The sequence below is a fragment of the Primulina tabacum genome, chromosome 2 (genome assembly GCF_025594145.1).
Source record: "Primulina tabacum isolate GXHZ01 chromosome 2, ASM2559414v2, whole genome shotgun sequence".
Classification (NCBI taxonomy): Eukaryota; Viridiplantae; Streptophyta; class Magnoliopsida; order Lamiales; family Gesneriaceae; genus Primulina; species Primulina tabacum.
The window spans coordinates 3,353,322-3,464,251 of NC_134551.1; the positions used below are offsets into that span (position 1 = coordinate 3,353,322).

At 33.5% G+C, this 110,930-nt stretch overlaps 12 protein-coding genes, 4 long non-coding RNA genes and 1 pseudogene across 22 annotated transcripts; 10 read left to right on the plus strand and 7 right to left on the minus strand.

The window, feature by feature from the left end:
- Nucleotides 1-4,068: 4,068 nt before the first annotated feature.
- On the plus strand, nt 4,069-5,702 carry LOC142525763 (transcription factor DIVARICATA-like). Its single transcript, XM_075630058.1, has 2 exons — nt 4,069-4,840; nt 4,938-5,702. Exons 1-2 carry the CDS (start codon nt 4,443-4,445, stop codon nt 5,374-5,376), a joined length of 837 nt encoding a protein of 278 aa, XP_075486173.1. The 5' UTR covers nt 4,069-4,442; the 3' UTR covers nt 5,377-5,702.
- A 488-nt stretch (nt 5,703-6,190) lies between these two features.
- On the minus strand, nt 6,191-10,513 carry LOC142525773 (sulfoquinovosyl transferase SQD2-like). Its single transcript, XM_075630068.1, has 11 exons — nt 9,851-10,513; nt 9,052-9,118; nt 8,527-8,597; nt 8,287-8,404; nt 8,109-8,182; nt 7,886-7,941; nt 7,717-7,800; nt 7,533-7,620; nt 7,380-7,457; nt 7,248-7,304; nt 6,191-6,983 (listed from the first exon to the last, which is right to left on the minus strand). Exons 1-11 carry the CDS (start codon nt 10,225-10,227, stop codon nt 6,491-6,493), a joined length of 1,563 nt encoding a protein of 520 aa, XP_075486183.1. The 5' UTR covers nt 10,228-10,513; the 3' UTR covers nt 6,191-6,490.
- Nucleotides 10,514-13,414: 2,901 nt separating this feature from the next.
- LOC142525781 (protein NRT1/ PTR FAMILY 5.5-like) lies at nt 13,415-16,275 on the minus strand (annotated as a pseudogene).
- Nucleotides 16,276-20,290: 4,015 nt separating this feature from the next.
- Nucleotides 20,291-22,772, minus strand: LOC142525790 (protein NRT1/ PTR FAMILY 5.5-like). Of its 2 annotated transcripts, none has more exons than XM_075630081.1 (5): nt 22,614-22,772; nt 22,393-22,463; nt 22,074-22,288; nt 21,464-21,996; nt 20,291-21,378 (listed from the first exon to the last, which is right to left on the minus strand). In XM_075630081.1, the coding sequence occupies exons 2-5, from the start codon at nt 22,415-22,417 to the stop codon at nt 20,484-20,486; spliced, it is 1,668 nt and encodes a 555-aa protein (XP_075486196.1). In that variant the 5' UTR covers nt 22,418-22,463; nt 22,614-22,772; the 3' UTR covers nt 20,291-20,483. The 2 variants fall into 2 exon arrangements, with proteins under 2 accessions (XP_075486196.1, XP_075486200.1); XM_075630085.1 differs by having other exon boundaries at nt 22,393-22,531; nt 22,614-22,686.
- A 6,563-nt stretch (nt 22,773-29,335) lies between these two features.
- Nucleotides 29,336-32,059, plus strand: LOC142525805 (PHD finger protein ALFIN-LIKE 2-like). Of its 2 annotated transcripts, XM_075630101.1 has the most exons (6): nt 29,336-29,459; nt 29,565-29,680; nt 29,780-29,812; nt 30,476-30,698; nt 30,851-30,971; nt 31,605-32,059. In XM_075630101.1, the coding sequence occupies exons 2-6, from the start codon at nt 29,587-29,589 to the stop codon at nt 31,857-31,859; spliced, it is 726 nt and encodes a 241-aa protein (XP_075486216.1). In that variant the 5' UTR covers nt 29,336-29,459; nt 29,565-29,586; the 3' UTR covers nt 31,860-32,059. The 2 variants fall into 2 exon arrangements, with proteins under 2 accessions (XP_075486216.1, XP_075486212.1); XM_075630097.1 differs by having other exon boundaries at nt 29,420-29,680.
- A 140-nt stretch (nt 32,060-32,199) lies between these two features.
- LOC142525798 (myb family transcription factor PHL5-like) lies at nt 32,200-34,383 on the plus strand. The gene is made up of 7 exons (XM_075630090.1): nt 32,200-32,411; nt 32,540-32,674; nt 32,796-32,872; nt 33,184-33,226; nt 33,317-33,374; nt 33,460-33,529; nt 33,792-34,383. Exons 2-7 carry the CDS (start codon nt 32,569-32,571, stop codon nt 34,227-34,229), a joined length of 792 nt encoding a protein of 263 aa, XP_075486205.1. The 5' UTR covers nt 32,200-32,411; nt 32,540-32,568; the 3' UTR covers nt 34,230-34,383.
- Nucleotides 34,384-38,815: 4,432 nt separating this feature from the next.
- On the minus strand, nt 38,816-41,365 carry LOC142525815 (jasmonate-induced oxygenase 2-like). The gene is made up of 3 exons (XM_075630107.1): nt 40,583-41,365; nt 39,734-40,067; nt 38,816-39,252 (listed from the first exon to the last, which is right to left on the minus strand). The coding sequence occupies exons 1-3, from the start codon at nt 41,077-41,079 to the stop codon at nt 38,986-38,988; spliced, it is 1,098 nt and encodes a 365-aa protein (XP_075486222.1). The 5' UTR covers nt 41,080-41,365; the 3' UTR covers nt 38,816-38,985.
- Nucleotides 41,366-58,481: 17,116 nt separating this feature from the next.
- On the plus strand, nt 58,482-61,071 carry LOC142537280 (protein trichome birefringence-like 3). Its single transcript, XM_075642827.1, has 7 exons — nt 58,482-58,610; nt 58,836-59,030; nt 59,129-59,366; nt 59,548-59,719; nt 59,796-59,995; nt 60,086-60,244; nt 60,611-61,071. The coding sequence occupies exons 1-7, from the start codon at nt 58,532-58,534 to the stop codon at nt 60,945-60,947; spliced, it is 1,380 nt and encodes a 459-aa protein (XP_075498942.1). The 5' UTR covers nt 58,482-58,531; the 3' UTR covers nt 60,948-61,071.
- A 1,091-nt stretch (nt 61,072-62,162) lies between these two features.
- Nucleotides 62,163-63,689, plus strand: LOC142537282 (uncharacterized). The gene is made up of 4 exons (XR_012818511.1): nt 62,163-62,301; nt 63,035-63,090; nt 63,171-63,228; nt 63,323-63,689. It is a non-coding gene; the product is annotated as an uncharacterized LOC142537282 (long non-coding RNA).
- Nucleotides 63,690-64,259: 570 nt separating this feature from the next.
- On the plus strand, nt 64,260-66,942 carry LOC142525820 (protein SCO1 homolog 1, mitochondrial). Its single transcript, XM_075630110.1, has 6 exons — nt 64,260-64,714; nt 64,890-64,980; nt 65,699-65,911; nt 66,092-66,181; nt 66,287-66,419; nt 66,640-66,942. Exons 1-6 carry the CDS (start codon nt 64,346-64,348, stop codon nt 66,758-66,760), a joined length of 1,017 nt encoding a protein of 338 aa, XP_075486225.1. The 5' UTR covers nt 64,260-64,345; the 3' UTR covers nt 66,761-66,942.
- Nucleotides 66,943-67,714: 772 nt separating this feature from the next.
- On the plus strand, nt 67,715-68,519 carry LOC142537283 (uncharacterized). Its single transcript, XR_012818512.1, has 4 exons — nt 67,715-67,850; nt 67,925-68,082; nt 68,215-68,252; nt 68,439-68,519. It is a non-coding gene; the product is annotated as an uncharacterized LOC142537283 (long non-coding RNA).
- Nucleotides 68,520-70,169: 1,650 nt separating this feature from the next.
- Nucleotides 70,170-73,587, minus strand: LOC142525846 (wall-associated receptor kinase 2-like). 3 transcript variants are annotated; one of them, XM_075630134.1, is made up of 4 exons: nt 73,306-73,587; nt 72,371-73,179; nt 72,112-72,279; nt 70,170-71,599 (listed from the first exon to the last, which is right to left on the minus strand). In XM_075630134.1, the coding sequence occupies exons 1-4, from the start codon at nt 73,449-73,451 to the stop codon at nt 70,386-70,388; spliced, it is 2,337 nt and encodes a 778-aa protein (XP_075486249.1). In that variant the 5' UTR covers nt 73,452-73,587; the 3' UTR covers nt 70,170-70,385. The 3 variants fall into 3 exon arrangements, with proteins under 3 accessions (XP_075486249.1, XP_075486247.1, XP_075486252.1); XM_075630132.1 differs by having other exon boundaries at nt 72,371-73,200; XM_075630137.1 differs by having other exon boundaries at nt 73,302-73,441.
- LOC142525857 (uncharacterized) lies at nt 70,233-102,393 on the plus strand. Of its 2 annotated transcripts, XM_075630148.1 has the most exons (3): nt 70,233-70,237; nt 101,574-102,003; nt 102,186-102,393. In XM_075630148.1, exons 2-3 carry the CDS (start codon nt 101,575-101,577, stop codon nt 102,258-102,260), a joined length of 504 nt encoding a protein of 167 aa, XP_075486263.1. In that variant the 5' UTR covers nt 70,233-70,237; nt 101,574; the 3' UTR covers nt 102,261-102,393. The 2 variants fall into 2 exon arrangements, with proteins under 2 accessions (XP_075486263.1, XP_075486257.1); XM_075630142.1 differs by lacking the exon at nt 70,233-70,237 and having other exon boundaries at nt 101,490-102,003.
- Nucleotides 77,012-77,595, plus strand: LOC142525841 (uncharacterized). Its single transcript, XR_012815201.1, has 2 exons — nt 77,012-77,112; nt 77,217-77,595. It is a non-coding gene; the product is annotated as an uncharacterized LOC142525841 (long non-coding RNA).
- Nucleotides 77,447-89,996, minus strand: LOC142525826 (uncharacterized). 2 transcript variants are annotated; one of them, XM_075630118.1, is made up of 24 exons: nt 89,518-89,996; nt 89,295-89,404; nt 88,887-88,959; nt 88,575-88,636; nt 87,808-87,949; nt 87,053-87,259; nt 86,882-86,948; nt 86,359-86,758; nt 85,278-85,425; nt 85,023-85,183; nt 84,104-84,203; nt 82,715-82,789; nt 82,481-82,615; nt 82,164-82,253; nt 81,485-81,661; nt 81,279-81,383; nt 81,040-81,198; nt 80,648-80,692; nt 80,327-80,548; nt 78,966-79,072; nt 78,825-78,881; nt 78,650-78,710; nt 78,337-78,575; nt 77,447-78,115 (listed from the first exon to the last, which is right to left on the minus strand). In XM_075630118.1, the coding sequence occupies exons 1-23, from the start codon at nt 89,656-89,658 to the stop codon at nt 78,414-78,416; spliced, it is 3,006 nt and encodes a 1,001-aa protein (XP_075486233.1). In that variant the 5' UTR covers nt 89,659-89,996; the 3' UTR covers nt 77,447-78,115; nt 78,337-78,413. The 2 variants fall into 2 exon arrangements, with proteins under 2 accessions (XP_075486233.1, XP_075486239.1); XM_075630124.1 differs by lacking the exons at nt 87,808-87,949; nt 88,575-88,636; nt 88,887-88,959; nt 89,295-89,404; nt 89,518-89,996 and adding an exon at nt 87,534-87,553 and having other exon boundaries at nt 87,053-87,284.
- Nucleotides 93,883-94,310, plus strand: LOC142537284 (uncharacterized). Its single transcript, XR_012818513.1, has 2 exons — nt 93,883-93,999; nt 94,086-94,310. It is a non-coding gene; the product is annotated as an uncharacterized LOC142537284 (long non-coding RNA).
- Nucleotides 102,394-106,830: 4,437 nt separating the features above from the next.
- Nucleotides 106,831-110,564, minus strand: LOC142525867 (ammonium transporter 2-like). The gene is made up of 5 exons (XM_075630155.1): nt 110,001-110,564; nt 109,561-109,906; nt 108,426-108,711; nt 108,089-108,192; nt 106,831-107,450 (listed from the first exon to the last, which is right to left on the minus strand). The coding sequence occupies exons 1-5, from the start codon at nt 110,300-110,302 to the stop codon at nt 107,013-107,015; spliced, it is 1,476 nt and encodes a 491-aa protein (XP_075486270.1). The 5' UTR covers nt 110,303-110,564; the 3' UTR covers nt 106,831-107,012.
- Between the last annotated feature and the right edge of the window lie 366 nt (nt 110,565-110,930).

A 110,930-nucleotide genomic window follows, 5' to 3' on the forward strand; every position in this document is an offset into this window, starting at 1 on the left:
ATTAAATTAATAATTTTTTTATATTTTTTTACATTATATATTTTGATATGATATTTAGTGAATGAAAAACTATTTTGAATAATTTTTAGTTGATTATTGTTTGTTTAATTAATTTAGACCTTATATTAAATTTTGTGGCGGTCTCATGAGTCATTTTTGTCTGACAGATCTCTTATTTATGTCACTTATGAAAAAATATTACTTTTATGTCAAAAATATTATTTATTATTGTAAATATAAGTATGATTGACTTGTCTCGTCGTCTCACCAAAAACCTACTAAAGTTATTATTAGATGGGTTGGAAATTATCAATCCAGACAGCTTAATTTAGGTGACGGGGTAAGTCTACCAAACAAGCTTTTACAAATTTAGTTGCAAGATTTATTTCAATCTAATATAAGTAAATGTAAAAATTTGTGTGAGACGATCTCACAGGTCGTATTTTGTGAGACGGATATCTTATTTGAGTTATCCATGAAAAAGTATTACTTTTATGCTAAGAGTATTATTTTTTATTGTGAATATCGATAAGGTTGACTCGTCTCACAGATTAAGATTAGTAAGACCGTCTCATAAAAGTGAAGAGAGCTACTCATTTAGGTGACGAGGTAAGTCTACCAAACAAGCTTTTGCAAATTTAGTTCCAAGAATTATTTCAATCTAATATAAGTAAAAACAATCATATAACTCCACAATACATAAATTACCATAAAAATCTTAAGTTATAATTTAGCTAAAATTATTATATCAAAATATTTAAATATATGTGCAAAGTACCAAGTGGTAATATTTATGAATCAAGGCCCATGCATGTGTATTAAGGATATATCATGCAGTAAATTAAAATTGAACAGGTTATTATACTTCAAAAAAAAATTGAAGAATCTAGATGAACAACTATCACGTGCTAATTTAAATTCAAATTTATTGACGACCACATAAATATCTAGCACGAGATATTTTTAAGAAAACTATTTTTTTTAAAATATCTAAATAAATAAAATTGACGTTACGAAATTGCCTCGTCCATAGGGATCCGTGAAATTGAAATGTATTTATTAAGATTAAAAATATCATCGCCATTGAAGAATCAGACAACTGTCTCAAATGTAACAGCCCAAAAATAATAAAATATTCAATTATTGTATGTGTTTATATATATATATATATATATATATATATATATATATATCTATATCTATACTATTATATTAAATATGAGGCCCTGATAATAACCGCTCTACGAGGACACCAACTTTCTTTCATGTTTTACCCTTTTTAATTTTTTTATATTTACTATTTACTATTTTATTATAGTTGAGCCCCTAATAATAACCGTTCTATGAGGACACCAGCTTTCTTTCCTATTTTATCCTTTCTCATTTTTTATATTATATTTTTTTTAACAAATAATATTATATTCACCGTCACAAGGAAACTGCTCACGTGAAAAATAATATTATTTCTTCTCCAAACTAGCCATCGTGAAAAATAAACTCTCTTCTTTATGTTATGACGTCATTATGTTGTAATATCATGCATATTTAATATATTAGCCACATGTATTCAGGACACACGCAACGCGTGTGCCACGATTACTAGTACATATAACGCTACGGAGATTGATTTTTTCGGGTTTAAGTTTTGAAACATGTTCAGGGATTCTTTTAAATCTTTAAAATAGTCAGAGACGGGTACGAATATATTATCATTATCTTTGAACATGTTCTGAAAATAATATTAATAATGATATTAATTATTATTATTATTATTATTATTATTATTATTTGAAAATTGATATTTACAATCTATTTTTTCTATCTACATTGCATAAAATATATGTCAACTTTATTCACAAATAAAATACAAATAACAAAAATTGGATTATAAATATCAATTTCATTATTAATGTTATAAAAATATCAATATAATAATATTATTAAATACTATTGATATGAATATTATTATTAATAATCATATTGATACTGATATCATCATTAATAATAAATATAATAATAATAATTTCGATTTGCGTCTTACTACTATTTGTGAAACGTAAATGTGGGTTAGGGTGAGGATTTGATTTTTGCGAGTTCAAAGATTTCCTAAACCCGAAAAAACAAAGATCAAGACAGATACAAAGACAAAAGATAAAATTCGAGAATGACAAACACATCTTTCACCCCGCCTGTTGCCATATAAACAATCAATAATTGAAGCGAAATCTTGTCTCGGCTGAAAAATGCATTTGAGCTCATCGGAAAATAAAAATTTTATAATGTAACCAAGTACAATGTGTCCTACCATAATGTTCTCATAAGTTATTATTTAATCATATTTCCTATTCCTCGATTTTAGTTAATAATTTAAATATTTACACGTTTTTCACTTGGATGAGCTTCTAAACTCCGACAAAAAGTTTGCTAGAAAATTTTAAGAATAGCTAATAATTTATCAAGATAAACTATTTGAAAGTTTATAATTAACATATTTTATTGTATTTTAGATACTCCCCCAAAAGTAAAACCTAACATATTAATACTTTTCCATTATATGGTTTTTAAAATAAGACTTTAAGTCATATGCAAAAACTTACGTGAGACGATCTCACGGGTCGTATTTTGTGAAACAGATTTTTTATTTGGGTCATCCATGAAAAAATATTAGTTTTTATGCTAAGAGTATTACTTTTTATTGTGAATATCGGTAGGGTTGACCCGTCTCACAGATAAAGATTAGTGAGACCGTCTTACAAGAGACCTTCTATAAGTCATATGTGACATATATATACTAATTATATTAAAATTCTCATAATTAGTATATATATATATATATATATATATATATATGATTATAAATTTTCCGATATTTGTAATATAAACTATACATAACCGTGCATGGAATCACAATCAAGAGTTTAATGCCACGCTGATTTTAATACAACTTGTATTTCGGACCATGCTCGAATAATTTTTGAAAGCGAAATCTCATACAATAATTGAACCCATATGATATAATTACGTGGAACAAATATATTGGACTAAAAATATTATATATTCTTACACTTAATATTATCAATTACTACAAAAGAAGACATTAAATGAAATAATTGATCTCGTTTTATATTAGACAACCTCTTTTGTCCTACTAAACTAAAGTTTTCTTTATTTTCCATATTAATTTGCATTCATTAAAAAACATATATGGATACGATTTTGTAGTCATGTATATAAATGATAGAAATCGAATGAAGTTGTTCTTAATTACGAAATCACGCTTTAATGATGCAAGATGATAATTTTTGTTGTTTCTGCTTTTTATTTATTTATTTATTTTTTTTGTTATTGTTTAACTCGATCCATATTTGCTGGGCAAAGTAATATTTTTGACATAAAAAATAATATTTTTCTATGAATCGATTGAGTCGGAGATCTGTCGCACAAATTTGAACTCATGAAGCTGCTTCATAAAAGTTTTTTTTTCTTATTTTATAGAATAATGTCACATGCACATCACTATTTGTACATAAAATTCTACATCACAAAAAAAAAAAAAAACAATAAAAACATTCAATCTGTCAAAGAGTAAGTCTGTTATGAGATGATCTCACCAATCTTTATCTGTGAGACGAGTCAACCCTACCGATATTCACAATAAAAAGTAATACTCTTATCATAAAAAGTAATACTTTTTCATTTATAATCCAAATAAGATATCTGTCTCACAAAATATGACTCGTGAGACCGTCTCACACAAGTTTTTGCCTTTGTCAAAATCTCATTATATAAACATAAAATATCACGATATAATTGATATAAATATCGATATACACGATATATTGAATGCATTTTTAGCATTATCTTATTTTATATGTACCAATTATGTCTTTTTTAAAAAAAAAAATTGAGTGTTCTAACTTTCCATCAGTCAAATAGATCAACAAATTACATTGAGATGAAAAGCATAACATTATTGAAGAACCATAACTGTGTATATCTAAATATTTTAATAAAATGAAATTTGTAGGTGCATCGGAAAAAAGCATAACACGCACAATAATTGAAACTTCGACCCATATATGCAAACCACATCAATCACATATTTTGTCTTCTTCTCCAGTTGATCGCCATCCTCTCTTTTCTCCATCACCCCCACCCAATCATTCAAATACACCTCTAATCTGTGTATCAGATCTCCATTTCTTCATCTTCCTTGGTTTTGATTCAATCCATGCATATTCAACTCTGTCACTTTTCTTGATTTCCCATCGTTTACGCATTATTCACTGTGAATTCCCCGTATCTTTCGTTTCCCAGGACAGATCTAACCTCTGCGGCTGTTTCGTGAAACTAAAGAATCCCTTTTGGTTAGTGAAGTTAGGGAGTCTTTCCTGGACTCCTGACCGCTTGCTTGTGTTAAGAGGGTATTCGGATTGAAGCCCATGGACGGAGTGATGGAACCTCTGAATTCTGCGGCATCATATTTCGGGAACTCAAATTGGTTGGAGGATAATATGGGGGCTAAGTGGACTCCAGCAGAGAACAAAATGTTCGAAAATGCGCTCGCATTGTTCGATAAGGATACCCCAGATCGGTGGCGCAATGTGGCGGCCATGATTCCGGGGAAAACAGTAGAAGATGTGATGAAACAGTACAGGGACTTGGTTGAAGATGTTTCTGATATAGAAGCAGGGCTGGTACCAGTTCCAGGTTACAGAAATGATTCATTTACGTCGGATTGGGAGAGTAAATATGGTCAGATTGGTAAACGGAGCTCTTCGATCCGGACCTCTGAGCAAGAGAGGAAGAGAGGGGTGCCCTGGACCGAGGAAGAACACAGGTAAATCTTTTTCCACGCACCCTTTGTTTTTGTGTATTCCTGAAAGAATCGACTTTTTGATTTTATCAATGTTGTGTTGTTGATTCTGGAATCCCAGGCTGTTTCTGTTGGGGCTCAAGAAATATGGCAAAGGAGATTGGAGAAGTATTTCACGAAATTTTGTGACTTCAAGAACTCCAACTCAGGTTGCGAGTCACGCGCAGAAGTATTTTATCAGGCAGCTTTCCGGTGGGAAAGATAAGAGAAGGTCAAGTATACACGATATTACCACTGCAAATGTTGCAGAAACTAAACCGGAGAAGAGTTCTTTTTCACCAGATGAATCCATCTTGATCAAGCAGGCGCAGCGGAATTCAGATGTGAAAAGTGTTTTCCGAGGAACATGTGATTCTGGCCTGACATATCCAGGAGAAATTATTGGATTTAGCACACCAAATCTTGCTCTAAACCTGCAGCAATATTATCTGCAGAGCATTAATCCACTCGGATTCGGATGCGGTTTCGGACATCTGATGCAACCCACGAGGAATTGTTAGATGGGATTCGTGGAAATGATAATAATGGGTGATCTTGATTTGGTGTATTTGGATGGGAATGTTTTGTGCTAAAATCTTGGATCATTGGAATTCATTTGCTATACAAGTGATTCATTCAAGATTGATTGGGAAGAAGGTTCTTGGAAAATTTACTTAAAATCCATTTAACTCGGAAGATTCAGGCTAAGGCTTGTAGATTCTACTTTTCATGATAAATTTGTGCTCCCATTTTGTCATCAAGTATGTTGCAATCAAACAAGCTAAATTGCAAAATTTGGCCATTTACATTTTTTGTTTCTGAAGGAAAAAAAATAAAAAAATTCTTTCTACATCTCCCAACAAGATCGATAAAGACTCAAAGAAAAAATCACTCTTTTAAAATAAAAAAATTGCCACTAGCCAAAGAAAATAAATTCAACAAGATCAGCAACACCATTTCCACAGGCTTTTTGTGGTAAACAACAAAGAATCCCAACTCTCATTATTTGCCCAAAAAATCTAACTTTGTTTGCAAGTTGCACCACTAAAAGAATGCTTCCTGCTTTACTCTTATTTCCCTACATTTATTTAGTCCTTTGATTTCCATGTCTTTTAACTTATTACTCTATTTCTGTGTGTGGCTAACTTTAAATTAATACAATTTCTGCACCACATACAGAATTATCTTCCACCATTTACTTTAAACTAAAGTCTAAAATAATATACTTGAATATTCAAGACTATTCTATCTACAACAATTAACTTATTTAACAAATTAATTAAATTTATTAAAATACACATATATTAAATAATCTATATAATTAGTCTAAATAAAAAAAGTAAATAATTTTGTATAAAAAATAATATTGTTAACAAAATATAGCGATACCCAATAGTTTTAATTTAGGTGATATACTATATTATATATTAATAAGAGAACATAGGGAATTAATGGGATCCTATTCAAATTACAAGATAACAGCAACTAAAATCTCACAGGTGGGGAGGGCAATTATTTTACGCAAATACAGGGAAATTTCCTCCATCTTCTGTTGCATTGAAACCACATACGAGCACACCACATTCCTGAAACATCGCATAGATTCGAGAATGGAGACCAACCGGCAGCATGGCTCTACATTCCAATGGCGGGGGTCTTAGACCAGTGCCCAAACAACCATTGGAACCGTCTCCAGAACTGTGCTCTCTTCTTCCTCCAGAACCAAATGGCGGCATTATACTGTTCGTTTCGTATCTTACGAGTGGCTGCCCTCCAATCATACTTCTCCATCTCCACACGTGCTGCTTTACCGATGGTTTTCCTTAGCTCTTGATCATCGAGAAGAGGCTTCAACTTGCTCAAGCAGTCCTCAAGATCTCCAGGATTGAAAAGATAACCGGTTTTACCCTCCTGTTCTTGAGGAACAATATCTGGGATTCCTCCAGCACGAGCAGCGATCACAGGAAGTCCAGATGACATAGCCTCCAGAACGACGAGCCCTAACGTCTCAGATTCTGAAGGCATGATGAAAACATCCCCACTGGCATATGCTTGTGAGAGCTCTTCGCCTTGTAGCATACCTGTAAATACTGCATGCGAGTCTGAGAATATCTGCTCCAGCTCCTCCCTGCAGAAGGATACCACGGTAACGAAACAAGCTTGAAAAACTATTGTGTTGGCAACAATAATCGGCACCACTATCCTTTGTGGATATTCCGTGGCACTAATGTGTAACTATTGTGTGACATAATGATCGAATTGTAGTACTTGAAGTGCAGATGGTTGAAACTCTTTGAATTGCACCCTTGCTATCGGTGATATAATTTAATACAGGAACAAGCCAACACAATTATTTAAAAACTGTGGACATGTAAATGTCATTCCATCTCACCTATATGGTCCGTCCCCGACGAAAGCTATACAAGCTTCTGGAAGCCTGTCCATAACCCTGTTTCAAATACAACATCGAGTACTAATGCTTCCAAAAGATGTATAGAAGATAACAGATGAACAAGGAAAAGACCTTTTGATGAAATCCAAACTCTTTTCAACTCCAATCCGTCCCACATGAACTATTAGCGGTTTATCGGGCTCTCCATTGCTGAATTGGGAATAAATGTTTGTTAAAATCGTGTCAAGGTAAACACAAAACACAGTGGGATTTGGAGTTACCTACCTTAAACGTACTCTCATAGCATGGGAGCGAAACCGGGGATGGAAACTTTCAGAATCGACACCCTTATTCCAGAGGCGTATCTTGTTGGCTGAAGGTTGGAAAAAAATTGACCATCAGTTTTAGCATTGTTCCACGCAACACAACTTTCAAGAAAAATTGCCTAAGCTGAAATGATAAATTTCACCTGCTGTCACCCTAGCAGCTTCTAGATCCTTTGCAATGGCAACAGAAGGCACCAGCGTAAGATCTGCAGCTCTATGCAGAAATTCTGGCAAAAGATGGGTGAATATATCATACGTTCCACAAAATGAAAACTAAAATCCGAATTACAATTGCAAATATATCTCACACACTCAGTATTAACCACATTGGTTTGACTAGCCAACTGAAGGTATATCTTGGAATATATCTGCAAAATAACAATTCATAATTAGCACTCTCGATTTGGTTCAGTTATAGGAAATATGGATTGGATCAATAACTACTGGAAGCTCACTAGGACACTCACTAACCCAAAGATGAATTTTAGTTTTTTTAATTGTTTTCTGAACAAAATAGGAAAAGACAGGAACGTACACAGGAACATGAGTGTGATATGACATTACTATTGGTACCGATAGTAATTTGGCAATGATAAGAGCACCAAACACCTGCAAAGCATTGTCAAAACAACCAGTTTATAAGTAAAAATAATTCTATGCTCCCTAAACTTTTGTATACCAAATAGAACTATTAGCATAAGGCCAAAACATACCATAATCCCGGGAGATGAAGCATGAATAATATCAGGCTTGAATTGAGCAACTGCTGAAATTATTCTTGGGCTAAGTGCAAGTGAAAGAGGTACCTTTTGGTACCAGGGACAAGGGAAGCTGCAACGAAAGTTTAAAACTATAATTGCACCCAACAAAAAATTGAGTAACAAAATAATTAAACATAATAGAGAATGCATGAACTTAAGTCGGCATTTATCAGGCAAGAAGTTGGTAACAACCTCCGTGAGCCAATCAATTTAGCTCCGTAAAATTCCTGTGGAACTCCTTCATGTGTGGTCACAACCATGACCTGCAGCAAATACCAGTATAAATCGATCAATTGAATCATCTAGGGAAACTACACAAACTTAAGCCACTTGCAATTTATCCTAGCAGTCACTCCAGCAGAGTTAAACTTGTTTCATTCCACATAGGCATTGGCTGAACAATTCTGCATGGACGACTCATGCAATGGATACTGTTTTCAGAGTCTCACAAAAAAGGACGACGACGGGCCATGACCCCGTGGTTTTTCCCACAATGCTATTCAAAATATGTATGCATTACCTCTTGCATAATTGTATCAGAATTTTCAAAAGAATAAAATAGATTCCTCTATGCATATGTTTTTCTCTCTTCAGTTTGTTGGAAATCGCAGTTCTTCATTTATTTTTGTTTTATTTTCAATTTTCTCCTTTTTCACAAAGACATCTTGAATTTTCCAGTAGCAAGAACAGAAAGGAATGCAAACAATAATGGCATACCTCATCCCCCATCTCGCGTAGATATTTTATGAAATTCTGGAATCTATTTTTATATCCAGAGATATAGCTGGACATGATTCAAAAGAATGGACTGTCACGAAAAACTCAAACCAGACTAACAAAAAGAAACACAGTATGATAACAAAAATAAAGTACTGATGACATCTATAAACACTATATTGCCAAGACACGAATTCAGAATAGCTAGGTATAATTCTCCTCCGTTACAGACCAACATATTGAATGATAGTGAACACTGATTTCCAAAAAGCATGGAATTGGGAGAAAGAAGTTCTTAGTCATCAAAGCACAATATCTATCAAAGTCCACTAATATATAGTATATACACAGTTAAACAGCTAACACTGACAAATTCATACCATCAAGCAGAATGATCAAAAGAAACTAAAAATTGGATCAGGTAATGTTGCTCACAATCATGGCATTAAATTTTCCCCCGGCTTGCGGGCGTCACAAAATTTCTGCTGTCCAAGCATCCCACTTAATTTTTTTTCCCAGTTTCCAGCAAAAAGTCCGAAATTTAGCAAAAAATAATAATTTGCATAATCTTACAATTGTTAAACAGATAACTTAAGTGATTGCATCAATCTTTAAGAAAATTAACATGTCAAATAATTATATTGTACGCTCAACTACGTCTTTGAATCCGGATTAATTCCCTTGATAATTAATGTCAAAACAGACATCTGCTAAATTCCCCTCAAGAACAAAATAAAATTGCATCAAACAAGAAATGGTATGCATAAAATTCATCACAAGGTAAAAATCAAAGACTCACGAAAAGGGAGATGGCTCAACGAAGAGAGCAATACGCCTAGGCTTAGAAATCATTTCAGACTCAACGGAGAGCGGAGGATCCTCCTTTCCATCGTCCCATTCACCGTACTCAGCATTATCCATACTGCTGCAACTGCTCGCTGCAAGAAAGAGCCTCTCCCTACGGGACCTAACTTTGAAGATTTGAAACTCTTCACTCCATTTTAACCTCCTACAGCTCAAAGATTTATTCCTTACACAAACCAGGCAAATGGGTTTTATAATTCTTGATTTACAACAGCAGGAAATCTTAGAACTGTCACCGCAAGAAGAAGAAGTCGAGGCAGGGAACGAAGGAGGGGAGAGCGCAGCAGTTGTAGAAACAGAATAAGTGGCCATATCTGTTTGACGGTGTTAAATACTATGAACACTGTATTACAAAATATTCTTGAAGGAACGAAATAAAATTTTTTTTGGTGGGTTTGGATTCATTTCTTGAATCATTGCATGATTTTCTGTCTTTTTTAATCACAAGCGATTCGGGGAAATGAAGATGAGAGGGGCCAAGGTACTCTCCATGGATATTCCATTTTCCGGAATCGACGATTGGGGGATAATCGGCAGTGATACAGTATATGCTTCTCATCCAATCAGAGAAAAAGATTGATTTCTTCCCCCTGTGGGGTCAAATCGTAATACAGGTAATTGGATTTTCTTGGACAAGCTGGCACTATCTTGCTCATTGATCCATAAAAAAACATGTGCCAGAGAGCTCGATAGAATGACTCGACCTTGATTAATAGGTGAAAAAAAATTAAATTGTAAAAATAATTAAGATAATATGTCATGAATTAAATTTAATAAGATAGATGATCAAAAGTATTGAAATATAATTATACGAGACCGATATTGAAATTTTTCTGAATTTATAAAGATATTTAAATTAAAATTTAAACTAACCATTTATGTTATATACAAAAATAAATCGTAATTTTTTAACTAATGATTAAAAAATTGAAAAAGATAAATTCCTCAAACTCATCATCAATGAGTAATAAGACAGGGTTATACGAAAACTGAGGTTAAGTCTAGTTTCGACCGATCCAAAACATGGTGCTAAGGTCTCACGTGGTATACCTTGTTAGAAGGAGTAGATCTCTTGTAAGATGGTCTCACGGATCTTTATCTGTGAGATGGTCAACCTAACCGATATTCACAATAAAAAGTTGTTGGTCCCACGTGCAGAATTTGAGATAATAAAACCCGAAAATAAAGAATAAAATGGACACCGAGATTTACGTGGAAAACTCCTAAAAAATTATTAGGGTAAAAACCACGGGCAAGATGAAAAGAATTCCACTATAATATTTTGTGGTGTACAACTCACTCACTGTGTTTTCAAAGAGAACACACACTCTCTTAATACAGGAGAACAAACACCTCACAAATATTATAGAACTAAGCACTCAAATGCTTATAAGATCAGAGAAAACTCGAAGAAAGGGATGATTTCAAAATGAAGGGGGAGCTCTATTTATAGAGCACTTTGTCCGTGTGAAGACGCGTTTTATAAACGCGTCTTCCATCTCCTCACGTAATTCCCGTGAAATTTCCTGCAGCCAACCACGTTTTTTTTTCCGCTGCAATTATTTGACTATTCCTTCATTTAATGCATTTGCACTTATTGCATGTCTGCCACATGCATCTGCCAACAAAAGTAATACTCTTAGAATAAAAAATAATATTTTTTCATGAATAACTCAAATAAGAGATCTATATCACAAAATACGACCTATGATACCATCTCACACAAACTTTTGCCTATTAAAACCTATGTTGTCCAATCCAAAGGCTCATTGAATTACAAGTTTACAACCACTATTCCAACTAAAAAGGAAAAATTTACATCGAGGAAGAGTTATCGACACAAATAGCAATAATTGGTGTTGCTTTGGTTTCATCCAAGCATCGACACATATTTGAAAAATAAAACAAAAACAAAGAGTACAGTTCTGCCACTAGTTTGTGGGTTAATTAAAGTTTTGAAACTTGAAATTTCAAAGAAGAAATTGACTAAATTCTACTGATCAGGGAGTAGCGAACTCGAGTAAATGGAACAGTCATTTCTTTAATATTGAACACTTTATTTCTTGAAATTTTGTTCATTGAATGCACACTGAGATTTACGGCCCATTAATGAAAATTCAGACTAGAACATGGTCCAACTTCTGTTCTGCGTCTGAGTAAATAAATTCTCCATTTCACACCAAACATTAATCTTAAATGCTCTACTTTCGTTTATTTTAAAGGTATAAAAGAGTAATTAATATGCTAAGCATGTCCCAGTCAAAGATTCAAAAATACAAAGATTGACAGAAGCCTAAGCAGCAGCAAAAATGATGCCAAATTATGTGCATGGCAAGCATAAATTTTAATTCGAGGGAAAATATATCAGTAATAGGTAATAAGAAACCTTTTCCGTAGTTGGAAATACATTTGAAGCTTTTACTTCTAAGTTTTCGATTTTTTTAATTTACTGTATATAGTTTTAAATTATAAATTTTTTGTTGGGTTTTCAGGACTATATTATTTCTTTTTTTTTTTTTTTTCTTAGCTTACGCTATATCGAAAGATACAAGTTATGATATATATTTATAGAATAGATTTGCATATAACGTTAACATAGACTATATCCCATTTTACTTTATGTTTTCTCTTTAATTTTTTCCCCACACTAACATCTATACATACCCTATACAATATCACCTTTGCTTCTTACTTTTATTCATCTCCTTTTTCTCCCACTCGAAAACACATACACAGTTCGAAACATTATAAGAAAAAAATGAGTAAAAGACTGAAGTCGAGTCTTGAACTTACAACCCTTTACGCCAAACACTCTGCTAAAACAGTTGGAGGAAACAAGAAGAGATCGATCCTGAAAACATGGGAATTTAGACTCCCAAAAGTCTCAAGATTTCGACTATCCAGGTTCTTAAGGGACATTAAAGCAAATGTGGCAAAAGCTAAGCGTTTCGCATCGTGTCGAAACCGGTGTTCTCGTAAAGTTTCCTCATCTTGTTTGACAAGGTTACGTTCATATGTTGAAACAGTGGATTTACATCGAGCTGAAGCGGTAGAGGATTGCATCGAGTTCATGAATTCTTCTTGTTCTTCTTTGAAAAGATGAAATTTGTTTATGCGTAATTGCTGGAACACAAAACATGTTTTGAGATTCAGAATATGTAAAATCAAAGTATTGAGAGATATATTGATCATACTGTTTAGGCTAAGTGGAACGGGAGTTTTAATATCAATTGTTAGTCCAAGGGATTTCACTGATTGAAAATGTTTAGACTTGAAGGGATAAAATGTAGGGGAATTTTTATCTTCGTCTTCTTGTTTTCTTGCAGATGTGTCATTTTGTGACTTCCAAGTTAATTAGCGATTAAGGTTTGTCTCAATGATTGAGATTGTCTTGTTGGTGATTGTCATTTTTCGTGGCTTAGAGTAGTCTTTAAATCATAAACTAATGTTGCATGGGAACATCATAGAAATTCTTGAGCGGAGGGAGGCACGCAGAATAAAACTTGTAAGTCTTATTGGTTCAATACAACAAAGGTCAACGAAATGAATGCGTTCAGAATACACCAAAATGGGATTCCGAAAAAAATGGTTTCACACATTCAAGACTCGGACAAAGAAGTTTAACAAGTTTAACCACAGCAGTAGCAATATTCATAACCAGCATTAGGACCAGAAGATTTAGCTAGATCCTATGTTTCTGCATCAGTCCTTGCACCATTATTTGGTTCCAGATTCTTGTATCTATAAATAAAAGCTACCAAAATATACACGACAAGGTTCACACCACTTAGGCCTGCCAGAACCCAATAGTACCGATCCAATTGGCTCCTGTTCAACGTATGTTGGAAACCAGTTTGGTTTGCCACCCTTTTCACTGATTTTACCCACAACATGAACCGAAAGCACATTACAAATGAATCCCAAACCAGATACCCCCTTGCTGAAAAATTCCAGGTAGTTTTTCATGGATCCGGGAGCCTGATCTTTGAAGAACTCAGAAACGCTCTTCTCAAAGAACGAATCCAGACCCGCAAGTAAAAAGAACTGGAAAAGTAGCCAATATACACTCATAGGAATGTTCTCATCAGGCTTGTCGAGTAAATTGTGTCTTTTAATTACATCAAGTCTTCGCATCTCTATTCTTGCTGCGGTTATGCAACACAGAATCGAAAATATCATAGCCATTGCAATGCCTGTGGGGGGTGCATATTTCTTGCATCCTGGAAAAAACCTATCAGCCATTTTATTGTAGCAAGAGGTGAAGAATCTTTTAGCCCAATCAAATAAGATTAGAATTATCTGAAGAGGGACTTTCCATTTTCCAATTTTTCGATTCATCTTCTTCGCTTGCTCGACAAAGTAGGTGTTTCCAAAGGAGGATACAATCCCACATACTATGAAGGTCATTCACATTGGGACGACTCAAACGGTGATTTTGGCCTCTTCTACTTCTGCAACTGAGCAAAGCCTCCATCGGTTCTTCTCTTGTTGTTCTTTGCTTTTGCCAGGAATTACGATGGCAGCCTTCTCCAGGAACCTGCGGAGAAGGATGACTAGTTCATTTTAAAGCTGTGATACAAGCAATTCCATGAATATCACAAGGATGGTTATCCACTGGTTTTAGAATCACCATGATATCGATTCAAATCTTCTGCCACACTTGTTGATGCTATATCATCAGTGGCAGCGTTGATTCGATGTTTATCGTGTATCTTATTTCAAAATACATGGTGAATATTAAATTTTTTTACATGTAGCACATGTGTGTTATGCAGTAAGCACAGACCAAAAATATAAATCTATAACTTGGGAGAGCTTGTCAAATTAGTCCATCACTCGACATTCTACAATTTGTTATGGAGTCGATGGACGACATATAATAGTGTTGGACCACTGCCCCTTGAGAAGTTGATTTAAGTGTCTTTTACGATCATTTTTCTCGTACGTACTTAGCACATGCACCTTAATCCAGTTTACAGTGTGAAGACGTGTCATCTATCGACACCAGCATAATGGTGGCTGTTCTTGTATTAGCATAATTCCATTTGCGACCTCGATATGTTTTCAGACACAAACATTCACCCTCTCGCAAACTACAAGGAACTAAAACTAGGCTACAATTTACAAACCTGAGAACACGAGTGCTAGAAAATCTCTGAAGTTCTTGGCCATCTTTCTTATACAACTCGTTGGCGTCAAGTGGAAATGGTTCACATATCTTGAAAGCAGCGGCCACAAAAACTCTGCACACGTTGGTCAATGGACTCCCCTGAGGTTCAGCCTTCCTGTATTTACATGAACCGCTGAGAAACAGAAGCGTGGCCACGATAGTACAAATTGCAGGGATCCCAAACCTGATTGACCAAGGTTTTATATATGGAAGTGCAAAAGCTCCAATTAAAGGAACAAGAACCACAAACTGAAAGCCTGCAATTTGACATATAGATCCACTTCCCTGTTCTTCATCGGATTTATCCTCCTGTTCCTCGAGGAAAGGTCTAACTGAGACAAGGTGACCAGCAACGCCACGGCAAGCAATGACAAACCTGTATAGAACAAAACCTTTTTTGTGTGACCGATGCATTGTGGCTCATATAATTTGCACGAATTAGCAAGAACCGTGGGTGTCGACATAGAAATGAAGCTAATTCCCTGCAAAAGGCCATAATTTGAGTACTTATAAGAACACAGGATTAACCAAGCTACTAAGAATACTGGCATATTTTCTTACAAAGCTATTCACACTCCTCTTACAATTCGATAGGTATAAAGTAATAACTCACTAAACACTTCAACTATTCTCAGACAGAGCTGGACTCACCAGGCTGTAGGCTACGCTAGAAAACACAAGCATCTGAAAATGGCCCACGAATGCATCGACGAGGAAGAGAAAGAAAACAGGCAATATGAAAGAAATTCCACCCCAAATGTTTAGAATTCCAGCAGCGTGAGTAAAGTTCAGTTTCCAAACATCCGTTAAATAATTTTGCAACACAAACACAGCATACGCGACCAATATGTCTGCCCATAACAGAGCTGAAATGGGTACAGAGAACTTAAACTATAATCCCTATATATATATATATATATATATATTGAAAACATATTAAAAACGGCCAAATCTCTACCAGAAATTCGGACGAAGCTTTTCATTACAGCACCCACCAGCCAATCTCCTGTACTTGTAGAGCCGTAGAGGTAGAAACGTTTGCAAGGGCGAGAGTTATACTTTACGATGTTTCGTGTCTTCTGATTCTTGGTAACTGTACGGTACCAATGATTGATGAAACATGGTTGACGTAAAGTTTGCGTACGGTCAACGATTTATATACAATAATTTATGACGACTAGAATCCTAGATTGAGTTCCTTAATATACTGTACAGTGTTTTGCAACGCCATTGCGTATATATATTAAAATTAAATTAAATATATTATATTTTTATATAAAATATAATTATCTTAGTGGATTTTTTAAAATAATGTTTTTCAGCCTTGATCTTATAATATTACATTTTTTAGTGGATAAAAAACAATCAATTTATTTAATCAGTATCAGCGAATCTGATATATAAATAACAGGTCATGAGACACGATCACATGTGGTTTGTCGAAAAAATGGAGAAAAAAATTGTTTTTTTTATACCAAATCAAAAAGTTTATCAAATTTCGAAATTGAATTGGCAAAGAACTACTACACGGTTCAAGGTTATTTTTTAATTATAAAAAGTTTTACCAACACATTAAAATTTAATTATTTTAGGAGGTTTGATTTTAATTAATAATATAGATATAGATATTTTGCGCGCACATATATATATATATATATATATATATATATATAGCTATTATACCCTGCTCATCATTTAGTGAGCGACCATGGCACTTGCCCATGTGGCATGTGATGTGGCGGCTAGCTGGATTTTAAAAAAAATTCTGTTTAACATCTATATAACACAACACTAATGCTTGTCCATGTTCCTCCACCACGCCACCACCACCAGCACTCCCACACACAACACCACCAGGCCACCGCCACACCACCGCGCACAGCACCACAGACCACACTGCACTCCCCTCCTATCACCACCCAATCGCCTCTTTCTCTTGGCCCCGACGTGGATCGGAGTTGCAAACGATGATGATGGATTGATGGTTGTAGATTTAGGGAGTCTTGGCGATTCCGGTGAGGGATATATGGTTGTGGTAGATTTCGATGGGTGCTGATGGCGCCTGAGTTGAGATCTCGAGAGGCGGAGATTCCGGGGAGGGAGATTCTCTTGGCTGCGAGAGGCAGAGGTGGTGTTGCTCGGTGGAGGTGTCGTTTGCGTGTGGATTATGGCAGAGAAGGGAAGTGTGGAGTTCAATGTCAGTCGTTCACATTAAAATTTTTTTTAAATTTTTTTTAAAACTATTAAAGAACTAAAAAAAATGAGGTGGACGTCAACTCAGCGGCGCCCACCGAGGTACACACCAAATGATGTGTAGGGTATCACTTTCGACACATATATATACATACATACATACATACATAGATATATATATATGTATATATATATTATTTGATGAACTCCTCGATTAGTTTTACGTATAATAAGTAAGATGAATCTCCAACTCTACTCTATACATAAAAAATATCATTTTTATGTCAAAAATATTATTTTTAATGTTAAATATGATTCGGGTCGATCTATCTCACGAATATAGACACACACACACACACACACACACATATTATTTGATGAACTCCTCGATTAGTTTTACGGATAATAAGTAAGATGCATCTCCAACTCTACTCTATACATAAAAATATCATTTTTATGTTAAAAATATTACTTTTAATGTTAAATATGAGTCGGATCGATCTATCTCACGAATATAGACATGTGAGACTGTCTCAAAATTAAACCTACTTCGTACGTGTATCACTTGCTAGTTTTATTCTTTTGTTTTTATCATCGGCAATAGAGTTGTCAGAATAAATTAGGTCCGTTGGATTGGTATGTGCGTTTGGCGCATCCGTAGTTTTTTTTATTACAAACTAGAGAAGGAGGACTCAAACTCTAATCTAGTGCCAAAGGCATATGGTGAAGAGTAGATATCTTGTGAGACATTCTCACGAATCTTTATCAGTGAGACCGGTCAATCCTATCGATTTTCACAATAAAAAGTAATACTATTAGCATAAAAAGTAATATTTTTTCGTGCATGACCCAAGTAAAAGATCTGTCTCATCAAAAATTTTGTCATCAAAAATTTTGGTGTGAATATCTTCCAACCTTGAGGGTTATTTATAGAAGCTGAGAAGGATTATCATGTTATCTCGATAATATGTCATCTCCAAAATTCAAATTTTAAAATTCGATTACTGATGGTGATAAGCTATATATGCTGATCTCGAAAGTCATGTAGATGTAAGGGTGGGACGGTACGGTATACCGTACCGTAAATATCGGTATGAAATTTTTTCATACCGATACCGGAAATTCGGTATACCGCATATTCGGTATACCGAACTTTCAATATGAAAAAGTTCATACCAGATACCGTATCGACACCGAAAATTTGTCGGTATAACGACATTTTTCCAGTATGCCGAAAACATTTTCGGTATACCGAAATTTTTTCGGTATTTCGGTGTATACCGAAAATAATTTTTTCTCATACCGTACCGAAATTTTTGGTATCTCGATTTTTTCGATAATTTCGATATTTTTTCGGTACGATATTTCGATATTTTTTCGATACGATATTTCGGTATTTTTTCCCACCACTATGTAGACGTATTATCCTGAAAATAATGGAAATATGTTTTTCTCGAAAATCGTGGAGATATGCTATCTTCAAATTTCTTTATTTTAATATATTTATATCAAGATTGTGTCATCTTATCAAAAGTTCGAAAGAAAACTCGATCTCCCAAATCAGGAATTTCAAAATTGCAGTGAGCCATTTTTTGAAATTTTAGTCTAAATTTAAGGGTCTTCACTTTCCTCTCTCTTTTATTAGAATTTTCATCTTTGAAATTTGAATTTGAGCGGTCTCAAAAGGTAAGGATATCGTTTTGCGTTTTCTCTTTTTCGTGTAGTTTCTCTTTCAGTTTGATTGGACCATTGAATCTTGACATATGAGATGACCTTTGTCTAAGTATATAGTCTTTACTAGGCACAATTCAGCTATGGATTACTCATATTACAAATCTTTGTCCAGGATCCCTTCGAACATGAGTCGTCCAGCTTCAAGAATGTGGCTCGAATCTTTTTTATCAGCTAAGATGCTTGTTAGGATTCCATGCAATCAATCAATATTGGCCATGTATAGAGTATGCAATTTGTCCATATTTAAGTTCATGTGATAGAGGCATGAACTTTGTGAGCCTATCCACAATCACTCATATTTCATCGAGACTTAATTTTTACTTGGGAAAACTTACTGCAAGGTTTATAGAAATATGTTCTCATTTTCATTCCGAGAGTTACAGTGGCAGATGTACTCCGAGTTGTTGATATTTATAAGTTTCTATTATTTTCGTGTTAATTAAGATATATTTTTAAATTAGTCGATAATAGTGTCATTTTGAAATTATAATTATTTTATATAACTAATGTGTAAATAAGTAATATATGAATTCAATATTTGTTATATTATTTCATTGTCAACAATAAAACTATAATCAAAATTCATAAATTTCAAATTCATTTCCACTAATACAATCTAAGTTATTTATATAATCATGATAGTAGATATCAAATTAATCTCACATGATCATTTGAAATCTTTCTAAAAAAACATTTCATCAAATCTAAATATTTCCAAAGTAGGTTTCTTGTGAGACGGTATTACGAATCTTTATCTGTGAGACGGATGATATTCACAATAAAAAATAATACTCTTAGCATAAATAATAATATTTTTTTCATAGATAACCCTAATAAGAGACTCATCTTACAAAATACGACCAATAAAACTACCTCAGATAAATTTTTATCATCTTTCAAATCAAATACACCTGTAAGGATTCATTTGGTGCAACATGAGTAAAGTACATGTACCGAGCCAATGCCCATTTGTAATTTTTTATAGGTAAAAGCATCATTACATAATAATTTAATATAAACTTTGTACGATTTCACCGATTGCATAATTAATGCAATATAACAAGTTTGACCAGTTAAATGAATGAAATCGCCTGCTAAAAATCATAACGAGGATGTAATATCAGGAACTTTGAAAGCTATTTTCTTTTCTTATTTTTTTTTAAACAATATTTTTTTCATCTTGGAGTCATGAAGCTTTCATAATATTACTTTTTTAAAAAATCATTATCACTTGCAAAAGTAAAATTTAATCTTATTCAAATAATGAATACTCGAGTGCTTCAGTTCATATTAATTGACAAGAATAAATTACATTAATTGACCTCAAATAATGAAATGAAATGCAGTTTCCCATCTAAATTTGGATGGACTTAAAAAAAAACACAAAATCTTGGATGTGAGTCATGTGACACAGCAAAATAAATGGCAAAAAGAAAATAACCCAAGAAAACACGATAAAGAACATGGAAATCTAGCAACAACATGATAAGTAAGCAGATTCTCCTCCTCCATCGCCCCCTCCTCCATTAGCCGCCGCTGCAGCTTCATCGTTCAACTGTTGCGGTGGTTGTGGTGGTTTATATCTGTAACAGCAAGCCACTACAATGTATACAACAAAGTTCACTGAACTTAATGCAGCCAGCACCCAATAATACCTATCCAAACGGCTCCTATTCAGAGTAGGCTGAAACCAGTTTTGTCTCCCTCCTTTTTCACTGATTTTACCGACAGCATAAACTGAAAGAACACTGAACATGAATCCGAGACCAGATACTCCCTGGCTGAAGTGGTTCAGGTAGCCTTTCATTGATTTGGGAGCTTGTTCATCGTAGAACGAAGATATACCTTTTTCAGATAACGAATCTACACCAGCGAGTAGAAAATACTGGAAAAGTAGCCAATATATACTCATGGGAATATCATCATTGGGCTTGTCGAGTAAATCATGTTTTCTAATCACTTTTAATCTCCGTAGCTCTATTTTGGCAGATGTTATACAACAGAGCACAGATAGTATCATGGCCAAAGCAATGCCTGTGGGGGGTGCATATTTCTGTAATGCGGTTAAACTTTTGGTGTATAGATAGGAGAAAATACACTTCGCCTGCTGAAAGAACAATAGAAATATCGGGAGAGGCACGTTCCATTTTCCTATTTTGCGATTCAGGTGATTCGCTTGCTCCACGAAGTAAGTGTTTGCGATGGAGGATATGATCCCTATAACTATGAAGGTCAGCCACATCGGGATCATTCGAATCGCAATTTTCGCCTCTTCTACTGCTGCTACGGTGCAAACTCTCCATCTATAATTTGCTTGTTCTGCCGTACTCTTGTCTGACAATCTGATCGCAGCCTTCTCCAGGCACCTAAATTACAGCAAAAGAAGACAATTATAACCGAAGCACATTTCAAATATTGCCGTTATAACAAGAAAGCAAACAGATAATGAACCTGAGGCACCGAGTATGGGTAAATCTCATAGGCTCTTGGTCATTTTCATTGTATAACTCCCTCTCATCAAGGGGAAGTGGTACCGATATATTGGAAGCTGAGGCCACAAAGACGCTGCACACATTAGTTAACGGACTGCCCTTCGGACCGGGTTTCGTGTAAGTGCACCAACCGCTAAAAAACATAAACATCGCCACAGCAGTGCAAATTGCGGGAATCCCAAATCGGAGCGACCATGGTTTTATGTAAGGAAGTGCAATAGCTCCAACTACAGGAAAAAGTGCTACTAAAATGTAACCAAGTATTCTGAAACAATCTATTCTTTCATTCCCTTGACCTGGTTTTTCAGCCTGTTCCTCGAGGAAACTTTTAACAGAGACAAGGTTACCAGATATTCCCACAGCTACCAATGCCATACCAATGTAAAAGAGAACTTTCTGTGTGTGGCCAACACATTGGGGCTCATACTCTTTGCACATGCCCGTCGAATTGGCGAGGACTGGTGGCGTTGACATAGAGATGAAGCCAATACCCTGCAAAAGGTAGCGATCCAAGAACTTAAGAAGATCTTCATACTTAGGCTCCATCATAGGCCAAACAATGGACTCACCACGCTGTAGGCTACGCTGGAAATCACAAGCATCTTGAAATTGCCAAGGAAAGCGTCGACGAGGAAGAGAAAAAAAAGGGGTAAAATCCTGTGAATTCCACCCCAAATGTTCAAAATCCCAGCAGCATGAGTGACGTCCAGTTTCCAAACATCAGTTAAATAATTTTGCATTGCAAACAAAGCGTAACCCACTAGTATGTCAGCCCATAGCAGCGCTGCAACAAAGAAACATAGATAGGAAAAAATTAAGAGTCAGACTACATTGCACACATGAAATCAACAAAAAGATGGAATGAACGCAAAAAGGTCCAATCTTTACAAGAAATGCGGACAAAGCTTTTCATTGCCGTCCACTCAACCCCCCCGCGTCAGCTTCTGCAATAACGATTGCTGAAAAACATCGACAAACAATGAAATAGAGAGCTAAGTCACAAACCAGATCTTCTTGAACCAGGAAACTGGACAAGATTAAAATCAAGCAGAGATAAATAATACTAAATCAAGAAACCTCTTTATATTTGACAAGAGAACATAACATACCCGCTACGGCTACGATTGCAGATTTTTTCTTTAACCTGGCGGCCAAAATCTTCTCCTTTTTATTGGTGAAAAGTTCCCCAAATATAGCATCCACTCCCAATTCAGACACACTAACCCCATACTCGTCCTCTTTCTATTCAATGTTATTATATCATCTGTTCCCACTATGTCATTAAATAAATAAACACAGCTACCATTGACCTGACGTTGTCCTACCACTAAAACGAACGTGAAAAAGAATATGATAAAATATGAAGGATCTAACATTTATTTATTTTCAATCCAGCTCGAGCTTTAAGTCCACTGTATATAGATATATATTGTTTTGAATGGACAATCATTTCTGTCCCCGTTCTTACATCCATCATCGTAAACTATTTATAGATTAAAATTTATTTTGGTATAAGAATTATTATTAATTGAAAAATTAATATATGAATTACGATAAATTACTTGATTGATAAATGGAATACTTATAAATTGAAATATTAAAATATGTTCAAGTTAAAAAATAAATTTTACTTGTTTTTCAGTCCAACTACATTAATAAATTCGATTATGTAATCACTTTCATTTCAAGATTATTTTTATTTTATTGATTTTTTTTTTAAAAAAACAATTATATTTATATAAAAATTATATTATGATAAATGATCATCAACTCAAATATAAAACAATTATTTTATCATATGATAATATATAAAAAAATAAATATACGTCAACAAAGGTGAAATGTACTGTTTTCGAACTATCAAACAAATCAACTCATCATCTTAGTTTTTTAAAATCTGATATTGATTTGTTAGAATTCGAAAAAGTATTAAACATAAAACTTATTGATCAAGAATGAATGAAAATTTTCATACGTGGTATGTGACCGTACCGGTGCTTCGGCCTGATTTGGCTACCACGCGACATAGTAAATTTTTTTTTTGTAAAAAAAACATGGTCTTTTTTCAAAAAAAAAATAATTAAAAATAAAGATAGTTGCCGTTTTTGACTTGGCGTTTTCCCACGATGAAATGAACGTGAAAAAGAAAATATAATAAAATATGAAATATATAATTCCAATTGTAATGCTTCGAATGGACAACCTTTTTTGTCCCCTTTCTTTCTTATCTGTCACGGGCATTCATCATCGTACAGTTTTTTTATATGGTTTCTCATATTCTGATGCTGCTCCCAAGCTAGTTTCAACTCAGCATCGTACAGTATTTAAATTTCTTCATAAATTAGTTGGTGAAGGTGTCAATTAAGGATGGGTTCGTTGAGTCGAGTCGAGTTAAACAATAATACAATTCAAAAATTGCCCAACTCGAATCCAACCCAAACCCAAAAATTCTCAACCCGAACCTGAACCCGAATCAACCCGATCAACCCTTATATCTTGATTTTGAATTTTTTATAAATTTTTTTAAAATAAAATTCAAAAATAATAAGACTAATATTTTAATTTAAACACATAATAATAAAATATCTCTCATATATATGATTTAAATTTAAAGTGTAATTGTAGAAAAATAAGTATATTTACTAAATCAAACAAACAATTGTTTAAAAAATAAATAATGTTCAAAATAAATATTAAATTATGAAAATTTATGATATAAATATACAATAAATATTTTTGTAGACGTATAATATATAAAAATGTAGGTAATATTTATTAATTATATATTTTTTTAAAAAAATAAAATTTTCGGGTCAACCCCAACCCAACCCAATCTGACCCGAACCCGAAAACCCCAAACTCAAATCTGATTTTTTCGGGTTGAACCGTATCGAGTTAGTGGGTCGTGTCTGATTTTGACACCTCTAAACTATATATATTGGCCCGAAGTAGTATTTTTAAAAAAAATTATAAAAGATTATCAAAAGTTCACAAAAATTATCAATTTTATCCCCTCTCTAATGATGTGCTAATTAATGGTAAAACACAATTTTATTCCCCAAATCGCCCTTCATTATTTCCAAAAATAAATATCCCATTTCAGAGATTTCAGTCCAATAAACAAATTGAGGGCATTAATGGTATTTTAAAATGCAAAAACTTTCCCCTCCTCCATTCATCTATTTATAGTGGAAATAGATGTATTGTTATTAATTCCAATCTCGAGATCATCTCTACATGCAAGTTGATAATAATTGGTGTGGGGAGAATATTAAGATACATCATTTTTATAATACATTTTAAATTATTTATCATTTTTTTGTTTATTTTTGTGTTACAATACAGGAAAATCCCGAGCATAGAAATTTATGATTAGAGGCCCTATAATTTAGATTTATTGGGATATGTATTTAAAGGTTTTATAACAACGGAAAATGTTGCAATAGCAACATCAGAGGATCAATTGGCTCATAATAATTTGAACAATAATACAAAAGCTTGATATGTGAGTTAGATGGAGAGTTTCGAAATGATATTTATAATAATGTTAAAAAATCAAGAAGTTATGAAAAACTCAATAATGGAAGAGGTCGAGTTTAAGCAAGAAAAAAAGGTAAAGAGAGACGCGAATCGAGAAAAAAAAAGTTCATATTTCCACTAAGTTAGCTGATCAACTTGATTTTGTGCTCCAAAAATTTGATCATAACCACGAGATTTTTGGATAAAAAAGCAAAATAGACAAACATTCATCAGATTGAACTGAGTTTGGTTGGACAACAACTTTCACTAAAGATGATTCGCAGTGTTATTGACATGGATACTGTTTTTAGGAAAATTATTTGAATTTTTCATTTTTTTTTCATTTATCTTATATTCCTGGTATGTTCAAACTTTTTTTCATGCAGGACTCAAAATTTCATATTGTTTTACGTCCTATCTTTGTCTTTAATTATACATTTTCACATGATGTGCGGATTTAAATATATCAGATGACTTTAATGCGTCAAGTGATTCAAATTTTTATCGATTTCATTAGAAATACACATGTCTCTAATAAAAGAATGGTTTTATTGTCGTTGTGACAATTATGAACGACGCTCTAGGGAACTTGAAATGTAAGGAGTCATGTAACTGATAATCTTTTTGACCCACTCGACATACATATGTATTATTTGCTTCTTATGCTACATGTCTAAAATATAACATATTCAATTTTAGCTATGAAAAAAATCGATTTTAAGATAAATCAGTGTTACATCGAGAATGTTACTCTCTATATATTTTAATGCAAACCATAAATTCAAATTAATAATATGTGACGTCCATCATCCGGTGTAGTATATATAGGTTGAACGTTGGATTCTAAGATATCATTCATTTCTCCTCAACGACCACCAGGAAACCCCATTTATCGTCTTCTCTCTGCAATTCTACAATACAAGAGCCTAGAGTTGCTCCGGATCGAACCCATGCAGTTTTCTGCTCAGCATCAATTGAAATTTGAACGAGCTAAATCATATCAAGAATCAAATGCATGGCCGCCACTTCTAACTCTAATCTGCAAGCCATTTTCTTCGGCACAACGAATAACCAGTGGGATATGATTTTTTTTTATCCTGGGGTTATGATAACTAGCTGTGTTGGAGTAGACTCCGACTTGAATCTTAGGTTCTGGACAGAAGATTCCAGGATAGATTAGTAGGAGGACTTTCTCGGGGTGTGAACAGTGTTTTTGAACTAGGTAAAGTTTTTGAATTCATAATCGGGACATTCTAGAAAATGTTCATGTCCATAAGCAGAAGCTGCCCAGGAGCAAAAAAAGAGTAAGAACGAGTGAAGAGATCATGTGAGATCCGGGACCGAAGAGAGCGGGGGTGATCACCGATGCCATGAGGTTGCACGGACAATGAGCGACTCCTGGCAAGCTTCTAGATGAAGGGAAATAAATGAATCGATATCACACCGGAAGAAGAGGGAGTCCAAAACTGTTCAGGTATAAGACTGTCAGTTGAGGAAGGCTTAGAAAATTTGATATGTACTACTCATATCAAGAAATTACATCTTCTTTTCGGTAGCTCATCACATAGGAATTCCAAATTGAGCGTGTTTGACTTGGGACAATTTTGGGATAAGTGACCTTCTGGGAAGTTTCTTAGGGTGTGTGTGAGTGATGACATAAGCACGCTGGAAAAATTCGTCTTGATACAGTAGGGACAGTATTCATCGAATCTAAGTCGTGTCAGACCATATTGCTTGTAGTAGTCTTCATGATCAGTTCATTTGGAGAGTCACTCGGATCTTGCTTCATTTATAACGCCACACATGCATGAGTGCTGAAAACCATTGTTCTAAAAAGCCCGCTTAAGCTTGAAGCTCGAAAAAAACGCCCCGCTTCGGAGAAAACCGGAAAAAAACGATTAAACTGTAGTTTGACCGAATTAAGTGTAATTAAGGAGTTTAATTAAGTGTGCTTAAGCACAATTAATTGCATCTATTTATTTTTAAATTTTTTGATTTTGAAGGTATGTCTTTTTATTTTAAAATAATAAATTAGGTTTATAATTTAGATGTTTATTTTTAAATTATAATTGATTAAGCATGTCTGATAATGATTTAACAAATATGTAGCATTTTTTAATGTGATCTAATTGCAAAAAAAATAAATATTGCAATTTTGAGATTTTTATACTTTTATGAATATGAGAATTAATGCATCAGATTTAAATTTAGCATATTTATGTATTATTTTATTTATTTATTAGTTTGAGATAATTACAATTACACTAAAAATAAAAAATGCTTTTTCACGCTTAAGCATGTGCTAATCTCGCTTAAGTTTGAAAATCTTGGAGCTCGACATCCGCAATTTTTATTTTGTATATCTCCAAACGAAGAAATCAAATTGGTTATTGAGTATTAATGGTTGTAATTCGCAAAGCAGCTTCTCAAATCAAAGGCTACTATTTAGAGGTGAGAAAAATCTCGGGCTAACCTTAATTATCGTCCGAGCCTAATAAAATTTGAAATTCGTTTTGGTTAAATCGGAAGTTTGTATTTTTAAGAAATACAGGTTAATTCTGTTTATCGGTTCAGTTTCGGTTTTAAATTTTAAAAATCGGTTAATATTTTTATATATATACTAGTTACTCTGCACACGCGATGCGTGTGTGTATAATCTTTTTTATCATTATCGATGAAATAAAGTGAAATTTGACAAATTATGAAGAGACTAAATTGATATTTGAATGATTGAAATAAAAAATATAAAAGTGGGTTGAAATTTGAAAAAAAAAAAACAAAACAAAAAACAAAAATATAATATTAGTGTCATGTAAAGGTAAAATTGGAAAACAAAAGTTGGTGTCCTCTCTAGATAGTTATTATTACGTCCTTACACTTAATAATATAGTATATATATATAAAAAATAAAATTATTATAGGACCTGACTTTCAAAGTGATTTTTTGTGTTGAGCTTTTTCAAAAAAAATCTGATATTGGGCCTAAACCAACGCCCAATTTTATTATAATTGTGATAAAAATGATGGCTAGAAGGACTAATTTGAAAAAGCCTCGAATATTTTTTAGTTTTTCAAAAAAAACTTGTTAGTTCGGGTTTGACAAAAAATTGAAAAACCTAATTTTTTTGAGTACAGTCTCTTGTGAGGCTGTCTCACGAATCTTTATCTATGAGACGAGTCAATCCTACCGATATTCACAATAAAAATTAATACTCTTATCATAAAAAAGTAATATTTTTTCATGAATAACCCAAATAAGAGATCTGTCTCACAGAATACAATCCGTGAGAGCGTCTCACACAAGTTTTTGTCAATTTTATTTTCCCCTTAAAAAATCAGGTAATTTTGGTCTATTTGTTAGGTCTTAATAAAAAAAATCGACCGGTTCGGTTGGTAAAAAAAATATTTGTTTGGTTTTAGCAGGAGGTTCAGTCCTACTCTTATTGGACGTAATTTTGCAAGGACGGTTCTGGGCAATTACTCGCCGGAGATTTCCTAACCCTTCAAATATTTTTTTTACCAACGGACGGTTCTGGGCAATTACTCGCCAGAGATTTCCTAACCCTTCAAGTAGAGATATAATATGTTTTTGGTATTTTCCAGTCTCTCTGAAGTTAAAATGATGATTTATACATGTTACATCTTTATGATTTTGAACCACATGTTGATTTCATAAGCCGACTTTAACGATCAAGGGATGTAGATTGTAGCCCAATTAATAACAACACAACGAGAATCTAAGTACTAAAGTCTGGAGGTTTAGAGTTCGAGTTTGAGAGAAGCAAAAGAAACCACTTTCTAGAGACAAAATATTTTATAAGTGACGGTGCATGAGTATGAACTGCGGCTCAGCTGGAACAATGAAAGTAAAGACATCCATAGACATTAACTTTGATCCTAAAGAATATCTCTTTCATATTGGGGGGAATTCCCTCGGGGGAATTCCCTCCATAAAGGAAAACGGAAGACATCCAAATAGTAAAAATGATCTAACATCTCCTTAACTCCCGCAGAGAATACAACTCATATCCTCTCGAAATAGAAGTAAATCCCTGAATAACTTCTTTGACTAACATCAAGTTGACTGTTAAAAGTGATAAATTAATATTATTTTTTAATCCCTTTTATTAAAGTCCTCAATTTTGTAAAATTATATGTATTATTCTTTCCAAATCACATTTCAGAACAACTTTATTCAAATATGTTCAGCAAAAAATAAAAGAAAATTCACATTTCGAAAATCTGGCTAAAAAATTGTAATTGTAAATGCTTTAAAAAGGCCAAAAAGAAAAATAAAGAAGCCCAAAGGAGTGGAAGAAGTAAAACAGGCACAGAGACAAACGACGCCGTTATAAAAGGGTCAACGGAGTGGAAGGGCAAATATAAAACGACATCGTTCTCCTCCGTTTTTATTCTGTAGTTACGGGCACACCAACGTCTCTCCTCTCGGCCCCTCCCCCTTTTTTCTGCAATTCCTTACTTATACAGTTCTTTCAATTCCTATAAGCAAAATTCTAAGCATTTGGTCAATAAAATTTCAGATCTTGAGCATCACTACAGCAGATGGCATCAGTTTCTTCAAGTGCCCGAACTGTAGAGGAGATCTTCAAAGATTACAGCGCTCGTCGTGCTGGAATTCTTCGTGCGTTAATTTATGGTATTTTAAGCTAAACGATATGTCTAAATTCAGGCCAAAATCTGACGCGTTTCAATTTGTTGATATTGAAATTATTTTTGTTTGTTTTTGGTTTCTCAGATGTGGATGAATTTTACGGGATTTGCGATCCAGGTAAATTACTTTCAGTTCAGATTTAGTTTATTTAGCTCATGAATTTAAATTAGGTCTCTGTGTCATTTGTGTGTAAGTTTTGCTTTTTTTGGACTTGGCTTCGGATTGTTTCATCGATAAATATATTTACATTGTTGCTGTTTTTTGTTGGGTGGGGGTTGTTGAAGGCTGCGTATTTTTAGTAATTTCTCTATCATTATTAATCTGATTTTTTTGGTTTTAGATAATAGTAATTTGGAATTCGAAAAGAAAGAAGTGTGTATATTTGGCCTCTGGTTGTTCTCTAACTGTTAGCGGGAAATATCCCTGCTTTTATTTTTGTTAATTATGTAGATTTTGATGTTTGTTAAGTTCTTTGCTGTTCTAGATTCTTTCGGGAAACCTAATTCGATAACTATTGATTATATACTCTACTGAGTTGTGTACTGTTGTAAGAATCTTTGGAGTTGCGGGGTTTTTTGATGTAATATTTTGTGACTCCCACTGTTAGGTAAGATAACGACTGTAATGAACAGAATTAAGTGGGCATCGCATCTGTAATAGGCATATGCTATCTCTTACAGCAATCCATTTTATCTAAGTACTTTTTTATATGTAATGTTTAACTTCTAATTTAATTTCTGTAGTTTTACATGCTGTATTTCGTATTTTACTTTGATGTAGAGAAAGAAAATTTGTGTCTATATGGGCACCCTAATGAAGCATGGGAAGTAAATCTTCCAGCTGAGGAAGTTCCACCGGAGCTTCCAGAACCAGCCCTTGGAATCAATTTCGCTAGGGATGGAATGAATCGAAGAGATTGGCTTTCATTAATTGCTGTGCACAGTGATTGTTGGTTGCTCTCCGTGGCTTTCTATCTTGGAGCCAGGCTGAACCGCAATGAAAGGTACATATCATCTTTCTATTGATAAATATTATTGTTTAGTTTGTTTTTCTAGAAGATACGTGTCTTTTTGCAGAGGGAGCCTCAGTTGGGTATGTATAGCATAGACCAAGAAGTGTGTTTAGTTGTACCTAATATGTTCACGGTGCTTGCAGGAAACGACTGTTCAGCTTGATCAATGATCTACCAACAGTCTTCGAAGTTGTAACTGAGAGGAAGCCTGTGAAAGACAAGCCCAATGCAGATACTGGAAGCAGATCTCGTGGCAGCACAAAGGTTGAAATAGGACCGACCACTCGTTTAATTTTATTACTGTTGAATCTTTTGTTCTTCACCTTTCCTCCTTTATAATCCTAGCTTATTAAAAGCCACAAGGCATGAACCTAGGCTCAAGGCTCCATGAGGCTCAGCCTACATCTCAACCCAAGCCAATAGTGCAGCCGTTCGATGAATTACACATTGGCATTGAATGCCCAACCTCAGCTGTGTTTTAAAGGCTCAAGGCATCTTTGAAATATTCCTTTAATGTAGAGATAATAATTCCAAGATAAAATATAAGATAATAATCTACATTTTTGCTCGTAGACTGATTATTTTTTATTGCCTATCAGTTTATAAAGTGCATATTTTTTATACATGATGAAATTTTCTTTAGGTATTTTAATTATAGTAGATTATTCCTTGAGGCATTTCATTAAAATAAAGTGCGTTTCTCACTTTGTACATTCGCCTTTTGCGTCTAGTGACTGTTACCCTAATATATAGTGTGGCTTGAAGTCATTTCGATGTAAAACCCATGTTAAAGGATATCTGAAAATTGAAGTAAAATTTAAAACGGAAATTTCCGAGCCTTATTTCTCAGGTTAAGTTATTCTTTGTTTGAGCTAGGCAATTTTCTTTCGATTTCAGAGATCCATTGACGGACAAGCTAAAAGCAATCCTAAACTGGCTGAAGAAAGCTACGAGGAAGAGGAGGAAAACGATGACCACAGTGAAACTCTCTGTGGAAGCTGTGGTGGAAATTACAATGCTGATGAGTTCTGGATTGGCTGTGACATCTGTGAGCGGTGGTTCCATGGGAAGTGCGTGAAAATAACACCTGCTAAAGCTGAGAGCATAAAGCAATATAAATGCCCATCCTGCTTGAAACGGGGCAGGCAGTAGCAATCGCTGCATCTACTGAAAATCAACAGTGTGTGTTTGTGATGTTAAGAACAGTTGATTGTGAAGTGGCTAAAGTCTTTCATATTCCTTTACCTCAATGTTATACCTATAGTTTAGGAATCTTTGATTTATTGAGATACGATGGTATTATTGGTTTAAATGACATATTTTCTTATGTTAGTGGGTTGATTTTTATATCTTATGTTCTCTTGAATTCGAGGTATTTCATTTCTATTATAAATCAATTAATATTTCAGCTAAATGGAAATTATATTTTGGATGATATGGTACGACCAGGATGAAAAGTTTTCCTTTATCTTTCAGTTACAGGATCCTTTCTTTGTCTTGTTATTGTTGATGTTTAGGAAAATTTCAAGTGGGAAAAGCAGCAAGTAGCCACACTGAGCTGTTGCTGATTGGAACTTGTTCCTGTTGTATTTTTAGGTTTCTTCACCAGGTGATATAAACAAGAGAAAAATGATGCTGAATTTGAGAATCTTCAGACTTCTCTGCCTTGCTTGGTTTGCTCCGACAGCTACTAAACATTTTTTGGTATCTTAACATCCAACCATTCTTCTTTGTTCCTATCGACTGACTTTTCCTGTCAACTGGTTTTATATTTATTTTTCTCTTTCAGCAACCTTTATAATCAAATATCTAAATTCAACGCCATTTGCCAGGTAGGGTCACCAGGCCGTCCCACTGCGACATGGGATCCAGTCGGTCTAATAATTCATCAAAGGAGAGGTTGAAATGGACCAACGAATTGCATGATATGTTTGAAAAGGCGGTCAATCAGATTGGAGGTCCAGATAGTAAGTAAAATTTATGTGTATGATCAAAAGTTATATTAAACTTCGAAGTATATGCGCCTTTATCTTTCATTCTCTCTATTTTAACACGGCTCAAACTATGGTTGTATTTTTTGGGTCCCAGGGGCTACACCGAAAGGTATTTTGAGGGCTATGGCAGTTCCTGGATTGACCATCTTTCATGTCAAGAGTCACTTGCAGGTTCTCTCTCTCTCTCTCTATATATATATATATATATATATATATTAGAACATATAGACTGTTAACTTTTTTACATTTTTTAAATACTCTCTACTGTGGCTTACTTCCTTTTTCAAACTGGTAATTTTGTGGGTATTTGCGAATTTAACGTAGGGGGTTCCGTGTTCGATTCTTAAATTTTTGTTTGCGTGGACAGAAGTGCAACTTTATAAAAAGGATATCGATCAAAATCATGAAACCATGAAAATATCTGCTAGTTCTATGTTCTTTTTTAATATTTTCTCCCTCAATGGTTCTTTTAATTTGAACAGAAGTACAGGATGTCGGTTTTCACTCGAGAAGAAGATCACACCAGTAAAATTCTAATTGACCATCTAAAATCTTTTAATTTTTTGCTGCTCTCTTTTTAAAATCATTGTTTTTCCTCTATTACACAACCACCAGGAGGTAAATCTGAAAGGAGAAGTATATCCGAGATGCTGCCGAACTTCGGTGTAACATCGTGAGTTTTTCCCGATTTAGGAGATTGATTTTGAATCTATTATCTGTTACAGTCAATGACAAGTTGTATATGCATATTCTATTAGGGGCGTCCAGCTAGCTGAGGCATTACAAATGCAAAAGGAAGCACAGAGGCGATTGAGCGATCAGAACGAGGTAAGCCTTGTGTCGAACTCATGAAAATATTAAGGAATATATAATTATTTAATGTTTTTATTTATGATTAATGATATTATATGTGTAAAGGATATGCATATTATATATGTCTTTGTACTTTATAATAACCACATATACATATAAATATATATTTCCAATAAAATAACATAGTAGTAGGCTTAAGCTAAAAAATGGATCGATCGAAAATAACAATTTTAGTGAGAAGCAGTAAAAAGAAAACAGAAAACGATTCACTCTACAGGTCCAGAAAAGTTTGAAGCTGAAAATTGAAGCACAAGGAAGATTTTTGGACAGGATAAAGGAGGAATTGAAGAACAGGAGTCCTACCACTAAACCAATAATGCCCTTTTCTCCCATGTTATCTCTCCCTTCCCTCAGTGAGGAGTCTGATCAGTCAAGTCCCAAGGAATTCGAGTCCAATTCCGATGAAGTTGACACCGCGGAAATAAGTTCCACAGATGAATTCCGGGGTCGTAAAAGGATAAAAATCCAGGACCAGGTCATGCCAAAAATACAAAACACCTCAACTTTCAGTCCAGAATTGCAAAATTTGAATATATTTTCACTCAATGGATTCGATGACAATGTGTTCACGGATCAAGAAATCGGGTATCCATGGAGCGTTGGAGCAGTACAATCACCCCTCCCACATGCATTCTATTATCCCATGAATTTGTGAAAACTATCTGCTGTAAAGAAATAAAACTATGTTGAATAATACGCTAAAATGAAACAATACGTATTGTGCTACTCTAAATAACGAATTCTTATGTGATATACCACAACATTTATGTAATTTTGAATAAATATATTTTCATCATCTTGATGAGTAAGCCTGTTGTGTTGAATGGCATTCATTCTTCGTTTTTAATTTTTGTGTATTTGAGTATTAATGAGAAGATGAAATCGCAGTACCGATGGAATAATTTAAATTGAAAATAAGTTTAAAATATTCAAAATACAAAATCTTTAGCCAGGAATCTAAGCCCAACCATGACGGTCAGCAATCTCCTTGCTTGTTATAAAGAGGTCCAGGTGATCAGTTCAAACCTCCTGGGAATTTGTTTCGTTTAGCCAGAAGAAACCTTAAAACTTCAGCCTTATTTCGAAATAACCAAAATAATATTGGTATTTTATCTTATCATCCCAAAACAATGTTTTAAATATTTGGCAAAAACTTGTGTGAGACGCTTTCACGGGTCGTATTTTGTGAGATAGATCTCTTATTTGTGTCATCCATGAAAAATTATTACTTTTTGTACTAACAATATTACTTTTTATTGTGAATATCGGTAGGATTGAATCGTCTCACAGATAAAGATTCGTGAGATCGTCTCACAAAAGATCTATTTTAGATATTTTTGCCTCCAGTGCATCTATCTAAATTATTTGTCACATTGCGTTAATGTAATTGAAATAATACGACAGCTGTTTTTTTGTTTTGTAAATAGTTAATTTGAGTCCCTTATAAAATTAAACTAAATATGGGCCAGTTTGAATATATAAATTGTAATTATATAAAAAAAATTCTTTATTAATCTCGATTCAGTTATATGCTATCTGTTTTCTAAAGTCATATATAAGTTTGCATTTAGAGTACGATTTTAGTTTCAATTCTCACGCGCGTCTTAAATTTTTTTAAAAACAAGTTCAAATGAAATCATATAACAAATCGAGTTAACTATTTTCATAAAAAAAAATTATGGATATGAAGTACCTGCTACAAGAATTCATTGTGTTATTACGTTTCCGTCGGCTTGGACTCGTGTGACAAATTGGAATCAGACTGCGACAATGACGTCACATTTGGAAGAAGTTGTGATTGTATCACCCTTTTTCCCACATGAGTTAGAAAAAGAACTTTAAATGAGTATATAAAGAGCTATAATTGTCTCATATTTGATGTAAAACAAGAACGGATACGAAGTAGTTCCTCTAATATTACATTGTTTAGTCGCTCTTGTCCGCGCTTGGGCCTGAGACATGAGTACCATGGTAGAAAAAATATAGATTATCACCAAGAAAAGTAGAAAAAAGAACCTGAAAAGGATACAGTTTTTCATATTTGAAAGAGTTTTTTTTAAAAAAAATATCATTTAAAGCCGCTTCTTCATCCAAAATTATTAGTCTAACAATTATTATTTAAAAAAATATTATTTAAAGCCGCTTCTTCATCCAAAATTATTAGTCTAACAATTATTATTTAAATAAAATTTATGTCTTCGTATACAGAGTCATGTATCGATTATTCAAATACGGAATTTGTTAACAAGTTTGGCATGGTTGCAACAATAACCATCCATTAGTTATTATAATATTAAATATAAAAATAATAATTAATTTCAGCCCATCAATGTAGGAAAAAAGGACAACCTTTCTAGTCATGCGACGTCGACGTTTAATGGGCATCCATTATAAAAACGTGCCATTCCAATCGGCCAAACGTATTTCAAACTGAAAACCTAAGGTTCACATGCTTCTAAGAAGCATATTCCAATAAAATCGCTATCAAAAAATTATTGTATAAAAAAACTTATACCGACTGGATATACCAATTTTTTTGTACATATGACTAACATACCGGTGTCGAAAATTCGGTACAATATCGATTATATCAAAATAACTTTAATTTTTTAATTCTACTTTATTATTTAAAAATATAATATATATTTTTAAATTTCTATATATTGTTTCGATATTTCGATATATATTTCAAATTTCATACTGTAAATCGTACAGAAAATTTCGAAATAGTTATCATACTTTACCAAAATCTTCGTTATACCAAAATTTCTGTAAATTCGATATTTTTCGATACGTGTAATGAAATTATAATATTTTTTTCCACCCCTAATCACAGTACAATTGATATTTTTATTTTGAGAAATTTTTATTTTGAAAATTTTTTTCTGGTGATAAAAGAAAAAAAGAAATGTGCCATAAAAAATATTTTCGGATTAGCAAAGAAAATCTCACTAATCTATGGAAAATGATATATATATATATATATATAAACATGTATATATATAAACATGTATATAATGAAGGTTATAAATTGAGTTAAAAAACGTATTTGAAATGTCAAAATTATCCTTACATTTTATTCGAAAAACTCTTTCAAAAATGCTTTTAAGGCAGATTTATCAAATGACAATGATTTTAATTAATCTTTTTTTCTTTTTCTTTTTTCCATTTTGATGTACCTATAATATAGTGTAAATAAAGATAGTCGCGGTCGGGTGTGACCAGCACTGTTCCGCTCTGCTAGTTTGCCAAGCAAATAGACAGAGAAACTTGGATATATAATTAATCATGTATTCATTAAGTATTTTACTCGTACGTAGTATGGTGTGTAAGAAACACATATCGGGAGTAGTGGGAGTGGTGGTGTATTAGGGATGGTGTCTAAGTGTGGAAGAAGAAACAAATATATAGAAGAAGATAAGAGATGCATAGATAGATACGGAAACATGCATGCATGCATACGAGGAATGGCCGGAGCAAAATTTATCCGGCCACATATACTAGTATGTACAATTTGATATCAACGAACATGACATCATATCAGCACTGTGACGAAAAATAACTAAAACGAAAAGAAAAAGAAATCAAAGTTATTGTATCAAGACTAAATATAACTTAAGGCATAGTTTGGTACACATGATATGATAAGTATGAGATATATAATATAATGATAAATCAAAGATAAGTATGATGATAAGATAATATATTGAATGTTTGGTATGATTTTAACAAGAGTGATTAAATTTATATATTGGATTGTAATGACAAAATTAACCTTATCATAAAAACTTTATTTTTCATTGTTATCGAGATCATGCACTTGCATATCTCAGTTCTTAAATTACGATATATATGCGTGTGTGTATATATGTGTTTCATTGTCATAAAACAATTATAAATAAAGTATTTATCAAATAATCTTATATTTTAAAATTTAAATTTGTCGTGTGCAATACGCTAGTTCGTTTTTTCACTTTTTTATATATTTATTTTATTTATGTTTTACGTTTTAATATTTTTTTATTGTTTCATGAGTTTATAATTTGATTATGGATATTTTAAAATAAAATATTGGCGAAATTTCGAAATATCTCAAGTTTAATAAGTAGTATAGATTAATTTTAATACGAGCATTGTTTGGTACACGGGATAAGGGTGGGATTGATAAATAATCCCCCTTATCTCACGTTTGGTACCTTTTTAAAAAGCACATGATATTGATAAATAAATTTTGAGAAGGATAAAACATCATTTGTTAGAGGTGTGATAATTTTAATGTAATGATAAAATACATTACAAATGACTTAATTACCCTCAATTTATAAAAATCCAAAACCCTATCTTCTCTCATTTCATTTGTTTGCATCGATCATTTGTTTAAATAATTTAAATGCATTTAAGTTAATGTTAAATGTTTATTAAATACATACATATATACAAATATATACACACACAAATATATATATATATATATATATATATATATATATATATATATATATATTATAGCGTAATTTAAGAATTGATATTTGCTCGAAAAAAAAAATTTGAGATATGCAATTACAAGATCTTGATAACAATGAAATGGGGGCAATAAATTATGTATGCCCTAACACAATATCAATAGCAATTTTTTTTCCAAAGAATATCTAAAACTAATTTAAATCCCAATGATTGAGAAATGAGGGCAATAATGTCATTTCACAGAATTTATTATTTATCATGGAGATATCCCTACACATTAGAGGGATGTCTACTCCATAGTGGACCATCATTATCACGGGCCCATCCAATTTTTATGGGTTGTTAAAAAATGAACCAAACATAAGATAATGATGATAACTTATTAATCATTTAGTTAGGACCAAAATTGATATCATGCAAGCTCACGGGACTAATTTGATTATTTTCTTTATTAATTATTAATTATAGGATTGAAAGTTAGTGTTTTTTTAAAAGCTAAAGTTGACAATAACCGTGGAAATAGACAAATTACATGACTGGATTGGACCGATTTCGGATTATAAGGTATTGAAACCACACCGATCCTGTAAAATATTGGATTATTAGATTTATTTGACTGAGAGCTAATTGAATTGGTGAGCCATATTGGAATCAAAAACTTTTTTTTGTCAATCTTTAAATGTGTAAGAGAGAGATTGTTTCAGAAAGCGACTTTATTAGAAACAAATAACAAGTCGATAGACAGCGATGATAATTTAACAAAGAAAGATCAGCAAGGAATCATGTGACTGGATCATTTCCTTCGGAGGATGTATTAATTAATGAAAATACACCATTAATAATACAACTTAAAGTGCATTTAATCCATGCATTGACACAACTAATTAACAACAAAAACGAAAGCATAAAAGGAAGTGCAATATTAATCACTACGCACGTGAAAATTACTAGTTAAGGCGGCACAAGGAGTCAGAATTGACAAGTGATTCCACTTGGGACTTTCCATGGAGACCCTTTGTCCTAATATAGAGTCTATATTCGTTAAATGTCATGGCTGGATATAAGGCCGGATGCTCCTCCGAAACAAGAGGTTCCGCCGGCTTCATCACTATGTCTCCCCTTGGGTTGTAGAAGTAGGCAAGGGAGACCCTCTCTTTCTTCGCGTTTACGATCACCCGATGTTCCACGCTTTTGTAGTTTCCGTTGCTCATTATCTGTAATATTGGTTTTTTATCAAGAAACTATAAATATTTATGATTCTGGGATTAGAGGTGCATAGGGGTCGGACTTGAGAAGTAAAGTGTGCGAAATATAACCAAATTCATACTTTTGAGGGTTACGAAAGAGCTCAAAAGGTTTATAGAATTTTGTTGGGATCAAAGTTGACATATCTTCATGCAATCATGCTGAACTCAAATCGAGACAGCCACGTTTCCTAAATTTTAAATATCTTGTAATAAATCATATGTTTATATCCATATTATATTGGAAAAATCATTTATATTTTTATTTTATACACTATATCTCATGTTGTTTTACGGATGCATGCACCCCGGAGATGGACAAGCTCCGTCATGGTCTGAAGATGTTAGAAAACATCGATTGATATTTCACCCCACCTACGTAACATATTATCGCTATTCGCGTGTGCCGTCGCGCGCATCGCGAAATGGCAGAAAAAGATGTGGGGAGCACCTGAAGTTGATCCGCCAAGTTGACTATGAAGGCATTAGGAAGGGGCTTGACTGTGACCCATTTGCCGTCATGGCGAACTTGGAGACCCGGCACGTTTTCATCGGGGAACAAAAGGGTCATCACACCCGGATCGGAATGGGGAGAAAGACCCAATGTAAGATCCGGTTGAGGGCATTTTGGGTAATAGTTAGTCCTCAAGCATGCACCTATTTCATCATCTGCTCCAAAGGCATCTTGAAGATACCCTTCTCTTAGTCCAAGATTCGTTGAGAAAATCTTCATCAAATTTCCACCAAGTTTAACGACCTCTCTACTGTACTCGCCCACCAATTCCCTGCAATTATTTCAACAATAATATTCAACCTATAGTTTTCAAGACGGTTCAAAATATTATAATTTAACCATAAATATGTATTTTTTACAAAAGAATTTCACACTATATTATCTATTTTTCATCCATAATTTAAAGCCTCAGGACTAACAAGTACATGAAAACATTACCGGAAATCTTGGATTTCATCTTCAATTACAACCACTAATAAATCATGAAGGAAAAAAACCCTTCACCCAAATATATTCAATGAAACGAACACTCGATGATTAAGATCAAGGGTGCTAATATTTCAACTAATTACTTTATAAAATTATAAATTTTACCCTGGTAAGAAGATGACAAAAGAGAATGGAACAACTTGTTTTGTGCACTTTATTTATATATATATATATATATATATATATTTTGACTTTGATTTTAATTACGAGCTGAAAATTAGACACGCAATTTACCTTAGAAAATGACACTTATAACACGTTTTTTTGTCAAAAAAATTTTAAAAAAGTTTGATGTACCTGCAAGAAACTGGTAGGCTCGGCCACTTATTCTGATCCCTCAGCCCCACCGGCAGATAGTGAAGAAAGAAGTAATCGCTCCAGTCCAGGGACATCCCTTTCTCCACCCCAAGCCGACTTCCATATCCCTCGTAAGTACTCGGCAAATTCGCATACTTCTGCTTCTCCTCCAGCGGGAGATGGAAGAATTGGTACCAGACCTCACGGGTCCGCGCCATCAGCTCGTGGCTGATTCCGTGATTGACCACCTGGAAGAATCCCCACTCACGGCACGCGCTGTCAATGAGAAGGGCTGTCCTTCTCCGGAGGGACGCGTCCTCTGAGTACAGATCCTTCATGTCGATGGCCGGAATGTTGTCTTCACTCGGGGCAGGCTCTACAGAACCCGGCCTTTCCAGTGGCTTCTTCACGTAGCGGTCGGGTATGACCCGTATCCCGCTGTCCAATAAATGTTGAACACGGACAACGGGTTCCGGCCAGCTCTCCAAGCAGTTCATGATGACAAAAATAGGCAGAGAAACCGGGATAATATAAATCGTGCGCCTGTGTACAAATTACTTAAACATATTTTTTATCATGAAAAATTCACGGGGCTTTTTTAGCTACGTTACAAAAAGAGAAAAACGGGAATATGATCCATAATATTTAATATTTTACTCAGATATATGGTGTATATATCGTCTTGGGCTCCATATATGAAGAGGCAGTGTGTGTAATAATGTGTGAGAAATGAAGAAGAGTAGTGGGAGTGTGGGGGTGGGAGTTCTAAGTAAAGGAAGAAGAGACATGTATATATAGAAGCAGATAAAGGGATACACACACATATAGATACAGAAAAACGTATGCGTATATATATGTGTGCGCTTAACTTATCCGGCGCCGTGAAGAAGTTGAATTCATACTGATCATTATGTCTCTCTGTGACACAGAGGGGTGCTTCCCCATATTTTGTTTATTATTTTAAAAAAAATGTTATTCTTCCATGTGCGAATTAAAATAACATTTTTTAGAATATTCAATTTTATCACTTTTTTTTTTTAATTTTTTATTTACTTTTTTTTGCTGTAAAAGTATGTGAAGAAGTTCAAATCAGATTTTGATTTGGCCAACGATAATATAGCAAAGTCGGTTCCAATGACAATACAGCACATGCAGTTTAGAAATTCGCCGACATTAGGTTTTGACCGAAAATAATTTTTGTGTTCATTAACTTGTTTTTTTTTCTCGCTAAATATTCAAAAATTTGTTTTAATATGTTAAGCAAAATAGTCGATAATTTCTGATGCTACGTTAGCAATTTTTAATGGATCGAAATATTAATTTTCTCTGTTTTACTGGTACAGAGAATTTTTAGTTTTAAATACTTTATTGTTTTATTTTATTTTAAAAGACAACTGAGTATACGACATAAAAATAAGGTAAATTTGTATTCCAAACTCTTGCCAAGAGTGGTCTAACTTATTTCTTAATCTTTATGATTCTCAAGATTTTAACTTTTTCGATGTTTCTACTAGATTATATATTTTATACATGTTATTTTAAAATCTAAATATCTTAAACAAAACTTTTATGAACATATAATAACAAACATGACCCAAAATGTTCCTATACGACATCACATAAAGGTAAAAACTTGTGTGAGACGGTCTCACAGATCGTATTTTGTGAGATACATCTCTTTTTTGTGTCTCCATGAAAAATTATTTTTTTATGCTAAGAGTATTATTTTTTTACTGTGAATATCGGTAGGGTTAACTCGTCTTACTGATAATGTTCTGACGTTAGTACGCCATGTGATAATTAATAGATACAAGACTAAGTTAATAAGGATATGATCAATGCCTTCTGAAGTAATTACCTTTACTCTTCCATGATATTGCTCTAACCCTAGATTTTAAAATTTTCTTAGAAGTTATCATAATCCGTTCATTTAGGAAACGATCCTTGGTTCTGTATGATTGGTGTTGACGCGTATAGGTCTCGGAGCGTTACATATTCAAAAAATTTATATGATTTATAATTTTCTTGGATATGATATATTTTTTCTGTCTGTAACCTTCAATTTTGCTAAATATATGGACATACGACATCTCTGACACTGATTAAAAATGATAAATACATGATAGAATGTAATGGATAATATTTAAATGGGAAAAAAAAATTCAATTTTCGTCTTGAATTGAAGCGACTGTGGAGTTTTTCTATCCATGTGTGGGACGATTAAAAAATTGTGGACCCTATATACCATAATAAATATCGAATTTTCCCTAGTTGAGATCAATATTTGCGCAAATATTACATCATATAACACGTGTCACATCTCTAGTATACACACACACACATATATATATATATATATATTGTTGGTGCAATAATTATCTCTATTTATAGAGCGATCGAACCGTGATGCTTGAGCTGCTGTGCGGTTTAAAAGATTTGAGTTGCATCATTACCACCAGCTATAGCTTTTGGTAAAGCAGTAAATACTCGGTCCTAAAATTAGTATCAGAGCCAAGGTCATTGGTTCGATTCTCATTGATTGCAAAGAGTGCAATTATTGGGAGGGAGATTGTTGGGTGCAATAATTGTCCCTGCTTGGTAGAGCGATCGAATTGTGGTGCTTGAGCTGCTGTGCGGTTTAAAAGATTTGAGTTGCACCATTACCACCGGCTACAATTTTTGGTAAAGCGGTAAACACTCGATCATATATATATATATATAAAAGTCAAAATGTATAGTGTCTTTATAATTTAATTTGGATAAGAACACAAATACTATTACTATTTTATTAATATAAAATCACGTTTTCTTCATACGTCTCTCGTTATTTTAATTTATTAAAAACCTTGATTTTGGTTGAAATGTAACATCACTAAATTAAATATTCAGAAACGACGGCGCCAAAAATAGTCATTATCCCAATCTATAGTTCTTAGATAAAATCAAGTTAATATTTAATTTTATATACTTATCAAAGTAATTTATATTGATAAAAATATGTGCGTAAACGATATATTATTTATACTCAGTTGTTCCCGTGTCTTTTTTTTTTTTTTTTTGGAAAATGATTTATACTCATTTGTTCTAATAGTGTCAATTATCATGAAATATGGATAAATGAGAAATTCGGTTCGCCATTTAAAAATAAAATGTTTTTGGCTTTATTAGGGGTTTTCAATCGAGATTGATGCTGATTCTTGACTAAATGAAACTTTTCTATGGTTTGAATAAAATATTTTGTATTGATTTACATTAAAAATATCTATGATTATAATTAAAATATTAAAATTTAAATTACGTTCTCTAATCAAATTTTCAATTCTACATCTTATATTGAAAAGACACTCAGGCAAGATTCACTTTATTAAAAATAATAAACGGCGGTATACGATAGAAAGATTCGGTTTAAACTTTCTTACAAAAGCTAATACAAAGATACTATATTTCTTTCTTTTTTTTTTTCAGGAAAACTAAAATAATTTTCTTACCACCAAAAACATAAGAGATATTGTTTTTCAATTAATTAAAATATTGAAAAAGTATCAATAAAGTATAAAACTATATATTAATGTGTTAGAGATATAAATAAATAAAACATTTATTTTCAATGAACAATTGACCCTTATACCAATTATTTTGTATTTGACGTCACTTTATTAAAATAATTAATTTAAATTGTTATAAAAGTTAATTGTATTTCTGATAACATTTCAAACATTTTTTCTATCTCATTCTGGATAGAGTTATCACAATCACTTCTATTTCATAACACAATGTTATCGTAGCAGTCTAACCCTCGATCTATAAGCACCGAGAATTTAGAGCTGATTCCTCTACACAGAGCAATATGTATTGCATAGTATTTATTTTTCGATGTCATGTTGGTGAACGTATCTAATATCATTATGTCATACCTCAGGTCTAGACCCCACGTGACTACGCAAAGAACCTCTAAGCATACATATGAGGGAAATTGCCAGACTGGTATGCAAGTTAGTCTTTTTTTTAATGTTCTAAATAGTCAAAATTTGGTTCTCAATATGTCATTTGATTTTCGACGGAGGATTGACATGATGACAGATACATCAATAAGATCACTACCACAGTTTCGATGCCTAATCAATAATATTCAACGTGAAATCACCATCATAGTGAAAATGATGACTAAAACTAAAAAAAAAAACTATAGTAGTTTAGAAATTTTCTCTATGATAAGAGTTGGCCGACATCAAACTCTGATACTGATACTGAGTCACATATCAAACGATCCACTAGTAGTATACAGCACGTGGACAATTAAAATGGATTTGGTCGACCGGACTTGGTCGACCAGTCCCACTAGTCAATATAATTATTATTTTAAAGTTTTAGCACATATTTTTACTAAATAATGAATTACTTCAGTTTTATAATTAACTAATGTAATAATTATTTAAAGTTGATAATGACCACACATTCGAAAGGTGAATCGAGTGGACTACACATAGTCCTGCAAAAGTGAGGCTGTCTGTTGCCCATATTGGCGAGACAATTTACAATTTAGAGTTTCTCACCGAGCTAGGCCACCATTACTACACTTACTTTTCGTGTTGTAGTAAAATGTGACTTAGACTCGAAATTTATGCTAGCTCGTACTGGTTGGGTTGCTTCTCTGTTCAATTATTTGGTTCGGTAATATTCGAAATCCCATGAAATTAATGACGCATGCAAAAGACAAGAGAGAATGGTTTAAAATTAAATCTGGTCGTGCTAGATTTATACAAACAATTAAAATACTAGCTAGCTAGTAGCTACTGCACCGTGTACTTGTTTTTGGGTTCGATTTGATTGAAAAAATAAATGTAATAGAATTTGTCTTTTGGGATCAAACAAGATATTCATGTAAAATTCAGACATCGGATTCAATTAAGGTTCTCTAGGCACCTTGGCTTTGGAAACCTTTCATTCCAAATCACTTGTTCATTTTCTTTTTCATTCCTACTTATAAGTTGTAATTTCAACTTTTCATAATTAATATACGTGATAAATTTTTATTGACGATCCACATATCGTTACAAAAAAATATTACAAAAGATTTTTTCTCTAGGAGTTCACGGTAAACTTGTTACTATGAATTAGTTTTTTTTTTTTTTTTTATTTATTGAGGATAGGATGTGTCTGTGCATATGATATCACTGGCGAGGATTTTTAGAATAATTTCACCACATGGTTGCAAGATGGGTGAATATTATATTATTGCTGGGGATTCTGAGAATCATTTATATTTTCGATATTGTACAGCACATGTTTGCGGGATAAGGTTAGGCAGTGGCTTTACATTTCGTATTCCATGAACTCATTACAAGCACGCTAAAATGGTTCAAGAAAGCGTTCGCACATCAGCAGGCCATGGGTATGGGCTATGTTTTGTACCATTGACTAAATCTGATCTGATATGGACAACTTCATCTTTGCCGACTAATATATTATATAACTAAAATTGAAAATTCACTGTAAATGACAAAAAACGAAAATAAGAACATGTAAATTACATGAATAAAAATACAAATTCATAAAAATAAACTAAAAGGGAGATGTTCCCATTGTGACTTAAATGTGGACATGCGATGGCTCTGCTGCTGGCTTTGTCGATTGTCATGTGAGTTAATTAGTAGCTATGTGGCAAGTGTACTAGCTAAACCATGGCTCAGCCAACACTTGTTCATTGCGGCCTTGCCTAGTTAGGAAAGTGTTTCATCATGTGCCACGAGACGCGAACATCGGTGATGAATGATACGAAGTGGTTCTTTTTCCTCTAATACACTCTTATCTGTAAGGGGTGAGCGAATGGAGGTCATTCGATTGCAGATTCTTCCAGTTTAAAATAAAATTACGATAACATATACAAATTTTATATAAAATACGTTCCATACAAAAAGTATCGTCCTCTCTCGATAACTCACCTTTTTCTCACGAAGAATGTCTAAAAGAATATAGCGTATAAAAGCAACAACCAACAGCTTTGAAAGATTTGACATTAATACCACATCCGCCTCCGTCGACCACACATAGCCACTATCGGAAATCTTCAAAATAAATAGGAACTCTAATATAGAGATAACTCTATTATATCCAAGATAGACAAACTCTTTCGAACTCTTACATATTATCTTCTCATCTTTTGAATCAAGATAACATTTTTTTATCTCAATAATATATTCAACAATCAAATATATATACAACAAAATATTTTCTCCAATTATCACTTTTATCTATAAAATCTTTGAATTAATATTTTCTTGACAAACTAATCTAAAAAATTAAGGCATCCATTACTCGAAAGTGTATAAAAAACAACAGCAACGACTGCACAAAATGTTGTGGGCAGATTCACAACCCCAAAAACCATGTCTGTTAATTCTCTCTTTGATTCTATCTCCTACATGTATGAATGTAATAATTAAGAGCCGTGAGTCGACACAAACATTTCCAATAATTCTAATGGAAAATGAAGTGAGTTACAAATGCAAGAACAGAATCTCTTAAACAGAAGTAATAAAAAAATGGAACGTATATTATCTTCAACATAATAAAAATCATATCAGATGTGATTGAATTTTTTATGTCCACCTATTGTGTGTGTATGGGTCTGAAAATTTAAAATAATGGTTTTCTACTATTTATCAAGGTAAAGTAGCAGCTATTATTTTTAAAATAAATCAAATAACTGTTAAACACGTTTTAAAATTAAAATATCAATAATAAAAATAAATAAAAATAAAAAATAATTTTTTTAAAAAGGTTTTAGCATTAGCACAAGAACAATCTCGTGCTAGAAATGGCGAGCACGGTTCCTGCTACCGTCCACGCTAGGGATTTGGATTATCTGCTGTGACTGAAAACACAGCACCACATGATGTTGTGCACTTTTTACACGAGATGATCATTTGATAAACCTTCACACAATGTCAGATAAATTTGAGGGTATCCCCTCAAACCAATTTGTCCATCCTCTCCACTTGAAAGATCATACATTCCTATCGAGACCACTCATGTCCACTACGTTGGGAGCGCATACCTTATGTGAAATATTTGGAGCACCGCCTACTTCGATCTGATCACGAATTTACTAGGAGCGCTCTCCTTATTCGTTTAAGTATCCGACGATTTCACCCACATAGCTTGATCTAGGCCATGATTAGTGTGAAACCCCGATTTTTTTTCAGGAGATAAGAATTTTGATGATAAACCTAATTTTGAGATAAATAAACCAAGATCTAAGATTTGATATGATACTAATACCAGATAAAGATCTAAAATTTGATATGATATTGATACCAGATAAATATCTAAGATTTGATATGATAATTATCATAGATTTAAAGTTTGATTCAAAGTTCAAACGTGAGTATAATACACGATCAGGATAACAACCAACTCCTATAAATAGGAGAGTCATGCCATTGAAAATTCACACCTCCACATTTTCGAAATTTCCTCTCTAGTTCTTCCTAGGAATTTTAGAGACTTTGCTCTCTTATGTGCCGAGTATCGAAGCTCTGCAGCAGTCCAGATTCAGGCTCAATTTCGAAATCCTACCATCACCGGTTCTCATTTTTTTCGAATTATTCAAGGTAAGTGAGTTTTTGCTATATTATAATTTGCACAATTGTCCTTAATAAGTGGTCTTTTGTTATATATATATTCTTTCGTAAGTGAGTTTTTCTTGTCACACTTTTTCTTTGATGTGTGTTTGCTATTAAAAAAATTATAATTTGTGTACGAATCTCCCTTCAGTTTTTGAAAGTTCGTTCGAGCATAATTCTTTGTTCATGATATATTTTCTTCAAGATTTGTCAAGTTATTATGTACAAATCACTGTTAGGATTTGATTGGATATGAGAAAGGATTTCCGAACTATGACCCTTATACGGTGGGATGGTAATCATTGTACGGCCCCACTCCATAGAGGATTAACATATTGGACATGGCCTCACTCCTTAGAAGATTAACATATAGGAGACTGATATCAGGAAACCATGGAAATAAGATGACTTTCAGTGCTAAACAAGTATGCTATACGAGTATGATATGTGATAACATGTTATGGTTATGAAGTATGAATATTCGTTATTATTCAAGTTATGTTATGCTATGTAAAATTTGAATTCAAGTATATGTATATTTTGTTTCATGTCTCAAACGGCCCCCACTTGCTGAGTATTTTTCAAAATACCCACCCCTTACTTCTTCCTAACCCAGATAAGAACGAAGAGCGAATGGATGAAGAGGAGCAAGAGCAATTTTGGAGATGGTAGAAGATCTCGAGTTATTCCAAAAGTTTTAAGGCTTAGTTTATGTTTATCGCTTCCGCACTATTAAAACATTTTTAATCATTTTATTTTGGTATTGGAGTTGTAAAGACGATTTTTTTGTTGATTATGAGAAATAAACTGGTTTTTGTATATACTATACTGCGAGGCTTGTTGTTTGACGATTATGCGATTGTTGAGCAACGTCGGTGTCGACTAACTTCGGTCTCGGGACGTGACAATTAGCTCTGATATCACTATTTATTGTTCAATGAAACATACATATCTCCACAAATTGATGATATTATCCACTTTCAGCATAAATTCTCGTGGACTTTTTCTAGAATTTACCCAAAATCTCTAATCTTATTAACCTACGATATTTTTAATGTATTTTAAATGTGTGACTTTGGTTGAATTTTTAATCGTTCGAATATCATGAAATACTATTCAAAAAATCGGATACCAAGCCCAAATTATCAAAATACTCAAAATCCTCAACTCATGATCACCTTAAACTATAGTATGATTTAAAAATATGGTTTAAAAGATTTAATTTATATCAATGTCACTATCTATTATAATTTATAGTAAAACCAAAAAGGACCGATTCTTCATTGTATATGTATCATCAAACACAGCTCATTGCCTAGAGCATAGCTGCAACCTCAACCCTTCCGAGGCAATATATATATATAGACATCTTTATTATTTTTGTCACGAATTTTATTGAGTAGATACATTCATAGTATACCGCGGTATGAAATTTTATTAATTTGTAATTTTTGATAAATAAAATATTATTTGTTTTGAAAAAAACAAAAAATAAACGAACGGCAAATAAAATGGTAGTCCAAGGTTACGTTTTCAAATATTCAAAATTTACAAAATAAAACAGGGATTTCTATAATTTTTTTTTTACAAAAAATTCGTTATCGACGCGAGAGTTATTTATTGCATTTGACATTGTACTAAAATACAAGGAATTATTTGGAAAATATCCTGTCCATGGAACTTAAATAAGATGCCAATAATACTGCGGGTTTCGAATAATTCAAAATCAAAGGCAAAAGTTGCACTACAACTGGAAGACTACCAATTATTCTTTGCTAGCCACTTTATACCAAGCAGCATTAATTTACAAGTACTCGGTGGATATTTCGCATTTCGTCGTAGCTTTGACAAATCGATGCCATGTCACATATATAGCGACAGCCACGATTTATTTTTATCGCATCACATATATTCAAGCACCATTTTGTTGTATACGTTCTATATAAGTGTAAGAAAACAAACACACATTTGATCTAAGATTTACTTAGTGTACAATTAAAAATAACGACTATATACGAGTTATATCGTCTTAAACAAAATGTCTGAGAGCGACGATTTATCCTTTTGTCAACGATCCTCTCCCTTCTACACAAGTCGATCGACTAACATGATTCTATTCGCTTGAAATGGTTGTTAAAATTAAAGCGATCTGGATATATACGCCGAAAGACGAAGGGATGGCAAAGAACTAAAGAATAAGGCACCAAGCAAAAAGAAACATAAAATGAAGAGAAGAGGATAAGGACATGTGGTGCTCAAGTAAAGGAAGCTCGAGTTTCTAGAGCCGATTGCGAGCTCACATTATGTTTAGAAAATTTGGTTATGAATACATTCAAGAACTCGAATCGTGAATTTGTCTCACGAGCTTGCTTTCATGAATGCATCGATCAACCCTACATATGTAAAGTTAATACAAACATTTTTATACAACAGTGGTATTATATTTCACTCACGTGTATAGTGTTACGCTAATATTTTCGATGAAAAATGAGTAAAATTACCAAAAATGAAATATACATCACTAAGACCTAATAAAATAGAGATGATCAAAACTGCAAATAGACAAAAATGCAAGATGAAAATTGCAATTTTTCATGTTATATATAATATTAGGGCATCCGCATCCGTCGGAATTAATCCATGTTAATAACTCTCCATCTCATCAAAAATGATGGGGTCCACGAGCCACATATTCATTATATTAACACTTCCCCATTATTAACACACACCCACATTAATCTAATTTCAACTTTCATTATTTATGGGTCCCACTGTCCACTTACTCATTTTTTTTATTTTTAATATTTCAATATCTTTCTAATATTTTTAAAATTTTACAACAAATATTACTAAAAATAAATAGTATTATTATTTTAAAAATAACTTAATTCCAATATTCATTAAAATATTATTAAGAAATGAAAACAAAGTTGGACTCTTTTATTTAAAATATTATTCAACACAATATCTTTAAAAAAAAAACACAAAATACAAAGAAAATGAATTACGATAATTGAAAAGAGAATTACATCAATCGAAAACTACATATTCCATTTCTCTCTAATTTGGTCACACAGATGTTCATGAACTATAAGCTGCTCCGGCGTCATTTGTGAAGTGTCTTTCGAAAGGATTTCGTATTCCTTAAGCAAATATTTGCTCTTTTTAGCTTCAGATTTGTGGGATGAATTTGTAGAAATTGATTAGTATATATAGTGAGTAATTTCGAATATAGCCGTTGATGCATAATTTTGCCGTTTGAAAATAGCCATTGGTGATAATTAGCGACGGTTTTCATGGTGTTAAAAAACCGTCGCAAATAGCGATCTTTTTTTAAAAAAAACAGACGCTTTTCACTTTGCGACGGTTTACGAAAAACCGTCGCAAAGTTGCGATGGTTTACGAAAAATCGTCGCAAATTTCGAAATAACGCCGTTCACTCTGATAAATTTCTTGGCTGCTATGTCAGCCAAGATTATTAATTCTTGCGCCCACATTGGTGGGACGAAAATTAATGGTGTTATTAACACCCATTAACCAACCAATGTGGGTGCCCTTAGAAATACTAATTTCATTTCACAGTATTCAAACATGAAAAATTTTAATTTTAATTTGAGCTCGAGCTCGACGGAACTTTGGAGCTCTTGGGTTCAAGCTCAAACCGGGCCGGCTCGTTGAGCAGCTCACGATCTTAAAATTCCAAGTCATTGTGAACATTTATCGATTACCAGCCCAAAATGGACGAACACCACACAACGAGATACAGAGAATTGCCCCTTAGGCCCAAAGTTTCTCTTGATAAGAAGGGCTTACCACAATTTCAATTTTGTTCATATAAGCTTAAGCTGTATTGAATGCTTTAATATTCTCCAAACGTTTCACGCTCCTCATGCTAAGTAATGGCGTCTTCTTTCCTTTTTGATAATTGTGTCGAATGATCACCGGGGCTGATCAATTTTTTTTATTAACCGTCTGAACTGACTGAACGGAATTATATCTCACTGTTTTTTTCTCAAAAAACTACGATTAAAAATAATAATTATAAACCGCAACGTACATATGATGCTGTTATTTTTTTTTGTCAAGAACTGTAATAAACGGCTATGCCTAAACGGCTATGCCTAAACCGTTTGCTATAGTATATGACCCGAGGTTATAATAATTTGTAAATTATACACTTAATTAAAAAACATCTATTCACTATCTCTGAACTTTCTTTTAAAATTTTTCTCACCTAAAAAAAACGCTTCTTAAATATTGTTAAAATTAGTCTGAAAAAGGAGAAATCATGAGCAACGATGCAACACCTAGTGTAAAAAAAAAAACTTCGTTAAATTTGGCAAATATCATTTTGCTGTGCCAAACATATTAGAATTTATTAAATTGGTTTTGAATCATGTTTATTATTTTATTTTTTTTAATTTTTGTATGATTTGAGTTAAATTTTATATTTAAAAACAATATATTGTTTTTTTTCTTTCGAATCAATTTGAATATATGTTCTAATATTTTGCATTCTGCTTGATCATTTGGCCAAAAACTAGAAACCGTTTGAAGCTAATCAAAATCATAATTCTAATTTACGTGTAAAACCAGGATTATTTTAAAAAAATACTAACTGACCACGTATAATAATTTGGTTTGAGTTTTTTTTTTTAAAAAAATATCATAAATCGTACCGTGATCACTATTAATAAGACTTAGTTTGACAGATAAAAATCCGTAGTTATCTTCTAGCACACACCAAATGTTATCTCGGCCTCATTTTCTCAAGTAAAGAAACACATTAAATTATCAGCAATTCTTGTTTCTGTAGTATTTCTTCAATTGGTTCCGACTAAAGTGTTTGTAAAATATTATGTTTTATAAAAGTGATTAAATTTATAGATTGTAAAAAAGTGGTAAAAATAAAAAAAAATGTTTAGCGTTTAAAATAAAAGTGAAAACCTGAAAATTTTAAGTTAAAGTATTCGCTAAACTAGTGATTGTAATAACAATTTTATAATACAAAATAAAAAAAGTGGAAGTATATCAAATAAGTTGTATCTGAGTGCTGACTAGTGTGGAGGAAATTCACTCATTATGATATTTAAAAGTCAAAGATAAACACTTGGACAATTATTTGGAAATTCATAAAGGATTCAAATGCAGAAGTGTTTATTCATAAAATGTGTCTGTTTATTCGGGAAGTCACATCTTTTCGCAAAAGATGTTTTTATGTTATAAATATAATCTAAGTTCTGAATTTTGATATACTACTAAAATTCCATTTCTCTTTATTTTCTGTAAATAAATTATTCTCTAAATTGTTTTGGAAAAATGTATAGATATTGTTGTCTGTAAATTTTGTTCTTTGTTTTGAAACTCATGAAAGGAAATTGCCGTTATCCAGCAGCAACATATTGAGGACAATATTTCTTTAAGGAAAGCGACATCGTGATCGAAACAAAATCACATTCGGGAAAATTATTTTCTTGCAAATACCAGAATCCCTTTTGGAGAATCAAAATCATCATGATAACATCTTTGAAATTTTGATTAAATTTAAGCAGAAGCACACAAAACTAATTTTCTAAATGATTATTGAAAAATCACATGTTTTAAAATTTGCACACACTCCCTAAATACAGTCGAAGTTGATTTGCCGTCTTGCTTAGAGACATGTTTGTTAACTTTCATGAATTTATAGCAAGGAACTTGTAACATGGCACAACATTAGGCACGACTTCGTATTAAATGCCTAAAGTCGCTAGTCATTTAGTTAAGTTTCTTTAATAGATCAATTAGATTGTCCGTGGCCAAAAAATATTGGTATTTGAGTAAATATTTGGGAACTCGACCTTTTTTTTCAGTACAAAAAGACGCTAATTTAGCGACGGAATTAAAAAAATTTGTCACTAAATTGAACTTGCCTACGGTTTTATAGGCAAATTACCGTGGTTATTAAAACAGTCGCTATCTTAGTGTCTGCTCGATATATGAAACTGCAATAGAGGCACTTAATATATCCCCACAATTCAGTCGAAATCGTGCATACTGTTATTATTTCTAAAAAAGTATACGCTTTTAATTAAAACAATGCAAATTTGAAGAAAAAGGGCAGGGGGGACAAAATCACACTCCTGGCATGAAAAATAAATCATATTTCCCAAATGGAAACCTCTGCATTCCTTAAATCAAGCTCGCATGCAATTCTCATTGACATAAGAAAGCGTACAAACCTAATTTAAAACCATACAATAAAAAAGAAACAATTATACTATTAAACAAAAATAAACACTCAGTAAACTAAAACTCGATACTATTCTGGGCTCGAAATTAAGCTCATCAATGACTAAAAGTCTGGTAGTTATCACACTTGTTGTCATCGTTTTCGTTTCGGGTAGGACACATCAGGCCGTCGATGGGCAGTTCCAAGAAGTAGGACAGTGCTTGATAAAGTGTGGGGAGGTATAAGTCATGTGTTCTAAAGATTGCGGAAGCTCTAAGAAGCAGGCTCTCGCATGTTACGAAAATTGTGGTGCTACTGATATTACTTGTGTCAGTTCTTGCGTCGCCCATGGCAAACAAGACGTGCTTTCTGAGCCAAAAGTGTGATTCATTTTTAATTAACAATAGTTGAGTGACGTCGTACCAAAGTAAAAGTGTAATATAATGTAATCGATATTTACTACTTTATTACTATATCTAATAAAGGAAGAAGGCGCTGTAATAACTCTTTATATTTGTCCAGTTTGAATTAAGAAATAATAACTTGCAAAACATCAAGTTCTTTTAAATCTTTTTGAAAACGCTTTCGATGGAAAACTAATTAGAGACTTGAGAGGGCAAGTAAATTAATATGTATAACTTATAAATATAGGGACAGAGTGAGGACTTAAAATGGACAGTACATACAGTATTTTCTTGTGTTGAAGGAAATTTCATGGAAGTGGGATGATTCATTAATAAACAAAAAATTTATTCTTAACAAGTATTTCAGCATAACAAAATTATTTAATTTAAAATCATAAAAGTTGACGTTTATGCAGAAAGTTTATAATAAAAAATACCGTATTTGTTAAGGTATATATGATAATTTGATAATAATGTTTAATATAATTATCCATATAGTTTCGTCTTTGAAAAAATTATTCAAATATTATTGTTAGAATCAAACGCTAATCACATGGCGAAAATCTATAGTTGTTAGTCAAGACACAACTTTATTTTCTTATACCCGTGACAGCGCAAAGTGCACATACTTGGGCGCTAATGGATTGGACTGTTAGGTGCATGAGTCGGAGAGTTGCATGTTTATTTGCTGGTGGTGTCTCATATCTCTTAGAGATCAATCTTATCATTTTCCTACCTCCAACCAAGTCCAAAGCAGAAATAATATTACCCGTTTAAAATCTGACATCCTTCTTTTACTACTCAAATAACCAACCAAATCAAGTAGCACAATGTCAGCATGAAAATTTCTCAGGAGGTCATTCATCTCATTACTACTCTCACTTATACACGTTTAATCCAATAATTAAGATCTAAATTATGAAACAAAACATTAATAAGCTTGGATAGCATAGTTTTCAATATGGAACACATTATTCTATAATATATAAAAAGAAATTAGATGAGATTATTGTGAATTGTGATGGACGCGACCACAATAAATCTATTGTGAAAAATGTTTAGATTTTTTTTGATTTTCGAGAAAAAGAATATGTGCTAACGAGAGAAAACGTACGATCCATATTTTCAAAAGATTTCCAGCGAAGAAGATTTGAAAGCGAATGAATTCATTGAACATACATCAATTGTTTTAAATTTAGGCATCAAAGATCGAGAGGTAACCTCGACCATGGTTCTCAATATCCGTGGAACAAAAAACCAAAACTAATAAAATTTAAAGTGTTTATCATGAGCAAAGTTTTCAATTGTGAATTTTCAAATTTGTCCTCACTTTTTATATATTTCAAAAAAACTCTACAAAATTGATGCGGATGATTTTTGTAAAATAAATTAATATGATAAGGGCATAATAGAAAACAAAATATATGTCTTATGTTTATCAAAAAGAGCCCAGCTCTAAGTGATCATCTACTAGCTAGATAGATTTATGGAATACTTAAAATAAATAAATATATAATATTTAATTCAAAACCATAAAATTTATCGTTAATTTTTCAATTTTTCAATTTTAATTATATTATGAATCAATTTATAATTTTCAAAGTTAAAAAATTAAATTATCGTAATTTTGAGTTGAATTATAAATTTATTAAAATTTTATTAATATTATTTTAAATAAAAATAATACTCCATGCACTAAATATATTTCATGTCAATTCATCTTTTAGATAGAGTTTATACAATAACTAAAATATAATTATATTTATTATAATTATATTTTATAAATAATATGGCTCGGAACTCAAGACAACAAGAGAACACAATACAAACAAATTGACTATTTAGTAATAAAAGTTGTTAGATGAATGCAATTTCTTGCCATTTTGTTTGGTTGGAAAAACACCAAAAAGATAACAACCAATATTATGTCATATTTGTGATATGCGTTTTCATTTTCATTATTTTGTCAATCGTTTTTGGTTGAAAATAATATAATATATTAGAAACTATTTTTTAGGAATCGATGGTTCAAAAACATACATCAGAAAAGTATTCGACTAGGTGACTCCAATTACACAACCAACTATGTATATATCAAAACATCTCTCACATGGTAAAAGCTTGTGTGAGACGGTCTCACGGATCGTATTTTGTGAGACGAATATCTTAATTGGGTCATTCATGAAAAAATATTACTTTTTATGCTAAAATTATTACTTTTTATTGTGAATATCGGTAGGGTTGACTCGTCTCACAGATAAAGATTCGTGAGACCGTCTCACAAGAGACCTACTCATCTCACATGTAACGCTAGTCGTTTTCGCAGTGTCTATTATAAAAAGGTATTTACTAAAAGATCAAAAGTTAGTGAAGCTCAGAAGTCACTTATCAATTCATTGAATGATTTTTTAAGAAGAATTGAATATCTAAGAAGGAACATTGATATGTTTAAAAAGCTAATAGAAGAGAAGAAATTATGTCATGTGCCTAAAATTACTATAAAAGTTTTATTATCGAATAATGAATAATACCTTCATGAATTTAACCGAAAAAAAATATATACAAATTTATTTAATGCTAGCTAGTTTATAGATTATATCTAGTTAAAAGTATATATTTCTATAGACAATGAAGGATTTTATATTTTATAAACAATTAATTCATTCTTATATATTACAACTTTAAGGTACCTCGATCTTTTGTACCATATAAGAACCTGTTTGATTGATAAGTTGAACCTGCGATGACAGTTAGTTGGTATCCATACAATATTATTGTCTCATTTCGATAATGGAGGTGCGTAAGATTCTTTCAAACTCGTGTATAATTGAGTTTAGACCTTGAAGTTATTCAGAATATATAACCATAATAATCTCAATAATTATCATTATATCACAAATTATCCTCAAAAACAACTTTTTCTCTCTTTCGCTCACTTGATTTGTTTTATCTTCTCTCGATTTTTTTTTCATAAATTTTTACGACAATTTATTGTTATGATATCAGAGAAATAAACGCGATAACATCACAACGAAACATCACAAGTAATATTAACAATTGCAATAAGATAATCATAAATATTTATAGTGGTTCATCTTAGAATTAGACTACATCGATTCGAAGTCTCTCAATGATATCAGTACTTCTTTATTAATAACTAAGAAAACAAGAAAACTAATAATACAAAGTATTTTAACACTCTATTTTAACATTTACTTTCTCTCTAATAATCACATTTCTTAAGAACTCATATTAAATCATCTATTTCACTTGTACACTTGTGCATGAAGATGAAAGAATTTTGGGTTTTGATGTGGTTTTGAAATGAAAAATGAATGAATATTTTCAAGTAAAGTTTAAGGAAAAAAAAAAAAACATCGTTGCTTATATAATCAAATCAACCATTTTTTACTAACTCGAACCAAGTGTATTGTTGAATTCCACGATGGTGATTTGAATATTAGCACTTATTTTATTCAAGGGTTAAAATATTTTAGTTTCAAAACAAAACTTGAGACCTTAGATGCCAATAGAACGTCCCATAAAGCGTGTAAGATTTAAAAGATATTTGGCCAAACAGTTTTTTCTACACAAGTTATTTACGTATAGAAACTTACATTCTTCGACCACCCTTATCAGATAGGTTATATGATCGATTATGTGTGTGGGAGATCCGAGAACTTGTGAAAAGTTCTTGAATGTACTGAAAATGAAAGAAAATAAACATCGAGTTTACGCGCAGTTGCACCTAATTATTAAATCAACACGATCCTCTCTAAAATTATATGGTAAGCTTGCAACTTGCTGCCTAATTGTCTTTAATTTGTTCATTTATAAAGTGGAATGTATTGCTGAATCAGACATGACTTTAACTTCACTTCTACTCAAAAACCCAATAAATTAATCCTCAAACTGTTTCTGAAGTTTAATCAATTTCCTCATCAACCTGCTGCACTTGCATTCGATCACCCCCTCAGGCCTCCCTATATCTCTCTGCTTTTTTCCTTCTCCAGAGTGCCCATCTTCAGCATTTTTCATCATGGGAACGCCAAGACCTCCGCGGGGGAAGCTGCCTTTATCGGTGATTCTTGTTGTGGTTTGTGGGCTCGCTTTTTTTGCGCTTTTGTACACAGAAATGAGCTCCTTTTCATCCAAGTTCAGGTTTAAGCCTTGTGCTAAGAGAAAGGCTGCTAAAAAGCCTGTGTCAGGTGTATATGTATTCATATGCCCAGTTTCTTGATTTCGTTTTATTTAGTTTCCAGTGTCTGGGAATCTTAAAATCTTGTCCTCTGGTTGTATTGTACAGGTGGGACGAATGTGCAAGCTAGCGCATTGAATTATGCAGCTGATGATCGGTTCGAGTTCGATCCTGAAGAGTGTAGTCTCGTGGATGGAAAATGGATCTTCAACAGTTCCATCAAGCCTTTGTATTCCGACAGGACATGCCCATATCTGGATAGGCAGGTTTCATGTGTTAAGAATGGACGGCTGGATTCTGAGTACATGCACTGGGAATGGCAGCCTGATGATTGTTTTTTGCCTAGGTCAGTTCTTTTTTACTAACAGCACCAAAACTGTCAACCACAGAGCTAAGTGTCTTTAGCCTTACATATTATTTCACAAGGGGTCAAGAACAGTAGCTCTGAAGCTATGACCATTTTTCCCAAAAACTTGAGCTACCATGGTCCAACAATAGTTATTACATGTTGATACTTTTTTTCACAGGTTCAATCCAGAAATAGCGCTACGTAAACTTCAAGGGAAGAGGTTAATGTTCATAGGGGATTCTTTGCAAAGAGGGCAGTGGCAATCCTTCGTTTGCCTCGTGGAGTCTGTGATACCGGAAGGGAAGAAATCGATCAAACGAGGTCGTGTCCACACAGTTTTCAGAGCCAAGGTGCATCAGATGGATATGGACTGAAGTTTTTCCGTTGTATATAGGCTTAAAACTGAATTGTTTATTGTTTTTTCAGGAGTATAATGCCACTATTGAGTTCTATTGGGCTCCATTTTTAGTGGAATCAAACACTGATTTGCACATCATAACAGATCCAAAGAAGAGAATTCTGAGAGTTGATTCAGTGGAGAAACATGCCCAAAATTGGATTGGAGTCGATATACTCGTGTTCAACACTTATGTTTGGTGGATGAGTGGCCTCAGGATCAACTCATTGTAAATTCTCTCCCTGTAAACTATTTCCATTGAATAATGCAGTAATGCTCAAAACACAACACCTAGCATTAATCACCTGATGAAGCGCAGATGGGGTTCGTTTGCAAACGGCGAAGAAGGATATGAAGAACTAGATGCATCTGTTTCTTACCGAATAGGGCTCAAGACATGGGCAAATTGGGTGGATTCAAACATTGATCCCAACAAAACTCGAGTTTTTTTCACTACAATGTCCCCAACGCACCAAAGGTCGGTTCATTTTCAGCACCTAATACTTCAACCAATCCATTCAACAAATTACAGAACAATCCACCCAATTGACTAGTCTTTTCTTAAGTTTGTCATTCAATATTGGTGATCCCATCGAAAACCATGGTGCGACGCACAAAGGACTATCATCTAATGACAATTGACACCTATATTCACATTATAGGTTAGACTAAGCTACATGATACAGATAGATTCAATCAGGTGGACTTTTATCGTTTATAGATAGTTTGCAAGTAAATAAACTAGTGATTAGTTTATCAGTTCATTGCCTCATAGTGAACTATGAATACATGCTAAAGCAAATTCTCCCTTTCAGCAACTTTGTCAACCCTTTTCATATTTCAGGAGCACGGACTGGGGGCACGAAGAAGGGATCAAATGCTTCAATGAAACGAAGCCGGTGATGAAGAAACGACACTGGGGGACCGGCTCAGATAAACAGATCATGGGCATCGTGAAAGGCGTGATGCACCGGATGAAAACCCCTGTGATCTTGTTGAACATCACTCAATTATCGGAATACAGAATTGATGCACACTCATCAATTTACACCGAGTCCGGGGGAAGATTGTTGACAGATGATGAAAAGGCCGATCCTCTGCATCATGCAGATTGCATACATTGGTGCTTGCCGGGAGTTCCTGATACATGGAATCAAATATTTTACGCTCATTTGAAGTAGCATCCGTATTTAAGGAAAAAAATTGAATGATTGATTTTTATTTTTTAGTTTTTTTGAGTCATTTTGGCAACAAGATGCCAATGATGTAATCACGTATATGTCATATGGAATGGATATACTTATTTTGTTAACTTTTATATATAAATAAAAAATAATTATAAACTTACCGAACAAGATGATCTTGGCTATATTGGACATTGTGCAACGGACATCAAATTCAAGAAGCGATTGAAGAGACTACGATATCTGAATGCATTCATGTCTGTCGATCGTTGAATAATGTTGCTCATAATATTGCTCGTTTTGCTTGTTCTTCGCCTTCACCTTTTGTTTGGATGAATGATGAATTTTTTTTTTTGGTTGGTTAATATTATAATGGATGAGTTTAATCAATAAAGTTACGAGTTTATCTTAAAAAAAATAATAATTATAAGCTATTTACTTTTGTATTTTGGATTTTTACATAAAAAATATTTAATATTGGCATTTTAAAATAGTTTTTCCGATAATCCCCTGAATTAAAAAAAATTTATATTTTTAATATCTTTGATAATAAGTAACTAGATTCGATAAGAAATCTATTTAATTATATTAAAAGTAATAATTTACCAAAATAGATACAATTTTATTTTGGTTAAGATATCAAATATATAATATGTATAATTATTTGTATAAATACAAAATGTTGATAATAAATTTCAAATTATAAATAACGCTTACGGTAAAAAAAATAATCCTAAAACTTTCGCTTTTTATTTTATAAAAAAAATTCAGAACATAAAAAATAACTAATATTTTATTCAAAAAAAATTGTTTACTTGATTTAAAAATAATAAAATTCTAACATCATTTCTTAATTTTAATAAATTTGAAAATTTTAATACTCTTAAATTAATATTTAAACAAAATTAAATTTATATTTACAAAAGACTCGATAAAATTTAGTATGTCAACTAACATAATTTAAATTTATGAAATTATTTTGATAAAAAATAATCCATGATTTATAATTGGAAAATGATATAACAGATAGGTTTCTAACTACAAATTTATATCAATTTTGATCTTTTTATCTGATTTTTGTTCGAGTTAATAATTTATAAAATTTTGTTTATATGTAATAAAATTAAAACAACGTGGGCCCAGTGTGGTCCAATTAATCTTTACGTTAAAGCCCAACAATTTACTGAAAACTCGCCCCGCTTAGCCAACGCATCCATTCATAGCGGGAGAAATGTTCGTCAAGCCAATTGACCCAGGCCGCCTTTGAGAAGGATTCACGAGGATCCATGGTTTAAAAAAAAAAATACACCGACAGGAGTTAGGGTGTCTGTCATTTCCGGATCGCTTTCGGGTATTGGAATTTTGATCTCGTACTGATTTTAAATGTTGTGTATTCCGATTATATATTTAATATGTTTTCTGGAATTAATTCAAAGCCGAATTGTATCTTGTTTATTGCTTTCGTTTGAAGAATGGCTGGTGGTGTAAATTTCATTCGCAGGGTCATATATGAGGCCAAAATCGACCTGGATCTTTTTTTTTTTGACATATCAAGATCGTGTTTTTTGGCGATCTTTTTGTTTGATTTTGGGTCGGGGGGGTCTTTGCCAATGACGAATTCCGTAGGCTTGTACTGATTTCGGATATGACAGCTATGTTTTTACTAAATTTTATCGGTCTGAGGCTCGTGCTTTTTTTTTTATTATTGATTTCAGCCTTTCGTGTTTGGCTCCTACGGATTTCATTAGTTTTTACGCCTAAATGTGCTGTTCCAATGGCCAAATTTTTATGTTGGGGAACTCTCCTATCAACTGCCCCTGAATCGGATTCGAAAAAATTGTTGGCAGATTTATTTGGTATTTTGTACGGTAGGTGATTCTTAGGGAAAATGTCTTAGGGCAATGGCCATGTGTTTGTGCTATATTCTTTCCGCAAAAATATTGAAGAAATGTGGTTCTTTTCTTATTTTTTCTCCTATATGTTCTGTTTTCCGATAACAAGTTGAATTTAGTTTGTAACTGAGTGGAAGCTGTTTTCTTTACTCTTTCACCTGATATTTTATATCCTTCCATGCCCTATCCTAGATTCCAGAGGTTTGCTGTAAGGACGTCGAAGAGGAAGGAGGAACAATCTGATATGGGTATCCAGATATTTCTTGTGCATTTTGTGTTGGTTTCTTATTTTAGATGGTCTTGTACTAAAATCTATTTCTTGATTCAGCTGCTCAAATGAAGAAAGACTAACTGATCAAATCAAGGATGCGTCCAAGAACTTTGAGGTTTGTGTAAGCAATTTTTGGCCCGGAACCTGTGTATTATTTCCTATAATCCTTCAATAACTTGTGTTCTAATCTTAAATCTTCAACTAAACAGTCATTCAAGAATCAGTGATGAGACACCCATTGATATATGGGCACAAGATTCCGTTTGACATAGAAGAAAATGAAGCTTTGTTGAATCCAGTCAGGGGCTGAGGTTTTAATTTGAATTTAACAAACATTTACGAGGCGTCCGAATCGATCTTTGAATGTTACTCGGCTGAGCTGTCTAGGAAAATGTGAGCAGATTCCATGTTAGGGTCAGGCATCTCAAGTTTTGAAATCTCAGCTATGTATAGCTCTTGATTTATATGATTAGGTACGGTATTGAGATTGGGAAGAAATTATATGGTTAATAAACTTTCGTTCTTCTGTCTTGTCTTAGAATTCTAATGGAGTTGAGCAAGTCTTGTTCAGTAACATTTTTTCTCTTAGGCACTTGTTTTTTAAAAAAATTTCAGCTTTATTCCTGTAGTGATTGATTTTTTTATTGGATTATAAGTTTGTTGCTTATTGTTTATTTTAGTATTAAAAAAATCGAAATCCAATATATTGGATGTGCTTTTCTTTTAAAAAATATATTGTACCTCAGCCCGAATATCGAATAAATTGAAGGTTATTTAGCAACAGTGTCATAGAATCGAAGCATACTTGAATTCCAACTGGAATTCGACTGTTAAATTCAAAATTTGTGTGTGTGAATGGTATATATGTATCCTTGCCATCCATAAAACATTAATTGAAATTTAAAATGTATCCGTGTCAATTTTTTTTAAAAAAATTTGATATTTTATTCAATAAAAATATTAAAAAAACTAAATAATAATTTATTCAGAACTGATAAATCTAATTCATTTTCTAAACTTTAAAAATTTCACATAAAAATTACAAGTATTAAAATAAGACGTTATCCGAATAAATAATTAGAAAATTTAAAAAATAATTCCCAAAAAAATTGTGAAGTAGCGCTGGTATAAAATGGTATTCGACGCTGGATAATAATAAACCCTTTACTTGTTGCCATAGGGTTTGAGAAAGTCCACAGAATCTGACGCCAAGAATTTCTCCAACTTTACCGATGGCTTCGGTGTTATCGAGAAACGGAAGCCTTCGACTCATATACAGATCCTTCGATTCTCATTGGCGTTCCTTGAAACTCCCATTTCACAGTCTACCCGAACTGTCTATCCAGGACTCCCACCGTTCCTTGCTCTCGCCGGGATTTCTTGTTGGTAGATATAAATCGCTAGGTACTTTTGCGTTGAATCATCGATTTTTGTGCACCACTGCTACTAAATCTTCTGTTAATCAATCGTCAAGTTCGACCACCGCCGCGACGCCCTCGAGTGGGTTGGCGGAGGGGAATTCCGAAAGTGGAAATAGTGGGGAGCAGGGTTCGGCTGGATCACAGGATAGTTCTCAGCAAGGGAAGCCTGTCCGAGGCGGGGTAAGTTTGTTTCATTTTCTCATTCATTTCGTTGTCTCCAGTCTTACGTATTATAGTCTTTCTTTTCCGTTCCTTTCTTTTATACTCTATAATTGTTTCGGATTATATTATAGTGCAATTGGCAAGTATTACATTTTTGTAATGGTAAATAACTAAGTTCCAATTTTGATGGTAGCCTGTTTCGTGGATGAGCTTGTTTTTACTTCTTTGCACTGGAGTGGGATTGATCTTCTACTATGACAGAGAAAAGAGGCGGCATATTGAAGGTTAGATTACTATGGTGAGTTGGATGAGGTTTCTGTTTATTAATTTCATGTTTGAAAATCTGGTTTTGTCATTACATGTTTTAATGGTTCGAGTCGACATCACTGTGGTATTTGTTTGTGGTTGATTTGTTTGTGTTTATGGATTTGGGGAATGAGGCCAAACAAGATGAAAGCTTGTGCAGATTGTGGTTGATAATTCATTTCCTAACTTCTAGTGGTACTTTTGGAATAAATCCTAGTTTAATTGTGAAGTATTGGTTACTTGCTATTCTTTAGTGATTGTTGTATGATGTTCCTCTTTCTTTGTGCTGTTTGCTGCATGAATATATGATGGGCCTCAAAATGTACTATTATCAGATCTGGGTAAGTAAATTATGATAATCATCGGATTTTTCCCTTGGCAAGAATTTGAAGTTGTTTCATGTTTCTTAGTTTTTCGGAAACTGGTGCAAACATATGTGAACTGTTGCCAATTTCAACTAGAATAGTTTGATTTGTAATAAAAAATTTGAAGCCCGATTTAAGTCGACTCACGGTTAACTGAACTGAGTTTCTGCTGACATGAGTCATACAACGTACCAACTTTAGAAGTTGCACTGGTATTGGCATGAATAAGGTGTATTCGTAGATCAGTTTGGCTATATATTCTGTGTTGATTCAGAATTGTTTATTGCATTTCCATTGGCATGTATAAAGTTTTATGGTCACTGTCTTTCAGGAATAACCAGTGCTTCAAATGAAGTAAGACAGGGACCTTCTGTTGGGAATGCTGCTATTGGAGGTCCATTTAACCTTATCGACCATACTGGAACATCAGTATCTGAAAAGAACTTTCTGGGAAAATGGAACTTGATTTATTTTGGATTCACTCATTGCCCTGATATATGCCCAGATGAGCTACAAAAACTTGCGTCGGCTATTGATAAAATAAGTAAGTTTGCTGAGTATCATTTCTTTGGCTGGGATGTGACATTTCTTGTGACGGAAAATGATTTTGGGATGTGACATTTCTTGTGATGGAAAATGATTTTGATATAGTTAGTCTTGATCATTCGGTCATGATGTGTACTTTTTTTAATTCTCGGGTGGTACTAATTTTATACATTTCCAGAAGAAAAATCTGGAATAGAAGTAGTCCCCATCTTCATTTCAGTCGATCCGGAGAGGGATAACGTTGAACAAGTTTGTGAGTATATCAAAGGTAAATTTTTTATGGTTTCTTCATCAAGTTAAATGTTTGCAACACAAACCAAAATGTTTTTGTTTTCTTTTTTTCTGAAAATTTGCCATTACATGTCACTTTCAGAATTCCACCCAAATTTAATTGGCCTGACTGGTACCCCAGATGAAATTAGGAAAACTGCACGTGCTTATCGCGTGTACTATATGAAGACGGAAGCTGAAGGTTCAGACTATCTTGTCGATCACTCCATAGTGATGTACGGGTTATCCACCACCACTTCACCTAGGCTAAGTTTGATACTGATTAATCCAACACTCTGAATTCATCTTTTTCTTGTTTTTCAAGAGAAAATGGAATTATGAATCTTTGGGTCATGTTTGGCGAGATTGTGATATATATCATTATCAAGACTAAGGGGAATGCTTTTCTTCTTATATATTACTCACCATTTGCATATTCTAAACCAAAATATGCAGGTACCTGATGGATCCAAGCATGCAATTTGTGAAGTTCTTTGGAAAGAACGAAGATGCAACTTCACTTGCCGATGGAGTCATTCTGGAAATAAGAAAAGCAAAACAAAAGGTCAAGGCATAGATTTTACATTTTCTGCCGGAAGGACTCGAGTTTTGAGATTTAAATCACATGTTTATTATGGTATTTCTGAAAGAGGTTTACCTCTATAACACTTTTGACTCATTTTCAGCTACAATTTTCCCTAGTTGATCCATGATAATACTGAAGAATAAAGTGACCTGTATTGAATATTGATTATTTCACCTGGCCTGTATTGAATATTATCATACTATATTCATTTGCATTCATTGTAAAAAAACTCTTTCTAAAGAAAGTGTCATCCAACCATTTATTATATTTCTCAATTTAATTGTGGAAAATATGTTTTTTAGAAATCGTGAAAGTAAATTAAACATATTCCTAAATATCTCTATATTTGATATGAAACTGCGTGGAACTATTTTCATGAACATGTTGAAATTTTTTCAAGGCTTGAATGATTACTTGACAAGTAAGTTTTTTTTCTATGTTTCCAAAGAGGGTTAACCAATATGTTCACTAAATCGAATAGGGTTTTGAGAACATTTTATTCTTTAAGGTAGCATTTGAATGCATCAACTTAAATTAAATGGATTTTATATTTTTATTGTTAATAAAATAATAAAATAATAGATGAAATCTTAAATTCATAACTTATTATTTTCACATTAGTTACACAATGTATAATAGATTTCAAATGTTTTCATTATTTGATGAACTTGTAATTCATCGTAATTATGAACTTTATATAAACATGTAAGAAGTCGATTTGAAGTTTATAATCTAGTTCTTTAAAACTACAAAAATTAGTGTTGATAGCTTTTTCTATGAGCCTGATGAAGCAAGTGAAGTCCAACACTAGAAGGTTGGATTTGAAATATATCAATCCACACACTTTAAAAAAAAACAACTATCTTAACTAAAAAAATACACCTAAAATTTGATATTTATCGATACACTTGAAATTCATTGATTTTGCGACGAGTCTTGCGCGTATTATTAAATATTTATCCAGCGTTTCGGAAAAGCCTCATTGCCTAATCAATTATGATACAGTATAGAAACCCAATTTCTTCCCAAATTGGTGAAACTCAACGCTCTGAGGGATGAAGAAATGCCACGTGGACAGAGAGTGTACAAAAAACCATAAGCCAACACCGCCACCATAAATATGATATAAAGACAAGCTTGCATTTAAACCGGTAGAGTTATCGCAAGACTACACAGTCTACACTACACAATACCTGGAAACTGAGCTCGCTCTAAATCAGCTATGGCTTCCTTACTCGACACTGTCTACTCTACCAAGTTCTCTTCCCATTCAAACACATTCAGAACTCCACATCTCACTTCGTCTTTCAGAAGTAAGCATATAACTTCCAAGCTTTTCAAGAATCTTTTTTTTTTTTAAAAATTTTAATTCCTGGGCCAGTGTAATTCTGCGTGTTAGTTGTATCTTTTACTGTTTGGGGTGTGTTATTGTATGAAGTGGGTAGTCTCAGGACGGAGGCTTGTAGTGGGAGCTGCAGAAACGGTACAAATGAAGGTTTTGTGAATTTTCTTTTTCTGGTTTTTTTTTGCAATCTATTTAATTTTATTGGGTTTTGGAGCTTATTTTAGATTTATGATTAACTTTCTCAAATGGGAATACATATTCGGAAAAATGATTAAGGGGGGTGTGTTGTATTGAAAAATTTGAATTGGTTTTGAGATGCTTGAGTAATGTGTGGCAGTTGGAGCCACGGCCCAGATACGGCACCGGCGGAGAGTGGCTCAAGCATGAATCAGATTCTTGGCATCATTGTGTTAAGTTGATATTACTTAAATATATTATATCTCTTATGATTTCTCAATGTTTTAATTTTTTTAGATTTCAAATCAGAATATTTATTTTTTGGATTCAAATAGAAATGTATATATGACGATTCTTTATTATTCTTAAGCAAAATTATATGTTGGAGTCAAATATTGAGTTGTCAATTAATAGATTTTTTTAATATCATTGATTCAAAGAAAATGTCGAGAAAACGTGATGTATTTCAAAAAATAAAAAAATATATAGTTATTTCTTGATTCTCAATTGTCTTCATTACTTTCTTTTTTCCTCTCGTTCTGTTCTGAAATATGATTGTAAATCAAAGTTCGTACTTATGAATAATCAGACTATGACGTCGAAGTGAATGTCATTTTTTTAAAAATAAAAACTATACAAGGAAAAAATTTAATTCATATTTTAGATTTATTATATAGATATGTGTTCATCTTTCTCACCCTTTATTATTTGTATTTAAACACGATAAAATGAAATTATATCATCTGATTTTAAATTATATGATTCTTATGATTTCTCTATGTTTAAATTTTTTTTTCAGATTTCAGATCAAAGTTTTCTTTTTCATTCAAATATAAATGTATATATAATGATTATTATTTATTATTATTAAGAAATTATACGTTGGAGTGTAATATTGAGTTGTCAATTGATAGACTTTTTAATGATTCGATGAAAATGTTGAGAAAATATGATGTATTTCAAAAAATAAAAAATATAGTTATCTCTTGATTCTTAATTCTTTTCATTCCTTTTTTTTCCCTTTTATTTTGTTTGGAAACATGATTGTAAATCAAAGTTTACTCATGAACAATTGGACTATGACGTCAAAGTGAATATTACTTCTTAAAAATAGAAACGATACAAATAAAAAATTTAATTTATATTTTAGATTTCTATATAGATATGTGTTAACATTTCTCACCATAATAAGATGAACTTATATCATCTGATTTTAAATAATTGATTCGTCTGTTTCGTTTACGATGAATTATTATTTATTCAATGAAATTTTTTATGATTGTAAATTGTTTGTATATGTCCAAAAGATAGAGCTAAAAACTTATTTAAGTTAGTTCGATTTATTTACAGAGAAAATATATGTATAAACTAAAGAGAACCTCAGATAATCAAATAAGAAACATCACAAGTTTCATTTCAAATTAGATAAATTAATTATTAAGAACAATGATGTGTTGTTAATGGAGGTGAAAAATGTGGAAAAACCAAGTGATAATTCAAAAAAACAAGAGGAAATAAAACGAAGTAAGATATGAAGTATGAATACTCAAATAAACAAAATAAAGTCATAAGAAAAAAAAAATACCAAATAGATTAATCAACTTCAAATCACATGGTGAAAAAGAAACATGAAAATCATATATTTAATCAAACAAAGAAGCAGAAAAAATAAATAAAAAATAGTTAAAATAAATCTTGAATAATTCAAAAATCAAACAAAGAAAAGATTGGAGAAATACATAATTATTTGAAATAATAGATAAAATTGAAATATTATTTGTTATTGAATAATTTGTGAAAACATTATGTGTCTCTAAACGGTTCAGGTATCTCACTTTCTCCAAAATACCTAGAATAAAATTGACGACATCTTAGCAATTGAAATTAATTTTTGTTGACATTTGAAATAATCTTATTTGTAACACACCGAATAATCGAAAACATCGGTGGAATGATAAGTTATTATCAAAATGTTCATTAATTATGCAAATTGATTGGCCTAAGAAATGACAACAAAAGCAAATGCCAATACCATTGAATTTACCAGCAAAATGTTGGGTTTCATACAAGACATGCAAGAGACTAATGAGCTTATCACCTGGGATAAGTGACAGGATCCAGCAAAGGAGAAGACCCTGTATTAGGAAGCCCTGAGTACTCCACAGTGCTAAGACCAGGATTAAATGATACTGCATATAAATCTGATTCTTGCTCACTCATCAATCCCACGGTTTCTTCTTCAACTTCTTGCTGAATCCAGGGATGATTACCCAACCTCCTCAAATTCTCGAGTTCATTCGCCACTTCTTTCATTGTCGGCCTCTCCTCGCCGTGCATCCTAAGGCACCGTTTCACGAGCTCTGCAACACGCTGGATTTGCTCCATACTCCCTTCCCGTCGAACCCGAGGATCCAGGATTTGGAACAAGCGGTTTTCTTTCAACGACGTGACGAATGCTTTGGCCAAACTCTTCTCTTCTTCTACATTCGTGTTCATAAGAGGCTTCTTACCTGTCATTAGTTCGGCCAAAACGACCCCAAAGCTGTAAACATCGCTCTTTTCTGTGAACTGGCCTGTGTGGAAGTATTCGGGGTCCAAGTAACCTAATGTACCCTGGACTAGAGTAGAGATTTGTGTTTGATCAGTAGGGACTAATCTTGAAGCCCCAAAATCTGATATTTTCGCTGTGTAATATTCATCTAGCAATATGTTTGGGGACTTGACATCTCTATGTATTATGGGCATTTCTGCGGCCGAATGGAGATAGGATAATGCCCCCGCTGATTCTGCAGCGATCCTCAAACGATTATTCCAGGAAAACCAAGCCACTCCTCCACTGTTTTGGATGTTTTGATAGAGTGTACCATTTGAAATGTATTCATAGACTAATAGAGGTACTTCTGTCTCTAGACAACATCCTAAAAGCTTAACCACATTTCGATGATTAATTTGAGTCAGAATGATCACCTCGTTTATGAACTGTTCCATCTGATTCTGATCCATTACCCGTGATTTTTTTATGGCGACCACTTGTTGGTCTTTGAGGATTCCTTTGTACACGGTACCATAGCCACCTCGGCCTAGTATCCGGTCTTCTGCATACTTGTTGGTGGCCTTTTCGAGCTCTTCTGCAGTGAAGATTGTTGTTGATTTCACACTGTTTTCATTTAAAGAAAGCTGCTGCTTTAACAGCAACCCTCCATTTTGCTGGAAGAATTTTTCTCTTAGTCTCATAATCCTCCGTTTTGCTATACTAAAATATAGAAATGTGACAACAAAAATCAAGCCCAAGAAACCAAAACTCATGCCTGAAAATTCAGATGCAAACAAAGATCAATCAGTGGTAAATCCATTAACTAATAATACTAATTCAGGTTAATGAAAATTATAAAAGCATAAATTTTTTTGTGCACCATCTGCTTTAGCTCAAACTTCGCCATTACATAATACAGGTAGCCAAAAGTTCGGAATCCCCATGGAATTAAACCTCAAACATTCCTGTAACTTTGTCTCGATTGTTTTCTTTATGTCTTTATCGTCTAATATTACACAACCAATATACTGTATACATCTTAAATGAATACTAAATTCAAAGCATATACAATCCGGTTTTTGGTTTTTATACGAGAGAACATACTAAAATATTAAATTAGTAAACTCCTATGAGCTTGATCAGTTCCCAGAAAAATTTATTTTTAACAGGATTATATTATAATCACGACCGTGTTTTGAGATTTAATGGTGCAAGAATCTGATCAAAAGTCGTGTTTTCGAAAAGATTGAGAGGTGCACAAGACAAGTTACAGGAGAAAAATAGTACCTAATGAAAACCTCATAACTGGAAATTCGGGGTCATCGGCCACGCATCCACGACCCTTTTTTGTCCCATTTCCGGAGAATCCTTTCTTGCAAGAACATGTAAAACTTCCTGGACTGTTTGTACAAATCCCATGTTCATCACATGGATTACTGTCGCATTCATTAATATCTGAAAAGAAAAACATAAAACTAATTAATTAACATAACATAATCAATATATTTCCATAACCAGTAAAATGGATCCTCTAGAAACTAAGTACCTGTGCAACCTGGACTGAGATATGGATTGCCCTGATACCCTTCTGCGCATGCACACCGATACCCTCCAATTCCAGCATCAGAATCAATACAGATACTATTTTCGAGACAGGCAAAATTACCGGGTTTCCGAACTTCACTACAATTCTGACTCCCAATCGCCCACTCAAGAATCATAGGAACATTATCTATAGTCCAGTTTCGGAAACTTGGGTCTTTAAGGTCGAACGAACTGAATTCGTAGCTATCAGGATCTCCCACATATGCGTAGCCACAAGGGTTAAACGACGTGATATTTGAGCTTCTCTCAAGGGAAGCAAGTCTTAAAAGAAATGTCTGTAGACCCTTTGGGATCACAGTTTGACAGCATCCAATCCCAGTACATTCATTCTCAATCAAATCGTTGCTGCTGGAACAGAACGAGGCGCATCCATACGTGAAGTTACGCCTCACGGTAGCAGTGATCACCGCAAGTTGATTGCAACCCAATACCGTAAACCTGTTATCAATAGAAAAGGCAAAGGAGGTGTTGGTTAGATTGACGGGGGCAAAAACAAAACTCGTTTGATTGCCTAATTCGTCGAAACAATTGGCTGCAACCCGATTCTTGATCCGTATCTTGTCGTCTTTGATGTCAAGAATCTCAAGATCGAGGTTAGGAAAATAGGGTCTCGGGGGATTGAATAAAGTGTTGCAGATTATATCGAATGAAGAATCAAAGGAACATCCCGTTCCTTGGCCAAGTCCGAATGGATATGGAACCGTTAAGTTGCCGCAGCTGCTGGGGCAATTCTCTTTGCTGATGATGTTGCTGTAAGCAAATGGAAGAAGACTAAAGAAGATCAAGTTGCAGAAAAGAGAACATGGAGACATGCTTGTAAGAATGTCTGCTGAAAACGGAGAACCAAAATTTGCGCTTTAATATTTAAGTACCAACATCTTCCTATTAGTTGGAGTTGCATCAGCCTGTATAAGTACTCCCTGCAAGAAAAATGGTAAATGTGGCAGCCAGAGGCATGTCCGAGCTCGTGGGTAGATAAGCGCTTGATCAATGAGCCGGAGTTTGATTCTCTCTACTAGCATTTTTTCGAACAAGTCTGTCGCACATGATTTGTCTAGTACAGTTTACTTGGCTAGCGTGGTTTACATGCTACTGTATTAGAGTGAAGTTTAACTAACACATATCAAAGATTAGGGTCTGCGAGTTTCATCATCATCGGAAAAAAAAAGGCTAATGTGCAAAAAAATTCCAAGACAATATATCAACCTGACATAAATCTTTTGTGATTATTGAAATGTGGCCACAAATAAGTGTAAAAGACGCCTCAAAATTTGTGGCCACACAAATAAGTGTAAAAGAGACCTCAAAATTTTCCATGTCAATCTATAACTACAACTTTGATTACCCTAAATCAGCTTGAAATCATCTATTCGGGTTAACAGTCGCTGTTAAACCCTCAATGGCGCGACGGTCTAGATCACAATTTGCTAAAATGCGGACCAACTGGGCTGGTGGATGGACGGTCCGTCGAATAAAGTAAGTTATAAGATTAACAATAACTAATTACTCATATTTGAATATGTTATAAATCTAATGACGAATCGTTGAATAAATAATAAAATCAACTTAAATTAACTTTACGACATGTCCACTTTGGCAGCAGCAACTTGCAAAATTAGATGAGCCACCAACTTTCAAAAAAAAAAAAAAAAAAACTCTATTTTTTAGACAAATATATCTTTTTCCATCTGCAGAGTTTACCATAGGAATGTATACACACTGTTATCCTACCAAAAATTTTAAAATAATTATAAATCATAACAGATTGTTTAAGAGAAATTATTATTTTTTAAATCAAAAATATTAATTTTTATTGTAAGTATGAACATGGTTGATCCGTCACACGAATAAAGATCAGTGAGATCGTCTCACAAAAACCCGCTCTATATTTATTAAGTGTAATAATTTTAAAAAAAACATTTGTGTAAAGTAATGTAATTGATCCACTACCCTCTCGTATATAACTTACAATAAACAATTGTACGACAAGGTCCTCTCTAGCGAACGTCAGATTTTTTTATTATTATTTTAGTTTGTTTCTTTTTTAGCAGTTGCATTTTTTTCTTTGTAGTGTGAATATTTATATGGTAACTTGTAATAAAATTGAGAAATTGTTGAACCATAAAGTCATAGATTTAAAAATTTTATTTTTTGGTCATTGTAGAGAAAACAAATGCAAATTTCAAATGGTTTGGTCGTAGGAATTATCGTAATGGTCGTCTTTAAAATATTTGTTAGAGTCATTTTCCCTTCATTAAATCTACTAACAATCACCCTCACATATGATATTAAAAATAAATATTTTATAATGAAGGAATAGATCAAAACTCATTAGGAATTTAGAATGACTTTTAAGAAGTTGACTCTTGCAACTAAACCGTAAAAATATATGAAATTAAACTCTTGGTCACGTAGGGGATTAGAATTTTAAACAGTATGGAACGATTTATTTTCTTCAGTAAAATATTTTGAAGTTTCGATTTTAAATAATACAATCCAAGGGGCGAATTTGAAATCCATCTGAGTTGTTATTAAATTACAATACTGATATGGGATTATTGAAAATCCATCACGATTGTCACTTAAATTAAGATAAATATGAATTTAAAATCCCCTAGTATTAAAATAATTAACCAACCATAATGAATTTACAATACAACCAAAATTAATTTAAATCCTGGATTAAAAAGTACTTGATCCCAACATATCTAAATGCTCTTTTGATTTTTTTGAAACTATAATTTTATGTAAACTCATGTGAACACTCAGATAAATTATATTGAGCATGTCTCTTGTGAAAAGCTCTCACAAATATATGTATCATTGAGACGAGTCAATCTGATCTTTATAATAAGTATAAATGGAATACGATGGCCTATTCGACCGTATTTAATTTATTTACTCATCAATATAAATAAACTCTTCATTATTATTTTATTTAATCATCAATATAAATAAACTCTTCATTATTATCATATAAGAGTTGACACTGATTTAGTTTCTTATGAATGTTAGTTAACCTCTATATACATTGACATATTCATGAAAAAAATATATAAATCATTTTTTAGTTCTAAGTTTTTAAATATATATATAGAGTAGGTCTCTTGTGATACGATCTCACGAATCTTTATCTGTGATATGGGTCAACCCTACCGATATTAACAATAAAAAATAATAATTTTTCATGGATGACCCAAATAAGATATATGTCTCACAAAATACGACCCGTGAGACCGTTTCACACACGTTTTTACCATATATATATATGACGAAAATAGGTTGCACAAAAGAATAATAACATAAGAATATATCAAGGCATTGATATCAAATCAAATATATATATAATTTTAAAGGTGTATTGGATGTTATTAATATTTAAATAATATAGCTTATGACTATAGAATATGGTAAAAATTACATATAATACAATATAGTATTTTTAGAGCGGTATAAAATTTTAAGTATGATCGGACTAATAGAATCAAAATATATTTTTTTTGGAGAAAAATAACCGACTCATCCAATTTATTTACGATATGCTTATTCAATGGGATGTTCATCAGTTTGTTTTCTATGCTAAAAAATTTCGTCAAACATAAAAGAGATGGTCCATTATCGATTTAACCTACACAGCCATTTTGGGGCTTTAGTATGGCCCACCGTTTCTTTCTCTCTATATTGGCCCAAATAAACCAAACCTTTCAATTCAGATGCAATTAGGGCTCATATATTTGTGAAACCCTATTTCCAGATTTCAATTCGTGATGCCAAGACGGAATTAATATTGTTATATAAAGCTCGCGGCGAACGCCGCATCCTTCACCACCCTTTATGGCAAGCAAACATTGAGCATTGTAGCGTTGAGATCTTTAATTTTTCGATAAAGCGATCGCATTTTGCGTCATGTATTTCGAAATTTTCTGTCAATTCAAAGTATTTGTCTAACGTATTTTTGTTTTACATTATTCTCTACATGATGATGCTATTACTCATGGGCTATGGATCTTGCATCCGATTATGCTTTTTCTAGTCATAGTTACTCTGATAGAGATTTTTTTTTAAAAGTTTCTGAATTGGAAATGTTTTCCCTTAAATTAAAACTCCTTGGCCTGTTAATTATTAGCAATTTCATATTCCGCAAATTTTCTGTGCAGCTTCGTTTTCATTAATGATATATCTTTGCTTGTGCTGTCATGTTATTGTGGATAAATGTGAATTTTGCTAGTTGGATATGTTTGTTTGTCTTGGCTCTTTCATTTTCCTAATTTGTATTTGGAAGGGCAACTTTGCCGAGGTGACCGGTTTTGCTATTGGTTTCCTCTTTTCCCTGTTGCCAACATTGCTTTAGGCTGCATGTCTGGTTTATGGAGTTGATTTACTTCGAGTCAGTTCGACGACCATTAAGCCTTAAATTACAATTAATATCTCATCCTTCTTCTCATGCTCTAAAACTAAACTGATGTGCTTGTCTGATTGGGAATTGGGGGATTAGGAAAGAGATCTAATAGTTCCAACTTTCATAGGTTCTACTTCCATCAAAGCAGGCTTGACATAACTCCCATTATCACTTCCTTTTCAGTTGATGCCGAAAGAATCCGGGGTGGAAAGGGTCACACAAGCAAAAGAAAGGCCTACATATTCGAAATCAAAAGTAGCTGGCGATGGGAATTCGATTGCTGGGTAATCTAGATAAATGTTTGCTTCGAATTTAACTCGTTGCAACTCTTGTGATTTGATATCTATTGTAGTTTCTTTGGTTATGCTTTATATCTATGCAAATACAGTAGATGATCTTGAGATCCAGGTCTGGCTATCGTTAGCCCCTAAGTCGGAAAAATAAGGCGGTGAAAAGAAAAGGAAATGTAAATTCTGAATTCAAACAGTTCCAGCAGGTAAGAAAGAAGACAAAGCTTAGGATGCTGTCGAGTCGGAGCTGGATTTGGTGCTAAGTAGCTTCTTAAAAATGAAAAAGTTCCAGATTTTTTCCCTGTATTTTCTCATGAAATTTTGGCCGCTCGTGTTTTATTTTTGGTTATTTTGAGTCATAGAATGTGATTCTCCACTGTTCGAATATCTCAATGTGCCTTGTGTAAAACAGTTTTGTAGACGGCCTCTGTATCCATTCTGCTCGGACGGTAGAAATAAATATTTCCAATTGAAATCTGGAGTTCGTTTATGGGAAAAGTTATTGCACCAGCCGTCTAAACAATCTTTGCGCTTTAATTGAAATATACAAAAGATAATTCAAATGAAAGATATGTAAAGAAAGAGCAGTATGCGAAAATATATAAAAACGCATTTTCCTTGATTGAAATTTCCTCTTGTTTTTGACATTTCTTTTTAAACTCATAATGACGTAAAATGGTACACAAGTTGCACTACAATCAACAAAACCAACCTTTGAAAGATTAAAAGGAGAAAAAAAAGGATTTTGGTACTTTCCAATGTGACGTTCATGCGATACAATATGTCCACTCAATCCTTCGTGCGCAGTAATTTCATACGAACCCGCAATGCTCAAAACTCACCCTTCTGCCTAAAAACTATGACATGAAGGGATCGCATTATATACCATGCACAAAGCGTGCGCTTTGAACAAATACCTACCAAGATTTCATTTAATAAGAAACCAATAGTGTGCGATGAAGTATCCATCTCAAAATTGAAGAAGTGTCAATCTCACCTGTCGAACAGAGTAAAAATATACATAAAAAACTAATAGTATGTGGATATTGCTGCGCATGCATGTGTCTGACAAATAAGGTTTTTTTTAATAGTACTAGAGCAAAATCGTTTGATCGGTGTTTCTTCTCAAAAGATCAAACGCTGACAGCACTCATGCATACACAGATGGCATTCTCTTTTCACAGGCCCAAGCAGAATTTAGGGAAACAAGCTGCTTACCCATATTCCTTCCATTTTCACAAGCTCTCACGAAATTATGCAACCCTGATTTTTCTGCAAAAGCTTCGAAATGAAATTTATGTCATGTTCAAAGCCTGTTTCAGTTGTGCAAATGCGGCAGGATGAATCTTAGACATGGCGGTGTTAAATAATTCTCCATGAAGAGCAGCACAAGTCTGGAGATTGTCCCTCACCGAGTTCTCCAACGACATTTGGCTTATTGGGTCAGAGAATTTGATCTGACATGAAACATGATTCAGTTAAAAATTATTAATTAAAACAACGCGGCACATCTTCGGGAAAAACAGAATACCTGTCTCTTCCTAACCTCTTTACTGGGGAGCTGCAGCTTGCTAGATTGCATATTATCGCTACTATAATACCATAAGTAAATTTGATAACGAAGCTAGAGAAGGTAAATCAAGGCTATTCAAGAAACAAGACATCAAAAAGTATACTGAGAAGAAAACCATAATATCAGATCAAACCTTGATTCTTCTTCAGTTAAATCCTCACTTCCACCCAGTATGACACTGGCACATACACTACATCAAGAACCAAAAAAACCCATAATATTAACAAATTTTTCTGCAGAATTTTTCGTCATTAACGATGAAGAGGATGAGTACCTTAGGATATGATCAAGTTTTTCAAGAACTTGAGGCATTCTCAAAGTTAAAATTATAGAAAGTGCTAAGCCAAAGGTCTTTCTTTGAGTGGAAATAACATTGTCAACCTGCAAACCCAAAATAAAGAGCAATCATATATGGCCAGTAAACAGCAGCATAACTGTGGGCCATGAAACCAGGGTGCAGTCAAGGGACGACATTTTATATGGTATACCATACACTTTTTCCACAACTACTTTTCTGATCTTAAGAAATTATCAGAACACCATTTGTACCAGAACAAAAACTTTGTTCAAAAGAAAGTCTTTCTTAAGAGTATATAGATGATGTGGTCGCGAGTTCACTTTAGAAGAATGTCAAAAGTTCCACTATCACAAATGACCAGAAACAAGCACAAAACGAGCAACAACACTAAGCGAGAAGCTTAAGTTTTGAAATAGGAGCCCAGTGAAAGCAAACATTAGTAGCTGAGTTAGTAGTGTTGCGCAAGCAACAGAAAAAATATAGCCAACGTAATGTGTACAAATTCTTAAAAAAAAAGGGAAAAAATTGAAATATAGCACGTAATCATGTAAATCATATTTATCACCATGTTTACCAATTACGTAGCATGGATACTCCTAAAAAAATTTTGAAGTATCGGAACCAACTATGTAGCACTGATACTCCTAATTTTTTGGGGTATCGGCACGAATACGATAAGCCGATACACGTGTCCGTTATGGCAAAATCTCTATTGTTGACGGATACGTTTTGAACAAGGTCAGGATACATTTTGGCAAAATTGCAAATAATTAAAAGGTTTTAGGGGTTAAATTGAAACAAATTGATTTTTTTAGGACTAATTAAAAATATTTAAAAGGAATTGGGCATATAAGCCCAAAGGCCTAATCAAATAGCTCACTTACCCATTGAAGTTCGCTATGCCACCTGCTCACCGCCGCCCTGCAGTTCCTAGCCAGTTTTTTTTTTAGCTTTTTCTTGAATCCCCACTGTTTTTTTTTAAGTTTTTTTAAACTTAATGACAGCTGTACTGCCATGCGGCTATAGTTGTTTTTTACTTTTTTGTTTGCCATGGATATTATGATTGATGAAATATGTTTTCTATCTCTGCAGTTTTTTATTTTAATACTAAATTTATAAATATATATAATATCTATATATTATTTAATAATTGTCGTAACCTAACGCTATCGTGTTTTATATTTTCAAAATTTGACATATTGCGATATCTATATCGTATTCGATAAGATACATGTACCCGTATCCATGAAACAAAGTTTATCGACATATGAAAAACAAAGACAATTCAGAGGTGAGTTCAAAATCATCAAATTAAAAATGCTAGAATCTACACTCACCTTGTCTAGCCAAACATCAGCCAGGCAAATCAATATGTTTTCGTCATTTGAAAATCCAGCTTCCTGGAGATGTGCTAACAGTGATTGTTCTGATATTAATTGTGCTAGATAATTAGTGTTCATGACCAAAATCCTTGCAAGTATGGCTGCTGAAGATGCTTTCACAGCTGTCTTCAAAGGATCATGATCATCTCCTCCAGTCAGGCATATGACAAATAATTTCTAGACAAAAATAGCAAAATCTGAATTCCAGTTATGAAAAATAAGCAATAATATAAATTCAAGGATACAGAATCGAAGAAAGATAGAAACTCTATTTACCATTATAGTGGTACTGATTAATTGGGGCACATCAGCAGGAAAACACTGCAGTGCCAGAATAAGATGAAAGTCATTTACTCTTAACGACTGAAGATCAACGAAAATGCATTGACCGACAGTAATTGTTGTACTTGTTTGACCGAGTGTAGCACATTATGAATCCAGTTTCAGTTATTATAATATTCACAGGCAAAGGGTGACACAATTGATGATACCGAAGCATTGTTGACACTCCAAAAAGATTCATATATACCATTCACTTTCAAATAAAGAAAATCACTTGTGGATATTAAAAGATTCTATTTTAGCATATAAGGACATGCTTTCATCAATATTATAATGATTTGTCAAGAGAACAACAATTTTGCAGCATTGTGTCAGAAATCAACTACCTGAACTAAAATATCGACAAGTGGAAGAATTGAAAGCAACCCTCTGTCATTGACGTTACTGAATACTAAATCAAGAAGTTTAGCAAGAGTTGGTGCGTGCATATTGAGGAATTCTATTCCACCAAGAAGTATGTAGGCTTCAACGATGCTGGCAGCCACCTGTTAATTGAGTTAAGACTTCAGGACATCATTCTTTTAAAAAGAAGATGAAAGAGCAAAAGGAATATATATACACACACCTTTAAGTGATCAAAACTTCGATCCAAGATCTCCAGCAGATATGGGAAATACCCCAACAGCTGAGGAACCATGGAGGTGGCATGAGAAAGAGTGGCTTCCCATAACTGCATGATATTGACACACAACAAAAAAAGAGACATCTGACATTTTGCCTGTTAAGGAATTCTCTCAAAATTCAATAACAAAAGCTTGCTCTAAACCAAACCTGCATGCTATCTTCCAAAAGTTCATCACGGCTACTTGCATTGATTACAGTTTGTAAAATGGGCAGTAGCATGTTGTAGCATATAGACGACTGGTAACCAAGTGCAACGACAAAGTTTTTCAGAGCTGTGAGAAGCTGAATTTGCAATAGGCTTTCACCAGAAGATTCTTCCCAGACCTATGGAAAACTAAGTCAGTACAAAGCAATATGAAAAGACGGGAATAATGAACCAAAAAGGGAGAAAACTTTTATGCTCAAGTGGGTTTGATATGTCAAGAAGAGACCACTCAACACAACAGGGAAACAATATCTGCACAAGCTAATGTAGTCTTGCACAGAGTGTAGGCCAAATGAACGTGATTAAGATGCAGTCATATATTCCCTGTGATAATATTCAACTCAAATAATACAAACCAGAAATTCATTACAACAGTAGGACAGTTCCTCGATGAAACTTACTCAAGCTTTACTGAAAAAAACAAGGATGTAGAAAATCTGAAGGCAATGTAAGTAAAGAACAAAAATTTTCAGATATGTCCACATAGCACAAATTTTCTTCTGATTTTTACTGCTTCAGAGAGGATATAGCACAATTCATGCAGAAAAAATAGCCCACTCAACTATACAAGAAGAATGTGTCATGAAGAAAAAAATGCACGTACAAGTGCAAACACGGTACCTTCTGGAAAAACTGCATCAACTTGTTTGAGTGAGGAATAACTTCAGTCACTCGTGCAATAAGACAAGAAATCGTATTTAACACTTGAACCTGACACATAATTTGATTTCATTAGTAAATTTGATCCACTATGGCGGAAGGCTGAATGACCCAACAAGAAGTTGGGAAGAAACCTAAAATCCCAAGTTAAAATAAGATTGAGGGACTGCAGAAGAAATTAGTGCATGGTATCTTAGTCATCATTAACCAAGTTGAATAAGCTGCAGAAAATGCACTTGTCACTCGAAAACTTGAAACAATGAGAGACAGTAACTAACTTTTGAATCGAACTCTTGTACTTCATCCACCAGTTTGAAACATGAGTCCCAGCATATTGGAAGAAGATCAGAGAATTCCTGCTCTGAGAAATTGGCATCTTCAATATGAAAATACAGGGATCGTGATGCTGCCAGCTGAAACCAAAGCCAAAAAAATGAATCAAATCAGTACTGAAAATCGAAACAAATTTTTGTGACAAGAAACTGCAGAGGATTTGTCAAAATGTATCATACCCTAACACAGAGATCTTTCTCCTGAAGCAATTTTACTAAAGCGCAATATACTGGTCTTCTAGTTTCGTCTTTAATCTGCAGAAACAAAAACTCAGGAGCCAAATTCTCAGTTGCAGTAAAAGTGATGACAAACTGCAATAAAATCATCCAAAAGGCAAAAGGATGATACAACTCACTCAAACCATGTCATATTTCTTGCAACATTGAACATCAGAAAGTCAAGCTGATTATTCATTTGAAAATTTGTTTACCTTTTAGATAACACTTTCAGATGGCCAACCTTATTGTGCAGTCCAATACTTTTACATTTCTTACCATATATTTAACTGGATTCACGAAGACTATCAACAAAAACTAAGTTTGAATCGTCAGAAACTTCTGAAAATGGGATCAGAATTGGCAATCATTTTTTTCGCTAGATGTGTGCGTGATATCATCAAGTAATTTAATGTCAATCTAGTAACATCTCGAACTTAGTCATGACATCGGGAATCTGAACCACACGGGCACGGCATCAATTTGATATAGCTGACAGCTCAAAGAGACCTGCATTATCCAGTACTATACAAACAAAATTTATTTCAAGTAATGTTTTCACAACAGGAATCCCCATTTAATAATTTGATTCCAGTCCACAAAACCCTAAAAAATTCTAGCATCAAGCCAAATTTCTAGTTTATACAGGTTGCTTATTTCCTTCTACCAAAACTCTGCAGCAAAGCGGAACCAAGTTTTTCTATTTTGGGTTGGCTAAACTAAATATAAATCATACATTTCTCCCTCTTTTTTACTATCCAGCGAAACAAAAACTAGACGGAGTGAACAAAAAAAAAACCAAGAGCACGAAACAATGAGAGGCAATAAGGTCAAACGATGTAAAGATTAGGGCTAAGAAAAACTAAACGTGACTTCTTAACTATAAGAATTTCATAATTCGTATCTATTGGGCTGGACCCCAAGGTAGAAGGTCTAGCCTCTTCTTTGGGTCCACCCCTGCTCCAGAGCTTCAGAGTCAAAACAAAACTAATTTAAATTTAGAAAGTTTAAGAAAAACCTAATCCTATTATCAAAAAAAATACCTAATCCTCTGGGAATTGGCAGCCAGAATACCAACATACTATCACTAAACTAAAGACTGAGATTTCGAAGTCACCATAAGAAGGCACCAACTGCTATCTCAGACACATTAATGCACAGATTTTCTGACAAAAAATGCTAAATTAACTTTTTTCCATACATGAATACTTGAGTTATCTGAGAGTTCCATCTAAACGGATAACTGAATAATAAGAAATTATCTATTCAATCAGAGGCAACCATCAAAAAGGAAAAGTGCAAGAAATAAGAAATAGTGATGATAAATACAAATATATCAACAATTTTTATTACCTCCGAAACCCATTGCCCCAAAATTAATGCAACTTTTCTATGTATAATTCGCATGTTTGGATGGTCATTCGTGAGATCAACAGATAATGCACTATTGAACCTGCATAAGAGGGTGATGGAATTCTCATTAAGTCATGCAACAAATAAATGATAAAAAAATTGATATGGAGTGGAGAGTAATAAGCATTGCTTTAGCAAATAATGTAGCCAGAGACAATAGAGAATGTCGTAAAAAGATCTTTGGTAATTGCACAGCTTAACAAAAGAACAGAAATACAGGGGTTGAAAAAAAACAGATAAGAACAGAGATACAATGGTTGAAATAAATAATAGCAGTAGGTAGGAGTATGAATCAATCAAGCTAGGGTACATCAATAACCTAATGTCCATAAATCGATAAAGGAAAATACGGACTGAAACTTGTTTGGTCTAAATTTCGCTAGCATAATGTGACAGTTATTTATATAAATTCCAGCAAGTAACTGGACTGGAAATTCCTGACAACTGGATTGGAGCAACCCTAATATGGTTTCAACCGAGCTGGCTCTACTACTGGCTTTTGCCTTTTCTCGGAGATTCCAAACCAGGTTGAGAGCACCGAAGCCTATCCACCTGAAGCACTCCCATCTACTCCTGTCTCGCTGTGGAAGCAGTGGGCGGAAGCTACTGAGTTATATGTATATTTTACAGGGAGATTTCCAGGGGAAAAAAATAATGTCCATTGACTGCTTGTCCCAAAATAAACCCAACCTAAAAAGCACGCATTGAAGGAACATTATCTTTGTACAAAAATATGCATCGAGTAACCGTTGGCAAAAATCAGAGTTCTCCATTGTAAAAAGAGTCCAAAAGACAAAGTTGACCAATTTTTGTAACTGGAATCAAACTACTACTTGACACCAATAATTCAAAGACTTACCAGTCTTTGAAGCTCAGATAATTCGAAAGCTCATAGTAGACATACGCAGCAGCACCATAAGCAGCATCCTTGAGAAGCAAGGGTGGAGTTATTTCATTACCAGAAGAAGGGTATCCACTCATTGCCTCTTGAAGAATGGACACCACAAGAGGACCCAGGAGCTGAAACGGTGAAAAATGACCATGAGCATACACAATACTTACAGACGTGTTAAAACATAAGAAAATAAACTTTTTAAGTGTCACAAAGACCTACTTGGCTGTGATTCTCAAACAAAACAATGTATAACGCTTCTGCACATGGTCTTAATCTCTCTGACCACAAGACAGAGTCCTGCTCATGGTGAAAAGACTCGGGATTCTGGTACCATTCTTCCATATCACTGGCTGTTAAAACAAAATACCTGCTTAAGAAATAACGGAAGACTGAGAGAAATGAAGCAAAGAAAAAAAAATTAAAGATGATATGGCACACATTTTATCTAATCATGATTCCATGACAAACATAGCAGGCTTGAATCACAGTAAAGGATATATCATATTAGCGAAAAGGTATCACCGGGGTTGCTGAATTAATTTTATTTTCATGCCAGTATTTAAAACTTAACCAATTTAATTGATATTATAACCCTCTCTTTGGGGAGCAATCTCAGTTCAAGATCCTTAGCTAGCAAAGCATGTCTCCCATTTGTACTCCAAAAAAAGCCTAACCAATTCAAGAAAATCGCTAATATGATCTTCAGGCAAAAATTTCAGCATCCTTGAAATTGTTTCCGGTCATCATATCAGTAAATGGAGGAAACCTAAAAAACTTGTAATGAGAATAGGGAAACTTCCACCTTAAAATAAAGTAATCGATTCAAAATTCATAACACTAAGAAGAAAGACAAGGAAACATGAATTGCTAAGAAATTTAAGGAGAAAAACTTATCAGAAGGCACGTCTACAGACTAGGAGAAAAGAACACGCATCTAGTGCAACGATGCAGCCCAACGTCTAAGTCATCAAGCCATCCGATCAAATGGAATGGATATGTTGACATGGTGTAAATATCTTCTCTTAATCAGGTAATTCAAAGCATTTTAAAGTCAGTTACTGCAGTTTAAGCTTCAACAAGTCTTACTGATAGAGATGCTAAACGCCTAAAGAATGCAGAGGCCACAAATGAACATAGAGGGGTGAAGGCAGTGCAAGACAGAGCAAACATTTGATTTATCCATTAGCACCTATAGTTGTTTTTCATTTCCCGATAATATAAATTACCAGTCTCCAGATGAATAATTTGATTGAAAATAACCTGAAAAAAATAAAGCATATTTACATGACTTCGTTTTTACCTCCTTATCAGTATGTTACACAATAGAACCACACGCTCACTAGGCAGAAGAGAAGCCAAGACACCAGCAACTGTACTAGATACATTTTTCTTCATCTCTTGAAAGGTCATTTGATTGTCATCTATCACACGACCAGTCATGATTGTCTTGTAATCTTTACATTCAAGAATAGATTTCATCATTGACATACACTGAATCAAAAAATCTTGAAACGAGACAATATCTGGCTCAGGGTTTGTGATCTTATTCAAGCAAAAGTCAACAACAGGCCAAAGGACACTTTTGTCACCAAATGAGTAAGGATGCCTGTGCTGAATTGCAATTAAAACCTTCATCAACTTAGTACATGCCTTCTTCAGGAACTCCCAGAATTTGGGATGTTTCTCTTGAAAAGATGAATCTGCATTGAATTAAAAATCGGAACAATTTTAACTTTTACAGCCCTTGAATTTATTTAGAAGAGGATTTGATACCTAAGAAGGAACAATCATTGATAAGACTTATTCAAGAGCTGAGATCATACAGTATCGCAGAAATGATTGGACAGCATTTAACACAACAGGACCGACCTTCTTGACAGGTTGCACTTCCTATAAGGCAACAATATCACAAGCGAAGAAAACTTGTATAGTTCAACAGACACAAAAAAAAACAGAAAGCGGCCAAGAACAAAGCTGGAAGGATGGGACCTCACCTGTATTGATTTTGCATCACTGGGGAACCCAGAAATTATAAGCTGCCGTATAATCTTTGAACACAGGAACCATCTTTCACAGGTTAAGTAAAGATCATCCTGATTCAACTCAGAAGCACTTTGAGCAAGCAATGAAAAACCATGCAATATATTCTGCACATCAGTCTGCCAAAGGTGCCAACTGTAATCAAAGAATAGGGATGCTATCTGACAAATGAAAAAAGGTGAAATACTCAGTGACACTCACACCATTCTTTATGGAAAAAAATATTTGGTTTGAGAAAGATAGCACTTAATCAGTCCACTCAATTTTACATACAGTGAGACAGATTATAGAAAATAAAGTGCAAAAATTTACATTCAAATCTTTAAGATCAATCGAGCTCACATCAACTTTAGGCTAACATGATTATCTATAGATTATAAAAGCTCTTCTACATCAAGGAACATAATTTCACTAGGATATTATCAACATAATAACTCCATGACAAATCATAAATCAGGAATCCAGTAAACACTCAAATGACAAAAACAAATGAAAATATCCTCTAGAGAGGAAACTTTTACAGGATAAATGGAGCTTCATTGATGATCTTTAATCATCATATGGACTCTGTTTTTTGTAACAATTTTAGCACACATGGTATTAATGCCCTGACACCCAAATTTTAAATTAATGCTACTTTATCAAAATGTACATCGTGAAATGCACTCATCCATTTCCAAAAATACTAATTAAAATAAAAAATGTGCACCTCAGCGAAGGTCCTCTGATCAGAAGTCAGTCGTTTCGTCGACAACTCCTTCAATGTCCGGAAAAGAATCATAAATATTCTATGAGAAGTTAATAAATCCGCTGATTGAAGCTGTTGAGCTAAGGTAGAAAACAAGTCTGACCTGTATCCAAACTTGAATCAGTAGGCATAATACACAGGATTAATTCACAGAGAACAGTTTTGCCGAAAATCAACAATATTACACATGGCACCATACAAATGTTATACAAGCTTCGTTAAGACATGACTGCAGATCGGAAATACAAAACAAGATATTACATTATCAAACAGCCAAAAATAACATCACTTCCTTAATATAAGGCTGCGGCCAGTTTCACCAATATCATACCATATTTTCAAGAATGAAATGATGGAATACATAAATATCATAAGAAATCTGCTCCCGCAATATTAAACCTCATCATTCCAAATCCACCACAAAACCCTTTTGACTCCTCTTATATAGTGTCTTTGATTTTCTATCACAATTCCAAGATGCTGATCATGGACAATTAAAGATATCTGAAAGTGAACCAACTGACTCAAGTATTTAGCAAGTCAACCCCGCCTAGATCATAATGTTGGGTTCAGCTAGGCACCACATTATAGTTTGTTTGTTTAAGGAAAGAAAAAATATCCGACTATTTCTTAGCTCCAAGAACTGATAAGTCTGGAACCAGCGATACTGGTATTGCAAAAATTTCTCCAACTGGTTATTAGCAAGCAAAGCAGGTGAGAAATCATACCATTCTCTTGGGTAGTCAATGCGTGCAATTTTCGAGATCAAAACAGACAATGTTGCAGCAATCTGTAACGCAATAAAAATGAGGAAAACATATGAAGCATGACTACAGTTTGAGAAGAAAGATTAGAAAAACTTCCAATTTTGTGCAGGTAGAATCGACCACAATATCAACAACAATAAATATGATGTCGTATCCAATAACCAGTAAATTAATTTAAGCTTTGACAGAGACAACTACACAACTAGTTTTAGGGAACTGTAAGCAAAACGACAAAATTCAAAGTGGTTTACCAGCAATCATTATATGTATCACCTGATAATTCTCTTCTCTTAAGTGTGACAGCAACTTTTGTCTCAAATATATTTTTTCTTCATTGCTTATTCCCCTGTGAAGGCATTTTATAATCAGATGTAGCACCAAACTTATACATCTATTTACTCCAATAAATAACTAAACAAAATATATCATTATTAAAGTGAATAACAAAAAAAACTAGAGGTTTAACCAAAGACAATTTTAGACCATTTCCAATCCAACTCTTCTTCCGTAGCATTCAGATAAAACAACACAAGTAGATAAGAAACTAAAGAACACAATGCACCAAGATAAACACGGATGCTCAAAAAATACGAATGACATTCGTAACACTAGTAGATAAAGAAACTTAAGAACATAATGCATCAAGATAAACACGGATGCTCAAAAATACGAATGACATACGTGGAATCACGCCTATGTCTCCAATACCGATTGATGCTATTCTTGAAATACACAGACGCCAATAATCTCACATCAGTCTGTGACACTAAATCTTTAGCTGCTATAATTTCCTGCACGATACAAAATAACTCATAAAAAATGTTCGACGTCTTCACAACACAACACTTCTCACATGCATTAGCACAAATATTAACAACGCGTACAAACACAAACACTCATATACCATTAGACAAGAACAGAAACCAGGTCTGCTCTCGAATTGCGCCAGAGCATCTTCGGCAGGTTTGCGTATGTTTATGTCACCGCTCAACGAATTGGTGACCAGTGTATATATCGCAGGCAAGTCGGAGACAGAGAGAGCCATTTCTTTTCCTCGAAGAAAAAATTAACCAATATATCAAGCGTATCGAAAAATTCACATGTCTGCATAAACGGAGAAAATGAGGAGATGTTCTTGATCGATGTGTTGACTAAAAGATTCGAATTGTGATATTTCCCGAGGGGTGACCGGAAGATATATGATTTGCGATATTGGAGCGGAGAATTTAAACAGTTAGAATTGGAGTGGGCAGTAGGATTCCAAGGAAGGGTTTAGCGGCGGCGGCGGCGGCGGCAGTGGGAGGCGGAGAAAAGGTAAAACCTCCGGCGCAGAGTTTCTGAGTTTCTGAGCTGGAACTGGGTGTCGTGTCACCTTGATTTATAATGGCAGTTATAGCGTCTGCATTCGATGGATGTTTAAAAAACCCACTGACTCATCAAAAAATACGATGGTTTACAGAAAAAAAATTTAAAAAATTACAAATTTATTTTTTTTAAAAAAATCTGAAAATCAAAATTTAAAAACAAAATTTGAATGAATTTTTTTTTAAAAAAAATCGAAATTCAAAATTTGAAAACAAAATAAAAATAATTCAAAATACTTAGGGCGGTGTGTAAGCAAATCACTTTGGTTATTACATTAGCAATAACCAAACGATTCAAGTTTTATAGTATCATTCAACCGTAGGGGACAATCTTCCTTAATCCATTCAAGATTCGATTATGATGTAATAGTTTATGAGCTAACTCATAAACAACATCACTGGCCGATTTTTCATAAACATTAAAGAAATAAAAGTCTATTTTCTAATAATCGATGGAATCTCCAAAACAATCGAACCATTAGGACCACATTCATCATATTTACTCATCACCTCTCGAACAACAAGAAATGAGTCCAAGTAAATGCAAATGTTTGCAAGACCTTGACGAATCACTGAACCAGGATTACGGATCACACAAATCTTCGCACGCACAATTTGGCCAAAGAATTTCTTACCACTACCCCAATATTATAGATATTAATATCCCCAATATAGTCGGCATTAACATCCATCCTCAGCTGGTTCAGTAAGGTGGTGTCCAAAGCGTTCCTAAATCAGAATCAATCGAAATATTATAGAGTCTCAGATAACAAATTTGCTAGACTCGTTGAACATATCCAACACTGACGAAGCCCGTACAAATTTAATAACATTGTGTTTCTGATATTGAGGTGCATGCAATATTTTGAAATTCTCGAACCATGCAGCCCACATTAACATAGTAAACACTTCAAAGTCCTCAATATTCAAATATTTCAAAAGAAAAATAGCACAATCCCTGTCTTTTTCCAAGCAATGCGAATACAAGGCAGAAAAGAAGACAATGGGCTGTATTAGCCAAATGCAACTTACAAATATGGAAGAAACCATTCGATGGTACATGATGAGAACGAAGATTTACTGCGGTAGGTAGCACATCCCGAGATGCTCACCATAAAAAAATCTAAACTTTCTGAGGGAAGATGAAGACTCCAAATTTTTCTCCACCATGATTGTAAAGGATAAGGGGTTTAGGAAGAGGGAGCCAAATTATTGCTTTCCATAAGGTAACCCAGCTTAACCGAGTACATGTCATCCGGGCTTTCAACCCAAAACCGAGTGACAGTACCCCTAACCGATGTAGCGGAATATCAAACATAGCTTCTGCTTATCGAATAGGGAAAAGTTGACGAACAATACCTTCATTACAGGTTCCTGTGTCAAAAATATGACTTGCCACTTTCATATTCCGATCCACCACAGTAATCGGATTACATCTGAAATTATGAATACACCAGGAACCCAAGAATCCGAGCTAACTTGGATATTTTACCATCACCCACTCTCCAGCACAAGCTCTTTGGACTCAATTCTCCCCAAGTAAAGATCTCCACACAAAAGATGGATTGGGTCCTAGTCCAGCCACCATAATGTCGGTATGTTTAAAGTATCTTGCTTTGAGCACCCTAGCCATTAAAGAATCCGGATATCGGATGACTCGCCAGACTTGCTTCGCAAAAGAGATTTGTAATAAGTAGCTAAGTTTATCACCCCACCAATACTCTTTGGTTTACAAATCTTCTTCCAACTCACTCGATGTATGCCTTTTTTTATCATTCCACCAAAATTTTGCGCACACTTGCTCTATTCCATGGTAGACCAAAGCTGGAATTTTGAAACAGGAAATGGCATAGGATGCTAGTGCTTGCAAAACGGCTTTAATAAGTACTTCACGATCTCCCACAGAGAAGAATCTTGCTAATCAGTCATGGATTTTTTTTCGTATTCTCTCTCGTAGATAAGCGAATTGTAGTCGTTTATTGAGTAGGGAGAAAGTTGGCAGCCCCAAACAAAGGTCATGTCCCTTAACCACCTTGAAATATTAACACATTTATGACATCTTCAATTACCGAAACATGAGTGCTCGGACAGAAAGTTAGGGGAGATTTGTTGTAGATTAACAACTGCCCCGACACTCAGTCATAAAGTTGTAAACAACTTCGAACTTGTATGCAGTCCTCCACCTTCACCCTAACAGCACAAGGATGTCGTCGACAAAAAAATAAATGTGAAATAACCGGAGTAGAATGCGCAATCTTCACCCCCTTAAACAATTGGCGATCCACTGTTTTTGAAAAATCGAGGATAGGCCTTGTGAACAAAGCACAAACAGATAAGTTGAATGAAGATCTCATTGTCCTAAGACCTCTCTATAATTTAATAAAATCCCAAAAATATATCGATTAAGCCAAAAAGAATATGAGACGGATGTGACACATCTCATAATTAGGTTTATTCATCTTTCTGCAAAGCCTAGTTTAATCACAATCTCCCATAAATATGGACACTCAATTCTGTAGTAGGTTTTGCTCATATCTAACTTGAGTGTTGCAAACCCTGTTTTTTCCTTATGCATACATTCAAATATTCCCCAATAATCACTTTATCCAAAATCAGCCTTCTTGAAATAAAAACACTTTGGTACGGATCAATCATTTTGTTTTATTAAAACAACGTTTAATTGTTATTCGTATATAAGTATTATTAGTCTGATTAAATCCCCATAACAAATTACTTTTGTATGAAATGTTGTTTTTTGTATGAAATGTTGTAGTCTATTTGGGCTCACCCATTAGCTGGAACCTCTAGTTTGATTCCTCCTCCCCATGTGTGTAATCCAAAAAAAAAATTTTGTGTTTTATCATTCAAAATATCCTTTAATCATTCATTTCATATTATGTATTTATCTTTCTAATATCATTCCAAATAAAATCGCTAAGTTTTATTTTAATTTTTTTTAAAAAAATCATAATATTTTCTCCATTTCTTCTATGAAGTACACATTTCGTGTCTACCACGACCTGCTAATTTATATAATTTATAATTAAATATTCATTGAAACCCTAAATAGAAAAAAATAGGGTAAGAGAACCACGACATTAAAAACAACTCAATAATGTCATAGCCAAATAAAACTATTTCACATTTACGATATTTGAGTGCGTATAACACAAATATACATCAATGTGCAAAAATATGACCACCACCGTAAATTTTTAAATGTCCATTATTAACTTTGAAGTACGATTTGAAAGGGAAATAGAGAAAATTTGTTTCGTATAAGCATCAGTTTGCATCATTTTCCAATTTCAGTTCTTATCGTATCTTTTCCTGTCTGTGAATAAGTTTTTAGATTTGATAGATGATATTTAATTATTTGGCAAAAACTTGTGTGAGACGGTCTCACGGGTCATATTTTGTAAGACGGATATATTATTTGGGTCATCCATGAAAAATTATTAATTTTTATGCTAAGAGTATTATTTTTTATTGTGAATATCGATAGGGTTGACCCGTCTCACATATAAATATTTGTGAGACCATCTCACAAGAGACATAATGTAATTCCAATCTATATTTAATTAACTTCATATATATTGTCCAACATTTAATGCTTCGATCGTGGGTTGAGAACTTATCTAATAAAAACATGACGAAGGTCTTTATCTTATTGATAATAGCTTCAACATCCGATTTCTCGTTATCAAACATTGTTAGATGTAGTTGCTCCTCCCCTTGATGGAAAGATAAAACTAATAATTTGGGATGAGAAGCGAAACCCATACCGAAAATCCCTTAAAATTGTTAAACTTATCTGTTGGAAGAGAAGTGGCCCATTTACCAAAATAGATGGGCCTAAAGATTAAAAAGCCCATCCAACAAAATTTTAGGACCTCTTATATATAAAATTAGCAAAACCCTAATTCGATATTCTGCAGCCTTCCACCTTTAATAATCACCTGTGACCAAGGGAGGCGTTTCGAGCTCTTGATTGCGTCTTCTCGTTGAATATGAGAGCCAAGGTATAATGAAGCACTGTTTCTTTTCAAGAATCAATGGATTTTCTCCATCAATCAACAGTTTATTTTAAATCTTGATTGTTAAACAGTGGAAGAAGAAGCGCATGAGGAGGTTGAAGAGGAAGCGCCGAAAGATGAGGCAGAGATCCAAGTGATCCCCAGTTCTGCTGGCGTTTATAGGCTTCCGTTTTTAAGCTTCCAGTTTTATGATTTTGAATCTGTAGCAGTGCACTGTTTCGTTTATGCACGAGACTTGGTAGATCATTCAACTAATCAATCGCATGAGATTTCAACAATATCGATTTTTATCTGAATCATATGATTTTGGTATGCAATCCCTGCGGTTTAGCACTAGCTGTAAGGCCATCTGGGAGAGCTATTAACTGCATGATATTACTAATTAATATTACAAAAACTGCATCTTGTTCTTGATATTCTTTAACACTTTCTTTATTATGTGTATTATTTCTATACCTCTCAATCAAGGAACATAAATTTAATCCATTGCTGCAGAGCTAATAATTGTCGTAAATTATTTTTGTATCGTACCCAAATACCAGCCCTTCGTGTTTGGTTCCATGTCAAAATGATATCAATCGAAACCTTTGTGGCTTGGAAGTTGGAACTATAGAACAAGGTACCAGTTCTGGTTCTGCCATTCCCATCTGCTTCCTGAGCGATACATCAAACCATGGGGCATTTGGCTAGCGAATCCTGGTGTAATCTCATAATTCAAACTTGATTTTAGCTGCTTCAGCAAGGTGGTCAACTCACATTTTTTACTTTGATTATTATTATGATCAAACCTTTTCCTTGAGAAGCCATCCTTTTATGCTACTGAGTGACGTGAATAGTTTGGTTGCACCGTCGTAATGATTTGAATGGTGCCTCGACCTTCAATTGTTTCCTACATATGGGGCGGGGCATAAATCTCTTGAGACCCTTATACTCCTGTCCTCGTCCTTCACTACAAAGAAAGCAACTTTCCATTGGTTATGGTTCATTAATGTCCATTGATTTACACACCTTTCGCCATCTCAACAATGCCAAGAAGGGCATTTTGCTTTTGCACAATTGTTTTGAGGTCTTCAAAGACTGGTGATTTTGGTCATTGCATCTTACTAAACTGATGATGGTTCTTAAATCCAGGAGAATTCTCACGATCTAGCCTGTTCATATTATGGAACAGCTTATTTACACAATCCCTGCATAGTGCTGGTGGTTCTTGATATGTGATGGCATCTTAGGATATATATGTTTGTGTGTATACATATATAATCGTCTTGTTTTGGATAGCTCGACGAGAGAAAAAGCTATTTTACGAGAAAACGTATTTTTTGAAAGGAAAATGATGCTTAAGAAAGCGCCTCTTGGATTATGCCTTAATTTTTCCTCCCAAGCCATGTTTAAATAAGCGGCACATCACAGTTCGGCGTGCGTTGCACAATATGGGAACAACTACAATCCCTTCAGAGGGGTCGATCGGATTTTCATGAACTAGGAAGTGAATGAGCACGAATATTTTGCACTGAATACCAAACTGTTACAACCCATCTATACTGTTTATCTTAAATGATCGAGATAATTATTTTAAATTTTCAGAATACAAATATTACATAATAAAATATGAAAATCTAATATCGAAAAGTTAACATTTGCTGTTTTGATGACTAATGAGTAGATATTAATTGCAGTATAAAAAGATATTAATTTTTTTTAATAATAAAAAAGCTATTGTCTTATTGAAACAAATAAAATAATAAAAGAGGACGAAAGTATATAATTTGTTGTAGTTGTACATTTATGCTTCTCCCCAGTCTACAGAGTTGAGATACATAAACTGCAGAACAAATCTCATATCCAATTGGAGACATCCAAATTGACTGTGCTACCCGAAGTTACTTCACCATCGCAAAAAACCATAGGGGATTTAAACATCATCACATAGAACTAGAACTACCACTAGCTACATTTAAAATAGTACTTGAGCTAATATATAATTATCATATAAAATTTCCACGAACACAGTTAATTAACACATCAAAATATTTACGGAACAAATGACTTAGAAGCTACCACTGCATGCGTATATTACGCATTAAAAGAAACGTTTTCTTCATACTGAAACCAAGAATCCTCGTTCACTGTCTGAACTTGATCCTCCGTGTAATCCTTGAACAAATCAAACTCCTGATGATGATGAACAGGAAGAACTAATTCTGAAACCACGGCCTGCTGGTGGAGCCATGAAATCTGGTCCTTGAGGAACTTCACGTACTGTATGGCTTCCTCAAGCATGGAAACCGTGTCCATTTTCGAGCCTCCGGGTACCAGGCTCTGCAGAATCTTGAACCTGTTGCTGATGCGGTGGCGGCGCCGTCTTGCCGCCACGCTTTGTGGGTCTGTGGACAACTTCATGGTGGCACCGCCGTTGAGCTTCGTCTTATTCTTTTTTCTGATATTCTCTTCTTTGCCATTGTTGTTAAGGGAAGTGGATTCGGTTGGAGTGCTCGGGTTTGGAAATGAAGGGTGATCCATTGGTTTCGAATTAGGGGTTCTAAAGTTTGGAGATGAGGTGGTCTAGCTATATGCGTGATATATATAGTGAGAGATCCATGGTACTGCTTTAGGTGTGATGAAATTAATTAATAGCAAAATTCTCATATTTTTGAATAAAATTTGTTCTCATTTTTAATGATATACCATAAAATTGTATTTTACAATAAAGGGTATTTTATTTTTCTTAAAATCAAGTTAAAGATTTAGCTTTGCATAATATTCCGGTTCCAAGTCGTTTAGTTATAGGAAAGTGGTATTAAATATGATCGTCATGAGCTGGAATATTAAGAAAAAAAAATGCTATTTGAGACAATTTATAATTAATATGTATATGAGAGCAACTCTTAAACCTACGAGACAATGGATCATGTACGGGAGCTAGTTCTTGAACATATAGGAACCACATCTAGATGTCCGGAAGTTGGTAGATCGATGAGTGACTAGAATTAGTGAAAACTGAAAGTATTTGAATTGATTTAAAAAAGTTGTAATTATTTGTAATAGTAATTTGAGTGAATAATTTGCATAAAATATAAATCAATATGAAATAATTGTTACAGAAATTCGCTGCACATATAGTCACGCTCATACAAATCTAAATCTTGTCATGACAATATGCTCTTTTATTATGGATAGGAGAAAAAAACTGATACATCGAGGAGAATCGGAAGAGGCTATTCATCCAAAAAACAATCATAATAAAGTAAGAAAAGAATACCGATATCTTGTGAAGAAATTCCACTGATTAGAACAAGTAAATAAACCAATATATCATCGAGAAATTTGATGTAAAATCACCCAATTAAATATTCTATCCAAAAAGTGGCAAACTTTCCAAGTCTACTACATTAAAAATTGTATAAGAATAGATATTTCACATTTACTCTATATATATATATTTCACGTCTCTAGAATTTAGAAAATAAGACCATCACGTACAACTATTCACTCACCAAATTATCACAAATCCATTTCCAAATGCGTACGTTGTTGGCTAAATTTGGCCGTTTAATCTTTTATGATTTTCACAACCACTGTCATGGATTTACCAAAAAAATTGTGACAGTCGACTATGTTAAATAAACATTAAAATTTCAACTTTAAGATTATATTAATATTAATATAATATTTAATTCCAAAATCACCAAATCCTACACGCACCCACATTTTTTTTTTATTTGGCACATTACATCACCTAGTCCTATATTAGCCAGAGGGACAAATCCCAATAAAATTTAGAGAATCCCAATATTTAAAGTGATGCGACTGGGGCCTCCCATGAAATTCATATACGTAAACTATCTTTTTTACATAAGAAATTAAAGAAAGTAAAATTTTTTAATATATTTTTGTTGGTTGCTTTCTCGTAGGAGAGTAAAGTATTACACCAATTAGCACTTCTTTCTAAGGGCTTTTCCGTTTGAAGGAAAGTAAAATTAAAGAGATATTTTGGGGAGCCCTCAAGATTTCCTACATAGAATATTGCATTATAATTGACAAACAAGCATGAAATTCAGTGATGTAGTGAGAAAAATGAAAAGAACATGAATATAAAAATTTATATATGGATAGAATCGTAATTCTGATCATATATAATTGATCTAGCTGGGTGTGAAAGGAAGAATTTCATTAGAAATGGAATCAAAATATCTTCAATAATCGAGAATTTGGAATACCTTCATAGAAAGCACCTTAAATTTAAGATGATAGATTTAACACAAATTAATGGATTTGAAATCAGCCAAACAAATAATTTGAACTGATCTGAATAAAGATTTAAAATCTACCAATCTCGTCTCGCTTCAACACTCCTACCAAGAAAAATTAAAATTAAAAAAAAAACATTAAAATACAAACAATTGAAAGTGTTGTGCCTCGAAATCGAGACACATTTTCGACGTTGTTTAACAATTTAAAATCATGAAACAACAAACCACGTAATAAATAAAATAGCCAAAAATCAATAAATTAAACACGGAGAATGTAAAATTAAAATTGACGATCGTTTAATAATGAAAACGATTTGACAAAATATTAAATAGTTGAAAAAGATCCGAACTATACAGAATGTGAATATTTCAAAACGACGGGGGAGCAGGCAAAAATCACATGAATTTCCGGGTTTCTCGTGCCTGCAGAGGGGTGGGTAGAATCCTAATAATTATAACTTGTTCAACTGAAAATTTCACCTGGGGTGGGTAGAATCCTAATAATTATAACTTGTTCAACTGAAAATTTCACCTGTCTTCTCAATCCCAAGCAACACCGTATGTGATGACATGTTGTAAGTATAATATATTATTTGAGCAATTATTTGAAATATTTTGATTAGACAGTTTAACTAAACCCATGTTAAAAGAAGATATACTGGGCTTATGCATGCATGACGGGTTAAACAGTTAATCTTGTCAAAGACTAGGTAGGGTTTACTTTTTAGTCAGGTAAATTTCTGTTTCTTGGAAGTGTAAAAATTATTTTACTTTATTTTTTTAATGATTAAAATTTCCCTGGCAAAAACATCAATTTTTGTCTACTATATGTTGGATCGATGTTAAGTGACACTGCAAAGTTTTCATAATTCTTTGAATGAAGGAAAGTACACAAAATCTTTCAGCCTTTTTAACATTCCAGAGTATATATGAAATACTCGGTTAATGTATCCTTGTGCATGGTGGTTGGGGTTCTTGTAAAAAACCAGTCGAGTACGTAACTTGTAAATAGTTTTGTCATGAAATCTGATTATTTCTAGAAAAGTTTTCAGGTTGTTTCGAAAAATCTTTTGCTGTTATTGTTATTAAATCGATTTTTATCATTCATATTATACATATATACGTATCGTTTGCCTATATCAAACTGTATATCAAAAAATACACACAGTACGAACTCGTCAATTATGATTCTTCTGTCAGATGATGTGTAGAGTTTGTAGGATAAATCGCATGCACGAGATTGTAGTTAAAATTTTCTACTGGAAAACAAGTTCGATACGAGAGTTCTAGATCCACATGGATAAATTGAGAGACAAGTGAACTAGCTCATGAGTAGTGCGAACAGAGAGGATTAATTTGCACATGCGCACTTGAAATTATTCCCGGTAATTAACCACTTTTTTAATACTTTTCTCCATGGTTGTGAAATAAAGGTTCCGAGAATATCAGTTTGGAATAATATTTTTGGAATTGTATATGTGAATTTGTACAATCTTCTCTCATTGTGTTAGTTTTTGGAGTGGAGTTCGACTAAAGTTTTAATTTTAATATGATATCAAATATCAGTTGTTATGGGCTTAATTAACAGTCCTATGAATGATACACTAATTGTTTTGTAAACTTCACGTTTCAATATATTGGTGTGGGGAAGTAAACTTTATAGTCTTGGTGTCTGTTTCTCCAACCCCATGCATATATATAAACAAAGACAAATGTGTTAGATGTCGCACACCGGCTGAATTAAGTTTTTAAAAATTGTATGCTTGGATGATTAATCATCCCTCTTGATTTAGCTTTTGAGGTAAAGTTATGACTTGTTTTTGGAGTAGAGTTGGGATCGATCCATGCATAACCTTATTTGAGACAATATTCATAAATGTTTTGATTAAAGTATTGTTATGTTTTAAATTTGGACAAGAGTTATATGAAATCCGATTATTTATATCTCATATAGCATTATGGTCCTAAATTTGAGACAAAATATAATATTCGAAACTCGATTATAATATTCAATTCATCTCTCCTCCTAAAAAAAATATATGTAGACAATGCCTGTTTCAGGCTATGAAAGCGGGGTTGATTTCATTCATCTGACTTGTGGTGGTGAAATAAAATAATTGCATATCATCAATGATTGATAAATAAATATTCTCTATTCCATTTCATTTTTTCCATGTATATCCCGATTGAGAGAATTTAGTCTTCTGCAGAAGGATATTTGGTTAGACTGGACTTTGATATCTTATTCCGGCCCACTACAAAGTCATGTTCTTTTTGTTTTGGGTCGAGTCCTCAAATATTCATTCATCAATAATAATTAATAAGTGAAAACCAATCTAAACTACCGTATACATATTATATATGTTTAATAACAAAATAGAAGCCGGTTATTCAATTTATTCCATACTTTTCTTACCAAAACTAGACTCTCAGTGTCTTGGGTTTTCAGTTTCTGTAATCCCAATGCCAATGATGGGTAAAGCTGAACATTTGTTGTGCTCATTTTACACGAGATGATCAGTCGATCATCTCGTTACGTCCGACAATATTTCAAATTTTATCTGACACTATGACACTATGTGAGGTCCATCAAATGATCAATTGATCATCTCGTGTAAAAATTGCACAATACCATGTGCTGTGTTTTCGACCATAGCAGAGGATCCAAATCCAAAATCACTTGATTTTTTATTTACTTTTAAATTGAATGTAAATCTTCATTCTTGCTTGATTTTATTCATCTAATAAAAATTAGAATAAATATGTTAATATATATTAGATTCATGTTCAACATAATAAAATTGGAAACTAAGATAAGAGCCTAATTACCAATAAGAGCATGAGTAAACGTGCAAGCATCTTACTTATTTAAGTTATTAATTATTAATTATTATAAGAACGACATGTCACTATCCATATAAAAATAAATAAAACTATTTAAAAAAAAAACAAGTTTAGTAATTGATAAACTAAAAATTAACTAATTAAAGAATCAGAATCAATATATAAGATTTAAAAGATGTAATTCATATATATATATATATATATATATATATATATATGCATGTACGTATATATGCCTTCACAGCTCACCACGTGTTTCGAATCAGTTGCACCCCTCTCGCATTTTCAGACACGAACGTTCTCGTAAACACACAGATGTCACTAACCTAGTTAATCCATATCCACCCACATAAACAAAACTATAAAATTTAACATCTATATATACTTTTCTTTATTGAGCTGGTTGACGAAGTTTGGTTTAATCCCATCTAGATCAACTATATTCCAACGAAATCATCGTTAGAGAATGGCAAATCCAAGTGATGAGTTCAGGCTAGCGTCGTCCAACATAGACGCCGAGGGGAGGCTGCCGAGGCAGTACACCGAAGAGGGCCAAGGCGCCAAGAAAAACTTATCTCCGCCGCTGGAATGGCACAATGTGCCCGAGGGGACAAAAAGCCTGGCCCTGATTGTGCTGGACGTCGATGCGCCGGACCCGGCGGGGCCGATCGTGCCATGGACTATTTGGGTGGTGGTGAACATTCCTCCGTCGCTGAAAGGGCTGCCGGAGGGCTTCTCCGGGAAGAAAGAGGAGACGGGAGATTATGCTCATGTAATAGAAGGGTATAGTGATTTGAAGAAGCCGGGTTGGAATGGGCCTAAGCTGCCTGGTCATGGCCACCGATTCGAGTTCAAGATCTATGCTTTAGATGATGAATTGCATCTTGGAAACAAGGTAAGAAAATGTTTTGAGAAAGAAATTATAAATTTTGTTTATAAAATCACCAAAACATCATGAAATATGTTCACTCCTGCCAGGCTTATCAGTGCGCAGCTGCTGCCATGAGTCTTCTGTTTAAAAAAAAAAAGAAGCGATTTGGTTACTTAGTATTTTGGATCTTTGGTTTGAATTTGCAGGTAACAAAGGATAAGGTGGTGGAGGCGATTGAAGGGCATGTCCTTGGGGAGGCTGTGTTGAATGCTGTGTTCTAATTTTTCCCTTTCTTTGAATGTCTTACTAGTCGGTGGTACTTCTGAGTTTTTCTCATTTTGAATTTAAGAATAATAATATGAGAGTCGAAAATATGGAAGTATTAAATCGGCTCACGCTTTTAAACGATTTAAACCTATTTGGCTATTTCTTTGTCGTAAAACATGTTCAAAATGCTTATGTAGCGCAATCAATGAGTGCGATTTATAGCCGGTTTTCAAAGCGTGTCATACATATGCCTCCAATATTGTGTCACTCTTTTTTAATAAAAGCGTGCCGTGATTTAGTCGTGTTACATGTGTTAAAATTTAATTTGGTACATGGTGTCATTCGTAAATTAATAAATCTGTATATTAATTATTATAAATTGTTTAATTGTTACATAAATTATTTATAAATTGATAAATTTGTATATATGATCAAATTAGAAAGTTATTTTTTACATTTATAAATTTATATTTTTCTAATTATTATTGACAAATTTAATTGTGCACACTTTTATTTAAGGTTAATTTTTATTTTAAGATTATTTAATTTATGTTTAAATAATTTTGAAAATAAAAGTGTATATTTGATTGAATTTATTAATTTTAATTAGTATTAAAAATAATTTATATTAAAAATAAAATTGATTATTATTTTATTTTTTCATGTATCAATTAAATATTTATGATTAATAAAATAAAATTTGACGAACCTTCTGTACAACACAGCAATCGAGGTTTTATTTTTTAGCGATTCACAAGTTCTTTTTAACAGGGAGTTGATGTATATACGTGACATTAGACTCGTTGAAAAAAAAAAGAGTTGACGTTTTACCTTAGAGAGGATTTAAATTTTTTTTTAAAAAAAATCATTTTGGAGTCGCGCTATAGGGAGGGTAAGCAGTGATCGCGGATTATAGGAAGCTAGGAAAAAAGAAAAATTGTAAACGACGATCGCAAATTGTGGCAAACTAGGAGCAAAGACTTGCGGTAGACGATAAAACAGACTAACTTAGAGCGAATTAAGATTCCCAGCTAACTTTAAAAGGGTTTATTCAATATAAACTTTTAATGATTTTAAATGATTTTTTTTAAAAGGTGGACTTTTGTGGAGTTGATGGATTTTGATTGACTTTTATAGAATCTCATGGAATTGTAAAATATATTTCATAGACTCTTATAGATTTTTTTTCAAGATTTTTGTAGACTTTTGTAAACTTTTATAATTGTGATTTATTTTTTTATTAATTTCTTTTAAATAATCATTGGACATGTATAACCTATTCAATTTTAATTTTTTTTATTTATGAAAATATAAATGAATTTTACTTACTTAAATGTTAAATAAATTTAATTTGTGAAAAACGACAAATGAACTATCTAATTTATTGAAATCAAAATTTCAATTCTTTATGTCAATTCAACATATTAATGAACAATATTTTTATAAGTTCATAATAAAATTGTATTAAAATGAACAATCAAAATAATAAGTAGACTTTTTACATAAAAAAATATATAATCATTATTGACTAATTTAATCAACATCGCTCAACATTCCATTGGCTATGATATCCTTCCATGCATTAGCTCTTGCTCGTTGTTGTTCTTGAGTATCAAATAACTGATCAAAGTTGTCATCTCCATAAACTTGTGCTGATGAAGATAATTGAGCTTCATTATCTGGTTCAATTTGAAATTCATCAAATCGACACTCCTTTCGAAGAAAATTGTGTAATCCAGCACAAGCCAATACAAGCTTTGTTTGGGTCGTATATAGGGGTGTCAAAATGCGACACGACCCGTCAACCCGACACGAAAAAAATCAGGTTCGGTTTGGGATTTTTCGGGTTCTGGTTGGGTTTGGGTTGAGTTGATTCGGATTAGTACTATGTTAGGCGTATTCGGGTTGGGTCGCGGGTTGACCCGCAAAATTTTTTTTTGAAAATATTACCTATATTTTTATATATTGTATGTTTGAACAAAATTTATTGTATATTTATATGATAAATTTTCATCATTTAATATTTATTTTGCATATTTTTATTTTTTTAACAATTTTTTATTTGATTTTGTAAATATACTTTTAATTTTCTACGATTAAACTTTCAAATTTAAATCGGAAATTTTGTTATTATGTGTTCAAATTAAAATATTATTATTTTTTTTATTTTTTTGAATTTTTTTCATTAATTTTTTTAAAAAATTTTAATAAAAATAAATAAAATTCGGGTTTAGGCGGGTTAGACGGGTTGAGTCGGGTTATACGGGTTCGTGTTCGGGTTGAGGGTTTTCGGGTTGCTTCGGGTTCGGTTGGGTTCGGGTTGAAAAAAAAATAAAAAAAATTTCACGGGTTGACCCGAAACCCGACCCAACCCACCTGATTGACACCCCTAGTTGTATATTGAAATGGAGGGGCCATCTTGAATATTTTGAACCGTGATTTAAATATATCAAATGTCCGCTCTATAACATTCCTCAAATAAGCATGACGAAGATTGAACAACTCTTTAGTATCTTCAGGGTGACGACCTTGACCTGTGAATTCTTGAAGATGATAACGTACACCTCGAAAAGGAGCCAAGAATTGACGTCGATTTGGATATCCACCGTCCACTAAAAATCATACTCCAGAATATCTCAATTGCAACACCACTCTTACGAGAACACAAATTTATTGTCAAATCATCTGTCATGTGAGAATGCATAACTAGTTTTAAAATAAGGTCAGCATATACTAAAAGCTACTTACTTCTTTAGCCTCAACAAGTCCATGCAAAACAATGTTATAAATGGGTATCCCTACATAAGTGCTTCCATGAGAAAACTGGTTTTCAGCAACATGTAAGTACTGAATAAGCTCCTTCGTCATTCCCTCACTTCCAAGTGCTTTCAGCTGCCAAAAACCAGGAAGGACTGAGGAGTAAATGGCATGCAATTCCATTTGTGCCATTCAGATCATAAGCTATCCTCTAGATTCCAATGCAATAATTCACTTGATGAAATGTAATTTTTTTTTTTGGCTCTGAGTTATTAATTCATAATTATAAACTAAATGAACATGGTTGACCAAGAAAAGTGTTCAGAGCCATTCCTCATTGGACCATCAATATTTAAGATTTAAGAAACAGGTGAACTAGCAGGAGAATAGAGTGCAGGCAGTCAAATACAGGAATTCATCTATAAGTTCATCGGGTTATGCGTCTATTTTAAAAATCACATGCAAACGATCAACGAGGACAAAACTTGCACCCCTGTTTCAGTTGTCAGGTTTGAAACAGATCTGAGTTGACTGTTACTGCCGTAGACTTACGAGATTTGAAAACTTACTATGCTCGTAACTCTTTTATTCCTCACAGCTGAAAAATGGCGTTATCTTCTCACACTCATTGAAGCAAACAAAAAAACACTGTATAATATGTGGTAACACAATTCAAAGGAGTGTCGATGTGATGAGATGGCTTGTTCAATAATCATAATCATTTTTTTTCCACTGTTATTAGGACCTCGGCGAGGTTCTCGCCCCTTGGATGCTTCCTCTGCCATTGGAAATGGCCTGAGAATCCAGGACACTGATTATGAAATAAAAAAATATTTTTTTCCTTGAATAAATCAATACAATGTTTATGCGAGCGTAGGGAATATATGGATGCTTTGAATTGTGTTACCGAACAACTACTAAAGGTTCATTTACGTCAAGTAATCATGTCGATGTGATGAATTTCAAATCGACACTCATTTGGTATACAATAATCATAATGATTCAAGAAAAAAACACAATTCATCACATGTCGGATCATTCATCGTTTTTATGAGATGAAAGAAAATTTATGAAATACAATAATCATAATGATTCAAGAAAAAAAACAACAATTCATCTATTTTTACACATAAATATTGGCAATATAATCAAGAATGACCAATCATACCTTTGAATAGAAGAAATTTTTTTGAGAGAGTGAAGAACCCTAGAGATGGCTTAAGATAGAAGAGAGATAGCGTATTTTTCAAAAAAGAAAGTCCATCAAAATCTTTGGTATAGGTGGAAGAATATTTTAGATTTTCTGTAATTGTACATAAGGCTTCAAGGTTTGTACATGAATAATAAAATAAGAATCCTTGAAAATCTATGGATTTTTTGGATACCTCCTTGACTTATGGAGAGTTTTAAAAAGTCTAGTTTGAATACAACATGACTTTTTTAAAACTCTACCAAAAATCCATGTTGAATACCCCTAAATATATATAGAGTATATAAAAGTTTAAATTGAATACCTCTAAATTTTAAAATTCCATAAAAGTCTTTAAAAGTTTAGATTGAATACACCCCTAAGATGGAAGAACATATCTTAAAAAAACACAACTTACCATCTTAAACACTTACAATTGAACCAAACAAAATATACAAAATCGAGACACAACTCAAACAGACGAACGAAGAGTAGCCAAGTATCTTTGTACAACTTCAATTACATGCAGAAATCATACGTACGTACATGTCGAGGAAGTGGACGCGACAAGCACAGTACAAAGGAGGCTCTGCAGAAGAAAAGGGCTTCGAATTTGAGAAATCTTGAGGCCGTTGGGATGATCACTCACAATTCAGATAATTTAATCGAATCAAATTCTAGCTTAGATCCGGCTGTGTGTCACTACAAATGTTCTCAAACTTAATTAATAAACAAATGATATATACTATTTTCTTGTGATCACAAAACGTAGATTCACACGTTGTCCTTTCCTTTTCTTTTGTTATACGTAATCCAAGTTTTATACATTTATAGTCACTCCTCTAGCACCATTTAAATGGCCGCCTGCGGCCATTTCCACCGCATGAGTTGGGTTATGCCACCCGTGTTTAGCCGGTTCGTATTTCTCCCCGTCACCCCACAGGGCGTACGCTTCCTCGCCATGCACTGCATCGTCCCCTATCAAGAGTTCCTCATCCGGCATTCTCAGAGGTATAAATATTTTGATCAATAGAAGGATAATTGTTGTGGCAGTGAAATTCCAGCCAATAATAAACAGCGCTGCAACTAGTTGTTTGAGGAACAGTGTCCCGCCTCCGCCACCGTAAAATGCACCCTTGGTGTTTTTGACCGGCAGAAGCATATTGCAGAGAGTGGGTTCTGCCAGGAGTCCGGTTAAAGCGCCGCCTAAAATTCCGGCCACCGCGTGTGTGTAGAATACCGCTAATGTATCATCCACCTGCAATATCGTCGGATCTTAATTTAAAGAAAGGGATATAAACAGGAAAAAGTTTTAATGTATCATATTATTTTGCAAACCTAGCAATTATAATATTTAATTAGAGAAAATTATGACAAATGAACCATTGTGTGTTTTTTTTCAGATGATCAGATATTTTTTTATCTCGAAATTATTGAAATTTAGTAAAATATAAAATTTAAAAACCGAATTCCTAAGTTTTATCATTGACTACTCAATGCTCACGAGTCATGGCAGTGCTCATAGTTCTAACAATGACAAATTATCTAAAAATAAATCTAAAATGGATCGAATTGATTGGAAATTTATTTAGAATAGTAATTGGCATTAAAAATAAAAGAAAAAAGGAATAAAATATTTTGTTTATTTAATTTCCCGAAACAGATACCTTCAAATAAATATTCTATGTTTTTACAACATTTTTTTTTTACAAAAAAAATCTTCCTATCAATAAAGAAAAGGGAACCGATCAAAAAATTAATAATCATAAATAACAAGGAAAATCAAACTGATGGGAAATCCACCCTAATAAATAAATAAATAAATAGTAATAAATAAATTTAAGGAAAATAATTAATATTTTGTAATAAAAATTAAGACTTGAAGGAAAAGTGGACCTTTTGTAGCAAAGTAGACTTCTTGTGAAGAATTATCATTGAGAACCATGGGATGCTTCCAGAAAGCACGCCATAAACTATAGCCGCCCACGATTGCACCACACCTGTTCTTCCAACAACTTACAGACTCAGTAACAACAAATTACGACTCTTCAATAATTCCTAGAAGTAACAAATACCACAATTATTTTATTTTGAAAGTTGAGCCAAAAAATGCCTTGATATAATATATATATATATATATATTTTTGGCATATTTGAGACATAATATCGAAAAATCTATAAATCTAAATTTAAATATGCACGTATAATTAATTGATGATGATGTATAATATACCTGCACCGGGAGTAATGCAAGCTAGACCAGTAATCATCCCCTGAACAGCGCCTATAACTGAAGGCTTCCCAAAGTAGTATACATCCAGTGATGTCCAAACAAGAAGGCTGGTAGCTGCTGAAATATTTGTATTCAGCACTGCCACTGAAGAAACTAAATTTGCGGCGTACGGAGCCCCGCCGTTGAACCCGGACCACCCCATCCACAGCAAACCCGCTCCGGCAAGCATCAACAACACATTGTTTGGTACATACCGATCCCTGTCTACTTTTAGCCGCGGCCCTACCTATCTCAAGAAGAAGACAAGTGGAAACTCATTCATCTTATTGATATCAGAATCCAACAAGTCAACTATTATGTAACGCTAAATTTATGTAAAGCATTATTTTATTCGATTCATGATGTTTTTATTTATGACAAAAATTATGCATGTGGTGGAAAACCTTAATTTCTTGCAAATACTTTTTAAAAAACGAGTTTTTATAATTACGTATGAAAGAGGTACAATATTATGGAAAATTTACATGTTTTTTGGGGTCTCGATAAAATAATTAATGACTATATATATCCAATCGGAACATATCAAGTGAAAAAATCTTAACTTTGACGCTGTATTTAAAGAATCATGACAAAATTGTGCTACGTACTTTTCACAATTGATCAGTGGGTTCCAACGAATATAATGTTTCATGTGGGGTATATGTTAGAAATATTGTGCTTATTATATTATATAATCATCCAGAGGCGTGACATAATAATTGGATGTAAATCACTGGCATTGATAAATGTAAATTTTACGAAGAATTTGACATTAGATCAGTATTTGAAAGTTGATAATTATGAAATGACATTTACTGATTTCAAAACTAAATCTAAAATATATTAGATCAAGAAAAATATTTTCAAACTCTCAATTCTGTTCCAATCAATAAAGAAATATTTGATGAAGGATTTTAAATTCATGTAGCTGATGTCAATTGAATGCAGCCAAAAGAACTTAGAAAGCTTTGCAAGAGGGAAACAAGAAGACATCGCGTGCCCGTGATTAACAATTAAGTGGTTCAGATGAAATCTTGACAAAACTTGGAACAGTAAGCAGCTGAACGAGCTTTAATTTCCAGTAAAGAAATTGTACCCAATAAGCAGCCGTGAAACCAGAAATCCCCGAAGCAAGATGAATGACGTAGCCGCCGGAATAATCGATCACTCCCCAATGATACAAAAAGCCACCACCCCACAGGCTGTACGCACCCACCGTGTAGCAAAAAGTAAGCCACAGGGGCACAAAAGCCATCCACGCCTTAATATTCATCCTCCCCAACACCGACCCCGCAACCAAAATCGTCGTGATTGCAGCAAAAGTGAACTGAAAGTAAACAAGAGAAGCCATTGGAATGAATGGCTCATTCATTTTCGTTTCAATGGTGCCATTTGAATAACGGTGGGTACTTTCAGGCACCGCAGCTCGCCCTGTCAAATACCTGCGAGAAATGATTAAACATTAAAACCTCATTAAATGGGTGAAATTCACCGTGAACTGAGAATTCAAGAATCGAAGGTTTTGATCTACTGTACTTTTGGCTAAGAGCTGGGCCGCCTTTTCCCCAGAAAGGTAAAAGCTGTTCACCAAAAGCTAGACGATAACAGAGAACAACCCAACAGATCAAGACTGCGGCGAAGGCATACAGCGCCATGAAAGCAGAATTAACGGCCCATTTTTTCTTCACGATGCTGGCGTAGAGGATGACGAGTCCCGGCATGGACTGGAGGCCGACAAGCGTCGCCGCCGTCAGCTGCCACGCGTTGTCGCCTTTGTTCAGCCAGCCGGGAACCGCCGGAAGGAGTTCCTCATATGTTAGAGTTAGATTGTTATCCATCCTAAGCTCTCTGTAACTGTAGATAAAGTTATTTCTGCTTCAAGATAAGATCTGGTTGATTGAAGTTTCTTAGATTGCATAAAAAGGCTTGCATCCAATGAATGTAGAATCTTGGTTGGTTAAAGTGGGTCGCAAATTGTAACGCTGTATTGGTGGGGGCCGGGTGGAATTAATCGAAAGTGAGAAGGTCAACGAGACTTTGGCTTTTGGAGTACTGGGGGGGAAATTGGTCTGAAACTTCGTACGAAGACGATGGCATAATAATGTGAGGTTGAATTTTCGCGGGGAGAGTATATAACGTAGCTTGCCATATTTATTACTGATTTTAATTTTAAAATTTTTATTTTTATTTTGGAGTTTCAATTGTCTCAAGAATTATAAATTCAAAATTTATTCCGCTTGATCTCATAGATGTCTTGACCTTGGTTTTTGTATACAAGTAAACATGTTTTAGCAACATACTCAAGGGAAATTGTCAGTACTATTTCTATTAAATTTCGAGATCGCTAAAAACTCTTCGTAATTTTCAAAATTTAAGCAAACACACCTCAAAAAATACAAAAAGAATGTGTGTGTTCAAGATTTTAAAAGATTTTTAGCAATTTCGGAATTTCATAAGAATACATGT

Excerpts from the sequence above, each read along its gene's own strand:
- LOC142525815 (XM_075630107.1), bottom strand. The coding sequence starts at position 41,079 with ATGAACTGCTTGGAGAGCTGGCCGGAACCCGTTGTCCGTGTTCAACAT. Across the intron at positions 40,068-40,582 it reads AGCCTACCAGTTTCTTGCAG|GGAATTGGTGGGCGAGTACA; the intron begins GTACATCAAACT and ends AAATAATTGCAG. Across the intron at positions 39,253-39,733 it reads ACTTGGCGGATCAACTTCAG|ATAATGAGCAACGGAAACTA; the intron begins GTGCTCCCCACA and ends CCAATATTACAG.
- LOC142525790 (XM_075630081.1), bottom strand. The coding sequence starts at position 22,417 with ATGAAAAGCTTTGTCCGCATTTCTT. Across the intron at positions 22,289-22,392 it reads AAGCTTTGTCCGCATTTCTT|CGCTGCTATGGGCTGACATA; the intron begins GTAAAGATTGGA and ends TCTTTGTTGCAG. Across the intron at positions 21,379-21,463 it reads ACCCATACTCGGTGCCTCAG|GTGCCTGGAGAAGGCTGCGA; the intron begins GTTCATTATCTG and ends GCTGTAATTTAG.
- LOC142525763 (XM_075630058.1), top strand. The coding sequence starts at position 4,443 with ATGGACGGAGTGATGGAACCTCTGAATTCTGCGGCATCATATTTCGGG. Across the intron at positions 4,841-4,937 it reads TGGACCGAGGAAGAACACAG|GCTGTTTCTGTTGGGGCTCA; the intron begins GTAAATCTTTTT and ends CTGGAATCCCAG.
- LOC142525826 (XM_075630118.1), bottom strand. The coding sequence starts at position 89,658 with ATGGCTCTCTCTGTCTCCGACTTGCCTGCGATATATACACTGGTCACC. Across the intron at positions 85,184-85,277 it reads TGTTTGAGAATCACAGCCAA|CTCCTGGGTCCTCTTGTGGT; the intron begins GTAGGTCTTTGT and ends TCACCGTTTCAG. Across the intron at positions 80,693-81,039 it reads TTGTCGATATTTTAGTTCAG|TGTTTTCCTGCTGATGTGCC; the intron begins GTAGTTGATTTC and ends CTGGCACTGCAG.
- LOC142525846 (XM_075630132.1), bottom strand. The coding sequence starts at position 73,451 with ATGCTAGTAGAGAGAATCAAACTCCGGCTCATTGATCAAGCGCTTATC. Across the intron at positions 73,201-73,305 it reads ACTCCAACTAATAGGAAGAT|TCTTCTTCCATTTGCTTACA; the intron begins GTTGGTACTTAA and ends GATCTTCTTTAG. Across the intron at positions 72,280-72,370 it reads TCTCAGTCCAGGTTGCACAG|ATATTAATGAATGCGACAGT; the intron begins GTACTTAGTTTC and ends TTTTCTTTTCAG.
- LOC142537280 (XM_075642827.1), top strand. The coding sequence starts at position 58,532 with ATGAAAGAAAATAAACATCGAGTTTACGCGCAGTTGCACCTAATTATT. Across the intron at positions 59,031-59,128 it reads TGCTAAAAAGCCTGTGTCAG|GTGGGACGAATGTGCAAGCT; the intron begins GTGTATATGTAT and ends TGTATTGTACAG. Across the intron at positions 59,996-60,085 it reads GGCCTCAGGATCAACTCATT|ATGGGGTTCGTTTGCAAACG; the intron begins GTAAATTCTCTC and ends GATGAAGCGCAG.
- LOC142525773 (XM_075630068.1), bottom strand. The coding sequence starts at position 10,227 with ATGGCCACTTATTCTGTTTCTACAACTGCTGCGCTCTCCCCTCCTTCG. Across the intron at positions 7,801-7,885 it reads ACCAATGTGGTTAATACTGA|AATTTCTGCATAGAGCTGCA; the intron begins GTGTGTGAGATA and ends ATCTTTTGCCAG. Across the intron at positions 7,621-7,716 it reads AGCTGCTAGGGTGACAGCAG|CCAACAAGATACGCCTCTGG; the intron begins GTGAAATTTATC and ends TCCAACCTTCAG.
- LOC142525798 (XM_075630090.1), top strand. The coding sequence starts at position 32,569 with ATGGGATCCAGTCGGTCTAATAATTCATCAAAGGAGAGGTTGAAATGG. Across the intron at positions 33,227-33,316 it reads TCGAGAAGAAGATCACACCA|GAGGTAAATCTGAAAGGAGA; the intron begins GTAAAATTCTAA and ends CACAACCACCAG. Across the intron at positions 33,375-33,459 it reads CCGAACTTCGGTGTAACATC|GGGCGTCCAGCTAGCTGAGG; the intron begins GTGAGTTTTTCC and ends ATATTCTATTAG.
- LOC142525820 (XM_075630110.1), top strand. The coding sequence starts at position 64,346 with ATGGCTTCGGTGTTATCGAGAAACGGAAGCCTTCGACTCATATACAGA. Across the intron at positions 65,912-66,091 it reads GTCGGCTATTGATAAAATAA|AAGAAAAATCTGGAATAGAA; the intron begins GTAAGTTTGCTG and ends ATACATTTCCAG. Across the intron at positions 66,420-66,639 it reads GTCGATCACTCCATAGTGAT|GTACCTGATGGATCCAAGCA; the intron begins GTACGGGTTATC and ends CAAAATATGCAG.
- LOC142525805 (XM_075630101.1), top strand. The coding sequence starts at position 29,587 with ATGGCATCAGTTTCTTCAAGTGCCCGAACTGTAGAGGAGATCTTCAAA. Across the intron at positions 29,681-29,779 it reads TCTTCGTGCGTTAATTTATG|ATGTGGATGAATTTTACGGG; the intron begins GTATTTTAAGCT and ends TTGGTTTCTCAG. Across the intron at positions 30,972-31,604 it reads GATCTCGTGGCAGCACAAAG|AGATCCATTGACGGACAAGC; the intron begins GTTGAAATAGGA and ends TTTCGATTTCAG.
- LOC142525857 (XM_075630148.1), top strand. The coding sequence starts at position 101,575 with ATGGCAAATCCAAGTGATGAGTTCAGGCTAGCGTCGTCCAACATAGAC. Across the intron at positions 102,004-102,185 it reads AATTGCATCTTGGAAACAAG|GTAACAAAGGATAAGGTGGT; the intron begins GTAAGAAAATGT and ends TTGAATTTGCAG.
- LOC142525867 (XM_075630155.1), bottom strand. The coding sequence starts at position 110,302 with ATGGATAACAATCTAACTCTAACATATGAGGAACTCCTTCCGGCGGTT. Across the intron at positions 109,907-110,000 it reads GGCCCAGCTCTTAGCCAAAA|GTATTTGACAGGGCGAGCTG; the intron begins GTACAGTAGATC and ends CATTTCTCGCAG. Across the intron at positions 108,193-108,425 it reads TTGCATTACTCCCGGTGCAG|GTGTGGTGCAATCGTGGGCG; the intron begins GTATATTATACA and ends TTGGAAGAACAG.